At 39.7% G+C, this 116,555-nt stretch overlaps 2 protein-coding genes across 6 annotated transcripts; both read right to left on the bottom strand.

Annotated features, from left to right (window-relative positions):
- Nucleotides 1-39,418: 39,418 nt before the first annotated feature.
- Nucleotides 39,419-96,566, bottom strand: CENPI (centromere protein I). Of its 5 annotated transcripts, XM_082609106.1 has the most exons (22): nt 96,461-96,566; nt 91,013-91,248; nt 90,254-90,391; nt 85,531-85,649; nt 85,137-85,244; nt 66,674-66,722; nt 66,362-66,408; nt 61,621-61,710; nt 61,151-61,273; nt 60,748-60,915; nt 60,478-60,598; nt 59,250-59,341; nt 57,245-57,362; nt 57,097-57,161; nt 53,738-53,829; nt 50,692-50,827; nt 49,674-49,798; nt 48,611-48,659; nt 48,263-48,481; nt 41,657-41,712; nt 41,489-41,530; nt 39,419-40,804 (listed from the first exon to the last, which is right to left on the bottom strand). In XM_082609106.1, exons 1-21 carry the CDS (start codon nt 96,481-96,483, stop codon nt 41,506-41,508), a joined length of 2,199 nt encoding a protein of 732 aa, XP_082465232.1. In that variant the 5' UTR covers nt 96,484-96,566; the 3' UTR covers nt 39,419-40,804; nt 41,489-41,505. The 5 variants fall into 5 exon arrangements, with proteins under 5 accessions (XP_082465232.1, XP_082465233.1, XP_082465229.1 ...); XM_082609103.1 differs by lacking the exon at nt 41,657-41,712 and having other exon boundaries at nt 39,421-40,804; nt 96,461-96,565; XM_082609104.1 differs by lacking the exons at nt 41,657-41,712; nt 96,461-96,566 and adding an exon at nt 92,989-93,076 and having other exon boundaries at nt 39,421-40,804.
- TMEM35A (transmembrane protein 35A) lies at nt 96,529-106,587 on the bottom strand (the record flags this gene model as incomplete). The annotated part of the gene is made up of 2 exons (XM_082609108.1): nt 106,382-106,587; nt 96,529-96,942 (listed from the first exon to the last, which is right to left on the bottom strand). The coding sequence occupies exons 1-2, from the start codon at nt 106,499-106,501 to the stop codon at nt 96,529-96,531; spliced, it is 534 nt and encodes a 177-aa protein (XP_082465234.1). The 5' UTR covers nt 106,502-106,587.
- Nucleotides 106,588-116,555: the final 9,968 nt, after the last annotated feature.

The following is a 116,555-nucleotide window of genomic DNA, read 5'->3' as shown; positions in this document are numbered from 1 at the left end:
AAGCAGTATTCCGTAATAAACTATTCTTTAGACATGTTCAGCTTTTGATGTCAAGAGCTAAGCTTAGAAAAGACATGAATGAAAAAGTTAAATGTACAGACCAACTGACAGTTTAGTGAATGTACACAAGTGTGATGAGGATGGGTGGCTAAAACAGTGCTTGCAGATGATAAAAGTGATATCTTTTAGTGCTGGGCAAAGATGTGCCAACTTTGATCTAATGGGCAGGAAGTGAACATCTTTGATTCCTGATCCTGATGATTAAATAGCCACCATTTTTAGTCTCTATTTCAGTGGTTCCCAACATTTTACGTATAAGGGTCTCTTCTTAAAATAAAAAAATCTCACTTCACCCACTCACACCTACATAGTAGCTGTACTTTGAGCACTTACAGAGTGAGAGAAATCCTTAAACATTTAAAGATCTGTGGACTCCTCACATTAAGTACCCTTCCCTCCTCCTCATGGGTCTATGGTCCAAAGATTGGGACTATTACAGATCATGAAGGTGCAAGAATTTATTGTCTGAAGGACACTTTATTGTAGTCAAAGTCCCTAGAGATCACACAGCTACATCGTTCCTCATCCCCAAAAAGATTGCCCTAAAGAATGGTTGAAAAGGTGGCTCCCCTCTGATCCAACACCAACATAAAAGAATTAATCACTCAGATCAAAAATGAAGTACTGCTATGGACATATGGTAAGTATGATGGCTACAAAAGTCTTGCTTTCAGACCTCTTTTTACATTAACATTTTTTATACAAGTAATGCATGTTCTTTATAGAAAAACTGGAAAATATAAAAAAACATAACTGAAACTAAAAATAACCTATAATACTAGTATCCAGAGATAACCATTACTAACAGGTGTGAATCTTTATGGTAGTTTTTTTGTGAAAAATATATACTTACACTTTGGAAATAAAATTGTCATCATATTATTTATATATTCATTATATATTTATAATTTTGTATCATGCTTTTTTATTTGCCTTTTATATCATGATCAGTTTAGAATTTCACTAACTATTCCTCTAAAAGATGATTTCTAATGGCTGCAAAGCTGTTACAGTGCTATGGTTGAGGCCATGGGTTTTGGCATCAGAGAGACCTAGGGTCAAACCCACACTATTCAACTTAATATCAGTGTGGCCTGAGACAAGTTAACCTTTCTGAGCTTCAGTGTCCTCATCTGTAAAATGGGGATGACTGCCCTCGTAGACTACTTCTAACGATTAAAATTAATAATGTATTTAAATAACTTAGCACAGTGTCTGGCAATGGCACACTGTTCAATAAATGTTAGCTGTAATCATTGTTGTATACTATCCCACTGAATGGATATACCATAATTTATTTTAACAATTTAACATGTCACACTGCAATGAACAGCCTTGTGCATATTTGTGATTCTTTCTGTAGGATAATTTCCTAGAAGGGAAAACTCCTGGATCAAAGGGCATGAACCATTTTCAGACTTGTAATACATACTTCCTTTTTTTAAAATTTATTTACTTTATTATTGGCTGTGTTGGGTCGTCATTGCTGCACGCGGGCTTTCTCTAGCTGCGGCGAGCAGGGGCTACTCTTTGTTACAGTGTGCCAGCTTCTCATTGTGGTGGCTTCTTTTGTTGTGGGGCACAGGCTCTAGGCACGCGGGCTTCAGTAGCTGTGGTGCATGGTCTCTAGAGCGCAGGCTCTGTAGTTGTGGCGCACAGGCTTAGTTGCTCCGTGGCATGTGGGATCTTCCTGGACCAGGGATAGAACCCGTGTCCCCTGAGTTGGCAGGCAGGTTCTTAAACACTGAGCCACCAGGGAAGTCCCAGACTTGTAATACATACTTCTAAATTGCCCTAGAAAAAAGTTAGATCACTTTGTACTACCCGCAACGTATGAGAGAGCCAGTTTCCCAGCACACTTGCCGGCAGTTAGTATTCTTATTTTTAAAATATCTTTGCCAATTTTGTAAGTGAAGATGGCATCTTGAGGATTACTTTGCATCCTTAATTACTAGAAATGCTTAAATTTTTCCTTACATTTTTAGTGGCCAGTTGTAGTTCTTCTTTCATAAACTATCCTTTTTTCTCTTTTGAGGTTCACCTCTCTACAGATTAAATTCCTTCCTTCCTATTCTCCTCTACTGACCTGATGTCAGTTTGATGCTTCACAAAATAAAAATAAAACAAATCCAGGAATCAGGGAATTCAGATCTTCTAATCCCAACACAGGCCAAAAAGGGATAAACTCTTTCTAGTACTAGCGTGACTACCTTCTGTTATGTTCAGACTTTGCCACTGATTGTGACAAGTCATTTCACCTCTCCAGACCTTGGTTTGCTAAAATGTTAATGTTTAACAGTTGCCACACATCAAAATGCTAGCATTTGCTGTATTTGTAGGGCATGCTTTTGTAGCCTGCTGTACTGTCTTTCTTGATCCTCAATGGACCTGGTAAGGTTGGCCCAGCCAGAATTATGATCCCATCTGACAGATGAAGATGCTGAGACACAAGTGAACCTGGACCTCCTGACTCTTGGCCAGTGCTCCTTGTTCTACATAAAGATTCTTCTTTCTGCCTCTTTATTTATCTCCATCCTGTCCCAATTACTACCTGTACATACTGATTGTTCTCTTCCTATTCCTCCTTTTAACTTGCAGAGTCTGTGAGGAATTGGAGATGAATCTGACTTGGTACCCAAAAGGTCGAGTGTGGGAAATAAGACATATAAACAAGTATCACAGGGGAGAAATGATTCATACCTTATGTGGGGCACAGAAATCATACTCTGAGAAGTCACAGAGCAGGAACTGTTCATTTCAAGCTGGAGGGATATAGGATATATTTATGGATGTTTTTGAGCTAAGGTGAGAGAGAAGCTTTGGATGCATGAAGTAGTATGGAGGATGCTTTTGCAGTGGAACCAACTCGTCTGTGCTCTCCCCTAGGGATCCTGCTGGATACCAAGCTGTGGCTTTTTCCCAATAGGAATACTCTTTTCCTAGTTCTCAAAGCTATATGCAGGCCCTTCTGGGAGGATTCAGGGAGGAGACATTGTTTAACTTAGGCAGAGATAAAAGCTTTAAATATATGTGGAATACCAGGATTTCAGCAAAAAAGCAAGTTTGTTGGCTGGTGGAGGACAAGATTCATGCCCAATATTTATTTCTACCTCATGTATTTTTAACACAGAGCCAGGCACAGAGCAGGCACTCGGTGAATGTTTTCTGACTTGATTTTCTTAATTAAAGTATAGTTGATTTACAACATTATATTAGTTTCAGGTGTACAACATAGTGATTTAGTAGTTTTATAGATTATACTCCATTTAAAGTTATTATAAACTAATGGCTGTATTCCCTGTGCTGTACAATATATATCCTTGTTGCTTAATTATTTTATGTGTAGACAAATACTCTATGTTATCACTTATATGTGGAATCTAAAAAATAAAACAAGTGTATATAACAAAAAGAAAACAGACTCACAGATATAGAGAACAAACTAGTGGCTACCAGTGGGGAGAGGGAATCAGGAAGAGGTGAGATAGGGGTATGGGATTAAGAGACAAAAACTAACTAACTTGATCTACTGAATTGAACTCCAAACAGGTGAGTGTACAGATCCTCAACTTTGTAGGTACAAATTCCAAGGGGCGTGAAGAGAAAGGCTTTGGATATACACATTTCTTGCATTTGTGTGAAATGATGTATACAGAACGTTAGCACTTGAAGCAAGGCTTGAAATGGCAAAAAAACTGCAACAACCTAATTGTCCATTACTAAGGACTTGTTAAATAAATAATGGTGTATCCATACAATGGAACTCTATACAGCTGTTAAAAACAGAATTAAGAACTATTTATGTGCCAATATAGAATGATCTCTTAAGATATATTTTTAAGTAAAAAGGAAACAAGAAAAAAAAGTGGTTAGTTTACATTAGTTTTTAAAAAAGGAAAATATGTGCTTATATATGCAATAAAATATCTTTGAAAGTATAGAAAAGAACCCGTTAACATTGATTGCCTTTGGAGAATGGCGTCAAGTGGCTACTAGACAGAGGTGGGAGAATTCCTTCCATTCCTTCGGGATTTTTCCTTATTTTCTCTCTTTCTAAAACTGAGAAATATAACTTACAAAAAAGTGCATGAAATATATGTGTAAAATGTATTGAATTATTACAAAGTAAATCCCCATATAATCATGACTTGGGTTGAGAAATAGAATAATTACTCACACCCACAAAAGCCCCATGTCACCAATAGGAGATATAATTTTTACTGAATCTCTTTTTGTACCTTTTATATTTGGAGCTGTGTGAGTATATTAGCTATTTAACGGCTATTCTCTCCCTCCCTCCCCACTCCTCACCAAAGTGCCATGGACATCTTCAATTGTTTTATGGAAAGGTAGGTGTAGCAGCTTTTCCACAGTAAAATGAATAATAACAGTTAAAATTTACTGTATTCTGGGCTTCCCTGGTGGTGCAGTGGTTGAGATTCCGCCTGCCGATGCAGGGGACACGGGTTCGTGCCCTGGTCCAGGAAGATCCCACATGCCACGGAGCGGCTGGGCCTGTGAGCCATGGCTGCTGAGCCTGCGCGTCCGGAGCCTGCGCTCCGCAACGGGAGAGGCCACAACAGTGAGAGGCCCATGTACCGCAAAAAAAAAAAAAACAAAAAAAAATTACTGTATTCCATGTTTTACATATATTAACTAATCAGTCTACATACATCAAGCATTGAATCCTCAGGACAATCCTATGAAGTAGTTACTACTGTTGTCTGCATTGTGCAGGTAAGAACACGGAGGCACACAGGCAGTAAGTAACTTGTTCAAAGTGATATTGTGACTATGAGGTGAGGAACTGGGATTTACATCCAGGCTGGTGTGTCTCAGAATACAAGTTCTTCACTGCTACACTATTCTGCATCTGTAAATTCTAGAACCCAGGCTCTGAGGCACTGTGGTCACTGACACTTAGTAAGTAGGGAAGATTCTTGGCTATGGGCCACCAGGTGGGAGCCCAAGGGCTGACTCAGACATGCCACTACCCAGGCAAAGACACAAGCAATTAAGAATGGACAGGATGCAGTGGGTCTGGGATATCACCCAGCTGGCAAATCCTACAGAGCATTTAAATGACCTTCCAAGGACATCTGGGAAGTAAAATGCTAGTCAACTCTCCCAGTCTGACCTCAGAGCTTTCCCAGTGCCTTAGAGCTCAGTAAATGTTTTTTGAAGAAATGAATAAGCTCTTTCCACCTATAAACTGGAGAAGTTTAGGAAACTACCCTACAGAAATACTTGCAGAAGTGGACGAGGGTGTCTGCTACAGTATTGTTTGCAATAGCAAAACTGCAATTGACTCAAATCTCCATCATCAAGGGACTGGTTAAGTGGATTGTGTCGGAGAGGCGGCACCACATAGCAGTGTAGAGTGTGGGCTCTGAGCCAGCACACTAGGGTTTGCCTCCTGGCTCCAAAACCTAACAGCACAGGTTTGGACAAGCTCCCTGACTTCATGCTTCAGTCCCTGCATCTGTAAAAAAGGGGATAATGAAAAGACGTACTTCATAGCCTTGTTGTAAGGAGTTAATTCATAGTTTCTGACATCTAGTAAGTGCTCAAATCTTTTCTATTATTGCAGCCACTCATGCCATGGAATATTATGTAGCTGTTAAAAAGAAAGAGGTAGATCTGTACTCACTGATTTGAACAGATGCTGAAGATATATATTTTAGGTTAAAAAAAAGTGTCAGAATGAACATGTCTGGTATAACTCCAGTTTTGTAAAAAACCTTCTTTCTGTGTATGCACAGAAAGAAAGCCTACAAGGATACACAAAACTGTTCAGTGTGGGCTTCCCTGGTGGTGCAGTGGTTGAGAGTCCACCTGCCAATGCAGGGGACGTGGGTTTGTGCCCCGGTCCGGGAGGATCCCACATGCCGTGGAGTGGCTGGGCCCATGAGCCATGGCCACTGGGCCTGCACATCTGGAGCCTGTGCTCCACAACAGGAGAGGCCACAACAGTGAGAGGCCCGCGTATGGCAAAAAAAAAAAAAAAAAAAAAAAAAAAAAAAAAAAAACGAACTGTTCAGCGACATTGCTTCTGGAGAGTTGTATGAAAGGGACCCTCATTTTGACTTTATACACTTTGTGTGTGTGTACATATATTATATATATATATATAATTTTTACAACAATCATTTATTATTCTTGGAAGAAAATAAATAAGGGAGACTTCTAAATCATGAGAGGCTCGGAAAAGAACAGGGAAGTGAAAAGAAGACCCCTTCCTGTGAGCTACAGATTCCTCTCTCCAGTCCAAGGTGACATTGCATGATGGCCCTCCCTCTCACAGCACTGCCTTTCTACCTGACAGCATGGCACTAAGAGACGAGACACACATTTCATTTGTACCAAACTTTGTTATGTGTTCCTAAAATAATTCCTGCAATGTAGCCAAAAACCAAAGTTCTGCTTCAGATGCTCTCACTAATGAATAACTCATGGGAACACAGATTGTCAAGCTGGTAGGGACCTTGGAGCTTATTTAGGCCAACCCCTTCATTTACAAATGGAAACAATGAAATGTGTTCCTGAGAAGGTAGATGCCAAGTAATTTTGAGAAATAAATTTTTTTTTCCAGTGAGAAGGAAGATCAGAGATGCATCCTCATGAGGAGAATTGTATTATAAGAACCAATTAATAAACAAACTTATGGTTACCAAAGGGGAAAGGCGGGGAGGAGGGATAAACTAGGAGTTTGGAATTAACATATAGATAAACAACAAGGACCTACTGTATAGCATAGGGAACTATACTCAACATCTTGTAATAAACCATAATGGAAAAGAATATGTATGTGTGTGTGTGTGTGTGTGTTTATAACGTAATCACTATGCTGTACACCTGAAACTAACACAACGTTGTCAATCAACTATACTCCAATAAAAAAAAGAAAACCAAATGAAATAAAAGATATAGGGATTGGAAAGGGAAAAAGAAAGAACCAATTAATGCAATACATCTAAAACCTTTATACACTGCTGGTGGAGGTATAAGTTAGAAAACCATTTTGAAGAGCAATCTGACAATATCTCCCAAAAGTGAAAAATTCTCATACCCTGCAACAGGACAATTCCCTCCTAGATATATACCCAATAGCAATAGTCACATAAGAATATCTACACAGGAATGATCACAGTAGCCCTAACTGTGAGCCAGAAACTGGAAACAGCCTAAATGTCCATCAGTTACAGAATAGATAAATAAATCATGGCATATTCATTAAATGGAATGCTATACAATAGTGAAAAATGAATGAACTAGAGTCACATATCACAATGTGGATGAATTTCACAAATATAACATTGAATAGAAAAAAAAATTGGAAAAGAATACATACCATTGATATACATTTTAAAAACACATAAAGCAGTGGCATATGCTGCTTAAAGACCCATACATATGTAGTAAAAGTATAAATAGATGCATGAGAATAATAAATGCCAAATCCAAAAAGTGGTTACTTTGGAGGGAGGAAAGGAGGAAGTTTGATCACAGAAGGATAGAGGGTTTCAAGTTTACTGGAGATGTTTTTTTCTTAAGCTGGGTGGTGGATAATCTGATTTTCATTATATTATTCTTTATACCTCTTTGAATGTCTAAAAATTTTCATAGCATATTGTTTAAAAGTATGCAACAAATCCCAGGCTGAAAGGGAAATTCAGAATTTTCGGATATAACAAAATAACTAAAGAAATGTATAAGATACAAACATCTCACTCAAAATGACAGGATTATTCCTTCAACCTGCTTCATTTTCCTGGGACTAGTTTAACAGGAGGGAACCTGCTAGAGGAGCAGCAAATGGGCACAGGGGGACTAAGAATTAGGAGATAAGGGTTCCATTCTCTCAAGTACTCAGAAAGAACAATTTCATTAACCTCTCATTTTTTCACACTTAAAAATGTGGTGCTGGATTAGATTATTTTAAAGATTTTTCTATATGTCAATTTCTTCCAGGATTTTTTTTGAGCAGCAATTTCTAAAACTGTGTGTGCAAGATACAAACATTTTTTCCATGTAGAAAAGAGTTCCCTGGTCAAATCTGTTTGTGATATACTGGGTAAAACAGAATTAAACAGATTTCTTTACAACAGTATTTCTCAGAGCCTTTAACACACTTATATATATTATGACTCTTCAAGAGGATAATTCAGTTACGAAGCATTTTCAAAAAATTACTGGACCATAGAAAACGCCCCCCTGAGACAGCAGAAGTAAGAACTACAGTTCTGCAGCTTGTGGAAGGAAAACCACGTTCACAGAAAGATAAACAAAATGAAAAGGCAGAGGACTTTGTACCAGATGAAGGAACAAGATAAAACCTCAGAAAAACAACTAAATGAAGTGGAGACAGGCAACCTTCCAGAAAAAGAATTCAGAATAATGATAGTGAAGATGATCCAGGACCTTGGAAAAAGAATGGAGGCAAAGATCGAGAAAATGCAAGAAATGTTTAACAAAGACCTAGAAGAATTAAAGAACAAACACCTAGAAGAATTAAAGAACAAACAAACAGAGATGAACAATACAATAACTGACAAGAAAAATACACTAGAAGGAATCAATAGCAGAATAACTGAGGCAGAAGAATGGATAAGTGACCTGGAAGACAGAATGGTGAAATTCACTGACACAGAACAGAATAAAGAAAAAAGAATGAAAAGAAATGAAGATAGCCTAAGAGACCTCTGGGACAACATTAAATGCAACAACATTCGCGTTATAGGGGTCCCAGAAGGAGAAGAGAGAGAGAAAGGACCAGAGAAAATATTTGAAGAGATTATAGTCAAAAACTTCCCTAAGATGGGAAAGGAAATAACCTCCCAAGTCCAGGAAGCACAGAGAGTCCCAGGCAGGATAAACCCAAGGAAAAACATGCCGAGACACATAGTAATCAAATTGACAAAAATTAAAGGCAAAGAAAAATTATTGAAAGCAACAAAGGAAAAATGACAAATAACATACAAGAGAACTCCCATAAGGTCAACAGCTGATTTCTCAGCAGAAACTCTACAAGCCAGAAGGGAGTGGCAGGACATACTTAAAGTGATGAAAGGGAAAAACCTGCAACCAAGATTACTCTACCCAGCAAGGATCTCATTCAGATTCGATGGAGAAATTAAAACCTTTACAGACAAGCAAAAGCTAAGAGAATTCAGCACCACTAAACCAGCTCTACAGCAAATGTTAAAGGAGCTTCTCTAAGTGGGAAACATAAGAGAAGAAAAGGACCTACAAAACTAAACACATAACAATTGAGAAAATGGTAACAGGAACATACATATTGATAATTACCTTAAACATGAATGGATTAAATGCTCAAGCCAAAAGACACAGGCTCGCTGAATGGATACAAAAACAAGACCCATCTATATGCTATCTACAAGAGACCCACTTCAGACCTAGGGACACATACAGACTGAAAGTGAGGGGATGCAAAAAGATATTCCATGCAAATGGAAGTCAAAAGAAAGCTGGAGCAGCAATACTCATATTAGATAAAATAGACTTTAAAATAAAGAATGTTATAAGAGACAAGGAAGGACACTATGTAATGATCAAGGGATCAATCCAAGAGAAGATATAACAATTATAAATATATATGCACCCAACATAAGAGCACCTCAATACATAAGGCAACTGTTAACAGCTATAAAAGAGGAAATTGACAGTAACACAGTAATAGTGGGGGACTTTAACACCTCACTTACACCAATGAACAGATCATCCAGACAGGAAATTAATAAGGAACAGAAGCTTTAAATGACACAGTAGACCAGATAGATTTAATTGATATTTACCGGACATTCCATCCAAAAACAGAAGATTACACTTTCTTCTCAAGTGCATATGGAACATTCTCCAGGATAGATCACATCTTGGGTCACAAATCAAGCCTCGGTAAATTTAAGAAAACTGAAATCATATCAAGCATCTTTTCTGACCACAGCACTATGAGATAAGAAATCAATTACAGGGAAAGAAACGTAAAAAACACAAACACATGGAGGCTAAACAATACGTTACTAAATAACGAAGAAATCACTGAAGAAATCAAAGAGGAAATCAGAAAGTACCCAGAGACAAATGACAACGAAACCACAATGATCCAAAACCTATGGGATGCAGCAAATCAGTTCTAAGAGGGAAGTTTATAGCAATACAAGCCTACCTCAAGAAACAACAAAAATCTCTAATAAACAAACTAACCTTACACCTAAAAGAACTAGAGAAAGAAGAACAAAAACCCCCAAAGTTAGTAGAAGGAAATAAATCATAAAGATCAGATCAGAAATAAATGAAATAGAAACAAAGACAACAATAGCAAAGATCAATAAAACTAAAAGCTGGTTCTTTGACAAGATAAACAAAATTGATAAACCTTTAGCCACACTTATCAAGAAAAAAAGGGAGAAGATCCAAATCAATAAAATTAGAAATGAAAGAGGAGAAGTTACAACAGACATCTCAGAAATAAAAAAAGGTCATCAGAGATTACTACAAGCAACGATATGCCAATAAAATGGACAACCTGAAAGAAATGGACAAATTCTTAGAAAATCACAACCTTCCGAGAGTGAACCAGGAAGAAATGGAAAATATAAACAGACCAGGGGCTTCCCTGGTGGCACAGTGGTTAAGGATCCACCAGCCAATTCAGGGGACACAGGTTCGAGCCCTGGTCTGGGAAGGTCCCACATGACACGGAGCAACTAAGCCCGTGTGCTACAACTACTGAGCCTGTGCTCTAGAGCCTGCAAGCCACAACTACTGAGCCCACATGCCACAACTACTGAAGCCTGCATGCCTAGAGCCCGTCCTCCACAACAAGACAAGACACCCCAATGAGAAGCCCATGCACTGCAATGAAGACCCAATGCAGCCAAAAATAAATAAATAAAATAAATACATTTTTTAATATAGATATATATAAACAGACCAATCACAAGCACTGAAAGAGAAACTGCAATTAAAAATCTTCCAACAAACAAAAGTCAAGGACCAGATGGCTTCACAGGTGAATTCTATCAAACATTTAGAGAAGAGCTAACACCCATTCCTCTCAAACTCTTCCAAAAAATTGCAGTGGACTAGGCATATACCCTGAGAAATCCATAATTCAAAAAGAGACATGTACTAAAATGTTCATTGCAGCTCTATTCACAATAGCCCGGAGCTGGAAACAACCTAAGTGTCCATCATCGGATGAATGGATAAAGAAGATGTGGCACATATATACAATGGAATATTACTCAGCCATAAAAAGAAACGAAACTGAGCTATTTGTAATGAGGTGGATAGACCTAGAGTCTGTCATACAGAGTGAAGTAAGTCAGAAAGAGAAAGACAAATACCGTATGCTAACACATATATATGGAATCTAAAAAAAAAATGTCATGAAGAACCTAGGGGTAAAATGGGAATAAAGACACAGACCTACTTGAGAATGGACTTGAGGATATGGGGAGGGGGAAGGGTAAGCTGTGACAAAGCGAAAGAGAGGCATGGACATATATACACTACCAAATGTAAGGTAGACAGATAGTGGGAAGCAGCCGCAGAGCACAGGGAGATCAGCTCGGTGCTTTGTGACCGCCTGGAGGGGTGGGATGGGGAGGGTGGGAGGGAGGGAGATGCATGAGGGAAGGGATGTGGGAACAGATGTATATGTATGACTGATTCACTTTGTTATAAAGCAGAAACTAATAAAAAAATGCAAAAAAAAAATTGCAGTGGAAGGAACACTACCAAACTCATTCTATGAGGCCACCATTACCCTGATACCAACACCAAAGGTACTACAAAAAAAGAAAACTACAGACCAATATCACTGATGAATATAGATGTAAAAATCCTCAACAAAATACTAGCAAACAGAATCCAACAACACATTAAAAGGATCATACACCATGACCAAGTGGGATTTATCCCAGTGGTGGAAGGATTCTTCAACATATGCAAATCAATCAATGTGATTCACCATATTAACAAATTGCAGAATAAAAACCATATGATCATCTCAATAGATGCAGAAAAAGCTTTTGACAAAATTCAACAGCCATGTATGATAAAAACTCTCCAGAAAGTGGGCATAGAGGGAACCTACCTCAACATAATAAAGGTCATATATGACAAACCCACAGCAAACATTATTCTCAATGGTGAAAAACTGAAAGCATTTCCTCTAAGATCAGGAACAAGACAAGGATGTCCACTCTCACCACTATTATTCAACATAGTTTTGGAAGTCCTAGCCACAGCAATCAGAGAAGAAAAAGAAATAAAAGGAATACAAATTGGAAAAGAAGAAGTAAAAGTGTCACTGTTTGCAGATGACATGATACTCTACATAGAGAATCCTAAAGATCCCACCAGAAAACTACGAGAGCTAATCAATGAATTTGGTAAAGTTGCAGGATACAAAATTAATGCGCAGAAATCTCTTGCATTCCTATACACTAACAATGAAAGATCAGAAAGGGAAATTAAGGAAACAATCCCATTCACCACTGCAACAAAAAGAATAAAATACCTAGGAATAAACCTACCTAAGGAGGCAAAAAACCTGTACTCAGAAAACTATAAGACACTGATAAAAGAAATCAAAAATGACACAAACAGTTGGAGAGATATACCATGTTCTTGGATTGGAAGAATCAATATTGTGAAAATGACTATACTACCCAAAGCAATCTACAGATTCAGTGCAATCCCTATCAAATTACCAGTGGCATTTTTTACAGAACTAGAACAAAAAATCTTAAAATTTGTATGGAGACACAAAAGACCCCGAATAGCCAAAGCAGTCTTGAGGGAAAAAAGTGGAGCTGGAGGCATCAGACTCCCTGACTTCAGACTATACTATAAAGCTACAGTAATCAAGACAGTATGGTACCAGCACCAAAACAGAAATATAGATCAATGGAACAGGATAGAAAGCCCAGAGATAAACCAATGCACCTATGGTCAACTAATCTATGACAAAGGAGGCAAGGATATACAATGGAGAAAAGACAGCCTCTTCAATAAGTGGTGCTGGGAAAATCTGGACAGCTACATGTAAAAGGATGAAATTAGAACACACCCTAACACCATACACAAAAATAAACTCAAAATGGATTAGAGACCTAAATGAAACACCAGACACTATAAAACTCTTAGAAGAAAACATAGGAAGAACACTCTTTGACATAAATCACAGCAAGATCTTTTTTGGTCCACCTCCTAGTGTAAAGGAAATAAAAACAAAAATAAACAAATGGGACCTAATGAAACTTAAAAGCTCTTACAAAGCAAAGAAAGCTACAAACAAGATGAAAAGACAACCCTCAGAATGGGAGAAAATATTTGCAAATGAATCAACAGACAAATGATTAATCTCCAAAATTTACAAGCAGCTCATGCAGCTCAATATCAAAAAAACAAACAACCCAATTCAAACATGGGCAGAAGATCTAAATAGACATTTCTCCAAAGAAGATATACAGATTGCCAACGAACACATGAAAGGATGCTCCACATCACTAATCATTAGAGAAATGTAAATCAAATCCACATTGAGGCATCACCTCACACCAGTCAGAATGGCCATCGTCAAAAAATCTAGAAACAATAAATGCTGGAGAGGGTGTGGAGAAAAGGGAACCCTCCTGCACCATTGGTGGGAATGTAAATTGATGCAGCCACTATGGAGAACAGTATGGAGGTTCCTTTAAAAACTAAAAATAGAGCTACCTTATGACCCAGAAATCCCCTACTGGGCATATACCCAGAGAGAACCATAATTTAAAAAGACACATGCACCCCAATGTTCATTGTAGCACTATTTACAATAGCCAGGTCATGGAAGCAACCTAAATGCCCATCGACAGATGAGTGAATAATGAAGATGTGGCACATATATACAATTGAATATTACTCGGCCGTAAAAAGGAATGAAATTGGGTCATTTGTAGAGATGTGGATGGATCTAGAGACTGTCATACAGAGTGAAGTAAGTCAGAAAGAGAAAAATAAATATCGTATATTAACGCATATATGTGGAACCTAGAAAAATGGTACAGATGAACCGGTTTGCAGGGCAGAAATTGAGACACAGATGTAGAGGACAAACGGACGGACACCAAGAGGGGAAAGTGGGGCGGGGGGTGGTGATGGTGGTGTGATGAATTGGGAGATTGGGATTTACATGTATACACTAATATGTATAAAATAGATAACTAATAAGAACCTGCTGTATAAAAGATAAAATAGGATTTTAAAAAAGAAAGAAAGAAAATGTCCCCCGCCACGTGCAACACACCACTCCTTATTTTAAAACAGAATCTGTTAACATTCTTTCCTAACAGTGTTCTGTGGAACATCGGTTTGGTAAATGTCATCCTAGAAGGATTTATCTCACTTGCTCTTTCAGTTGCTGATGGAGGTTTAGAATCTTTTTTAAGAGTGGAATGTAGTTTCCTAGTTTAACTTCCACAGAGTGGGTTTCCTTTGAGTGAGTGCTCCTGGCCAGTGTAGAAGGCTATCTTCTTAGGCTTCATTAGTGAGAGCCCATCCTATCTCACACTTTGGCAGATTTAACATGAGAAACTTCTGAGTATCTTTGGTTAGAAGTGCTGCATCCCAGATGTGCCCTCTGCACCTGGCTCTTGGGTCTTTGCTAAGTTTGCTGCTTCAAGCCGTGCTCCCTTCCTTTGGGTGACTACAGAGCTGAGGAGTGCTCTGGCCTGGAGCTCAGGGCCGAATTCCTGGGGGACAAGGCTCAGCAGAAGAGGAGCCCTAAGTGCCTTCATTGCCCAGCACTGGTTTGCAGTAGACAGGACTGAAGAGCCGAGGCCAGTCCACCCAGGAAAAGAGGGGCTCCGACTTCTTTCAGGGACAGGACACTTATCCCTTCCACTGGCAGCACTGCCTTTTGGGGGAAGGGGTTCCTTAGAAGATCCCAGGGTTCTCTGGAACTATCTCCCTATCCAAATCCCAGAGTGGAAATCTCCTGAGGTTTGTGGCTCCCACAGGGCCTTTTAAAAGGTTATTTACCTGAGGGCCTTTAATCTAGAAACAAGGATTCCTTTGGAAAAGTCAGATGCTAAGGTGAATGAGGCAGAGAGATTTTTTTAAAGGCTTTTGTTCTTCTGAACAATCAAAAAGAAAACATGAGAAAAGTATGTTATTTTCCAGGCAGCTGCTGCTGCTGCGCTTCCTCCTTCTCTACACGACTCCACCCAAGCCCGGCCCTGCCCAGCTACCTGCTTGGACCCAACACCTCTGAGGCCTGGCTCTCCCTGCCTACCAAAGGCAAGATAAGCCTTAACTACCCACACAGTGTAGGGCCCACTTACCAGGCTGGGGCACTGGGCCTGATGCTGCGGAAAGCTGAAGAGAGCAAAAGGAACAGGGTGTTTGATGCCAGAAGAGGTGAGCCCCATTTCAAAGCTCTCCAAGCTCTGCTCTCAAGAATGGAGAGGAGCCTCCTGGTTACAGGGGGTAGAAAGGAAATCAAGGGAAGCAAACAGAGGAAAACTGCAACGGGGGAAGCGGATTGAGCCAGGAAGTAAATGCAGAGATTAGGATGCGCCTTCAACCCCAGGCTCCTAGGTCAGAGCCCGGTTTGCTCCAAGGAAGTGCTCCTGTGTCCTGTCTGTTGGCCAGACACTCATTTGTTCAGGAAACCTGCTCCTAGGTCCCGCGTTTCCTCTCTCCTCCTTTTTCAGCTAATGCTTTCCACACCCCTTCCCTTCCCTCCCTCCAGGAAATCCATCCATGGACAAAAAGCCTGTCATTGAGAACAGACATAAATAAATAAACAAACATGTAAATAAATAAATACCCCTCTCCTCTCAGAGCAGCAAACTGTGGACCTTCCTCTTATTCATTTTTAGACCATAGTTGCTCAAATTGGATGGAGTTTCTATTCCTGGGCATCTTTTTTTTTTCCTTCTATGAATCCAAGCGGTGGCTACTTCATTGTGGGCATTTTTAAAATGCAAGTTTTCCCCTAAAGGCACAAGCAGGCGGCAGGCAGGCAGGCAGGTGCATACACACATACACACACACACACACACACACGGGCACACACAGAGTACCTCTGGAGCTTCCCCTCCCTCAGTCATTTCCCCTCAGTGGGCTGAAAAAGGGTGAGGCTTGGAAATCATTTCTCTGTGGCCTACCTTCTGATTCCAGCAGGTCTGAGGAGCAGGCGACAACCGGGAGCTGGGCGGCCAGGGCTGGGTTGCCTGTGTGAATCAGCAAAGAAGTCCCTGAGACAGGGATGCTGACAGCTGCTGTATGCACACTCTCCCTCTGTTTCTCCCACCTCCCTGCCCTCCTTCTCCTGCTCCTCCTCCCCTCTCGGAACTGCTCTGTGTTGCTATGCAATCATATCACAGGACTAACAGCATCACTCCCACCTCAGGCAAAGATACCCTTGACTGGGCAAATGCAGGAAGAGCAAGGACAGTTTTGTAGAACTACCGGAGCCTTGGCAGCTCTCTCGGAGATTTCAATTTATTAGAAGCAGAGAAGGAAAGCGGAAGACGCTGAGAGGCAGAGGGGGAGAGGGGGAGAGGCTTCCACTGGGGAAGAGGAGACAAAAGAGGCTGAGAGATCAATACAAGCTGCTGAGCGAGGAGCCTGGGCCTCAACTTCCACAGATCTAGCTCAGAGCCAAAGCCAACTTCAGAGCCAGCAGCTGGCAGGGCCCCTCGTTAGCCAGTCCAGGATTCAGTTTCTGTGTTAGAGGTTGAAACACTCTGCTCTAGAATCATCACTTGTACCCAAGGTAGAGTCTTGGGCCCAGGGCAGACTGCCAGTCACCCGTAAGTTCCATCCTTACCTCCTCTTAGATTTAAATGTAGAGAAAGCCTTGACAATGAGAGCAGCAAAATGTACCTTGAATGATTTAAGAAAATATAGCTCGGGCTTACCTGGTGGCGCAGTGGTTGAGAGTCCGCCTGCCGATGCGGGGGACGCAGGTTCGTGCCCCGGTCTGGGAGGATCCCACATGCCGCGGAGCGGCTGGGCCCGGGAGCCATGGCCGCTGAGCCTGCGCATCCGGAGCCCGTGCTCCACGGTGGGAGGGGCCACAGCGGTGAGAGGCCCGCGTACCGCAAAGAAAAAAATGAAAAAAGAAAGAAAAGAAACTACAGCTCCTCCGTGCTTCCCCTTACCCACTACCCCAGTCACTCTCCTTCCTTCTGTCCATACCAGCCCTTACAACTTTAACTGTCACCCCTGTTAAAGAGAAGAGGGTACGAACGCCAAACACACTGAGAGACCTGGGAGAAGCCACTAAAGGGATGGAGGGGATTATACCCCTTTACGGAGTGCCCAGCACACAGTACGTTAACTCAATAAATATTTGTTGAATGAGTAAATTGAAAAGATGGATGGATGGGTGGATAGCAGTCAGAAGGCCCCCATCCCCATCCTCCTACACAGACATACTCATACTTAAAGCCCCAGCAGCTCCAGGCTGGGGAAAAGCATAAGAGAAGCATTCTTCTTTCCTCTCTCCATTTCTGAGAACAGGGTGTGTATGAGAAGGAGAAACACGTTGGTTTGGGGGTGGGCTGCTTAACTTTACTGATTTGCCTCTAAGAACTCTGTAAGCTCTGATGGCAATGGAATTTAGAAGACAAAATACTTCCTGGCCCAAAGAACTTGGGACTAGTGTTTACAAATTTTCTACAAAGACTGAGAATTATTATTATTATTATTATCTTTATGGAAAACCCTCAGGTAGGAAATAACTAGTGTGTATGTGTTTTCTTTTGAGATAAAAATGTTAAAAACTTAAGCTGCTTGTTTCAGTAAAAGATTAGCCATAAGGCCTGATCTCGTCTTTAAAACGAGCAAACAAAATGGGAACCAACTGCTCCCTCCCCCAAAATGAGGCTTTTAGAGCTGTGTGAGTGGCCCCCCCTGCCCAACCCCCATGCAGGCGCAGAAAGGGCCTTTGATTTCTGAAGGGGTTTTGGAAGCACATCCGGCTTCTCAGTCTACACACCCCCGACAGAGCAGTTCTGAGCTCCCCAGCCTCACCCGGCCTGGCCCCAGTCTTAGCCCTGGCAGCATGCAGGGTTTCTCAGTACCATGCAGATCCAGGGCCCCAGGAGTCCTTTACTGCTGACTCAGAATGACTTGGAGGGGGCAGTTGGCTAGACGAAAGACCAGAGGAACGCTCTGAGAAACTGTTTGGGCTGGCACAGCACAGAACACACACCAAACACATGGGGACCTGACCCCATGCTCACTCCTGGCACCAGTGCACTGGCACACCAAGTCAAAGCCGAACCTGGGTTTCGAAGGAGGAAGGAGAGTGAGCCAGATGGGGTACTTGCTGCCCACTTTTTAAAAAATTTATTTATTTTATTTATTTATTTTTGGTTGCATTGGGTCTTCGTTGCTGCGGGCAGGCTTTCTCTCTAGTTGTGGCGAACGGGGGCTACTCTTTGTTGCGGTGTCAGGCTTCTCATTGCAGTGGCCTCTCCTGTTGCAGAGCACAGGCTCTAGGCATGCGGGCTTCAGCAGTTGTAGCATGCGGGCTCAGTAGTTGTGGCTCGTGGGCTTAGTTTCTCCGTGGCATGTGGGATCTTCCCGGACCAGGGCTCGAACCCCTGTGCCCTGCATTGGCAGGTGGATTCTTAACCACTGCGCCACCAGGGAAGCCCTTGCTACCCACTTTGACTGCACCTGGACTGGCCCAGATCACCATGAGCAGTCAGAATCCTCCTTAATATTTCTATCTCTAGAGAAATCATTCAGGCTGCTGTTACAAAAAGACAATACCAGCCTCCAGGAAAATAAACCCGCAGAGTTTGTTTTGAGGGATACAACAAAATCTTTCCCTAAATCTCTCTCCCGTTGACCCAGTCATGATGGAAAAGACCTCCCCTCCTTGTTCCTTTGCTTTAGGCACTCAAAGCTCTTGTGTAAAATGAGGGTATTACCAGTGAGACAAAAAACGTTACGCTATTATCAGCTAGCAACACCTAAGATTTAATTACTAGAGTATAATTATGGCTAACATTATTGAGCATTTACTCCAGGCTAGGCACTGTTTGAAGTGCTTTGAAAATGTTATTAGCTCATTTCATCCTCATAGCAGATTAAAAATAGCTTCTATTATCCCCCCACACACTTTATAGATAAAGCACTGTAACACTGTGAGGTTACATGACTTGCGCAAGGTCACACAGCTATGCATTACGGAACTAAGACTTATCCTAGATCTCTCTGGGCAATGCCCACATGATTAACCATGATGCTATACTGTCTCCATCTATCTTGTAGTGGCCTGATCAGATGTCAAGCCTAGGTAGGTCATTGAGACAAATGTGACTAGGGCAGAAGTCCCTGGATAGTTTTTCTAATCTTTTGGGTCTTTTCTCAGGCTATTTCCTCTACTCAAAATGTCTCCCTTCCCTTTAGAGGTCAGAAACACAAGGGACATTAGACGTAAGATTTCTCTCTTTGAGAAGTCCCAAGTGAGCAGACTCCACACAAATTTCGGTTAAGGCTATGAATGGAGTATGAAAGGGAAAAGACAAATGACCTTGAGATGAGGTGGAGTGCTCCAGTTTGCTATGGTTCCCACACTGCCCACTGTACTCTAGTCGTTTATATTACCTGTTCAGCTCCTGTGGCTTTTCAGTGGGTGCCGTCTCATAGGCTACCGAAGGTACATTCCTTACTGTCATTGGTCTTCTGGTGTATTTAGAAGAGGATTGTTTGGTTTTTGTTTCCTGGAGAGTGTCAGGATGGGTAGAGTCTTTAGCTGTGTTTCAGGAAAGGTAATATCTTGGCTTGAACATAGCAACTGGATAGAAAAGTTCACTCTGACATTTAAATCCCAGGGAGACCCATTTTCACCCAGGAGACATCTCAACAAACCAGAGCAAGCACATAGGCTAGCTTCAACTAGTTTTCTGATGAGGACAAAGAAAGATGAAAGGGGGTCAGGCTACAAGCTTTGATTGTATCTCCACCCTGGTAGGATGTTTGAGACCCATCCTAGCATCACTGAGCAGGACTTTGCTCAGTGGACAAGGATAGGTGGGGTGTTTCAGGCAGAGAGAAAGCATGTGCAAAGGCACAAAGCTGAGAGAACACAGCTTGCTAAGGGACTGTAAGTACTAACTCATTTTGACTAAGCTAAGATGGGGTTACAGGTGGGAAATGGCAGGATGTGGCAGGAGATGAAGCTTTGGAAGCACACACAGAGGCACTAGGGTCATTTATGTTTTTGTTGTTTTTGTTTCCAGCAGGGAAGTGGCATGGTCAGATTTATGTTTTAGAAGTATCATTCTAATGGCTTTCATTGAAAGAAAAATTTTTTTAATTGAAGTATAGTTGATTTACAATATTAGTTTCAGGTGTACAACATAGTGATTCAATTTCTTTTATAGATTATACTCCATTTAGAGTTATTACAAAATAATGGCTATATTTCCCTGGGCTGTAAAAGATATCCTTGTTGCTTATTTATTTTATACATAGTAGCTTGTGTCTCCTAATCCCCTCCCCCATCTCACCCCTCCCACCTCCCCACTGGTAAATACTAGCTTGTTCTTTGTATCTGTGAGTCTGCTTCTTTTTTGTTATATTCACTAGTTTGTTGTATATTTTAGATTCCACATATAGGTGACATCATACAGTATTTGTCTTTCTCTGCCTGACTTGTTTCACTTAGTATAATACCCTCCAGGTCCACTCACGTTATTGCAAATGGCAAAATTTCATGAGCACTTAGGTTGCTTCCATATCTTGGCTATTATAAATAGTGCTGCTATGAACATAGGGGTGTATGTATCTTTTCTAATTAGTTATTTTTCTTTTAATATATACTCAGAAGTGGATTGCTGGATCATATGGTTGTTCTATTTATAGGTTTTTGGGGACCCTCCATACTGTTCTCCATAGTGGCTGCACCAATTTAGAATCCCAGCAACAATGTCCTAGGGTTCCCTTTTCTCCACATCCTTGCCAACATTTGCGAAGAACAATTATTTATCGCCTGCTACATGCTAGGTCTGTGCTAGACCCCAAGAGCACAGAGAAAAGTTGAAAACTACCTTCAAGTTGCTCATTCTAATGGGTGAGACAACTAATGAAACATAAATACAATCGAGTGCAATGAAGGATGAATTGGAAGGGAGGAAGGCTGGAAGCTTGGACACCTAGTAGGAGGTGGTTGTAGCACTCATCTGATGAGGGCCTGAGCAGAGCAGTTGGTAGTGAGGGTGGGACAGTGCCCCCATCCTTAATGGATCTTCCTCATATTCTCCTTTCCTTTTATCATTTCTTCCTAGCCTAGCTTTACTACTTGCCAAGTTGCTAAAGGAGAAATAAACTGTGAATAGCTTTTTTGTCCTTGGTGGGTGGGGGAGAGGTAGTATAGGTAATTCCCATTGTCCTTCCACAACCTTATCCATTGCCCCCCGACCATGTTTACCAAAAGTATTACTTCAAATCATTTCTACTCTTCTCAAACACCCAACCCATGCCCACCTACCTCAGCAAATAACCTCCATTCTTGTTTTGCTGAGAAGGTGAAAGTTATCCCTGCAAAAGTCTTCTCTGCCTCAGAAATTCTTTCTATTTTCTTCCCCTTCCATTATCCCCAGACAAAGGACCTCCCCCTGCTTTTTCCTCACCAAGGTCTATACCTCTGCTCATGACCTCACACCATTCTCTTCCTATCTTCTCTGGGAACTTCATAAATTTTTGTCTCTCTCTGGCTTTCATCTTCAACCTTTTCCTTGCTTTTGACACTTTTCCCTGCTTTCTAAAAACATGTGAGGAGAAGGAAGTTTGTTGACTCCCGTGACCTGGGAAGTGGGAAGAATGTTCCCCCACTAGAGAAAGCCCTCCCCTCTGCCCTATAGGAACCACACACACACACAACCAGGTCAAAACTGTCTTACCAATAAGTTTGGAGGGAAGAAACATCATCAGGGCAAAGAATTCCCAGGTTTCAGGTAAGGCTAGGGCATAAAAAGTAGAACTAAGAAAATGCAGAGAATAAGAATAATAAACATTTTTACTAAAAGGGAAAGGAGGGAGGGATAAATTGGGAATTTGAAATGAACATATACACACTATTATATATAAAGTAGGTAAACAACAAGGACCTACTGTATAGCACAGAGAACTGTATTCAATATCTTGTAATAACATATAATGGAAAAGAACCTGAAAAAGTTTTATATATAATATATATATATATTATATATATATATATATATATATATATATATATATATATATATAATTGAATCACCTTTCTGTACACCAGAAACATTGTAAATCAAATATACTTCAATAAAAAATTAAAAGTAAAGAATAATAAACCTTTGCCAGTTATTTGAAGAGTGCTTTTTGCCACACTGTTTTTTATTTTTATTTTGCCTTTTTTTGTTTTTAAATAAATGTATTTGTCTTTGGCTGTGTTACTGCATACGGGCTTTCTCTAGTTGCGGAGAGTGGGGGCTACTCTTCGCTGCAGTGCGCGGCCTTCTCATTGCGGTGGCTTCTCTTGTTGCAGAGCACGGGCTCAAGGTGCGTGGGCTCAGTAGTTGCCACATTGTTTCATTTATCTAGCAGAGATTGCTTCCAACGAATGGGAATTTCATGTAGCAAAATAGAAAGGATTAAGTAGAGGGGCAGAGAGAGGTGAAATGCCTGAGAAGTTGGGATTGTGAGAATGAGTCAGAGAGTAGGGGGGAGGGAGTTTCCCCAAGTGTGTATGACATAGACAACAGAGCAGGAAATTGGGTGATAAGTTAGAGGAACATGTTAGGAATATAAGGGTGCACTGCTGAAAAGGCTGGATTTTGTCATTGAAGTTGGTAAGGAATAAGGTGAAGCCACAACAGAGAAGGGCTGAAGAATCAGTGTTGTCCCAGTCAATGTCCTGAGCACCCTCTGATGTTTCTGCTGAACATCTCAAAATGTGGAACTCATCTTACACACTTGGTTACCTCCCACCCTCTTCTCCTGCTTTTCGAGCTTCTGCTACACCAGACCCAGCAGCTGGGATGTTATATAACCAAATATTATGTCCTATTTATGTTTTAAATATATTCCATTTAGATCAAAACCATTCAAGCTACAGTAAAAATGGTACAGTGGAAAGAACACTGAATTAGAAGTCAGAAGACAAAGGTTCTAGTCCCCATTTTGCTATTAAATTGCTGTTAACCTTTATGAGCCTTAGGGTTTTTTCCTCCACCAGAAAGAGGGTAATATCTGCCCTATTCACATGATTAGGTTGAGAATCAAACAGGATAATGGATATGAATATATATTGAACATACTGAAGTTATAAAATGCTATTTAAATGTAAGAGATTACTATTTCCATTGCTTCAACGTCCTGGTGATTCTTCTATCTGCAGAAGACATAAAGACCCAGAGTAGTTTATAGCAGCTAAGGAAGCAGAGCCAAAAAGGTAATTAGCTCCCTGTTTCCATGATAGATCAGATACTATAGTGCTTTAAGCAGACATACCAACAAGGCAGTCCGAGTCTTAGTCACATCCTTCACATTATCAACCTTCCCATCCCTCCTTCCAGCCCAGAAGGCTAGATACACACACACACAGTAACAACCTTCACATATGCGATTCTAGGCTAGGATGTACAACCCGATAAGATTGGTTTCCTAGGCTAAAGGACACTGCTACTGACTTGTACCTTCATTGTGTTTAGGTTGCTGGGCCAAGATGAGCATTTCTTGCTTGTAACTTGCATTGAGAGGAGAAGGGAACTAACATTTTTGGAGCTCATCCTCTGTGCCAAACACAGTGTAAGACACTTGACAGCTATTACCTCCTGTAATACTCACAACAACTAGGTGAGGTAAGGATTATTGTTCCCAACTCTATAAACAAGGAAACTGCATCTCGGAAATGTTAAGTAACTTGTTCAAGTTCATTAAGCTAATAAGACATGAAAGCTGGAATTCCATCCCAAATCTATCTGACTCCAATGCTGATGCTCTTCCCACTTCTCTCCTTCTTCTAGGCAGGACATCAATATTCAAAGCAGGGCACATCCTAGAAATTACCACTTCTTGTTGCACTCAAAAGTACATATTGGCATAACATCTGGCAAGTACCTTGGCCAACAACAGGTAGAGTCCCCTTTCAGTGATGCCTCTAAATCCTAAAGTTGTTTTGGAATCTAAAGAAAGCCAGGACCTGGATTTCCCTGGTGGTCCAGTGGGTAAGACTCTGCACTCCCAATGCAGGGGGCCCAGGGTCGATCCTCAGCTGAGGAACTAGATCCCACATTCATGCTGCAACTAAAAGATTTTGCATGTTGCAACTAAAGATCCCTCATGCCACAACGAAGATCCCACACACAGCAACAAACATCCCACATGCTGCAACTAAGCCTTGGCACTGCCAAAATAAATAGATAAATAAATATATTTTTAAAAAAGAAAGAAAGAAAGAAAGAAAGCCTGGACCTAACAGACAAGAGCTATCTTTTACATCAAGTAGTGAGCTCTACACATCTCGCAAGACAGGCAAGATATTTGCTTGGCAGGCAAAGTGACAATTTCAAGGTGAGACTGTCAGTGTTAAAAGGATGCCTCACACAGTGTTCTCTGGCCAGTAACCAATCAAACTCAGAGCTACCACACTGGCCCCTCCTTAGATTCAACCTTATAGAGGTGAATAGAGTTGGTAGGTATCTACCTGGTATGATATGAGGAGGACTGAAATTCTATCACTAATCAAAATGATTTCCCCTGCTGGCCTTGCCATGAGACCTGCAATTTCCTACTAATCACTTCTTTCAGGTTAAGGCATCTGTCAAAATGTAAGTGCTATCTTCAGTCATGATATATTATAATCATTCGCTTATCACTTTCATTCTAATCACCAGACAGGTATGGGATACAGGGCAAATCATATTGAAGGAGAAGGCAGAGAGGAAGCTTCAGTGTGATGTATAATGGACAGCTAGAGTCGAGCAAGTCCAGATCAAGACATTTAGAAACCCTAAGCACCGAAGAGATAGTGTTACAAACTGTATAAACTAAACATAAGATGTAAACTTATAAACTAAGCATAAGATGGTTCAACAGAATCTGACCTTTCCCGTAATTACTACTGCAATTCTTTTTTATTGCCATATAATTCAGTCGCTAAAAGTGTACAATTAAATAGCATATAATATATTCAAAGTTGTGCAACCCTCACAACAATCAATTTTAGAATATTTTCATCACTTTCCCCCCCAAAAAAAAACCCATATCAGTCACTCCCTTTACCCCCTACTCCCTCCCAGCCCTAGGCAACCACTGATCTACTTTTGGTCTATGTAGATTTTTCCTATTCTGGACATTCTACATAAATGGAATCATACAATATGTGGTCTTTTGTGTCTGGCTTCTTTCACTCAGCATAATGTTATTCTCAGCATAATGTCATCAAGGTTATTCTTTGTTGTAGCATGTACCAGCACTTCATTCCTTTTTATGGTTGAATAATATTCCCTTGTATGGATATAACACATTTTGTTTAGCCATTCATCGGTTGATAGACATTTGGGTTGTTTCCACTTTTTGGCTATTATTGAGTATTGCTGCTATGAACATTTGTGTACAAGTTTTTGTATGGACATATGTTCTCAATTCTTTTAAGTATATACCTAGGAATGGAATTGCTGGGTTATATGGTAACTCTCTGTTTAACTTTTGAGGCACTACCAGACTGTTTATCAAAGTGGCTGTACCATTTTACATTCCCACCACACCAACACTTGTTATTGTCTTTTTGATTATAGCCATACTAGAGGGTATGAATTTGTATTTCATTGTGTCAATTCTTTTTTGAAATACCAAATATCCAATTCTTTAAAAAAAATCTTTAATGCCTTTATTTAGTTGGTTTCCTAAGTATATGCTTGATCTGCCTATTATTAAAGCATCCAGGACTGGGATCAGCTAGAATTGATTTGGTTCCTCGAGTTGGAGGGCTATAAGGGAGGGCCTATCAGGTAAAACATTTCTAACACCAAACCAAGACACAAAGATGACTAAGCCACATTTCCTGTTTAATAGGGGAGCCAGTCACCTACCCAAAACAACTACAAAACAAAGTAGAATGAGGGAAGTGCTATAATAAGGCAAGGGAAGTACAGAGGGGTATCAGGGCAAACCAGATGCAGTTCTCTCAAAATACAGTGCTAAGCAACCCCAAACATCACCAAAGCAAACTGGCTCTCCACCCCTACCCAGCCACAGCATGAATCCAGTCTTCTTGGGAACAGTTACAAGAGCGGGGAACAGGGCTCTTAGAGATATACTGTACTGAGCCTGAGAAGTATATTTGTCATCTTCTCATTTCAATTACTATTCATACTTACTACCCACTGGCTGGCTCTTTCAGACTTGGCCTCATTACTTTCAGTCTTACATCAATTTGTAAGACTGCAATGAAGAATGGTTGTAAAGTACTTTGTAAATCTAAAGTGCATTATAAATAATAATCTCCTATTGCACCCTTCTTAGCGACAACAAACAAGTCCTATTCCGGCAGTTCCTCATTGCCCTCTCCCCAATCTACAATTTTACCTGAATTGTTCCCATCACACCTCTTTGCACCAGTACACCCCAGCTTCTGGAGATAATGCTTACATCAGCTAAGCCTTCAGAGAACCTTTGCAGTCTTAGAAGCATTTTGATTCTGTATTTTGCTTTGGAAATAGAAAGCAAGCCAAAGAGATTGCTCCCATTTCATCATGGAGAGGCTGAGGCATATGAAGATTAAGTGACCCAATAATTTTAAAGAAATCATGTTATCAGTTCTGATAACATGATAACATAATCATGTTATCAGATCTGAAGTTCTGTGTGTCCTCCCTGTTTTACTCCTACCTCTACCCATGAGAAAACTGCAGCTATTGGGGTTGTGGGTTTGGGATACATATTCCCCAGGTCCCAAGCCTTTCTCCTGAGAGTAGCTAAGAGTAAGCAGGCTGCCTGAGCACAGCTCACTCATATTCAACAGACCAGAGAAGGTAATTTCACTTTTTTTTTTTTTTTTTTTGCGGTACGTGGGCCTCTCACTGTTGTGGCCTCTCCCGTTGTGGAGCACAGGCTCCGGATGTGCAGGCTCAGCGGCCATGGCTCACGGGCCCAGCTGCTCCGTGGCATGTGGGATCTTCCCGGACCGGGGCACGAACCCGTGTCCCCTGCATCGGCAGGCGGACTCTCAACCACTGCGCCACCAGGGAAGCCCAGGTAATTTCATTTTGAACTGCTCTCTACTTTTCTGAAGTGGAACTCAATTGTGCTTGAAAAAGTCAAGCACAACCTAATTGCCCTCAACCATCTGTCTAAACCCTGCTCAGGGCAATGGGCCAGGGCGTTGTAAAAACACGTGATTCTGCCTGAGGGAGGACTTGGAGGAAGCTCTTTGGAAAACAGAGACCTCTAATCACTTCTTTGTTTACTCAAATATTTATTGAGCACTTACTAATCTGAATACTTCAGAGTAGTATTAGCAGAGGGGTCACCAGCACAGGTTCTGAAGGCCAACTGCTTGGGCTCAAATCCTGACTATAATGCCTGCTTACTGACTTTAGTTTCTCTCTTGGTAAAATGAAAATAAAATTACTCATGCCATAGAGTAGACATGAGGACGAAATGAGATCCACATGTGAAGTGGCTAGCACATTCCTTGGCCTGTGGGAAGTTTTCAGTAAATGCTAGCTAATATTGCTATTCATGCAGAATCAGAGCAAACTTGTCAGGGATCAATGGATGAGAGTAAAATTTTACAGCCCTTCGGCCAGTTTCATGGGCCCATTGCTAGAACTGCTCTGGGGAAGAAGCACACGTGCTGAGAAGAGTGGTAGGAAAAGTGTCATGATTGGAGGAGGTAAAGTAGAAACAACACTTGGATTTCAGGGAACTACTTGTTGCACTATGGAAGTTTCAGAAGAATATCAACACCAAAGAAGAAGTTATTGCACATCAATGCATTCTGCTCTAGGGTAAATGATTCCTGCTAACACAACCCAGCCCCTCCCTGTCCAGTTTTCCATCACATGACAAAGAGGACAATGCAGACTTAGGGAAGTGATTGTTAGGTGCAAAGCCCGGAACCTAACAAATTATTTTAACTTCCTCCCAGCCAGCACTTTTCCTGGAATTAGTCCTGTGAGTTGGGATACCCAATTGACCCCAAGGAAAGACAAATATGGCAGAGAGAAAATCCAGTTGATGAGCCAACTGAGGAGAAGACTGATTTAGGACTAACTTGCGGGAGTAGAGGGTCTTTTGCTGAGACAAGGCTCAAAAGGAACTAGGGAGAGTGGGGCATGAAGGTGAGAATACTGTTTTGACCATGCTAATGGCTGTCAAGCAGGAATCTGTAAAGCCCTTTCCTGGCTTTCACGTTTATCGAGTGTTTCCTGTGTGCACAGTAATGCTGAGTATTGCAAGGGTCCCAAAAGAAGCAACAAATGTGCTTCCTGCTTCCAAACTGTGATTAAACTGAAGTGGGAAAAATAGTCTACACTTTCTGCCTGTAACTTAATTCCAGATTGGAGAGTACAATGGTAACAGCTGCACTAACTGCTTTTATTTTACATACAGCGCTTAGAGTCAGAACCTCTTGAACTCAACTCACAAAGTGACATAAAATCATACGTGGGCACTTCTGTTTGTTATAGGATTGTAGCCAGAACTGTATTAAATTCTATGTTTATGTTCTCTACTGCACCAGTCTCTCATTGAACTGGCATTCCATAATCGTTAAACAACAACCAACCCAGTGAAATGTCTCTGGACCTCCCAGGGAAGGGCTGGAGGGCCCCAAGGGCATACACACAGTGTGTTAACATCATTGGGCGCTCCTGTGCCAGGTCTGCTGTTTTCTCTCAATCCCTGTGCCATTTGAAGGCCCTGTTTTTGTTTTCCACTCATGATGGGCTGAATCTCAGAAACAGTGGGCTGGTGAACAACCATTTGTGACCAATCTAATTGTGAGGGAACGAAGGCAATGGCAGACTGAGCAGAATGAACCCAAAGCTCCAATGAGCTACCAACCCACGCATCGGTACACTCTCTGGATTCCTGTATCACAGTTCCTCACACCTCCCACTTAGGGTAACAAGGCTCACAGTGAGGGGGAGGTAGCAGGCAAGGCAAGTAGTTTGCTAGGATTATTTTTCTCTTCTATAGGACATTCTCAAAAAGTTCTCCTTTGCTTGTCTAAAGTGGGTTAGGTGTAGTTCAGCTGAAAGCAAAGAGGTGGCCCCTTCCAGCCATGTGAATCTCTGGTTATACTTCCTGACCCCCACAGAGATGAGCCACCTTGTTTAGTGTTCATGCTGTCTAGTCTTTTTTTTTTCCTGTTTAAATCTACCAAGGACCAAGCTATCCAAAAGATCTCTGCTTATTGAAAGCTTGCTGCTACTGCTATTACTACGACTTTTTTTTTTACATATTTATTGGGGTATAATTGCTTTACAATGGTGTGTTAGTTTCTGCTTTATGACAGAGTGAATCAGTTATACATATACATATGTTCCCATATCTCTTCCCTCTTGCGTCTCCCTCCCTCCCACCCTCCCTATCCCACCCCTCTATGTGGTCACAAAGCACCGAGCTGATCTCCCTGTGCTATGCGGCTGCTTCCCACTAGCTATCTATTTTACGTTTGGTAGTGTATATATGTCCATGCCACTTTCTCACTTTGTCACAGCTTACCCTTCCCCGTCCCCATATCCTCAAGTCCATTCTCTACTAGGTCTGTGTCTTTATTCCCATCTTACCCCTAGGTTCTTCATGACATTTTTTTTCTTAGATTCCATGTATATATATGTTAGCATACGGTGTTTATTTTTCTCTTTCTGACTTACTTCACTCTGTATGACAGACTCTAGGTCCACCAACATCACTACAAATAACTCAATTTCATTTCTTTTTATGGCTGAGTAATATTCCGTTGTATATATGTGCCACATCTTCTTTATCCATTCATCCGATTATGGACACTTAGGTTGCTTCCATCTCCTGGCTATTGTAAATAGAGCTGCAATGAACATTTTGGTACGTGACTCTTTTTGAATTATGGTTTTCTCACAGGCCCGCGTACTGCAAAAAAAAAAAAAAAAAACCTAGTCTTACAAAATTCTTAAAGAAACCTAATAACACAAAAAAGCAAAATATGAAACGTTTAACCTGTCTAAGTTAAACCTATTTGGTGTTAGAATAAGACAAAATGCTAAGAAAAAATTAACCCTTATTAATGTCAAGGAAAAATCTGAGGTCCAGGGTAAAAAGAGCTAATGTAGTTATTAGTCAATATGTCTCAATATGTCTACTCTTATGTAAATGGCTGATAGGGGTAGGGTTTTTCAAGTGTAGGTCCCAGCCAGACTCAATTACTGTCTGACCCGTAGTCCCTAAGTCATAGGCCAAGAATCCTCAAGCTGAGGGAAGCTCAGTTCCTTTCCAAACACAAGGGAAGTGGATCTTTGAAGTCGGGAAGGGCAGAAATCAGAAGAATTGTACTCTAGCTCCCCATTCAGCTCAACACACTCATTTCCTCTTTGCACTAGCAGAGGCTAAGTAGCAGAGGTCGAATTCTTAATTCCTTGTAGTGGGGTAAACGTCCAGCAGGGGGAGATGGTAGGTTATCCTAGATTCAATGGTAATAAGGAATTCTAAACACAACCAATTTTTTTTAAAGAGTTTTATTAGCAACTAATCAAGATGCTTTTTTTTTTTTTTTTTTTTTTTTTGCGGTACCCGGGCCTCTCACTGTTGTGGCCTCTCCCGTTGTGGAGCACAGGCTCCGGACGCTCAGGCTCAGTGGCCATGGCTCACGGGCCTAGCCGCTCTGCGGCATGTGGGATCTTCCCAGACTGGGGCACGAGCCGGTGTCCCCTGCATCGGCAGGCGGACTCTCAACCACTGCGCCACCAGGGAAGCCCCAACCATGAATTTTTTACACAGAGCATCTTAGAAACTCGGTTAAATAATTGAAATAAGGTTAACTTTTACAATTCTCAGCTGAAATTAAATAGATTAATAAATTTTTCTTTACAATTATCCATATATAAACGTGAAAATTGGACTTCCCTGGTGGCTCAGTGGTTAAGAATCTGCCTGCAAATGCAGGGGACACAGGTTCGATGCCTGGTCCAGGAAGATCCCACATGCCACAGAGCAACTAAGCCTGTGCACCACAACTACTGAGCCTGCGCTCTAGAGCCCGCGAGCCGCAACTACTGAAGCCCACGCACCTAGAGCCTGTGCTCCACAACAAGAGAAGCCACGGCAATGAGAAGCCCGCGCACCACAACGAAGAGTAGCCCCCACTCTCTGCCACTAGAGAAAGACCACACGCAGCATTGAAGACCCAATGCAGCCAAAAATAAATAAATAAATAAATTTATTTTTTAAAAAAACGTGAAAATTTCCCATTTCTGTTTAAAATATCATTCACTCTGGCTGTATCCTCATTCAGAATAAGGAAAATTAACTAAATATTTTGTTAGAAATTCAGTTGCACTTTGTTTCAATACATCCATTATAGCTATATTATATTTTTATTTTTGGTAGAAAAATATGCAAATACCTCTAAAATTGATCAGAAACCTTTTTAAAGAGAAACAATATTACAATGATTTTTACCCACTATTTCATAACCTACTTCCTCTTGCCTATCTATACTTTAGAAAATTATGCCAGCCTATCTTTTTTCCTTAATGACCCTAAAATATCTCAAATAAACATGTAAATCTGGTATCTACCTTTAAAAATTCTTTAAAATGCTTGATGGCTGCACAATTACCACATAAAATTCTCTTTGCATATTCCTAATTTCCTAGATTGGAAGAGGACAAGGTATGATATAGAAGAGAAGCAAATAATGATTTTATGACTATAATTATTCCAAATTTGTTATTATACAGTTAAGATAATCATTATACAAACATGCGATCTTTAAGATTACTCATTTCATCCTTTTCCAAAACAGGAGTTCAAGCAGTTCTTATAAGTTTTTTAAAGAGATTTAGTGATATAATTTAATAACATAAAATTCAGTGTTTTTTATTATATTTACAGAGCTTAGAACACTTTTATCATCTTAAAAAGAAACCTCATACCCATTAGCAGTCACTTCCCGTCTTAGTCCTTTGGGGCTGCTATAACAGAATACCATAAACTGGGTAGCATATACGCTACAGAAATTTATTTCTCACAGCTCTGGAGGCTGGGGAGTCCAAAATCAAGGTGCTGGCAGATTCAGTGTGTCTGGTGAAGACCAACTTCCTGGTTCATAGACAGCCATCTTCTTGCTATAACCTTACCTGATGAAAGAGGCAAGGAAGCCCTCTGGGACACTCAACCCATTCATAAGGGGTCCACTCTCCTGACCTAATCATCCCCAAAGGCCTCACCTCCAAATATCATCACATTGGAAATTCAGCATATGAATTTTGGGGGCACACAAACTTTCAGTCTATAGTACTCCCCATTACCTCCACCCTATCCCCGTCAGCCCCAGACAACCACTTAACTACTTTGTCTTTATTAATTTGCCTACTGTGGACATTTTCATGTAAATGGAACCATACAATATGTGCTCTTTTGTGACTGGCTTATTTCACTTTGTATAATGTTTTTGAGGTTTGTCCATATTATAATATGTATGACTTCATTCCTTTTTTTTTTTTTTGCTAAACAGTATTCCATTATATGGAAATAGCATATTTTATTTATCCATTCATCAGTAGGACATTTGGGTTGATTCCACTTTGGGGCTATTATGAATAATGCTGCTATGAACACTTGTGTACAAGTTTTTGTGAGGACATGTTTTCATTTCTCTTGAGTATATATCCAGGAGTGGAATTACCATATCAGTCATGGATATGGAATACCATATTCCATATGGATGGAATACCATATTCCATATTCCATATTCCATATGGAATACCATATTCCATATTACCATATCAGTCATGGATATGGAATACCATATCAGTCATATGGTATCTCTATGTTTAAAATTTTGAGGAGCTGCCAAATTGTATCCCAAAGTGGCTACAACCATTTATAGCCCAGGCAGCAATGTATAAGTTTTAATTTCTCCACATCCTCACTTCTGTCTTTTTTATTATAGCCATCCTAAAGGGTGTGAGGCGGTATCTCACTATGGTTTTGATTGAATTTACCTAACGACTAATGATGTTGAGCACCTTTTCATGTTCTTATTACCCTTCTTTTCTGGGAGGAAATATTCAGATCCTTTGCCCATTTTTTAATTGAGTTGTCCTTATTAGTGAGTTGTGAGAGTTCTTTATGGACTCTGGATACAAGACATTTATCAGATATATGATTTGCAAATATTTTCTCCCATTCTGTGAATTTTCTCTTCACTTTCTTGGTGGTCTCATTTGAAGCACAAAGTTTTTAATCCTGATGAAGTTCATGATTTTTTTCTTTTATTGTTTGTGCTTTTGTTATCAGAGCTACAAAATCAATGACTAACTTAAGGTCATGAAGACTTACTCCAATGTTTTGTCTAGGAGTTTTATAGTTTTAGACATTACATTTAGACTTCGTACCCACTTTAAGTTAATTTCTGTATTTGACGTGATAAACAATCCAACCAGACTCTTTTGCACGGGGATATCCAGTTCTCCCAGCACCACTTTCTTTCCCCATTGAACTGTCTTGGCATCCTTGTTGAAAATCAAATTGACCCTAGATGAATGGGTTTATTTCTGGACTCTCGATTCTATTCCATTGATCTTTGTGTATCCTTATGCCAATACAACACTGTCTTGATTAGTGTAGCTTTGTAGTAAGCTTTGAAAGCGGGAAGTATGAGGCCTCCAATTTTGTTCTTCTTTTTCAGTATTGTTCTGGTTATTCATAGTACTTTTCATTTCCATTTGAATTTTAGGATCAGCTTATCAATTTCTGCAAAATGCCAGCTGGGGTTTTGATAGGGATTTCATTGAAACTGTAGATAAGTTTGGGGAGTATTACTATCTTAACAGTATTCAGTCTTCTGACCTATGATCATGGGACGTCTTTGCATTTATTAGATGTATTTTTACTTTCTTTAAACAACATTTTGGTATGGTGTATTACATTGATGTTAAGCCAACCTTGCACTACTGGGGTAAATCCCAGTTGGTCATGGATTATAATCCGTTTTATATGTTGCTGGATTTGCTTCGCTAGTATTTTCCCAAGCTTCTTGAATGTATAGAGTGTTTTTCATCAAATTTGGGGCATTATCAGCCATCATTTCTTTAAAGATTTTTTGTCCCTGTCTCCTCCTCTGGTATACCCATCATGAGTGTGTTTGTGTGCTTAACGCTGTACTACATTTTCATAAGGCTCTGTTCATTTTTCTTCACTGTTTTCAAGTCCAGCACTTCCATTTGGGGTGTGGTGTGTATGTATTCGATTCTTTACTGGTATTTTCTTTTTGATGAGTCATTGTCGTTACATATTCCTTTAATTATTTTTTTTATTAGTTTCTGCTTTATAACAAAGTGAATCAGTCATACATATACATCTGTTCCCACATCCCTTCCCTCATGCATCTCCCTCCCTCCCACCCTCTCCATCCCACCCCTCCAGGCGGGTCCTTTAATTATTTAAACATGGTTTAAGTTCTTTGAACACATTTATAATAGCTGCTTTGAAGTCCTTGTCCACCAAGTTCAATATTTGATCCCCCCTCAAAGGCAATTTGTCTTTTTTTTCCCTGAATATGGGTCACACTTCCCTATTTCTTTATTAATCTGAACAATTAGGTAATAATATTGTAACAGCACTGGATTGTCCCTGCTCGAGAGTCTTATAGCAACTTGGCTAGACTAATTCTGTGAAATCAGTTCCCCCATAGTGTGTAGCCTCTAATTTTCCTGCTTGGATTTTTTATTTTTCATCTTGACACCTGGGTTCCTAAGGGTAATCCCTGGGTCAGTATAGTTTAGCAGTCATCCACTGATTGATTGGAGTTGTACTTAAGTCCCTGAGCCAATAAGGTTTTCATTTTTTGCTGTTTGACCTGTGTGGCTTAAAGACTGCTTTCACACTTCAGGGAGCTTACAAGTTTGTCTCACATTTAGTTAAGGACTAATAGTAAAGCAGTTTCCTCTCCAGTTGCTCCTGAGAAAGTGTGGCCTTAGGTATGTGGACACTCTTCCTTATCACCAGGCCTCCTTTGCTGGCTCTTTCTCTGGTCTGTTAAACTTCTGGCTGGTCTGCCTCTATTAGTATCATACCATGCTTTTGGCCTCCACTGATTGTTTGCTGATTTTTATTTTGGACAGTTCCTTTGAGGCACAAATTGCTCCACAATCCAAATAAAGTCAGGTCCCTCAGGCAGGGCCAGGGTGTTGCCAGCCTTTGAGGTTTTCTCTGACCCTGTTGGAACCTCTATATTATGGAACAGTATCTGGGGGAGATAGGAGCTGCCACATGGCTGCCAAGCTCACTGTAGTACCTCTTCTGCAACACAGAGTTGGGTGGGAAAATGGGTGTAACCTCTATCTCACATGTTAAAGACTCCTACTACTATTACTGAGTTTTGTAGATTTTGAATAAATGATTTTCAATTTGTTGCAAATCCCTTTATCATTCTCCAGAGACTTTGAATGACTGTTTTTGCTAATTTTGACCAATTAGGTAGATATTTTTCTGGGGAGAAGTTCCATTGAGCTTGACTATGCAGAAACTGACGATCAAGTTTGTGAATTTAACCTAGTCCACAAAACTGATTACAAATAGAAAAAGGATTCAGTTCTGTTTTTTTAAAATTCACATCTAATTAAACAATTATATACTATCTTCTTCCTCACTACCCCAGGTAATAGAAAGTTCACCTACAAATAGATACAAGGGGAAAGTACAGCATATTAAAAATTCAATCTTGTTCAATTTCATATGTGATATTAACTATGTTATTGTATCCAGGGCTGGAATACTCATAAATGCTTAGGATGTCAAACTATTAAGTAGGTGCTTATTCATTCATACTTTCAGCACTTTTCTCAGAAAGGCTCAGGAAACCTCTGTTCACACAGAAAGTAAAGTACAGAGAATGCGCATTACTTCAGTAAGCCAATACCTCCTGGGATAGTCTTTAATTGCATTTCTGTAAGATATACTTTGATCAAATACAGCTTCCAAAGTAGGAAAAACTTCTATATCTCTTTTCCCCTTTGTGGGTTTTCAATGAAAATTCTACAAATTTTCTATCATTTCATATTCCAAACCTTTGAAAGACAGACATCAGAATCTAAATTTTACCAGAGAGAATCAAGAGGCAAAGTATTTAAGTGACTTCCAAGGTCGTACAATTCACCAATGATGAATGATGAACCTAAAACTAGAACCAATTGAAGGACTCCTTAACATCCAGCCTCCAGCTCTGTGTACCAAATCTATTTAGATAAGCTAATATTCTTCCTGGCAAGCTGAAAAATGTTGCATTCCTGTTACATACTTTAAAATGGACTTTAATTCACATGTACTATTATGCTCCTTGGGAAGATATCCTCTTCTGAGTATTATAAAAATAAAGCACTAATGACTCTGGTCAACAGTATATTCTGTTAAACACGATTACGTATTGTCTTAGACAGATCAGGCTGCTATATAACAAAAATACCACAGACTGGGTGGCTTTAAAAAACAAATTTACTTCTCACAATTCTGAAGGCTAAAAGTCCAAGATCAGGGTGCCAGCATGGGTCCTCTTCCTAGCTTGTAGACAGCTGCCTTCTTGCTGGATCTTCACACAGTGGAGAGAAAGATCGTATCTCTCTTGTCTCGTCTTATAAAGGCACTAATCCCATTAATGGAAGTTCCATCCTCACAATTGAATTACCTCTCAAAGGTCCCATCTCCAAACACCATCACATTGGGTGTTAGGGCTTCAACATATGAATCTGAGGGACACAAACATTCAGTCCAAAGCAACCATCTTTAATAGAAACAGATTTTTTTTACATGACAGAAACAGAGGCTCTCTATATTAAAAAGCCTAATAATTTAAACAAAGTGAAAAGTAGTATCAACTGAAAAAAATCTTAAAAATATAATACCAATTTTAGAGAATAATTTTTCTTCTATCTAGTAAACCATTTTGTGATTAAAAAATGTATCTGATATAAAGAGAATTTCTACTATGTTAATAAAAGTCATGTGAGGCACCATAGACTTACCTACTTTTCTTTCCAGATTGTCCCCAAGACCAAAGGAGAAGTTATGATAAAAAGAAAAATAAAATGTTAGAAATCTAATAGCAGTGTTATTATTGAATATTAAGTCAATATTTAAAACATCAACAATTTTACACAAATACTGGGTAAACAAAGTATTCTTTTTGTACAATTGGGAAAATAAACCACATTTTCTATTTCTTTTCTTTTCTAGACTTGTTTGGTACTGAAACAAAATAGCTATTCTTATTTAAATTTTGTTTTTCTTTGCCATGAAGATTCTTCAAAAAAGACTTTTCAAATAACTAGATTTGGCATACTTGCATAGCTGTATATCTAATCTTAAGTGGGTTAAAAATTGATCAAGAGAAGAATATGGTCAAAAAGGTACCCAGGGAATCATTATTGAATAAAAAGGCAAACTAAAGGAGAAATTTTTTTTCTCCCAGAATATAAACTTAAGTTTAGAAAAGTTTCTTCCATGATCTGAAGATTGTTACTGGTTAAATTTCCAAAAAACTAATCAAACCCCTTCTCACAATTTAAAGTTCTACATGATCTTAAGGATCAAAATACCATGTTCTGAAAAACAATATGGGAAGTTATTTGGAGTACAAACTTAAAAACAAAAGAGAATTCTCTAAATAGTTACCCATTGGGGAAGCTATCAGATTTACTTCAAAGCAGCTAAAGCTTCTTTTATCCAGGTATATAGGCTACATTCCACACCATTAAATAACCCTTCCTTTTTGAAACACTTTCTGTACTTGGCTTCCAGCACACCAGTCTCCTGACTTTTCTTTAAGCTCACTGGCGGGTCCTTCTCAGTCTTTTGCTGGTTCCTCCTCTTCTCCTCTACTTCTTAACATTGGCATACTCCAGGGCTCAGTTCTTTGCCATTTTCTTTTCAAGCTGTACTAAGTGATCTCATCCAATGTCGTGGCTATTCAGTAAAGATTCCCAAATCAATTTTGTCAGTACCAAACTGTACCCTGAACTCTAGATTTGGATAGCCAACTGCCTATTTAGCATCTCCAAACTAACATGACTGAAAAAGAACTCATTATTCCACATTCCTCCAAATCTGTTCATCTCTCTGTTCCAGAATTCACCCAGCTACTGTTAAAAACCTAGGAGTCATCCTTTACTCCTCCCTTTCTCTCTCCTCATATCCAAGCTATCAGCAGATCCTATCTTCTTTACCTTTAGAGCGTGCGTCCAGTATCTAACTACCACCCCCCCCCCACTCTCCATCATCCACCACACTAGTCTAAGACTCTTGCCTGGAACACTGTAATAACCTAACTGGTCTCTCTGCTTTCACCCTTAATCCTCTTCAGTCTAACCTTCACACTGCAGTTCCATACAGGTAAGTAAAATGATGCCACTCCTCTGCTCTCAGTCCTTCTAATGGCTTCACATTACGTATCCATCAGGCTATAAGGATCTTCATGAACTACTCTCTGGCTTTCTCCCCTATTTCTTTTCTTACCATGTTTCTCCCTTAATCACTATGTTGTAACCTTAATGGCCTCTGCTATTCCTCAAACACACCAAGTAAGTTAACATTTTTAAGCCTTTTTACTTGCCTTTACCTCTTCCCGGAATGCTCTTTCCCCAAATATTCACATGGTCCATACACTTATTTCATTAGGGCCTCTGCATATGTCACCTCTTCAAACAGGCCTTCCTTAACCATCTTAACTAAAGTAGCAACCCCCTCAAACATGTATATCTTTTTATGTATAATTTGGTGGAAGGCAGAGTCTGATGATGAAGTCATTATTCCCTAGTGGACTAAAGAATCTAGATCCTGAAAAATAAAATTAGCCACATTGAGGCTCTCTCTCCTGAGCCATGGATAGAAAGACAATCCAAGCACTCCCTAAGGATGGCAGTGTATTGGTGATGAGTATGGAAACTCAAGTGGAGCCACTTGGCCTCTCTACCAGTGAGGAAAGAATTTAGTCCCATACGCTCAGTTTGTTTCTGTCCCTATTCCTTGCTTTTTCACCTGATATTGTACGTTTGTTTACATCTGTATTATCTGTATTCTCCAATGGAATGTAGTAAATTCCACAAAAGCAGACACTGTATAACCAGCACACAGAAGAATACATGGTATATGGCAAGCTCAATAAATAAGTATTAAATCAAAAATGAATGAAAAAAATGAATGAATAGATAGTATTTCTAGCTTGAACACCATCCAATAATATAGTTTAGGGTTCTGTTTTGCTTTAAAAGGAAAAAAAAAAGAGCCACAATGTGCACTTAAAAATAAAAATAGGGCTTCCCTGGTGGCGCAGTGGTTGAGAGTCCGCCTGCCGATGCAGGGGACACGGGTTCGTGCCCCAGTCTGGGAGGATCCCACATGCCACGGAGAGGCTAGACCTGTGAGCCATGGCCGCTGAGCCTGCATGTCTGGAGCCTGTGCTCTGCAACGGGAGAGGCCACAACAGTGAGAGGCCCGCGTACCACACACAAAAAAAATAATAAATAAAATAAATAAATAAATAAATAAAAATAAATTCAGCTTGATTTCTTTCAAATGATACAAATTTTATTAAAAGAGGGAGAGTTATTCAGTAGCGCTGAAGCAAAATTTTGTAGTCAATTTTCAGCAAGATACTCTAGCTATTATACAATTTTTAAAAGCTTCAGAATTATTCCTGAAAATAGTTACAGTTAGTTTATTTGGACCTAAACACTCAAAAATGGGATATATACATACACATACATGTGCGCACACACAAAATAGAGCAGTTTTGTGAAATCAAACTGGTATAAGTAGGAACGTAGATTATCCCACAATCCTCTTCCCTATCTCATCAAACTGCTATCAGTGCAGGCCCAGAAATCTACCAACTACTTAGAGCCACCTTTTAGAGCTAGAAATGTATCCTCTTAACTTGGTGTTGGTGTGGCTGTTCACAATAAGAAAAATGGCAATATCCACAGAGGTTTTACAGAGGCAGCTGAGTATTTTGCATGAATATGTCTGTAGCTTAAATGCCACCATATATTATTTACCTGCTCTCTTCCATCAAAAATGCAGCTCATAGTCCACAAGAATGTGAAAAATCCCACCACATAACAGATATGTCTCTTTATGTATAATTTGGTGGAAGGCAGAGCCTGATGATGAAGTCATTTTTCACTAATGAGCTAAAGAATCTAGATCCTGAAAAATAAAATTAGCCACATTGAGGCTCTCCTGAGCCATGGATAGAAGGCCAGTCTAAGCACTCCCTGAGGATGGCAGTCTGTTGGTGAAATGAGTATGGAAACTCAAGTTGAGCCACTTGACCTCTCCAGCAACAAGGAAGGAATTTAGTCCCATATGCTCAGTTTGTTTCTGTCAATATTCATTTAATGTTGATCAGGTGGTTTATGCTCTCTGCTCAGGGGACAGAAGAACGATGAATACTGCTTCTTATGAAAAGTTTCAAGCCTTGTAACCCCTCTGAAAATAAATAGTCCAAATACCAGTTCCATTTCTTCCCCTGAAGGCACAGAAAAGGGAAAATTACTTATCAAATATTTCGTTTGCTTATTCTCTACCTCCTCTTCTTTGCCTAGGAAAAGTTCCCAGCATCTTGGATGCACATACCAAGAGTTAGCTCGAGTGGCCAGGTTTGTAACTGAAACTCAGTCACTAAGTAACAGTCAAACCGGAGAGTACCCGAAGTTTAAGGGCTAAATATTCCTTTTATTATATTGGCAAAAAATTCAGCTGTTCAAATGAACAAGTACTGTGAAATGGAAATGGGTCATCATTCCCGCACTCTAGGAATTTAACATCTAAAACAGACAACACAGACATTATTATATTACTTCCTATATTAAATATATACACAGCAGAGTTTCTATACTGAGACAATTGTGCTTGGCTTTGTTAACTAAGATGCATTACAGTGACATTTTGACTACATGCAAGTGTATTATAAAATAAGATGATGCACAGACACAACAGCAAGAGTCAAACTATGAATAGTTTTATCTATGTAGAGGGTATGTGCCAACGAAGTCACATAAAAGTCACTGGAATTAATTCAGAAGGCAAACACTTCACTTTGACTTTGTCTAGGCATCAGACTTGGGATTTGGGAAAAAGTAAAGGTATACATTCTTCTGATGAAATGAAGCTTTATGAAATCCCTGAACATGATGAAAATAAATTTACTTACCCGAATAGAGCTCACGTTTACTTTCCTTTCTCTTGGCCATTGCTTTCAAAACAAAAACAAAAAAGAAAATGGAGAGAAATGGGGATGAAAATATTTGGTTAGCAAAAATTACCAGAAAATTAAGATGGCTCTTCACTATCTGATTCATTTGCTATGTTCTATTCCTACCAACACTCTTGGATTCCTTTTGAATAAGCACCCACTATAACCTTCCATATTTCTCCCTAGAAGCACAAACAGAAAAAAAATAAAATCACAGTGGATAAAGTGAGCACCATTTTGCTAATATTTGGCTTCATTTTTTAAAATTCTGTACTCAGCCACTGGGGTGGAGATGGAAGGTGGGCTTTTTCTGAAGAATATGATTTCCTGAATTGAGCTTTGAAGGATGAGGATGAAGCCTGGTGAGGTAGTCTGGGTACCCAGTAGATTCTGTGAATTTGTAATTCTTTATAAAAACTCAGAGCTAGGTGAGCTAGCTAGTTATTCCCCGGCTTTAACTATCACCTACTGTACTTCACTGAAGAGCCATCAATTCTAACAACTTTTTTTATGTATCACTAAGAAAAAACTCTGCCTATTAAACTACATATAAGACAATGCATTTTTAACACTTAGAAGTTTTTATTTTATAATGATTGAAAGAGTTTTAGATGTAGGCAGATTTTGATCATATATCATTTTTACAAACATGAAATGGTAAATATAAACAAAATTAAGTGGTGAAAGTATTTCTAAAACTTCACATTCAGAGTCCAACTCTTGTGAATTACTTTTCTACTCAAGCGTTGTGGATATCTATGTTTTTTCACACAATATCATCCTCTGTGCCAGAGTGTTGATTATGTAGCATTTCTTAAAGGAATTAATAAAGGCTATGGTGCTTGGGTCTCAATTGCATAAATCTAACCTACTTTTGGCCCTTACTTCAAGGAAAGTCCATAACATATATGGTTCACCACTTCCCTCCCTTCTTCTTCCAAGTCATTTGGTTTTGAGAGCTTAAAACAGTGCTCCAGCATCATCTCCAATCTTTCCCCCATGCTGCTGACATCCAATCCGCAAGGTCTGATTCTGGCAATCTGCCTGCACACACTCAAAAACAGCAAATGACAACTATATCATGATTGCTGCCTCGATGACAACGATCACAAGATGCATCTTGATCTCTGAGAAGTTATAAGAAGTGGGAAAAATGTGTGTTTTTGAAACAGATGAAGTATAGTCCATGCTGATGAATTCCATATTGATTTCTCTCATTCCAACCACTCTCTTTTGAGTTCTAAGCCCCTATTTCAAACTGCCTACTTACACTTCTTCTTGGATATCTAACAGGCATCTCAAACTTAAGTATGTCAAAACGAAACTTGATTCTCAACTTGTCCTACACAAAAAACAAAATAACCTATCCTGTTCTTCTATCAGTGTTCCTCTTATTAATAAATGGAACCACGATCAACCCCCTTGCTCAATTCAAAAAACTCAAAAGTCCTTTCCTTTTTCTCATTCCCACTTCTGATCAAGCCATCAGGCCCTGTCTGCTCTATCTCTGCAGTACATCTCCAATCAGTCCACTTCTATGCATCTTCACTACCACCACTTGCATACAAATCACTATCAATCTATTTTGTCTAGACCAAGAGCCTCCTAATTGGTGCCTCTGCTTCCACTCAGGCCTCCTCTTATAACTCTATCCTCCACTAAAAAGCCAAAGTGATCTCCACTAAACATCAACTCAAACCATACTACAACCCTGCTTAAAAATACTTCACAAAAGACCCTGAATAGCCAAAGAAGTCTTGAGGGAAAAAAAAGGGATCTGGAAGAATCAGACTCCCTGACTTCAGACTATACTATAAAGCTACAGTAAACAAGACAATATGGTACTAGTACAAAAACAGAAACATAGATCAATGGAACAAGACAGAAAGCCCAGAGATAAACCCATGCACCTATGGTCAACTAATCTATGACAAAGGAGGCAAGGATATACAATGGAGAAAAGACAGTCTCTTCAATAAGTGGTGCTGGGAAAACTGGACAGCTACATGTAAAAGAATGAAATTAGAACACTCCCTAACACCATACACAAAAATAAACTCAAAATGGATTACAGACCTAAAAGTAAGACCGGACACATAAAACTCTTAGAGGAAAACATAGGAAGAACACTCTTTGACATAAATCACAGTAAGATCTTTTTTGATCCACCTCCTAGAGTAATGGAAATAAAAACAAAAATAAACATATGGAACCTAATAAAACTTCAAAGCTTTTGCACAGCAAAGGAAACCATAAACAAGACCAAAAGACAACCCTCAGAATGGGAGAAAATATTTGCAAACGAATCAATGGACAAAGGATTAATCTCCAAAATATATAAACAGCTCATGCAGCTCAATACTAAAAAAACAAACAACCCAATCCAAAACTGGGCAGAAGACCTAAATAGACATTTCTCCAAAGAAGATATACAGACTGCCAACGAACACATGAAAGAATGCTCAACATCATTAATCATTAGAGAAATGCAAATCAAAGCTACAATGAGATATCATCTCACACCGGTTAGAATGGCCATCATCAAAAAATCTACAAACAATAAATGCTGGAGAGGGTGTGGAGAAAAGGGAACACTCTTGCACTGCTGGTGGGAATGTAAATTGATACAGCCACTATGGAGAACAGTATGGAGGTTCCTTAAAAAACTACAAATAGAACTACCATACGGCCAAGCAATCCCACTCCTGGGCATATACCCTGAGAAAACCATAATTCAAAAAGAGTCATGTACCGAAATGTTCATTGCAGCTCTATTTACAATAGCCAGGAGATGGAAGCAACCTAAGTGTCCATCATAGGATGAATGGATAAAGAAGATGTGGCACATATATACAATGAACTATTACTCAGCCATAAAAAGAAACAAAATTGAGTTATTTGTAGTGAGGTTGGTGGACCTAGAGTCTGTCATACAGAGTGAAGTAAGTCAGAAAGAGAAAAACAAACACCGTATGCTAACACATATATATGGAATCTAAGAAAAAAAAATGGTCATGAAGAACCTAGGGGTAAGATGGGAAAAAAGACACAGACCTACTAGAGACTGGACTTGAGGATATGGGGGTGAGGGGTAAGCTGTGACGGGGTGGGAGAGTGGCATGGACATATATACACTACTGGGAGTGAGGTGGATAGCTGGTGGGAGGCAGCCACATGGCATGGGGAGATCAGCTCTGTGCTTTGTGACCGCCTGGGGGGGTGGGATAGGGAGGGTGGGAGGGAGGGAGACGCAGGAGGGAGGAGATATGGGAACGTATGTATATGTATGGCTGATTCACTTTGTTATAAAGCAGAAACTAACACACCATTGTGAAGCAATTATACTCCAATAAAGATGTTAAAAATAAATAAATAAATAAATTTTAAAAAAAGAATTAAACAATAACCAAAAAAAAAAAGAAATAAAAAGTATTATCAAAACAAAAAGGTCCTACTGTACAGCACAGGAAACTATATTCAATATCTTGTAATATACCATAATGGAAAAGGAAAGAAATTTTTATTTAAAAAAAAGTATTATCAAGAAATTACATAACTGGTATAAAATATAGAAATTTTAGAAAAATAAATGTTGAGAGTGACTCAAGAAGAAATAGAATATCTGAATAGACCTATAATAAGAAAAGAGGTTGAATAGTAATTTAAAACCTTCCCATTGAAAAAAGCTCATGACCAGATGGCTTCATGGTAAAATTTACCAAATATTTAAAGAAGAATTAATGCCAATCCTTCACAAACTCTTCCAAAGAACAGGAGAGAGAATACTTCCCAACTTATTTTTTGAGGCCAGAATTAACCTGAAACCAAAACCAGACAGACATCATGAGGAGAAAACAACATCCCTTATCCTCCACAATCTACTGAAAGACCAAATCTGCAGGAAATTATGCTAGGTGAAATAAGCCAAACACAGAAGGGCAAATACTACAAGATACCACTTATATGATGAATCTGAAATAATCAAACTCATAGAAGCAGAGAGTAGACTGGTCATTGCCAGGGGCTGGGGGGAGAAGGAAATGAGGCATTAAAAAAAAAGCACAAGTGATAAAAGAAAAAATTAATAGAGTTCATCAAATTTAAAACTTCTGTGCTTCAAAAGATACCAACCAAAAAATGAGAAGACACCCCAAAGAACAGGAGAAAACTCTGCAAATCATATATCTGATAAGCAACTTGAATCTAGAATATAGACATGAGTCTCATAAGCCATTAAGACAAATAACCTAATTTAAAAATGGGCAAAGGACTGTTGGTGGAAATGTAAATTGATACAGCCACTATGGAGGTTCCTTAAAATAGATAGTTCTAAAAATAGAACTACCATATGACCCAGCAATCCCCGTACTGGGCATATACCCTGAGGAAACCATAATTCAAAAAGAGACATGTACCACAATGTTCATTGCAGCTCTATTCACAATAGCCCGGAGCTGGAAACAACCTAAGTGTCCATCATCGGATGAATGGATAAAGAAGATGTGGCACATATATACAATGGAATATTACTCAGCCATATAAAAGAAACGAAATTGAGTTATTTGTAGTGAGGTGGATGGACCTAGAGTCTGTCATACAGAGTGAAGTAAGTCAGAAAGACAAAAACAAATACCGTATGCTAACACATATATATGGAATCTAAAAAAAAAAATAGTTCTGAAGAACCTAGGGGCAGGACAGGAATAAAGACACAGACATTGGGCTTCCCTGGTGGCGCAGTGGTTCAGAGTCCGCCTGCCGATGCAGGGGATGTGGGTTCATGCCCCGGTCTGGGAAGATCCCACATGCCGCGGAGCGGCTGGGCCCGTGAGCCATGGCCGCTGAGCCTGCGCTTCCAGAGCCTGCGCTCCACAACGGGAGAGGCCACAACAGTGAGAGGCCCGCGTACCACAAAAAAAAAACAAAAAAGACACAGACATTGATTGACATGTATACACTGATGTGTATAAAATTGATGACTAATAATGACGTGCTGTATAAAAAAATAAATAAAATTCAAAAATTCAAAAAAAAGAAAAAAAAGACACAGACGTAGAGAATGGACTTGAGGACACGGGAAGGGGGAAGGGTAAGTTGGGACAAAGTGAGAGAATGGCATGGACCTATATACACTACCAAATGTAAAACAGCTAGTGGGAAGCAGCTGCATAGCACAGGGAGATCAGCTCAGTGTTTTGTGACCACCTAGAGGGGTGGGATAGGGAGGGTGGGAGGGAGATTCAAGAGGGAGGAGATATGGGGATGTATGTATGTGTATAGCTGATTCACTTTGTTACACAGCAGAAACTAACACACCATTGTATAGCAGTTATACTCCAATAAACATGTTTAAAAAAAAAACAGATCCTGGATATCACCCCAGTTAGTAAATCAAAATGTCAGGGTGGAAGCAATCAAGGATGTATACTTTTGAAAAAGCAGCCCGGGTACTTCTGCTGCTGAGTCAGGGTAGAATCCCTACTCAAGCCGTATAATTCTGCTTAAATTCCTCAAACATAGCATGCTCTAACATAGGGGTCCACAAACCACATCCAGTCCAATGCCTGTTTTTGTAAATAAACTGTTGTGGAACACAACTATGCCCGTTTGTTTACTCATTGTCTATAGCCACTTTCACGCTTCAACAGCAAGGTTGAGTAATCTTGACAGAGACCATGTGGCCTACAAAGCCTGAAATATTTACAGTCTGGCCCTCCATAGAAAAAGTTTGCTGTCCCCTGTTCTAGCTTTACACTTTTTCTCAAATACTGCTCCTGTCTTGACAAGCTCATACTCATCCTTCAAAACTCCAATTAGCATCACTTCTGTAAAGCCTGAACTGGCATTCCAGAAGCCCCCCTGTATATTTTTCATCATTCTCTGTACTTTCCCTATATTATTCATCATTCTTTATTGTAAGATGTCTGTTTAATGACTGCCTCCCTGACTAGATTCCAAGCTCTATGAGGGCAGTACTCAGATGTGTCTTGTTCACCACAGTGCCTGGTTCTTACATGAATATATTAAACATTTACTCAATGAATATCTCCCCCGTTCTATACACTTTTTCATTTTGTTACATTTCTCAGTGTTCCAGTCTGTTCAGGGAATTCTGAATCCAGATTCTATCAGTGTATTTGTAATCCCATCCTGTTGTGTCATCCACACATATGATATGCACACCATTTGAGTTCTCTGAGTCACTGATAATGTTGAAAATGACAGGGCTGGTGTAAAGTCCTGAGAAGACCCCCTTGCTTACATACTGATATCCACCCATTAAATCAGCAGTCTTTGGCTAAGACTCCAACTCTAATTATAACATCATCTAGCCTACATTTTCCATCTTGCCTAGAAGGATTTCACTAAAGCTTCAACTTCTCTGTACCCTTTTCTTACCTAGCACCACCTCTACCCAGGTAGAACTGAACTAATATTCACTCCCCCATCTTTCTCACAATTGTATCTCTTCTCACTTCACCTAACTGTATTGCAGTAATGTTCACAACTTTGTCTCTGCCACAAGCCCAAGCTCTTTGTGGGTAGAAACTAATTACTTAAGTTAACTTTGAATCCCCAGAGCCTAGCACAATGCCCAGAAGTTAGCTGATACTCAAAAAGTATGACTGAACACATGTCTTGCAATTCAGACACGCTAAATTTATGGCATTTCCTATTTCTGCCATCATAGTATTCTTATAGAAAATCTAAAAATCATTTAAATACTCTTACCTGTAGCAGAAAGAAAACAGCATAACCCAAAAGAGCAGGATGATGGACTAAATTTAAACTGTTTTTGTACTCTGCTACTGAAGCTTTTGCTAAGACTTTGGGGTCAATATATAATCCTTTCTGGAAGGGTTTGGATGTCCACAGGCAACCAACCGTGGCTGTCAAATAGTGATTAAATTCTTGATAGGTCTTGCTGCTGAAGCTGAACTCTGATTTTGTCTATTGGGAAAGAAAAAAAATTGTCATTATCACCTATTCTCCCTTACCTTCTTATTCCCAACAGATCATATATCTCTACACTCAATTTTTAAACAATGGTGATTTAAAACAGAGATTCATCATCCATACCTTTCGTACCAACCCATTTTTCTTTGCAGCAGTCAAATTTTTACGATACCTAAAGACAGAACAAAGAGAACTTTTACCATTAAATGCCTTTGATATGTAAACATAAACAAAAGTTTACATTTTAAATGTAAATATATGCACATACACAAATATCCAGCTGTCTATTTACGTTTTTTTTTCCTTTTGTGGTACATTTTCCTCAAAGAATAAAAATTAATAGAGGCTCAAATATATTGAGTTGTACATTTAGGATAAATACTTGTAAATTTAAGATATGCATTTAGGATATGACTCTGTAAATTATACTTCAATAAAAAAGGAAATGCTTTTAATGTTTCACTGTTAAAAATTAACAGAGGCTCAAAAGCAGTCACTGATACAAAACATATTATAAAACATATTTTCCTAATGTGGAAAAAAAGGTGCAGTAGAAAGGATAAAGGGAAAACTTAGAGATGTAATCTTTTCTTGCCTGAGAACTATTCTAAGTAGCTTTTCAACATTTTAACCTTGGCATAGTCTCATAAGTTACGCCAAAAGGGTCTACACTTATGGGCTAAAAAGAGCAATTTCAGTCCATAAGTGAAAAAATTAGAAGAGATCAGAAATAATACTTACAGTTTCATATAATTGGTAATAGCTCCCCTTACCTCCCAGAAAATGTTCTTTTTACCAGAGAAGCTATGTAGACTTAAACCAGTTGTCAGTAAATGACTAATTATTCTTTGAGATACAGCAATGAGAATTAACAATGCTGAGTGCAACAGTACCACTGCACAAAAGATCCTTAACTGTGAATTCTTTTAATCCATATCCCCCACAGTGACATTTTAAAAACACAGTTAAAGTAGTCCCATGTTGGAAGGTCATTCCTGAAAGAAAGCCATGTTTCCTTTTTCCAAAGGTCCTGGCAGAAAATGGATAACAGTTTTATTGTATTTAATATTTCACTGTATTATATACAATAAACTTATTGTAGTATATTCATAAATTATTGTATAGCTGGAAAATGAAGATGGAATTATGATGTATTAATTCATAAAATGGTAAAAAGGCTTTGTACCTGTCCATAATGTAACAGAGCTGGTTCAGGATACTGGAATCCAGGCTGAGGAGTGCGGAATAGAAGACCCCAGGAGGAAACAACACCACCAATGGAAGGTTATAATTTATATATATGTCACACACCTTTTGGGAAGAATGACAACACCAGTATATAAATTATTCCTCAGAACTCCTCAACCAACTTCACTCAAAGAATCACCACTAGAGAATAAGCAATAATATAACATCAGGTTTGGGCCTGCCTGATTCATAAATAGAATACGTAGCCACAACCTGCTTAAAAATGTACCTCACCAAACAGCAACCTTACAATAGAGGATTATTTCTGCAAGGTAGTTATTAAAATCTTTTATTTTTTTCTGGGGAGAGATCTTAGAGTTAGGGAGAAAGGGGAAGGGAGCATTTCTTTCTTCTTAAGTCCTATAAATACTGAATTATCGTATTAGTTAGCTGTCAACCTGGAAAACAAAGGAGCATGCTTCCAAGCAAATATAACACAAGACAACTAGGTATCAATGAAGGGAAGAAGCCAGGAAAACTGAGATTAGTGGGTACTTCCTGGATAATAGTTCTGTCTAGGTTGAATACTATAAAACAATAGAAGAGGACCAGAATCATAGGTACTGGGAGAAATAAGGCAGTTGAAGGGTGGGGGTGGAGAGCTAAAGAAATAAAAGGTATTTTTGTTTTTTTACCAGGGGTTGGAAATGTACCATGGATGAGCAAAAAGTGATACTAAAGACAGACTTCTGTCTAGGGCCAGCATTATTCAAGGGAATGTCTATTAAAGTGGTACCTGGACTTCAAAAAAAGCATTTGCTTTGCTCCTTTGTTTTATGCATGTCAACTATTCAGGCCAGAATACAATCATTAACTTCAAAATACATAGCCTATCTCAAGTATGCTAATAAGGTCATAGCCCAACTTAATAGCTGTGCATAGAATTTAAACAATAGAACTAGTAAAGCAGACAGCCATCACAAAAATCTAAGTAGCGAAAATGGGATGTGTACTACCTTCTCATAGAAATCCAAAATAAAGTGCAGCAAGAAAGTACTGTTGTTTTCCAAGAGCATTGCAGTAGTGGACAGCCACCCTACATAGTGAATCAGTTTAGACACAGAGTTCATGGATCCACCTAAAGTTGTCTCTCTGCAATAAGAAACCAAGATCCATATTAGCAAAAGTCCTCACATTTTCCAGGCTAAAGCTGGATTAAATATACAGCAGAAAGTCGGTGGGAATTTCAGAAAACAATCAGTGCTCCAATGTATAATTCACATTTTTTTAAAACTGCAGTGATTAATCATAAAACTATACAGCCCTCTAGGGAACCATTAAGATCAATTCAAAGAACATCCCTGAGCAACCACTCTACTAGTAAATAGCAGAGAAAGAAAGGATTAAGCTCCAGACTTTAGGTAATATCACCAATGTCCAGGGACCACAGCAGTCAGCAAATTAGTTTCTAAGTACACAAATCCAAACCCAGTTTTGCCTGAATTCCTGAACTAAAATGCTGTTAAAAATATTTTCACTTTAATCTAACTGGAATTCAATTCTAAAACTGAATGAGTAAAATTTTTGGCATCTTTCATTCTTCTAGTAAAAACCAGATCTAGATATTTTATATTCTTCCCAAATCAATGAACCATGTCTCTTTAAATTACACATGGGTATAATTGGTTCAATCCATCCATCTCCCCACCCCTCTCCTTCAATCCACTGTTGAGTGGATTAGGAAAAGACTGGGAAATGTGATTTCATAGCTTTACCCTCAGATCTAGGTAGCCAACAACGGTTATGCACAAGGAAAAAGGAATAGCATATAGTCTTAGAGCCCGAGATGATGATAACTCTACCATTACCCACCACCATGATGATTCTGTGCCAGAGCAAGCAGGGAAAGATTAAGAGACCTTTCAAATAGGTGGGCATACATACAGTCAGCCCATCACTTGCAAAACTGTACTTTATGATTTCTGGCAGCACCTGACAAATATGTCTGAAATAATTTGTACAATGATGATTGCTCAGGTAGCATCTTTGAAAGTGTTTCTCCACAGGACACTACTGGCATTTTGGATGACACAATTCGCCATTCAGGACTGCCTCCTACTCCCCACCCACTACAGAACGTTTAGCACCTCTGGCTCCTACCTACTAAAAGATGCTAGCACCCTCTTCCCAGTCGCTGTGCCAACCAAAAATGCCCCCTGGAGAGCCACTGCTGAGAATGGTTTCCCACCCTTCTCTCCTTGTGATCTACAACTACAATTTACTCCTTCTTTGACAGTCATATGGCATATGGTCATATGATGGAGACATAGCATTACACTCATATCTCCAAGATAGAAAAATTATTGAGAACTTAAGAGCTATATTATATAATGCCAAGTAATATTATGACAAGTAAAGTTACCTACAATTATGTCCATTTATTTGTTTTAAGAATTTTAGAAAGCAGAGCCCCTTTGTAAGTGCCCTCTCAAAATTTATGACACTAATTAAAAAGGATCCTAGGATTTTTAGAAAGAAAATATAGAAATTATAAAGCACCTGTATTAGGGTACCTAAGACTTACATTGCAAATTGGCCAAAGATTATACATGCAAACATACTATTCTTAATAGAATTGAGGTGTTTGAAGAGGTTAACTATTCAAACGAAATTTCTTTATGATAGTAGTTCTCAAACTTTAGCTTGCACCAAAATTATGGAAGCATTTGTTAAAACACAGATTACTGGGCTCTACCTCCAGAGTTTACTTCAGTAGGTCTAGGGTAGTACCTGAGAATTTGTATCTCTACAGGACCCCCGGAGATGCTGATGCTGCTGGTCCAGGGACCACACTTTGAGAAGCACTGCTTTACAAGATATTTTCACTACTCACTAATGCTCTATTTCCTTCTAAAAGTGATCAGATATACACGATATATGGAAGCACTGCAATAATGAATATGAAGAATTAAAAAGTTTCCAGGCAACTCCCAAGAAGCTTCAATTCTCCTAACAAAGTAGGAGATAACTATAGGGAAAAGAACATATAGAAAAATAGACCTGGGCTAATCTAACTAAGCCAACCACCAGCTACTTGTAGTTGGAGCTAAGGGCTCCTTATCTTATAAAGTAAGAATGTGACTGATAATACAGGGAATTTGAACATCCATTAGATATTTGAACATATTAAGAACTATTAATTTTTTAGGTGTTATACTGGTATCATTTTTCAACAGCTGAAATGATGTCTGGGTTTTGCTTAAAAAATATCTAGTACAAAGGAGGAGGAAAGTGAGGGGTGTTATAGATGAAAAAAAGTTAACCATGAGTTGGTAACTGTTGAAGCCGGGTGATGCGTACATAAGGGTAACAATTGTACTATTTTCTCTACTTTTGAATATGTTTGTAATTTTCTATAATATAAAAAAAAATTAATGTTAAAAAAGAATACAAAAAAAAAAAAAGAATACAGGAGAAGCAAAAGACTCTAGGTAGAAAGAGTCAAAAAAACCTGATCAGGCAGTTCCTTGAAATTCAGTCAGTCTTTTACTTTCACTTTGAGGTTTCACATTTAACAGTAATGAACATAATGGAAATTCAGGGCTCTTTTTTAATTACAAAGTGAAAATAAATTAACATATATAAGCAAAATACATCAGAGAAACATTAAAAAAAATCTGTACAGCAAAATTACAGATCTTCCTAGCCATCATCAAAATTGACTTCACATATAAGCAAGAATACATTTTATAAAATGAGCTAAACTGAATGGAAGTCAAAGTTGCAAGTTCTAACGTCAGCTGGCCAATGTTTTGCTATATTAACTCTTGCAAGTGACTCAGAGGCTTGGGGGTTGCTTTCTGACTTATAGAATAAAACTTGAAAAATTAACTTTCCTCACAGGATTGTGGGGAAGAGTGAAAAGTAACAAAAAACATTTTTTTAGAAAAGTACAATTAAGCATTTACATGAAGCAATTAGGTTTTATGCCACACTATTAAACTCCATATGCAAACAGTTTTGTAGAGATCAACTCTTATGGAGGGTTATAAGATAACTCACAGAGGACTGTTCACAGATTTCATGTGGATGTCCATAGAAAGCCACAACAGCCAATTCTGCAGTAGCTCTTTCAGACAGTGAAGAACACTACACTGTGGACACAAAACAAAAAAATCATCAGACATACCATAGTGCTGAGAACTAACAGACTAAACCAGAGGCTTAGAGGTGGAAGGGACTGTGGAGATAACCACATCCAATTCAGAACCCAATAGCTGCTGCTCCAACCTAATCAGTCACCAAGAGACAGATTAATGCAAGTACAAGTTTATTTTACCATTTTCTCTACAAGCCTGCCCCCAGCTTATCAGTGAGTAACAGACTCTTGTTTCTCTAAATTACATTCATTCATAACATATATTACATCACCCACCCCTTATTATCTCCCCTCAGAGATCCTTTGAAGTTGCTACAAATAGGAGCTTCCCACCCTTTTCGCCTTGTGTCTACAACTGCAATTTACTCCTTTTGTTGGTCATAAAATTTATCTTCTGTGATTGTGGAAAACAAACAATCCTATAGTTTTTCCTTTGCTAGGCCTTGCCTTGATTTCCCAGGGACTCATTCACCTACAAAAAATATAGTCTTGAAATAAGTGTGCCTGGAACACTTATAAGGATAAATCATAATATCTATAAATTTGAAAGCAATCCATACCATCCCAAAACCTAACACAGGAAACCTTTCTTAAATATCCTTAATAAATAATGGTCTAGATACTATTTATATTTGAGTATCTCCAGTGATAGAATGCTTACTGTTACTTCATAGCACAGTTCAATTAATATTTTTTTAGGGACTTCCCTGGTGGCACAGTGGTTAAGAATCCACCTGCCAATGCAGAGGACACGGGTTCGATCCCTGGTCCAGGAAGATCCCACATGCCGCAGGGCAACTAAGTCCGTGCGCCTCAACTACTAAGCCTGCGCTCTAGAGACCGCGGGACACAACTACTGAAGCCCACGTGCCTAGAGCCCGTGCTCCTCAACAAGAGAAGCCACTGCAATGAGAAGCCCGCGCACCACAATGAAGAGTAGCCCCAGCTCACAGCAACTAGAGAAAGCCCATGTGCAGCAACGAAGACCCAACACAGCCAAAAATAGATAAATAAATAATTTTTAAAATGTTTTTTTTTTAGAAATTGACACCTCACATTCAGGTTATAAATATGTTCAAGTTGAAAGCAACCTTGGAATCACCTAAAACAATCTTCTATTTTGGTGTCAATTTAACACTTGAAAAGATATTCGATATTACTATGACATATTCAGAAAATCTCCACTCACCTACTCTACCCCATCCAGCCTCCACATTAAAGGAAGGCATGAGATTCTTACGTTTATGAGAAGGGGGCATGGGCTTAAAACAAAAATGGTTGAGAAGCACAGCTCTACACTCCTAAGTTTTGGTCTCCAACTTCATCTGGGCTCTTAATGAAGCTCAATAATCCTTTTACTGTATTTCTCTTCAATTAGCTGTCTCTCTCTCCCATTCTTTTTAATGGCTAAGCACATAACACCGTCTTGAAGCCCCCTACTCAATTCTGTCCTACAATGCACTTCCTATTTTGAGAAATTTAACATTTTTAGGCACAAGTATTTCAATTTCTTGCTCTTTTTTCAAACTGTACAAATGTATCTATATGTCCACCTATCTCTACATCCTCATCCCCAATCTTAGAGAATAAGTAGTACCTCTCAACCTCTTACCACCCATTCAAGCAAATCCCTCTACCTAGTCTTAAACCAATACCTTCATGCTTTTTCTGAAACCCTGCACTGTCAATTATCCCTCATCTTTCCCCCATTTTCAACCTCTCCCTCTTCTCATCTGGCTCCTTGCATCCTATCTATAAACATGTGCAGGTTTTTCTCACTCTGGGGACAAAGAAAATTACAACCTTCCCTGATTCAAAGTCCCACTATAGCTCTCTCTCTCTCTCTCTACCTGTTCTTTTTAGCCAAACTTTTGGAAACACAGTCAATACTTATTGTCTTGTCTTCATTTCTCATCAACTCCTCAACCTCCACAATTTGGTTTTTACCCCCACACTCCACTGAACCTGCTCACAAAGGTAGCCAAGACCTCTGTATTATCAATTCCAAAAGAAACTTTTTTTTGGTCCATATCTTTCTGGACCCTCTTGAGATATGTAGCAACATTATCCCTTCACTCCTTCTTGATAGCCTGTATTCTCTCTGTTTCTTTGGCACTACTGTTCTCCTGGTTCTTTTCATACCTCTTGAAAAGTTTCCTTCATAGACACCTCCTTTTCAGTGAGAATTAAACAGTGAGCATTCCCCTGATTTCTGTCTTTGGCCTACTGTCTGTTTCCCTTCCTCTCCCCACCCCCCACTCTCAAATATAAATATATGCATGTGTGTATAAATGTATATATACTTATTAGGCTGGAACATATGAAACTGCCAATTGTCAAACATCTTTGACCTATTAGGTTAAATCTATTCATATGGTTTAACCTAATATTTACAGATAAATAGAGCTCTAGATTGGTGGAATAAGAGAAGAAATAAAGAATAACTGAATAGAAGATCGGAAGAGAATCACAGAAAGTTGCAAAATGAAGTCTCTGAAAATGTGTTATCTGGGAGAAGCAGTGTGTATTGTCATGTGAATGACATGACATGGTAAGGTAGAAAGTTACAAATAATATAAATAAAACTTGAATCCAAGTTAATGTGATAGGTAATTATAAAGTACCACTTGATTATGACAAACACTAACCAGGACAATATATTTTTCCTGTAAATGTGGCGAACAGTAAGTGATTTAAGGTGAAAAAAAGTTATAAAAGAAACATTACTTATATTGTCACTCTTTTAGAAAAGGAATAACCATTCTATAAGAAAGTGGCTCTCAAACTTAGTCCTGGAAGCCACAGTGGTTTTTTTTTTTGGAGCACACCGCAAAACAGTAACAACTTTTAATTTTATTATATAAGGCTAGAACAATTTTATTAGCAGAAAATGACTATATTATAACACATAGTGGGTGCTCAATACACATTTGAGAAATGAATAAGTTTATCTACAGAATTATCAACCACAACAATCAAACTAAGTATGCTTAAGTTATTTCCCAGTTTGTTTTTATTAATACTCATTTGCCACCTGTTCATTCACTTTGTCATCTGTTACAGTTCAGGAAAATTACATGTAACAAAACCTTAAAAACAGAAGATTCTACACATTAACTTTGATTTGAATGATGCAGCTCCTCAAGTCCAGGTCCAAGCAACTTCTGTTACAAAACACTGCTATAGTGTGGGTTTGAAACTGTGTACCACCAGCCACAGACTAATATTTCCTATTGAATCTAAGCAAGACAATTTTTTTTACCTTGAAATAAATAGTTGATGTAAAGAAGAGCCGTGATAGGTGGTCAAAAAGAAGTGGTTTCACCTCTAAAAATAATAAAAAAAGTTATTCAATCCTTTTAATTAATATTACATTGAATTAAATGACTCCAAATTTTCGTGATACATACCAGAGAAGCTACTGAAAGGAATCCAGCTCACAAGTTGAAGGAACTGTGATCGACAACAGAGGCCATCCCAGAGAGGAAGGCTCTTATACAGGAATGCTTCACAGGAATAAAACCCCTCCTATAACACAAGTTGATAGTAAAACCTTGCATGGAACTCTTCAGTCATAATTACTCTTGAAACAACCAGTTTACTTTGTGCTATAGTTGTTTTACCCTTAGACTAATGTTTTTTGTCATAAATATAATTAAAAGCCTTGGATTAGGTGCCAGACTTTCTCATAAAAAGGATCAGATGATTAACATTTGGATACATTACCATCTTTATCAACAAAGTTTTCAAACACCATAAAACTTTACCAATTGGAAAAGAAGGTAAGAAGTCAAGTTATGGAATATTTTTTAAAGATAAATGAAATTGTATTATTTTGGAGTACATGATAGTCAATAGAGTGTATACAATGTATACACTTATTATACAGTGTATAATAAGGCTGGAATTTCATTAGGGGCCATAGACCAAACCCAAACTCTGGGCAGCACCATCCGGAGAGGCCTGAATGTCTAGGCTGCCTCTGTTTTTAGCAGAGTGAAGATCCAGGGTTTTCCCTTTTAACTTTGTCGTCCTGAGCCTTAAATAGTGGCATGCACCAAGACTCTATTCTGGACCTTCTTTTCATGACATGAATTCTCTGGACAATCGCATCTATAACATAGCTAAAACCACCACCTATATCATGAGGATATCCTAAATTTCTGAATCTCTAGCCCAAATCTCATTCCTGAGCTCTAGACTCATTATCTAACTGCCTACTGGACCTCTTAGATATGCCACAGGCATCTTTCAAATCAAGTATATCTTTCCTTCCTAGCCTGCTTTTCTTATATTCCCATCATCATCCTCCCAAGCAGGAAATCTAAAAAATCAACCTAAATTCATCCTTTTATCCTCACCACCGTTATCCACACCCAACTTCTAATTCAATGGTTTCACACCAAACCCTTAAGATTTATTCAACAAACATTTATTGAGAATCTCTTTTGTATCAGGTACCAAGTTGAACACCCATACATGAAGAAAAGTTAGACATGGTTCCCACCTGTCCAGAGCTCATAATGTGTGGAAAAACAGATGCTGAAAGTACCACGATACAGGTAAACACAGAGAGCTAAGGAAGTATGTAGAACAAACATCTAACCCAGACTGAGTAAAGGCTTCTTGATGGTGCTGATACCTGAGTGGCAGCTTAAAAGTACAACTCAGGGTTACCCAGGCCAAATAATTAATTGGCTGGAACATATTCGACAATCAAAAAATGTTTGTTGATTATAAGGACACAAGTAGTGACCCTATGAGCTTTATCTTACTGGCTAATTCAATTAATTTAATGCATTCAATTACATCTTCAGTTTGTTCTCTTAAATTATAGATCTTTCTCTCTTTTTTGGGGGGATGGGGGGCTCACGGGATTTTAGTTCCCTGACCAGGGATTGAACCCAGGCCCTCGGCAGTGAGAGCGCTGGAGTCCTAACCACTGGACAGCTAGGGAATTCCTTAGACCTTTCTCTCTTATTTGCATAATTTAACAAATTCTTTCTTCAAATCCAACAGTACAAAGATAAACGACAGTGCAACTTGGCTCTATTTATCATGAATTTTGAATTGAATAAATATTGTTTACAAAAGATGTCAAGCACTAAAGAAAAGGTTTTTAATGGATATCTAAATAAATTAAGAAGTGGTGGGACTTCCCTGGTAGTCCAGTGGCTAAGACTCCACGCTCCCAATGCAGGGGGCCTGGGTTCGATCCCTGGGTTCGATCCCTGGGTTCGATCTGGTTCCTCAGGGAACTAGATCCTACATGCCTCAACTAAGAGTTCGCATGCCACAACTAAAGATCCCGCATGCCGCAACTAAGACCCAGCGCAGCCCAATAAATAAATAAATAAACATATATATAGTTTTTTTTTTAATGGTGAAGTGTGTAGGAAACAAGCAGAATCTTACCTGTAAGAAGCATTCTGCCTTGAGGATAGTGTCCAGGAAGTTGGGAAATTCTTTTCCATGTTCATAATTATTCACCTTGTACCAAATACATTCTGGAACGAAAATATTAAACATAATGCTCCGGTTGCACAACAGTAAAAACTACACAAAACATAACCACTACAACTCTAAAGTGACAAATAAATGACAAATATAAACAAGTTATCTGTCTCATACATCCTAGCCAACTCACACTGGAGACTATAATATATATGTGGAAGTGATAGTGTGATGTTTCTCAAGAACTTGGTAATATAGGGGAAAAGCTTACAGTGAAAAAATAAACTAGTAAATGTCACATATAATGAATGTGATTAGCTTTATGCCACACAGTAATCCAAAAGACTATAAGTGTTTGAATTAAAAGTTTGAGAATGCCTAAACTTCAATTAGAGTGAGCTGGGGGTAATCTAAGGGTGCCAGAACTTTAGTTAGTGGAAATCTAACAAACTGTTATCATATCCTATGTAAAGAAAGACTGAGTAGGAAAAGGAGAGTTATCCTGGAACCGACTAAAACTGACCTTAAACACCTGAAGAGTCGGGATTTACTTATCCAGGAAAGAAATAATCTGGTGAACTCAATACTATGTTTAGAGAAATCGACCTCCTTGGAGGAATGAAATGATCAGGCTTTACTATGGCCTGGATGAAAAACTCCCTCACTGGCTTTTCCTTCAGTTCTATAATTAAGAAACTTTCTGATGACTAATGTGGCCCCCATATATATTGATAGCAGAGAGGAGCTATTCTAGTCGGCAAACATGAAAATTTTGGTCACCAGAAAGAATTACTTCTACTATGAAATAAAAAGTTGACATTCTGGCTTACACAACAGGCTCTGAGTTTGGTTAGCATTAATCTGATAGTTCTGGGGGCTTAACAGCAAGTTTCTGAACATACAAAGATGAAGCGGCCTTGGACTGTGACAGTCATCAAAGTGGAGCCACCCAGTGAGTTTTGGTGGCCATCCAGCAGTGTTTCCTTAACAATACACCTTCTTTCTTACTACCCCTTAAAATTACAACTACAGCAGCATCCAGGCTCTGAATACATGATTACCAGAAAAATAATTACAGCATATGAAGGCTCCTCCTGTCTAGAAGTTGGCACCCTTTTAAAAGAAACCCATTTGTAAACCATCTTATTCCTTCTTCATTCATCTAACACTTCTAAGTATCAATTTTTACCTTCTTGTAATGTTTGACTCAACCAGTGATAGAGCCTCAGTAAGACTGACTCATCTCTGACACAGTTAATATAGTGTAGTAGCAGAGAGTTGTTCAGCACTGCGCCCATCTGAGAAGGCAGCTGCAAAGACAGAACAATCGGTCAACTGTAAGTATATAAAAAGGAGATCAGAGCAACAAGGAAATCATCAGATAGGAAATATATAACAAAAATAAAGGCCATGAAGATCAAATGGAAAATGCAAATAAGCACATGGTCCAGTCACATACCTCTAAGCAATGGATGTTCTGTAAGAGTTGAGGGAAGCTTTTAAGCTGTTCCAGTGGAAATGATCCATTGCTACTGAAATAATCAGAAAGATTCATCCCCCTTTTCCCACTTTCTTTACTGTAGTTACGGGAATTTAGCACTGGTATAAATGAGTGAGAATTCCATTTCTAAAAAAGAAAGATAATAAAACAATCTATCAGTGGACTAAGCAGATTACAAACTATAAATGTAAAAGCACTTGTTAAGGTGGTTTAATGAATGGAGTCTGAATATAGTTTGCATAGAATACTGGGTAATTAAAATGTACTTAAATATCTATAATCTCTTCCAACATCTGAATGGTTATTGTTTGAATTTAATAAAAGAAGACTGTGCAAGTCACTTGGGGTTTTAGATACTTACTCTTTTTATAGGATGGACATTAGCTAACATCAACTTTAGAGGTTCTGGAGGAAGTCCCTGATTCCTTTGCCTCACAGCAAGTAGAGCTGTCTTCCACAGATTCTCTGAATTCTTAAAATAGATCTATAAAATTGAATGTAAAGTACATGAGAGGAGGTATCCATAAGTCGGAGCAGCATAAAACCTAAAACTCTTCATTAATTGAAAGTATATTAATTATGAAATATTTTACACCCATGCAAATCCATTAAAAATTTTTTTTTGTCTAATCAGGAATCTATTACATTGAATGGAATATATTGAATGGAATCAAAACGAAGTGCTAATCCCTAAAAAAACTCAGAAACAGCGCCACAATATTAGATCTTAAAACAGTATGCTATAAACATTTTAGTCCAAATCTATAAATTAACTTACTCAAAACAACATATTTCTATCTCAGTATGACTTACTGCTCCTTAATCCCTTACCTTCTTCCTCATAGGCAAAGATAAAGAAATCAAAGTAGGAACAAAGAATTTATATAGTGACAACAAAGCCTGGAGATGAGGCTGCATTCCCTGAAAAAAAATAAGAGTTTTCAATTTTCAATTTTGTGGCCAGTAAGAAAAAAAAAAGTAACAAAAGAATAAAAAGATTAAACATATATTCAGACCCTAATTTTATTACATGATATAGCTATAGGATGATGCTATAGAAAATCAAGGAACAGAAACTCAAACATTTATTTATTTATTTTTATTAGTTTCTGCTTTATAACAAAGTGAATCAGTCATACATATACATCTGTTCCCACATCCCTTCCCTCTTGCGTCTCCCTCCCTCCCACCCTCCCTATCCCACCCCTCCAGGTGGTCACAAAGCACCCAGCTGATCTCCCTGTGCTCTGCGGCTGCTTCCCACTATCTATCTACCTTACGTTTGGTAGCGTATATATGTCCATGCCTCTCTTTCACTTTGTCACAGCTTACCCTTCCCCCTCCCCATATCCTCAAGTCCATTCTCAAGTAGGTCTGTCTTTATTCCTGCAGAAACTCAAAACATTTAAATCAACTATCATAAAGCAACCCTTGCCAACTTGTCATCTTCTCTTTTATGACCTTTTTCCATATTTTACTTCTTCGTTATATTTTCTCTCTTCTTCTCTGCCCGTGCCTTAGGCTTGCCAGTCATATCTGCTAGCATGGCTTACTCTCACTGGTATAATACTCAGGACTCAAAGTTTACTCATTCTTGATTTAGACAGGAAGGTGGAAGGACAAAAAGGGAAGCCAAGAAAACAGAGCAAAGGAAATATTAATACCTTAGCATCATGATTCCTGGAAAATTCACTAGGATATCTAACAATTGGTATGCAGAAGTCAAACAGCTTGATAAAACTGAAAAAGTCTTTACAAAAACATTAATTTTATGACAGAAGTCCTTACTGCTGGATACCTGTGTTTGATATATCTGGCTATCCCGAGGAAGCATACCACTAAAATTCCAAGGAAGAAACCCAACTGTTTTATTATATTACTATTTTGTTGAATCAAGTATTATACAAAATAAGGAAGGCAGAAAATGGGGATTAGAAATACAGTATTCTTATTTTATAATAGCTTCCTGAAATTAAATTTATGATAACAAAACCAAAATGACCCAGGCTATCTATGCTGAAATATCTTCTGATCTCTGTACTCATTATCAATTAGTATCAGAGTGTTTGCTTTGAGTTGGAATGTTTTTGAAAGAGCAAATACTTAGGAGTGGAGAGACCTTTAGAACTTATTGTCTAGTTAACTAAACCTATCTTTATTGTTAAAAAGTTAACACTTTCTTAAAAGAAAGAGAGAGAGAGACTTCCAGTTAAACATGGCATACTTAACATACATGTTTAATTCTGGGTCCTCATAAAGCCCCACTAAAAAGTAAAGGAACGGAAAAAGGCATAAAGCACAAGTTCAAAGAGAACAAGAAGGCAAACGATAGCACATGTGAGATCTCAACAAGATTTTGGAACCTCAAATGAAGATGCACAAACAATAACCAACTTAGCAGAATAGAGAAAATGAAAGCTAAGGCAGCAACAGAAAAAGCCTCAAAAGCAGCAGATTCATGCTTGAGAACTCCCAGAAAGGCTCAGGAATTTGAGGGATCAGATACCTCTGAAAAGTGGAGGTGCAAGAGGGCTGAAAAACAGAAGGACTGGTTGAAAGCCTACCTAAGAAGCAGTTAGAACCCCAAATTCCTTCACTACACTGGCAAACATCAGGGTTTTACTCACTGAAGATAAAAGCTGGACTCATACAGTTTGCAGAACTGAGGGAGTGTACCAGAACCTTTCCCCAATCTTTTCTACTGCTTAAGTCCCAGAGTGCTAGTAGCCAGGTTTATAGCCCTGTGGCAAGTAATTTTACATGTCAACTTTGCTGGGTCATGGGGTGCCCAAATCAAATGTTCTGGGTGTTTCTGATGAGATTAACATTTAAATGGGTGGACTCTTGAGTAAAGCAGACTACCCACCATAATGTGGGTGGGCCTCATTCAATCAGTTGAAGGCCTATACAGAACAAAAAGACCAGCTCCCCCAAGCAAGAGAGTATTCTCCACCAGACTGCTGACTGCCGATTAATTCAAACTGGAACATCAGCTCTCCTGGATCTCCAGCCTGCAGGCCCACCCTGCAGATGTTGGACTTATGAGTCTCTATAATCATGTGAGCCAATCCCTTTAAAAATTTTTCTCTATATATACACACATCCTAGTGGTTCTGTTTCTCTGGAGAAGCCTGACTAATACAACCCCTAGTCAGGAAACAGGAGATTTTTTTTTTTAATTTTATTTATTTATTTATTTTTTGGCTGCGTTGGGTTTTTGTTGCTGCACGTGGGCTTTCTCTAGTTGAGGTGATCAGGGGCTACTCTTTGTTGCGGTGCACAGGCTCTAGGCTCGCGGGCTCAGTAGTTGTGGCACACGGGCTTAGTTGCTCCATGGCATGTGGGATCTTCCCAGACCAGGGCTTGAACCCGTGTCCCCTGCATTGGCAGGCAGATTCTTAACCACTGTGCCACCAGGGAAGTCCCCAGGAAAATTTCTTAGGAAAAGTGACACCATCATCTGGGGAATTTCCCAATGAAATATAAAGATCCTACAAAGAACAAGTCCTGCTCACGTACACAAGTTTCCAATGACCATTTTAGTGCTTTATTATTAAATATGGGCAAACAAGGTTTACCAGGTATTTGAGAAAAGCCTCTACCATGAAATACCAAACAAACAAGAAAAGAACTCTGAGGAAACAGAGACAAAGCTGAGAACAGGAAAAAAAAATCAGCCCAAATCACACAGGTTCATGCCTGGTAGAGGGAGAATCCCAGAAACCACCCTTACCAACCTTGAACACGAGACCTAACTCTCCCTTCCTTTTCCAAAGACTGCTCTCAAAGGGCCTGGTGCATATAAGATAACAACATGCCGGCTCCACTTCCCACCATTCATGCCTGCCACCAGAAAGACAATTTTTCTGTTCTGTGTCCATCATGATGGGAAGTTATGGGGCATGGATGGGTATAGAGGGGACACATGCCTTTGCAGGTATCAAAAATTCATGTACCCAATACATTTGCTTACATGGGCTGATTATGCCTGTTACCATTTTACATGTTCAGTTACATGTGAGCATGGCTATGTCTTCTAGGCTCGGTATTGTTGGATGTGATCAAAGTCACCAAAATCCAGCTTATCAAAACAATTTTATGAATGCATCTTTATAAATAGGCATTGATAATGGGGTAATTTAGTAACGTACTATATAGAATATTAATAATGAAGCCATATATTTAATGTCTGGGTTAAAAATTTTTAGACACTGTACTGAGTCATTTTTTTTTTTTTTTTTTTTTTTTTGCGGTATGCGGGCCTCTCACTGTTGTGGCCTCCCCCGTTGCGGAGCACAGGCTCCGGATGCGCAGGCCCAGCGGCCATGGCTCACGGGCCCAGCCGCTCCGCGGCATATGGGATCCTCCCAGACCGGGGCACGAACCCGTATCCCCTGCATCGGCAGGCGGACTCTCAACCACTGCGCCACCAGGGAGGCCCTGAGTCATTTTTTTTAACTTGAACATATACTTGTCTCAGTTAATACAAATCAACAAGATCTTATTTATGGTAAGATTTTCTTATTCCATTGAATTGTTTTGCTGTTAACATGGAAAAATGTACATCTTTTTCATAATTTCTATTAATGTGAAATAAAATTAAATTTGGACAAAAACATTATCATTACTATCCTCAGAGAGCTACGAGAAGATACTGCACCCAGAGAGCCAAAATAGGAAGCTATAAAACAAGAACAATCATTGACCAACAGGAAACCTCACAATGGAGAAGCACACATGTGCGCATGTGTTTGTGTTTTTCATGAAATTTGAATGTCTCTACATAGGTTACGCAGGTTTCAACAGTTAGGCATAGGCACTGCAACTTCCTATTTTACACCCAAAGCTTCACAGACTTCTGTTACCTGGCAGGTATAGTGGAAATAACAATGCAAGAGAGCTGTAAGGACAAGAGATAATAGTCAGGGAATATACTGAAGTTTAAGTATCCAGAAAAGAATGTTTTCCTAGGTCACAGCCACAGAATAAATAAGCTAGTCACTTTAATAAAATAGTCTTTTTTTTTTTTTTTTCTTTTTTGCGGTATGCGGGCCTCTCACTGTTGTGGCCTCTCCCATTGCGGAGCACAGGTTCCGGATGCGCAGGCCCAGCGGCCATGGCTCACGGGCCCAGCCGCTCCGCAGCATATGGGATCCTCCCAGACCGGGGCACGAACCCGTATCCCCTGCATCGGCAGGCGGACTCTCAACCACTGCGCCACCAGGGAGGCCCTAAAATAGTCATTTTTGACTACTCCCTAACACTTATTTTCCAGCCATACCAACCTAGTTCCGTAAACGGTTTCTGCTATTTGGTATCGACCTGGCTTTGCTCATGCTGTTCCCTCTGCCAAGAGTGTCCTTCTCTTCTTTCTTGGCCTAGTTAAATTCGACTCACCATCACCACTCCTCCTTGACCCCAGTCTGATTCTGATTTTTTATTTTGTTGACTGAGCTCCCCAGGCAATTAAGTTCCTTGAAGGTAATGACTCATTCGATTTTACATCCCCAAAGCCTAGCTCGGTACCTAGCACAGAGTACACTGGCCAGTCTTAGGTCTTTTCAGTACTCACCATTTTGGCCTGAAGATCAAGCAGTTTTCTCACACGAAATGGTTTGACTAGAAAAGGTAAAGAAAAGAATTACTAGTCTGTGGTTCAGGATAAAAAGAAACCTTGTTCAGGTAGCTTCTCCTTACAACACATCAAGAATATAATTACTCTGTTCAGTTAAGCCATTAAGCAGATGCTCTTAGATAAAAGTACTAAAAAGGAATCCCACAAAACCCTGTCATAGAACTAATGCTAACAGTTAACTTTATAAAGGCTGATACAAATGCTAATTCTACAGAGTGAATGTAATACAATTGGAATGAAAATACTCACCATTCTCTTTTTTGGTAAGTAAATACAACAAATGGCAGACATAAGGGCACTGTCAAAATATAAAAAATAAAAGAAAAAAAATGACAATATATCTTGAACAGGGCAGCAATGCATTTTCCTCAAATGTCAATCTTATACTAAGAAAAAAGGCTTCGGGACTTCATTGAACAATAGTTTTACAAAGCTTCTCTTTTTCATACTACATAGTAGTGATAAAAAATACAATAGTTTTGGGCTTCCCTGGTGGCGCAGTGGTTGAGAGTCCGCCTGCCCATGCAGGGGACACGGGTTCGTGCCCCAGTCCGGGAAGATCCCACATGCTGCGGAGTGGCTGGGCCCGTGAGCCATGGCCACTGAGCCTGCGTGTCCGGAGCCTGTGCTCCACAACGGGAGAGGCCACAACAGTGAGAGGCCCGTGTAACACACACACACACACAAAAAACAAAAAACAATAGTTTTAATTGGCATCCCTTTATGCCATTTTAAAAGTTATTTTTGGAATACAACAACAATGCAATATGAAAACCAGAAAAAGATTCTTCTACCTAACAAAAATTCATGTATTCCTTCTAGTAGGTCCATATTTATTAAGATACAAACTTACAATTTGTATCCTGATTTCCCACTTAAAAGTATTTTCCCATGTTACTTGGTCTTCAAAACGATCATTTTCAATGATCTTAATATTCCAGTGAGTGGATATACCAGAATTTAATTAATCATTTAGCCCTCAGTTTGGCAAATATCACATAATAAATTTGTTAAACTACTAAATGATTCCTTGGTTCCCTTACACCACTTCATTTTGAGCGTCCATTTGTTGAGGTTTTATTCTAGATCAGGGGTCAGCAAACTACAGTCCACCTGTTTTTGTAAATCAAGCTTTACTGGAACATAGCCGCAGTCCCTCATTTATGTATTGGCCATGGCTTCTTTCTCACTACAACAGCAGAGCTGAGCAGTTGTGACACAGACTGAGTGGCCTGCAAAGCCTAAGATATTCACTATCTGGCCCTTTACAGGAAAAGTTTGCTGATACCTGTTCTAGAAGAAAAATGGAGTAGAATATCTTCAGGACCAGAGGGTGGCAGTGTTTTTCTTTCATTAAAAAAAATGATAACCATAAAAAAAACCCCAATAAATTAGAGTTCATTAAATTAAGAATATCTGTTTATCAGACAAGGAAATAATACTCTATTGGAGGGATGGGTAAACAACAACCTGTGGGTCAAATCCAGCCCACTGCTGGTTATTGTGAATAAAGTTTTATTGGAACACAGTCATTCATTTATGTATTTATTGTCTGTAGCTGCTTTTGCACTACACAAGCAGAGTGAGTACTTGTGACAGACAGTATGGCACTCAAACCTAAATATTTACTACCTGGTCCTTTAAGAAAAAAATTGCCAATACCTGCTTTAGATGTTAGGAAATTGAAAAAGTAAATTATTAAATAGGACTAGAGAAGGCAACAAAAGCAAAGATTTTCTTTAAACAAACTCATATTTTAGTAGTCTTGATTCTAAACTTTGAAGTACAGCATTCCATATTGCCACTTCTTTACTTAGAAATGGGTTGATAAAGACTGAACATACTTGTAATAAGCATGGATTTATATATAGGATCTTGTTTTTAAGGGAAGAATACATGTTATGACCAAGTCTGCCACATTGTACACAAAATATAGTAACTTTCAGTAAAACAAACAAACAAACAAAAAACTCACTGCCTCACATCCCTAGGATATGAACCATTAGCAATACTGTTTATCATGTTGGGTATGAAACGAGTGCCACCCTAGGCCCCAGCATTCTATCTGACATTCTCCTTTAATCACATCTAGAAAGGAAAAATTCATGTGCATCTAAGACTTTACAATTGCTTTTCTGGCAAATAGTTAACCACCACATCTCAGTCACTACAGAGTGAGGTGCCTGCCAAGTTGTGACTTTTAATGCTTTTGAAAGTTAGGATCCCTATTTCTTGATCTGGATGATATTTATACAAATATGTTCGGTTTATAAAAATTAATTGAGTTGATCCCTTATAAGTAATTCTGTGTATGTATACTTCAATAAGTATTTTTTAAAAGATAGAAAAAAAGAAAAGAAAAAGAAAAAAAGCAGGCCCCCTTCCCCCCTGCCATTCTGAGCAAGAAACTCTCTAGTCAGCATCATGAAAACTACTCAAGTATATTGCAATTATTTGACAAACATTTATGAATAGTTCCTATTCATTCATTCACTCATGAAACAAGTACTTATTAAGCAGTGGATAAAACAGACAAAAAGGTCTGCTATTATGAAGCTTACAATACTCAATACCTGGGTTATAAGAGGCTCAGTCCCTGCCTGGAAGAACTCCTAAGTATGTATCCAAAAGAGTTCTAAGCAGGGACTTGCATGCCAACGTTTACTGAAGCATTATTCATGTTAGCCAAAAGGTAGAAACAACCCAAGGGTTCATCAACAGATAATGGATAAACAAAATGTGGTATAAACATACAATGGAATACTATTTAGCCACAAAAATGAAGTTCTGACACATGCTATAACGTGGATGGGCTTTGAAGACATGCTAAGTGAAAGAAGCCAGACACAAAAGGACAAATACTGGATGATTCCACTTATATGAGGCACCTAGAATAGGCAAATTCATAGACAGAAAGTAGATTAGAGGTTCCCAGGGGCTGGGTGGAGGAGGAATGGGGAGTTATTGCTTACTGGCTAGACAGTTTCTGTTTATGGTAATACAAAAGTTTTGAAAATAGATAGCAGTGATGGTTGCACAACATTATGAATGCAATTAATAACAATTAATAACACCAAATTAATAACACTTAAAAATTTATAACAATTAATAACACTTAAAATAGTTAAAATGGTAAATTTTATGTTATGGAAAAAACATAACAGGTTAAAAGAATGAAGTACTAATACATGCTGACAACATGGCTGAATCTTGAAAGCATTATGCTAAGTAAAAGAAGCCAGTCAAAAAAGACCCCATATTAGGGACTTCCCTGGCAGTCCAGTGGTTAAGACTCCATGCTTCCACTGCAGGGGGTCCGGGTTTGATCTCTGGTGGGGAACTAGGATCCTGCATGCTGCGCAGGGCAGCCAAAAAAAAAAAAAAGAAAAGAAAACGAAAAAAAGACCCCATATTGTATGATTCCATTTATGTGAAATGTCCAGAATAGGCAAATCTCTAAAGACACAAAATAGATTAAGAGTTGCTTAATAGCCTCTAAATAGGAAGATGGGGGTGATAGCTAAAAGGTATGAGGGTTTTTTTAAATAAAGTGAAAGAATGTCACAATAAAGCAAGGCACACGAATTTTTTGGTTTCCCAAGGGGTATGAGATTTTTGAGGTGATGAAAATGTTCTAAAACTGACTCTGTTCATGGTTGCACATATCTGTGAACATACTATAAACCAGTGGATTTTACTTTGAGTGGACTGTATGGTATGGGAGTTACATCTCAACAAAGCTGTTTTAAAAAGTATCCAGTGAGAAAAGAAATGACATACTACAATTAGACTGATTTGACAACAATGGAAAGGAGGTGCCAGTGCAATATTGTCAATGTCCTGAGAGAATTTCACTGTCACCCTAGAGTTCTACACACAGCAGAACCAATTTTCAAGAGCAAGGGCATAGTAAAGATATCTTTAGGCAAAGACAGAGTTTACCATCAAAGATTCTACTGAAAGAATATTCTAGAAAATGAGCTCGATTGAAGGTCTGAGATGCAAAAACAAATGATGAGCAAAGATATTAGCAAATATGTGGGCAAATCTAAACAAACACCAACTGTGAAGAAAATAATAATGTCTACTGTATGTGTATGTGGAGGAGGATGGAGAAGAAAGAGCCAGAACTAAAACCAGATAATAGCATATAATCTGGGAGGGGTGTGATCAGAGTTAAAGCATTCTAAGGTCCTTGTATCATTCAAGATGAAGGTAAAGATATTAGTTACCTTTAGACTTTAAGAAAAAAACATTAAAAATTTAAACTGAGAACATTATAAAGTTATTAATTCATTAAAAAATAATAAACCCACTATATGCTAGATGACATATTTTATGAAAAATAACTACATTTTCCAAACAAAAGAAAAACAGTAAGAAGGATGACACTGTGTTACATTTTACACTATATATACATGTTAAAATAGGTACAATAACAGCTAAAACAACACACACAGAATGTGTAATTTCCAACCAAGAATGGGGGGAAACCACAATCAATCCAAAATAAGAGGGATGAGGGAAAGAATCAGAAAAAAGCAGATCATTTAGAAAGCTCAAAATAAAATATTGATATTTCAATTCATTTCCACTGTATCAACAATCACTACAAAAGTAAATAAACTAATTTTCCAGGTAAAAGTGAAAAATCATCAGACAGGATTTAAAAATAAAATCTAGTTATATGCTATTGAAAAGAGGCATATAAGGGATTTCCCTGGTGGTCCAGTGGTAAAGAATCTGCCTTCCAATGCAGGGGACGCAGGTTCAATCCCTGGCTGGGGAGCTAAGATCCCACATGCCATGGGGCAACAAAGCGCACACCGTGAGCCTCAAAGAGAGAGCCTGCCCGCGTGCCACAGACTACAGAGCCCATGTGCCCTGGACCCTGTGCACCACAACTACAGAGCCCACGCACCCTGGAGCCCGCGCCACAACTAGAGAGAAGCCCGCGCACCACAATGAAGAGCCCACGCACCACAACGAAGAGCCCGCGCCGCAACGAAAGAGCCCACGTGCCGCAACTAAGACCTGATGCAGCCAAAAATATAAAAAGAAAAAAAGAAAATAAATTGTTTTTTAAAAATAAATAAATAAAAGAGGCATCTAAGACATGAGGGCAAAAGATTTTTCAAAAAACCAAAAGATGGTAATATACCAAGCAATATACTAGCCAATGTCAATATCAAACAAAATGACTAAAACAAAAAGCCTTTCTAACAAAGGGCAACTCCATGATAAAGGTTTGATTCAAGAAGATGGCGGAAGAGTTAGATGCGGAGATCACCTTCCTCCCCACAGATACATCAGAAATTCATCTACACGTGGAACAACTCCTACAGAACACCTACTGAACGCTGACAGAAGACCTCAGACCCCCCAAAAGGCAAGAAACTCCCCACATACCTGGGTAGGGCAAAAGAAAAAAGAATAAACAGAGACAAAAGGATAGGGATGGGACCTGCACCAGTGGGAGGGAGCCATGAAGGAGGAAAGGTTTCCACACACTAGAAGCCCCTTCGCGGGCGGAGGCTGCGGGTGGCGGAGGGGGAAAGCTTCCGAATAGCAGGGGAGAGCACAGCAACAGGGGTGTGGAGGGCAAAGCGGAGAGATTCCGGCACAGAGGATCGGTGCCCTCAGGCACACACCAGCCCGAGAGGCTTGTCTGCTCGGCCGCTGGGGCAGGCGGGGCTGGGAGCTGAGGCTCGGGTATCGGGTTTCAGTGGGAGCGCAGGGAGAGGACTAGGGCTGGCGGCAGGAAGAGAGCCTGAAAGGGTTAGTACACCACGGCTAGCCCGGAGGGAGTCCGGGGAAAAAGTCTGGAGCTGCCGAAGAGGCAAGAGGCTTTTTCTTCCCTTTTGTTTCCTGGAGCTGCCGAAGAGGCAAGAGACTTTTTCTTCCCTTTTGTTTCCTGGTGCGCGAGGAGAGGGCATTAAGAGCACTGCTTAAAGAAGCTCCAGAGATGGGCGCGAGCCGAGGCTAAAGGCGCGGACCCCGGAGACGGGCATGGGATGCTGAGGCTGCTGCTGCCGCCGCCACAAGGCCTGTGTGCGAGCGCAGGTCACTGTCCACCCCCGCTTCCGGGGAGCCTGTGCAGCCCGCCACTGCCGGGGTCCCGGGACCCAGGGACGGCTTCCCCGGGAAAGCGCACGGAGCGCCTCGGGCTGGTGCAAAGTCACGCCAGCCTCTGCCGCCACAGGCCCGCCCCGCACTGCATGCCCCTCCCTCCCCTCGGCCTGAGTGAGCCAGAGCCCCCGAATCAGTGGATCCTTTAAACGCGTCCTGTCTGAGCGAAGAACGGACGCCCTCCGGCGACCTACGCGCAGAGGCGGGGCCAGGTCCAAGGCTGAGACCGGGGAGCTGTGAGGGCAGAGAAGAGACAGGGATATCTCTCTGTGCAGCCTGGGAGGCAGCGGATTAAAGAAAGCTCCACGGTCTGCTTGATGTGCCCTGCGTCTGTGGAGTGCATGAATGAATGGACAGTGAATCATCCCAAATTGAGGAGGTGGACTTTGAGGACAGGATTTAAGATTTTTTCCCCTTTTCCTCTTTTTCAACGAATTATCCCAAATTAAGGAGGTGGACTTTGAGAGCAAGATTTCAGACATTTTCCCCTTTTCCTCTTTTTACAACGAATTATCCCAAATTGAGGAGGTGGACTTTGAGAGCAAGATTTTCGATTTTTTCCCCCTGTTGTCTTTTCGTGAATGTGTATGTGTATGCTTCTGTGTGAGATTTTTCTCTGTACAGCTTTGCTCCCACCATATGTCCCAGGGTTCTATCTGTCCGTTTTCTTTTTCCAATAATTACCTTTTTATTTTAATAATGCTACTATATTTTAGACTTTATTCTAATTTATTTTATCTTCTCTCTTTCTTTTTTTCCTACCTTCCCTTCCTCCCTCCCTCCCTCCGGCCCTCCTTTCTTTTTCTATCTTTCTTTCCTTCCTCCCTCCCTCCCTTCTTCCTTTCACTTTTTTCTTTCCTTCTTTCCTCCCTCCTTCCCTTCTTCTTTTCACTCTTTCTTTTTCTTTCCTTCCTCCCTCCCTCCCTTCTTTCTTTCTTTCCTTCTTTCCGTCCTTCCTCCCTCCCTCCCTCCTTTCTTTCTTTCTCTCTCTCCTTCTTTCTTCTACTAATTCTTTCTTTCTACTTTTTCTCCCTTTTATTCTGAGCCGGGTAGATGAAAGGCTCTTGGTGCTGCAGCCAGGAGTCAGTGCTGTGCCTCTGAAGTGGGAGAGCCAACTTCAGGCCATGGGTCCACAAGAGACCTCCCAGCTCCACATAATATCAAGTGGCGAAAATCTCCCAGAGATCTCCATCTCAACACCAGCACCCAGCTTCAGTCAACAACCAGCAAGCTACAGTGCTGGTCACCATATGCCAGGCAACTAGCAAGACAGGAACACAACCCCACCCATTAGCAGAGAGGCTGCCTAAAAACATAATAAGGCCACAGGCACCCCAAAACACACCACCAGACGTAGACCGGTCCACCAGAAAGACAAGATCGAGCATCAACCACCAGAACACAGGCACTAGTCCCCCCCACCAGGAAGCCTACACAACCTACTGAAACAACCTTAGCCACTGGGGACAGACACCAAAAACAATGGGAACTACGAACCTGCAGCCTGCAAAAAAGGAGACCCCAAACACAGTAACATAAGCAAAATGAGAAGACAGAAAAACACACAGCAGGTGAAGGAGTAAGATAAAAACCTACCAGACCTAACAAATGAAGAGGTAATAGGCAGTCTACCTGAAAAAGAATTCAGAATAATGATAGTAAAGATGATCCAAGATTCTATTTCCAAGATCCAAAATCTTGGAAATAGAATAGACAAAATGCAAGAAGCAGTTAATAAGGACCTAGAAGAACTAAAGATGAATCAAGCATCGATTAAAAACACAATAAATGAAATGAAAAATATTCTAGATGGGATCCATAGCAGAATAACTGGGGCAGAAGAACGGATAAGTGAGGTGGAAGATAAAATAGTGGAAATAACTGATGCAGAGCAAAATAAAGTAAAAAGAATGAAAAGAACAGAGGACAGTCTCAGAGACCTCTGGGACAACATTAAACGCACCAACATTTGAATTATAGGGGCTCCAGAAGAAGAAGAGAAAAAGAAAGGGACTGAGAAAATATTTGAAGAGATTATAGTTGAAAACTTCCCTAATATGGGAAAGGAAATAGTTAATCAAGTCCAGGAGGCACAGAGAGTCCCATACAGAATAAATCCAAGGAGAAATACGCCAAGACACATATTAATCAAACTGTCAAAAATTAAACACAAAGAAATCATATTAAAAGCAGCAAGGGAAAAACAACAAATAACACACAAGGGAATCCCCATCAGGTTAACAGCTGATCTCTCAGCAGAAACTCTACAAGCCAGAAGGGAGTGGCAGGACATAATTAATGTGAGGAAGGAGAAAAACCTGCAACCAAGATTACTCTACCCAGCAAGGATCTCATTCAGATTTGATGGAGAAATTAAAACGTTTACAGACAAGCAAAAGCTGAGAGAGTTCAGCACCACCAAACCAGCTTTACAACAAATGCTAAAGGAACTTCTCTAGGCAAGAAACACAACAGAAGGAAAAGACCTACAATAACGAACCCAAAACAATTAAGGAAATGGGAATAGGAACATACATATCAATAATTACCTTAAATGCAAATGGACTAAATGCTCCCACCAAAAGACACAGATTGGCTGAATGGATACAAAAACAAGACCCATATATATGCTGTCTACAAGAGACCCACTTCAGACCTAGAGACACATACAGACTGAAAGTAAGGGGATGGAAAAAGATATTCCATGCAAATGGAAATCAAAAGAAAGCTGGAGTAGCAATTCTTATATCAGACAAAATAGACTTTAAAACAAAGACTATTACAAGAGACAAAGAAGGACACTACATAATGATCAAGGGATCTATCCAAGAAGAAGATATAACAATTGTAAATATTTACGCACCCAACATAGGAGCACCTCAATACATAAGGCAAATACTAACAGCCATAAAAGGGGAAATCGACAGTAACACACTCATAGTAGGGGACTTTAACACCCCACTTTCACCAATGGACAGATCATCCAAAATGAAAATAAATAAGGAAACACAAGCTTTAAATGATACATTAAACAAGATGGACCTAATTGATATTTATAGGACATTCCATCCAAAAACAACAGAATACACATTTTTCTCAAGTGCTCATGGAACATTCTCCAGGATAGATCATATCTTGGGTCACAAATCAAGCCTTGGTAAATTTAAGAAAATTGAAATTGTATCAAGTATCTTTTCCGACCACAATGCTATGAGACTAGACATCAATTACAGGAAAAGATCTGTAAAAAATACAAACACATGGAGGCTAAACAGTACACTACTTAATAACGAAGTGATCACTGAAGAAATCAAAGAGGAAATTAAAAAATACCTAGAAACAAATGACAATGGAGACACGACGACCCAAAACCTATGGGACACAGCAAAAGCAGTTCTAAGGGGGAAGTTTATAGCAATACAATCCCACCTTAAGAAACAGGAAACACCTCGAGTAAACAACCTGACCCTGCACCTAAAGCAATTAGAGAAAGAAGAACAAAAAAACCCCAAAGTTAGCAGAAGGAAAGAAATCATAAAGATCAGATCAGAAATAAATGAAAAAGAAATGAAGGAAACAAGAGCAAAGATCAATAAAACTAAACGCTGGTTCTTTGAGAAGATAAACAAAATTGACAAACCATTAGCCAGACTCATCAAGAAAAAAAGGGAGAAGACTCAAATCAATAGAATTAGAAATGAAAAAGGAGAAGTAACAACTGACACTGCAGAAATACAAAAGATCATGACAGATTACTACAAGCAACTCTATGCCAATAAAATGGACAACCTGGAAGAAATGGACAAATTCTTAGAAATGCACAACCTGCCAAGACTGAATCAGGAAGAAATAGAAAATATGAATAGACCAATCACAAGCACTGAAATTGAAACTGTGATTAAATATCCTCCAACAAACAAAAGCCCAGGACCAGATGGCTTCACAGGCGAATTCTATCAAACATTTAGAGAAGAGCTAACCCCATCCTTCTCAAACTCTTCCAAACAATTTCAGAGGAAGGAACACTCCCAAACTCATTCTATGAGGCCACCATCACCTTGATACCAAAACCAGGCAAGGATGTCACAAAGAAAGAAAACTACAGGCCAATATCACTGATGAACATAGATGCAAAAATCCACAACAAAATACTAGCAAACAGAATCCAACAGCACATTAAAAGGATCATACACCATGATCAAGTGGGGTTTATTCCAGGAATGCAAGGATTCTTCAATATACGCAAATCAATGTGATACACCGTATTAACAAATTGAAGAAGAAAAACCATATGATCATCTCAATAGATGCAGAGAAAGCTTCTGACAAAATTCAACACCCATTTATGATAAAAACCCTGCAGAAAGTAGGCAGAGAGGGAACTTTCCTCAACATAATAAAGGCCATATATGACAAACCCACAGCCAACATCGTCCTCAATGGTGAAAAACTGAAACCATTTCCACTAAGATCAGGAACAAGACAAGGCTGCCCACTCTCACCACTCTTATTCAACTTAGTTTTGGAAGTTATAGCCACAGCAATCAGAGAAGAAAAGGAAATAAAAGGAATCCAAATTGGAAAAGAAGAAGTAAAGCTGTCACTGTTTGCAGATGACATGATACTATACATAGAGAATCCTAAAGATGCTACCAGAAAACTACTAGAGCTAATCAATGAATTTGGTAAAGTAGCAGGATACAAAATTAATGCACAGAAATCTCTGGCATTTCTGTACACTAATGATGAAAAATCTGAAAGCGAAATCAAGAAAACCCTCCCATTTACCATTGCAACAAAAAGCATAAAATATCTAGGAATAAACCTACCTAAGGAGACAAAAGACCTGTATGCAGAAAATTATAAGACACTGATGAAAGAAATTAAAGATGATACAAATAGATGGAGAGATATACCATGCTCCTGGATTGGAAGAATCAATATTGTGAAAATGACTCTACTATCCAAAGCAATCTACAGATTCAATGCAATCCCTATCAAATTACCACTGACATTTTACACAGAACTAGAACAAAAAATTTCAAAATTTGTTTGGAAAAACAAAAGACCCCGAATAGCCAAAGCAATCTTGAGAACGAAAAATGGAGCTGGAGGAATCAGGCTCCCTGACTTCAGACTATACTACAAAGCTACAGTAATCAAGACAGTGTGGTACTGGCACAAAAACAGAAAGATAGATCAATGGAACAGGATAGAAAGCCCAGAGATAAACCCACGCACATATGGTCAACTTATCTTTGATAAAGGAGGCAGGAATGTACAGTGGAGAAAGGACAGCCTCTTCAATAAGTGGTGCTGGGAAAACTGGACAGGGACATGTAAAAGTATGGGATTAGATCATTCCCTAACACCATACACAAAAATAAGCTCAAAATGGATTAAAGACCTAAATGTAAGGCCAGAAACTATCAAACTCTTAGAGGAAAACATAGGCAGAACACTCTATGACATAAATCACAGCAAGATCCTTTTGGACCCACCTCCTAGAGAAATGGAAATAAAAACAAAGATAAACAAATGGGACCTAATGAAACTTCAAAGCTTTTGCACAGCAAAGGAAACCATAAACAAGACCAAAAGACAAACCTCAGAATGGGAGAAAATATTTGCAAATGAAGAAACTGACAAAGGATTAATCTCCAAAATTTATAAACAGCTCATGCAGCTCAATAGCAAAAAAACAAACAACCCAATCCAAAAATGGGCAGAAGACTTAAATAGGCATTTCTCCAAAGAAGATATACAGACTGCCAACAAACACATGAAAGAATGCTCAACATCATTAATCATTAGAGAAATGCAAATGAAAACTACAATGAGATATCATCTCACACCAGTCAGAATGGCCATCATCAAAATGTCTAGAAACAATAAATGCTGGAGAGGGTGTGGAGAAAAGGGAACACTCTTGCACTGCTGGTGGGAATGTGAATTGGTACAGCCACTATGGAGAACGGTATGGAGGTTCCTTAAAAAACTAAAAATAGAACTACCATATGACCCAGCAATCCCACTACTAGGCATATACCCTGAGAAAACCATAATTCAAAAAAAGACATGTACTAAAATATTCATTGCAGCTCTATTCACAATAGCCTGGAGATGGAAACAACCTAAGTGTCCATCATTGGATGAATGGATAAAGAAGATGTGGCACATATATACAATGGAATATTACTCAGCCATAAAAAAAGACGAAATTGAGCTATTTGTAATGAGGTGGATAGACCTAGAGTCTGTCATACAGAGTGAAGTAAGTCAGAAAGTGAAAGACAAATACCGTATGCTAACACATATATGGAATTTATGAAAAAAATGTCATGAAGAACCTAGGGGTAAAACGGGAATAAAGACACAGACCTACTTAAGAATGGACTTGAGGATATGGGGAGGGGGAAGGGTAAGCTGTGACAAAGCGAAAGAGAGGCATGGACATATATACACTACCAAACGTAAGGTAGATAGATAGTGGGAAGCAGCCGCAGAGCACAGGGAGATCAGCTGGGTGCTTTGTGACCGCCTGGAGGGGTGGGATAGGGAGGGTGGGAGGGAGGGAGACGCAAGAGGGAAGGGATGTGGGAACAGATGTATATGTATGACTGATTCACTTTATTATCAAGCAGAAACTAATAAAAAATGGTTTGATTCCGCAGGACAATATGAAAACTATAATTGTGTGTACACCTAATAATATACTCAAAATATATAAAGTAAAATTTGACAGAACTTTAAGGGAAAACTAACAAATCTGCCTTCATATTGGGAGATTTTCAACATACCTTACTCTGTAATTGATAAATGGGCAGCCACAACAACAATAAATCCATAAGGATAGAGAAAATTTCAACTCCAATAACCTTCATTCCCTCACCCTACTTCAACAACTCACCCCTCTGTCACTCTGAACCTTGTCATCACATTGAACCATCCCCTCCTGAAATCTTAAACTCCAATGCTACAATTTCTATCATTCCAGTTTTTAACCCCAATACATTTCCTGAATGTCACCAAGGCATCCTGAACCTCAGCTGCGTGTGCTCCCAATCTGCCCTGTTTTGTCTTCACCCCCTCCCTTTTCTCTCTAGACTCCCTGATCCATCGGCGGTCACTCTCGCCTCCTTGTCCCACCCTGGAGAAATTACCTATCACAAATTCGTGCTCCCTAAACTCATCTGGGCCTTCAGAACTGTGTCTCTAACCTCCAATTTCTATTTCCACCAAAAGCTATTTCAAAATGTATACTCTCTCCTCAAACATAATATTCTATCTTCCCATCCTCATTCTCAGCAGAAGACCTTGCCTCCTACTTAAGTGAAACTTTGAGGAAAAAAAAATCACTAAAAACACTGGGCAGGAATTCCCTCAATCACGTCCCTTACTAACCCACAAATTTATTGACATCAACACCCATGTCTCTCTTCCTGTTGAAAACAAATTCCTATGACTTTAACCCTGATCCCCAGTCTTATTTTGATACCTCTCCTTTATACTCACATGGAACTCTGTGGATACTATCACAGGATTTATCACACTGTACTTATCTTCTCTCCTACTATATTTAAAGATCTTCAAGGCTCAGCCTCTTACTAGATAGCTTACCTTAGCAAAGTTACGTAACTTTTCCAAGCCTCAGTTGTCTCATCTCTAAAATGGGAATATCATTTTCCATAAATCCTGGCTTTAGTCACATGACTCTGGGTAATTATTTGACTCCTCTGTGCCTCAGCTTCCTCATCTCTAAAATGGGGATAAAGGTGTGTACCACATAAGGCTGGCAAGAGGTTCATGTGAGTTAAAACCACTTATCTGGTGTGTGTTTTACACTTACAACACACTTCAGTTTGGCCTAGCCACATTCCCAGTGCTCACTTAGTCAAATGAATTTAGTGGCTACTATACTGGTAGCACAAGTATAGAAAATAGTAGGTGCTCAATAAATTTTTTTAAGAATATTGAGGTAAGAAAAGAACTTTCAGACCCTCAGAACTGGGAAAAAATACTTTACATAGTCTAACATTCCTTTCTCTACATTTTAACATCTCTGAAAACGGACTAATCCTAAAATCCATATCATGTGATAGTTTTAATGGCAGCATTCTATTGTAATGGTTCATAAGATAATGATGCATCTTAACACTGATGGCATCTTAGAGATGATGAAATACTGTGTATATAAAGTATACTAGTGCCTGGCATATAAGCCTCATATAAGTTAATTATATGAGGCTTATAGTTAACTTATTCTTACTCATATTTGTAGTTCTAATACTAGTTCAATGCCTTTCATATTATGTGGTTAATAAATGTTCATTGAGTGAATTTCTAAAGGATGTAGCCTCAAACTTTGTACATCTAAAGCCAAACATATTATATTCCTTCCAAAACTACCTCCTTTTCACAAATTTCCTTTTATGGTCAAAGGTACCATCATTCTGAGTCATGCTGCCTTAAAAACTTGGATCTTTAGCTCTTGACCCTTCCCTTAATCCAATATAGGTACCAAGTCAATTCTACCTTTACAATTTCCCCTAAAATTTGTCCTTTGAATTTTTCATTCCCCTTAGTCTAGGATAGTGATTCTCAAACTTTTTGGTCTTGGGACTCTTTACATTCTTAAAAATTAGAGGAGCCCAAAGAGCTTTTGTTTATCTGGTTTATATCTGTTGATATTTACCATATTAGAAACTAAAACTTGGAAATTTTTAAATGTTTACTAACTCATTTAAAAAATAAGACCAGGGCTTCTCTGGTGGCACAGTGGTTGAGAGTCCGCCTGCCGATGCAGGGGACAAGGGTTCGTGCCCCGGTCTGGGAGGATCCCACATGCCGCAGAGCGGCTAGGCCCGTGAGCCATGGCCGCTGAGCCTGCGCGTCCGGAGCCTGTGCTCCGCAGCGGGAGAGGCCACAGCGGTGATAGGCCCGCGTACCTCAAAAAATAAGCCCATCACATGCTAACAATAAATGAAATATTTTATGAAAAATAACTATATTTTCCCAAAAAAATGACTTAGAGTGACACAGTTTTACATTTCTACAAATTTCTTTAACGTTTCTGACTTAATAGAATACAGCTGGATTCTCTGCTTCTGCATTAAATGTTACAGTATATTGTTCTGATTGAAGTACATGAAGAAAAGCCAGCCTCACACAGATACGTAGTTGGAGAAGAAAGTAATATTTTAATAGCCTTTTCAGAAAATCGTGGATATTAGTCTTTGATACTTCACTAAAACTTGGTAAGTGATAGTCTCTTAGGGAACAGCTGCAATGTGGAATCTGAAATCTTATCAATGAACCCTCTTTGTACTCTGTTCCATTAAAATTCATTGATATATCTTGCACTTTGGATGGCTCTTTTACCCATGCATAATTTCATAATATCATACTTGATAATTTGGAAATTAGTTATACCAAGCTTCCAAATATTGACACATTTCATTATACAATATCTAAAAATCACATTCATTAATATTGCTACCATCCTCATCAGGAAAGTCTTTAAGTATTGGGAAGCTGTCAAGTTCACAGTAGCAGATACAAATTTTCCAAACTTGTAATTTTCACTTAAAAGCTCAAATTTTATCACTGGCAAAAAATAGTGCCAGTTGTTTTCTTTGAAGTGACCAGCTCACTTTGTTCATTTTCAAGAAAACATCTGCCAAATACCCAAGTCTGAATAACCACAGTTTATGTGTCAGTCACTCTTTGAAGTAAAAATGGTATTCTGTGAAAAAAGCAGCTGGTTTAGCTCACAACTCAATCACACAAGTGCTTTTCCTCAGGACAACTGTTGTACTTTAGTATGCAGAAGGGATTTATTTGTACTTCCCATTTCATCAAACATAATATTAAAGATGTGTCTCACAGGTTGAAGTTTAATATAATTAATGAAGTAATTTTTACTGCTTCATTTGGGACATTATTAAGTGAAACTTGCATTTTTGTTTTTTACTGCAGTGAAGAACACAATGACCACTAGTACAGTCTGGCCCCACTGCCCTGATTTGTGCTAAGGCGCCGGCAGTTTTATCCACCATCAGTGCAAATTCAACACAGTGAAAATAGCTAATAACATCTTGATATTGCTATAAAGATAACTTGAACCACTGAGACCTCCTGAAAGGTTCTCAGGGAGCCTCAAGAGGTCCACAGAGCATACCTGAGAACTGCTAGTTTAGGATGTCATCATCATGTTAGTCTCCCAACTAGTCTTCCTGACTCTAGCCTCCATCATAATTCATAATGTTTGGCACTACTAGATACAACTTCCTACAGTGTTGCTTTCAACATGTTCTGCCCCAACTTTTTCAGTGATTTCCCCACTGGATAGAGGATAAAGTTCAAATTCCTTACCATCACATTTAAAGACCTCTACAATTTTTCCTCACCCAATTTTTTCAGCCTTACCACCCACCACTGCTTGACACCAACTGTAATTAAGTCAGTCTGATCTATTTAAGGTCTCCTGAAATACAGCTTACACAGTTCACAACTTTGCTTGAAATATTCCTGTCATATCAAACATCAAATCTCAAATCCTACTCAACCTTCATGGCCTAGCTCAATGCCTACATACATTATGATGCTTTTTCTAATCACTCTGGTTTACAGTGTTCTTTCCTTCCTGGAAATATCACAGCAATTATTATCTTCATGTTAACATATATTGTCTTTGATAATTTAACTTATACACTGTTATTTAACTTTATCTGCTTTCCTTAGTCCCCCAACTGAATTATAAACCCCTGGAATATGGAAACTCTCTGCTAAACTTTGAATCTTCTACATTGCCTCGATCAATGCAATGAACACAGTCAATTTTTTAAAAATGAAATCAATGAATGAATTCCCTTTCCAGAAGCAAGAGGAATTCAGTTAGATGAATGGTTCACATGGTCTGTGAACTACTGATGGTCCTTGAAAGTCTTCCATGTGGACAGTAGATTGATTTCTTAGAGTTATTAACGTTTTCAATGGGAATAATTATGCTCTTTAATCAAAATCAGCCCATTGGCATCTCATGAAAAGTAATCCACTCCTCATTAATTCTGATGTGGTTTTCACAGTGTTAATCAAGAAACTGGAAACCATAAACAAGACCAAAAGACAACCCTCAGAATGGGAGAAAATATTTGCAAATGAAGCAACTGACAAAGGATTAATCTCCAAAATTTACAAGCAGCTCATGCAGCTCAATAACAAAAAAACAAACAACCCAATCCAAAAATGGGCAGAAGACCTAAATAGACATTTCTCCAAAGAAGATATACAGACTGCCAACAAACACATGAAAGAATGCTCAACATCATTAATCATTAGAGAAATGCAAATCAAAACTACAATGAGATATCATCTCACACCAGTCAGAATGGCCATCATCAAAATGTCTAGAAACAATAAATGCTGGAGAGGGTGTGGAGAAAAGGGAACACTCTTGCACTGCCGGTGGGAATGTGAATTGGTACAGCCACTATGGAGAACAGTATGGAGGTTCCTTAAAAATCTACAAATAGAACTACCATATGACCCAGCAATCCCACTACTGGGCATATACCCTGAGAAAACCATAATTCAAAAAGAGTCATGTACCAAAATGTTCATTGCAGCTCTATTTACAATAGCCAGGAGATGGAAGCAACCTAAGTGTCCATCAACAGATGAATGGATAAAGAAGATGTGGCACATATATACAATGGAATATTACTCAGCCATAAAAAGAAATGAAATTGAGCTATTTGTAATGAGGTGGATGGACCTAGAGTCTGTCATACAGAGTGAAGTAAGTCAGAAAGAGAAAGACAAATACCATATGCTAACACATATATATGGAGTTTAAGAAAAAAATGTCATGAAGAACCTAGAGTAAGAAAGGAATAAAGACACAGACCTACTAGAGAATGGACTTGAGGATATGGGGAGGGGGAAGGGTAAGCTGTGACAAAGTGAGAGAGTGGCATGGACATATATACACTACCAAACGTAAAATAGATAGCTAGTGGGAAGCAGCTGCATAGCACAGGGAGATCAGCTCCGTGGTTTGTGACCACCTAGAGGGGTGGGCTAGGGAGAGTGGGAGGGAGGGAGACGCAAGAGGGAAGAGATATGGGAACATATGTATATGTATAACTGATTCACTTTGTTATAAAGCAGAAACTAACACACCATTGTAAAGCAATTATACTCCAATAAAGATGTTAAAAAAAAAAGAAAAAAGAAACTGTACAATAAGTGACCCAAAGGACCCTGTTGAAGTGGTTTAAAAGGGAAAAGATGGCAATCATTGCTCTAGATCAGCAAAGAGACTCCAATGTGAACTCAATTCTATCTGTTACAGTTATTTCCTTAAAAAAGATATAAAGCAAATGCATTAAAAATTTTATTTGTTAATCTGAGAGACAGGTGTAAAGATGTTTGTTATGTTACTCTTTATACTTTTCTGTGTGTTTCATATATTTTAAAATAAGTAAGGAAAGTTGTGTGGCACTTTGAAGCACATATGGTGCATTGATATACAAGCACATACCATTTGATCGATGCATGATGCTGTCCAATTTTTACTTACCAGTGCATCATCTTGCAATGAAGCAAAAAAGAAGCCATAGAGCAAGTTAATTTGCTCCTTGTGATCAATGAAGTCAAACATTGCAACCAGCCAACGATAAAAAAGTACCTATTGAGAGACAAAATGCTTATCTTTAGAGATATATAACTTGCAGAGGAGAGAGCTTAATTCCCCCCTCAGGGCTGTTTTAGAAGCCTCTAGCACAAAGAAGGATAACAGATTTTATCTCTCAGTAAAAATTTCTGTTTGAACAGACTCCTTGCATCAAGCTACATTGTTCCAAAACTACAGGCTTTGCACAAAAGGCCACTGCCATTACTCCATAAGTGGATCTTCCTTGCCAGCCCTTAAGTGGTTCTGAAGGACTTATCATCAAAGTGTTTAAAAAGATTACCTTGGTGCTACCAGAACACTTGCCAACACAAAGCCAAGAGACCGCCTTAACCACAGAATCTTCTGATATTAGAGTTGCTGGAATCATACACTTGAATATCCGAGTGTTTACAGCACTCCCTGGAAAGCAGAGAAACTCTAAATCAAACTACATTTTAGGATCTTGACTGTTTCCTTACTAACATTAACTCTTAGTCCTAAAAATTTCACTTCACATTGAAGGCAATAAAATAATATTCAATATCTCTTATCATCATTACAAAACATAGTTTGAAACAAAAATGTACCTTTAACTTTTAATATAAACTATAAAGCAAATTCTTTGGTTCTAATATTTTTATCTAACAATGGAGGATGAGTACAGGATTTCTTCTTGGCATGATGAAAATGTTTGGAAATTAGATAGTGGTGATGGTTGCACAACTCTATGAATATGCTAAAAAAACAACCCTGAATTGTATGCTTCAAAAGGGTGAATTTTATGGTACGTGAATTACACCTCAAAAGAAGTCTTTTACTCCTAGGAACATTTCAAGGACTTTTTAAAATGGCATAATAGATTCTGATTTATTTAAAGCTACTCTAAGATATCTTGCATGAGCTGCTACATTTAAGAATAAATAGATATATTTCTAGTCTCCATCCCCCCCCAAAAGTGGGAAGGATAGCAGAATTAAACAACTATACTATTAGCTGGTAGTAACATCATTCTATATTGGTCCAATCTTTCCATCATACTCTCTTGGCTTCTATGGTATCCTCCCATCTGCTAATAGAAGTGAGTTTGCAAGTGGTTTTGTGTATACCCTATGTCAACTTCTGCTTATTAAGGCTTCAATAATTAAATATACATGTATATCATCCATTTCTTTTTGTATTTAAACATTGTTTTATTTGCATTATACAGTGGTGATCACAACCATTCACTGAAAAAACAGTGTTCTCAACTTCTCATGCAAGTAGAAGCCTCAACAATATCTTGGATACATGTGTCTTTAACCACTGTTTTACAGGTATTATAGCATGGTAATCACATCCATTCAGTATAACACTGTTCTCAACTTCTCCCACAAGTAGCATTCTCAGAAACATACAGGTCTTTAAACGCTGTCTTACATGCATTATAGCATGGTGATCACATCCATTCACCAAGATAACACTGTTATTAACTTCGCCTGCAAGTAGCATTCTCAGAAACATCTTATACATCTTTTCTTTTCCTACTAATGTAGACCTCTTATTTTTTTAAATAAAAATTGTGTATATTTAACATGCACAACATGATGATATGATATAATCAGCCCTCCATATCCATAGGTTCTGCACCTGTGGACTCAACCAACCACAGACAGAAAATATTCGTTTAAAAAAAAAATTCCAGGGGCTTCCCTGGTGGCGCAGTGGTTGGGAGTCCGCCTGCCGGTGCGGGGGACGCGGGTTCGTGCCCCGGTCTGGGAGGATCCCGCATGCCGTGGGGTGGCTGGGCCCGTGGGCCGTGGCCCCTGAGCCTGCGCATCCGGCACCTGTGCTCCACAGCGGGAGAGGCTGCAGCGGTGAGAGGCCCGTGTACCGCAAAAAAAAAAAAAAAAAAAAAAAATTCCAGAAAGTTCCAAAAAGCAAAACTTGAAAGAGCCACACAAGACAACTATTTACATGGCATTTACATTGTATTTACAACTATTTACATAGTGTTTACACTGTATTAGGTATTATAAGTAACCTAGAGATGATTTAAAGTATACAGAAGGATGTGTGTAGGTTATATGCAAATATTATGCCATTTTATCAAGGAATTTGAGCATCCTAGGATTTTGGTATCCGCAGGGGTTCCTGGAACCAACACCCGGCAGATACTATATACCTATATATAATAAAATGACTACTACAGTCAAGTTAATTAACATTTTATCTCCTCACATAGTTACCATTCTTTGTGTGTGGTAAGAGCACATGAAATCTATTCTCTTGCAAATTTCCAGTACTCTATACAATATTACTAACTATAGTCATCATGTTGTACATCAGATCTCTAGATTTATATATCCTACATAACTTCAACAATATATCTCATCAATTCCTACCCCATCATTCTGTGGAGAAGAAAGGAAGCAGTGATGGCAGGTAATGAATCACAAGAATAAAAATCTCTGTTTTCCAGTCTCATGGTATCTTGTTTTTACTCCTCTCTTCTCCCCTACTCCCATACCCCAACATTTGTAAAGTTTACAACAGTCTGACCGCTAACGCTTTACACATGTACCAAATTCAAAGGGAGAATTCAATATAGACTCTATTCTTACTTCCCAGTGACTTTTCAATTACTAAAGAGTCCAAAGTCCCTTTGTACCTAATTATGACATTTCTAGCACACCTGCCCCTCAATATGTATTTCAACTTAGCAAAAGAGCTACATATAAAGATCTGGTAGTGATAACTAAAAGGAGAAATACAGAAATAACTGTATTATTTATAATACAGTTATTATTATATATATATATATATATATATATTTTTTTTTTTTTTTTTTTTTTTGCTGTACGTGGGCCTCTCACTGTTGTGGCCTCTCCCGTTGCGGAGCACAGGCTCCGTACGCACAGGCTCAGCGGCCATGGCTCACGGGCCCAGCCGCTCCGCGGCATATGGGATCCTCCCAGACCGGGGCACGAACCCGTATCCCCTGCATCGGCAGGTGGACTCTCAACCACTGCGCCACCAGGGAGGCCCTATTATATATATTTATAATATAATGTTATTATCACAGAAATAACTAAAAGGAGAAAAGCAATTAATGAGGCTACATATAATGTCACCAAATTCCACCTTAACAGAAAAACGAAATTAGACTAGAAAGCCAAAGAATATTTTTTAAATTGTTACATACAAGTTTCTAAGTCTAAGGCATGCATTTTGAAACATGCATGCATTTGCAACAAGACCTGGCAAACATCATGAAAACCTTCTAAACGTGAATTTCTGAGATATCAAAAAAGAAAAGAGAAATTCCAAAATAGAAAACATCTGTACATTCTATACATGTTTTAAGGGGAGAAGCAATAGATAGAATTGTTCTCGATAGACACTAATCAGTTAAATATGAATTCCTAGAAATTTGTCAAAACCAATCTGAAACCACTTAGAAGAAGACCAATTTTATTAGGTCAAATGTAACTTTGTAGGAAAACAAAGAGAACTAATCAGGTAAAAACAGAGAACTAGGGACTTCCCTGGTGGCACAGTGGTTAAGAACCCGCCTGCCAATGCAGGGGACACGGGTTTGAGCCCCGGTCCAGGAAGATCCCACATGCTGCGGAGCAACGAAGCCCACGCACCACAACTACTGAGCCTGTGCTCTAGAGCCCATGAGCCACAACCACTGAGCCTGCGTGCCACAACTACTGAAGCCCATGTGCCTACAGCCCGTGCTCCGCAACAAGAGAAGCCACTGCAATGAGAAGCCCACACACCGCAATGAAGAGTAGCCCCCACTCGCCACAACTAGAGAAAAGCCTGCGTGCAGCAACAAAGACCCAACACAGACATAAATAAATAAATAAAATTTAAAATATAGAGAACTAAAATTCCTGGAAGTCATATACTGAATTCGGCTAGTAATGTGTTGTCTCTCTTTCTCAGACACACACACACACACACACACACACACACACACACACCTGCAAACATGATAGGGTATGCACAAAGGAACGCAAGGGCTAGAAAATGGTATATAAAGTATTCAATTTTGATAGTTGTCTTAATTTTTTTAAAAAAAGGAGAAAACCCAGTAGCAGTGTGGTGCAGCATAAACACTAGAATGGGAGTTAGGAGATCTGAGTTCCCCAGTTCTAGCTCTGAGATTAAGCAAGTCTTTTTAACCACTCTGGGCTTCAGTTTCCTCACCTTTAAAATGAGAATGTTCAAGGGCTAAAATACTCTCTAAGTCTAAATTTGGGTGAGGGTAGGTTAAAAGGTTCTTCTCAAGTAAAAAGAATAATGGACAGATATTATTTCTTTCTAAGAATCTCCCCCCACTTCCATTACAAATGAACTTAGAACAGAAGAGGAAGCATTGGCACAAAAGAAAAAGCATCTTGACTATTAAGGCCACAGACACTGGAATGGAGACAGTATCAACAGGGACTTGCCATAGATAAGTGAACCTAAAGGCAATAAAATAGACCAAGTGATCTCTTAATGTGCCCTCCAGCAACACTATTTAAATTATTATGTATCCTTCCTAAGAGAAATACTAAAAATGGCTCCCATGTATTTGGTGACAAGAATCCATTTTATTGGGGCTTCCCTGATGGCGCAGTGGTTGAGAGTCCACCTGCCAATGTAGGGGACGCGGGTTCGTGCCCCGGTCTGGGAGGATCCCACATGCCGCGGAGCGGCTGGGCCTGTGAGCCATGGCCGCTGAGCCTGCGCGTCCAGAGCCTGTTGCTCTGCAACGGGAGAGGCCACAACAGTGAGAGGCCCATTTTATTTGTAAAGATATGTGATAACTAGCCATTTTCAGCATATGCTCATAGAAACTTTTAGTTCATAAGGTAGTCTGAACACAAGAAAGTCCCATTTTATTGATATAATCTTATCAGATTGGTTTTATGACGAGAATAGGAAAAATATATAGTTCTTTAACTGCAGCTGATTCCAATCAACAATCTAACTCAAAGTCTGAAAGGCAAAACAAATATCAAACTGAAAAATTTATCCCCTTGACATACCAGATTTGCCACTGAGTGCCACATTTAATAGAATGTCGATTCCTTCTGGAGCTAACCCATTCTTCCATGCCACATTTTCCACAGTTTTCAAGTGTTTCTCCAGGGTTTTATCTTTACTCTGTGAAGTTTTAATGGGACCTGGAAGAGGAACAGTATTAAATAGTGAGGATTTTAAAACTCTCTCACTCCTCAGCCTCAACAGTTACAATTAGGATTCTTCAAAGGAATAGCTTTACGTAAAAGATGTCTTCCTAAAAACCCTTCAAAGCCTTTAAAACCCTAGAATACTTCACAGCAAAGCAGGAAAACTGAATCCTGCCCTGGCTTATCTGCTCTAAACTAACTAAAAGCACTGAACTTAGACTAAGCTGTTTCAGAAACTAGGGCAGTGGTTCCCAAACTTTGCTGCACATTGGAATCACCTAAGGAGCCGTTAAAAAATCCCAATGCCCAGCTTGTATCCCATACCAATAAAATCAGAAAGTCTAAGAGTGGATGCCAGGCACCAGTGGGTTTTAAAGATTCTCGGGAAATCCCAATGTGCAACAGTTTGGCAACCACTCTGCCAGGAACATGCTTTGTCGCTATATCCCTAGTACCTAGCATACTGATATGTAGTAAGTGCTCAATAAATGTCCATTAAATAAACAAAAATCATGAATGAACAAAAATATGCTTTCCTTTAAAAATCCTTAAGAAAAAAAGTCTGAATATTTTTACAGGAATAGGACTTAACATAAGGAAAACAATCTGTCCTACCTTTCTCAAAGTATGCCAGTGCTATTTGCAGAGCGCCTTCTGCTTGATCATCAGCATGTTCATAATCTTCCACTGGATTGTTTTGTCCATGTTCTGAGATGCTCTTTGAGTCACTCAGGTCCTCTTTTACTTTCCAGGCTGAGAGTCTAGTCTGATAGCTATTACTACCTTGTGAAGTCCTCTTTTGTGCCTGAGAGTTCTTAACTTTCCTTTGAAGTGACATTACTGCACGTGTTCTATACAGAAACAAGTGTCAAGTTACCATTAACCAGCCAAACTGTCCCTCCCTTTTTACTCCACAAAGACAGGGATCACACATGCCTGTATTCCCACATTTAGTACAGAGGACCTAGCATACAAGTACACAATAAAAAAACTGACAGCAATCCAGGCAACAAAATCTATAGGTTAACTTTCTCAAAAAGCCCTTGACCTAAATAGGAACAGAAACAACTCTCCAAGGTAACATTCACTAGCTGGCCTTGTGAGGGGAAAAAAACAGTAACAGTACAGGCAACATAAATTCTCTTAAAAGGGCTATATCACATAAGTGAGTCCAAAACTAATCCATCTCATGATCTCAATGTTACTTTCTCCACTCCTATTTTTCTCCACCCTGCCTTGATTTTGCTTTTAAACTTTAATGCTGCCTGCTTTGTCAGTGCTAAGTTAAAGACAAACTGGTGGCCAAACTAAGGATTCTCAGAACAGAAACATGCCCCGATAATTCACTTATTCAATAAATAATTACTGAGCATCATCTACAATATATGCCACGCACAATTCTACTCACCAGGGATAAAATAACAAAACAGTCAAGGTCTGTGCTCTCATGAAACTTATGGGGGTGGAGTGAAGAGGAGTTGTGAGAGTCAATAAATAAGTAAATAACTAATACTGAACATAATATACAGTGATGTCATAGAAAAGAGGTGGGGGTGAGAAGCTACTTTGGAATAAGTGTTCAGAGAACGCCTCTCTGATGTGACCTTTAAGCTGAGATCTGAATGCCAGAAGGAACCAACCATGTTAAGAGCTGGTGGAAGGGTATTTCATGGAGAGGAAAGAACAAGACATGCTAAGACTTTAAAGCAAGAGCTCTGTGTGTTAAAGAAACAGCAACAACACCAGTAAGAGGCGAGGGTCGGTGGGGAGGTAGCATGAAAGAGGTACAGAGTAGTAGGAGACGAAGTCAAAAAGGCAGACAGGGACTGCTATATTGGGGCTTGTAAGCCAGAACAAGGAATTTGGTTTTTAAGTGTCATAGGCAACTATGGGGGAAGGGAAGACTGTTACAGAGGGGAGTGATACCATCTGATTTATGTTTTAAGATCATTTTAGCTGCAGTGCAGAGAATAGAATGTTAGGGGTGCAGGAGTGGAAACAGACAATTAAAAGGGTCTAGCAAAAGTCCAGAAGAGATATGACTGCAATCTGAACCTGGCTTAAGGTGTAAATGGTAGGAGAGGTAGAAAATGATGGTATTTGTGAAATGTTTTGGAAGGAGACTGGGCAAGGCCGTAATAAAGGAATTGGATGTAGGGAAAAAGAAAGAGAGGAAGCCGGAATGACTTCTAAGTTTTGGGCTTCAAATAGGAAAAACTAAGGGAATGGTCGTAATGACACTCAACCCCACCTCCCTAGAACAGATGAGGCTGCAGCAGAAGAGCAATATGCATGTCTAAGCCACCGAGAGGTTCCAGGTTCCGAGTTGTTTCCTCGGGTCCTACGAAAGAAGGGCGGGCGAGCAGCTTCTAGCCCTTTCCAGTGGAACCGTCCCATCGCTCCCCAAGGACCCCCTTTCACAGCCTGCCCCAGCAGGGACCGAACTTGGCCGCGACAACTAACCCACCGGGGAGATTCCCGGTCTGGGGGAAAACCCGACACCTTGTAGGACAGTCTTGCTCAGAAGTCAGGAGATTGACTCCCTTCGGCCTTGGGGCTCCCACTTTGCCCGGTGTTTAAAAGCACCTCACCTAAAATGCTCCTCAGTCCCAAAGCCTCTGGAGTCCAAACGTCACCTCCCGGATTCGAATGAGCGGGCTCCGCCCTGCGCATGCGCTTCCAAGGCGACACAGGGGGCTTCTGGGCGGAGCCGCGCGCTCTGCTGAAGCCTGATTGGTTGGGTCACAGCTCAATGGCGCGAGGCGGCGCGCGCGCCCACGCTGACGCAAACGCAATTCCGCAGAGCCGCCGGCCACACCCGCCCCGCCCGGGGACGCCCGGCTAGCGGGCAGTTGTCGCTTAAGTCAGCCGATTGGCCGATGCTCCCACTGTTCTAATATTGTTCCCATTCGTCACTGTGCCTAAAACGGAACAGCTAGTGTCTCGGTTCTTGAGTTTAACAAGACCAATTACAGTGATCCATTTGCTCAGATTGACCCCAAATGTCGGGACTTTGAATCTGTAGGAAAATATGACACTGCAAACTTCTCAATAAAGGCTGCTTCTCCCATGTTGGGCAAGAGAATTAGGTTAAAGTGTCTGACACCTCTGAAGCTGTCGCTAGGAGGTGGGAGGAAAGGATGGCGGCTGAATTTGCCCTCCTTTTACCGAGGATGGGCATGCATACCTTCTAGAGTATGCCGGAAACGTATGTCCTGAGCCAGATGTGGCATCTTGTAGGTAGCCGGCCAGTCAACAAGTAAAGATTCCTAACTTTGAGGAATCGATGGACCTTAAAGAAACTGGCTAAAACAGCAGCAAGGGCTTAGTCTGAGACCTGAACTTAGTCCCTAGTTTAGTCTCTTACTAGAGTAGGAACTGGAGAGGAAAGATAAAAATTTAATGACTCTCACTGATTTTTTGAGGCCAAAATATACCCATAAACTATAGACAAAAGTGTGGGAGGGGGCTTCCCTGGTGGCGCAGTGGTTGAGAGTCCGCCTGCCGATGCAGGGGACACAAGTTCGTGTCCCGGTCCGGGAAGATCCCACATGCCGCGGAGCAGCTGGGCCCGTGAGCCATGGCCGCTGAGCCTGCGCGTCCGGAGCCTGTGCTCCGCAACGGGAGAGGCCACGACAGTGAGAGGCCCGTGTACCGCAAAAAAAAAAAAAAAGTGTGGGAGGAAACTTTGCAATCTTGGGGAGAGATGAAGAATCAGACTAAGTTGATGTATTTGGGAAAGACTACAGCAAAAAATGATTTTTTACCACATCTTACATTGTTTTCAAAGTACTTTCAAGAAATCATATTTAATCATGCATGAGAACTGAGTGTTCAATATTTTCTATGGTAGCTGATCTTCCTTATCTAGTAAAACTGAAAATTTCTCGAGTCATTTTTTCATAATCATTTCATACTCAAATGTAAATTGGAAAGAATTTTAAGCCTTCAATCCCCTTATTTTTGTAAATGAAGTTGGGGCCCTGAGTGGTAAAATAACTTGCCCAATGTGACAAGTCTGTGGCACTGGAATTTGTGCCAGTTTGTGGATGCATATATAGTGAGAGACACTGGTTCATCTTGATTTAATATACCTGCAATTATTTCTGAAATCATTCTTCTACCTTCCCTTGGCATCACCTAATAAAGCAGAACTCCCCAAACCTGGGAACTGTATTGAGATCTAATTTTGTGGCTTTCTGTCTTATGTGCTGACATCACAGAAGTGTGAGGAAACTTAAATGAGATTGGAAAGTTAGTAACCTCATTAGTATATTAAGTTATTGTACTTCCCCTTCTCTTTTTTTTTTAATTTTTTTTTTTTTAGGTGTTGGGGGTAGGAGTTTATTAATTAATTAATTTATTTTTGGCTGTGCCGGGTCTTCGTTTCTGTGCGAGGGCTTTCTCTAGTTGTGGCAAGCGGGGGCCACTCTTCATCGCCGTGCGCGGGCCTCTCACTGTCGCGGCCTCTCTTGTTGCGGAGCACAGGTCCAGGCGCGCAGGCTCAGTAGTTGTGGCTCACGGGCCCAGTTGCTCCACGGCATGTGGGATCCTCCCAGACCAGGGCTCGAACCCGTGTCCCCTGCATTAGCAGGCAGATTCTCAACCACTGCGCCACCAGGGAAGCCCTTCCCCTTCTCTTTATTCTCCTCCCTCATCCACTCAAAAGTAAGACAACCTGAATCCCATGACATGACCCTTTCTTTCCAGATTTTCATTATTTGTCCAAACCATTTCCTCCAAACTTCAAAAATTTTTATTTTGAAAGAATGAGAGAAATAAGACAGAGAGGTATCAATCAACAAGAACAATGATATCGAAGAAAATACAATAATTTGTACTCCCCCCACACACAACACTCCCACCCCTTTCCCCATCCCTGGCACAATAATATTAAAACCATCAAAGCACATCTAACAAGGAGAAGCAGCAGTACGTAATGAAGAAAGCAAATTTTCATACTGCTCAGTCCAACTAACTTATATCAAATGTCCTTCCCCCAGCTAAACTCCACTCACTGGAATGATAAAGAGGTGTAGAGGAGACAGCTGTGGGGGGTAACTTGGATCTCTGCTTACACTAGCAAAGCTCAGTGAAAATTCAATAGGAATAGTGAATCTGTTTGGCAGCGAAACACTGGATATGGCTCCTCTGTCAAATTTCAGATGATTTAAGAGAACAGCTAGTTTGAGATTCACAGACTTCTAACGGGACTAATCCTCGCTCCCTCAACCGCAACAGTGGAGCAGCTGCCAAATTCTGGTTAGCTGCTGAGAATAGTGGAAGTGAGGCAGCTTTTGGCTTAAGAAAATCCAAAAAAGATGTCCGATATAAAGTTTACTGTTTCAGTTTCCAAGTGTGAGTAAAGGAGCTTAGTAGGTCGGGCTCCAACAAAGGCAAGGTGAAACTTCCAATTTTATCACTTGAAGAATTAGATTATCTATTGACTGCACATTTCCCTTATTTTAATTAAACTCAGTATGGAGTATTTACAATTTAAACAACTGTTAAAGTAGAAGTTAATTCATTTTACATGTAACTCAGTGTCTCAAATTGAAGGAAATTTTTCCTAAAGTGGTAGGTTTAAGTTTTCAGCTTAATCTAGTGAGGGATTCCCCCATCCCATGGGAATACATAGTTTGTTTTATACCAAGAAGTAGCATTCTCTTTATAGGAGATTTATTTTATTCTGCCTTCACTAGAATCAGTCTATAAAGGGAAGGATACCTATGCAGGATTAGTTCAAGATCAGAGCCTTCTCCTTCGCACGTGTATGCAAACACGCAAACACACACACACAGTAAGTAACATTTTCCCACACTTAATCTCACAGTCACATGCTTGCTGGAGTCCATCTCACAAATACACTTCAATAGTTAGCCATATACATGTACATGCAGCAAGATGTGAGAGTTGCCCCAGAGTGATTAAAGGTGGTGCACATACATCTATGTGGGGAGGTCATTTTAGGGTATAGGTGTACACAAGCCAATAGGGCCATTAATTTGCAGGTTATATTTGTCCCTTTTCCCCCAAGATAAATAAATCAAATGAAAAACACACACTGACATCTTCCTGGGTGTCATGGAGGCAACTGCCTGAAAGGTCCACTTTTTTGCACTTCCGCTTTCCTACGACAATTTCATTTTGCCCTGAGGGGCCTTCTCATATAAGGACGGCTGCTCCTCGGTACTTCCTGCATTGCCGGTACTCCCCGCATTCCCTGGCAGCGAGGATTTCTTCTCAGAGGACCGGTCTTCGGGCTTTCGGGCAATCAGTAGGCGGCAGGTGAGCAGGATGCCGAACACCAGGGCATGGGCGTAGCGTTTGAGAGGATCACCGACTAGCTGGTGGAAGAAGAGCACAGCCAACACCAGCAAAAGTAGGAAGAAGTTGGCCACATCTTTGGGACGCCCAGGCACAAGGGTCATGACAATGCCACAGGCCACCTCAAGAGCACCAATGCTTTTGCGGAGGAGAATGGAATTGATCCCCATTTTCTTCAGCAGAGGGAGGGCTCGGACATAGCTCTTGTAAGCACGTTTCTAGAGTGGAATACCATAAGGAAATCGCTGCATTAACCATGGTTTTTAACGTTAGAATGAAGAAAACACAAGCAAGATCCTTCTTCCCCACCATTCCCTTTCCACACCAGCCAAGGGTGTCATATTCTTTTTTTACTGTGCCCCCTAAATAAAAGCCTTGTAATTAAGGAAAAAAGCAAGCAATCTGCTGAGATCCCTGTGATTTAAACCTTAGTAACAGCACCAAAGGTAAGATAATTTGGCTTTATAGTTTAAAAAAATATTTTTTGGGGGGGCCACACCATGTGGGCGGAATGCGGGATCTTAGTTCCCCAGTCAGGGATCAAACCCATGCCCCCTGCAGTGGAAGCACCTTTTATTAAAAAATTTTTTTCTGATCATAAATCATAAACAACATTAAGAATTTAAAATAAAATTCACTGGGCCCATAAAAACTGGTACTGATTAGCCATATCCACATTTTCTAGTGCCTACATTGTCCAAACCCAGATGCATATGAATACCAACAAAAATGAGACAAGGCAGTAAAGCCTCACTAATTTGGACTTCCCTAATTTGGAATCTGTGTTAATTCAAAAAAGAGCTGAGTTGGAGTTTACATTTGTGGAATCTGTAAAAATAAAAAAAGTGTGTGCTAAGCAAACAGAAAAATTTAAATGTACGCAAATGTTAGCCCCTTATATATCTTTAAAATATGGTTAAGACAAAAATTGTTCTTATGGTCATTGAGATAAATCCCTAGGATTCTACAAGACACTACTTTGATTAGCCTGGTTCAAGTTCATTAATTTTAATTCAATAAACATTTATTGAATACCTATTATGGATTATGTGATGGAGATATAGAGATGAATATGATAGGGTCAAGAAGCTCTCAGTGTAGTTGGGGGAAACAGATGCATAAACAACATTATAAAGCAGTATGGTTAGTGGTATATAATAGAGTACTGTATAAGGTCTAATTGTAGCCCAAAGGCAGATATCATGGAACAGAGAAGGGAGGCACTGGATATACTACAAAGTAATAGAATTATACTGACCTTAGAGTAATAGATAATCATATTTTTCACTATTCAGATTGACCCAATCCTCATTTTGTAGTAAATTGATGAGATTTTATCAAGTGTCTTTCTGGTTTTGCCCACTACTTTGTTTTCATGAAGTATCCATTAATTCATTCAATATTTGTTAAGTGCCTCCTGTGCTAGGCATTGTACTTGGTACTCCGGATACAGACATCAATCATTCAAAAGCCCTGCCTTCCTGAAGTTTGAGTTTATGAGAAGAAAAGTTATGGAAGTACATAAGTGCAATAAAGTGTTATGGGTGCTGAAATAAACTATGTAGTAGGTACAGTGGAGGCACACCAGAGTGGTCAAATCTCCCTAGATGGGGACTGAGAAAAGCTAGAGTGGAATCTTAAAAGGAGAGCAGATGTTTGCAAGATCAATAAGGGAAGGGCATCGAGGGCAGAGGAAGCTGGATAAGCAAAGGCCCTGAAGCACAAAATAGACTGGCGTGTTTCGAACACTGTCCCAGCTCAGCAGTAGGTTGGGGGAGGAAGGGGGAAAGGGTGAGACATGAGAGAGAGAAGACAGATATGAATCAGATCATGGAGTGTTATGTTGTGGAGCTGGACTTTATCCTATAAGCCAGGGGAACAACATAATTTGCTTTTAAGGAAGGTCCCTCAGGAAGTAGCATGGAGGATGGATTGGAAGGGGTGTGCCTGGAAGCGAGGAGATCAGGTGAGAGAACTGGACTAGAGTAATGACAGTAAGGATAGAGGGAAGGGGAGAGACTCAAGGATACTTTGAATGCACAATCAACAGGAATTGATGTCTCATTGGATGTGGACACTGAGGGAAACGGAGAAGTCAAGAATGCATCCAGAAGAAGAGGGGGATGGGACAGGAAGGAATAAGGAACTCAATTTGGAGTTTTTTAGTTGAAGTGTCTCTAAGACACCTAAGTGGAGATGTCTGGTAGGCAACTCAATAATAGAGGTCTGGGGTAAAGATACAGAATTGACAGTTATCAGTATGCCCAAGTAGAATGTATACAGTGGGAAAATGTGTGACAGATATTTAAAAAATGGGAGGAGGAAGAGAATCCACAAAATAGACAGAAGCAAGTGTGGTCAGAAAAGTAGGAGGAAAACCAGGAGAGATGGGGTCATAGGGGCCAAAAATTTTAAGAAGAGAATAGTCAAAAGCACCAGATGCAAGACAAGTATTACAAGAATCAGGCAGAAAGCCAACTTGACCTGTCAGGAGCATCTGGTGCTTAGAATAGTGTTCACACACTCTAGTTTGGAACAAATGTTAAGTCATTTCTCTAGTGAATGCACCTTTATTTCATGGATTAATTATCATGAGTAGCACAAGCTAGTCCTTTATGAGTACTGTTTCAAGACCAGTGGTTTAGTAAAAAAAAAAAAAAAAAAAGAATGGATTTGGATTCAAACAGGCTTGGCTTCAAATCCCATCTCCGTCATTTTCTAGTTGATGTCCCTGGGCAAATTATTTGCCCTCTCTGAGCCTCATTTTCCTGAGCAGGGCTGGGACTAAGATAAAGTAAGCCTATGTCCCCTGAGTGTAAAATTTAAGAAGGCACCAAAACACTCATTGATTAAGGTAAATAATATCCACAACAAATAAAATATCACAACTTTAAGTAGAGGCAGGATCTGATTCTGCACTTGCACAACACTGCCTCACACCTCTTCTTAATCCTAGCCCTGTCAGATCCTGTCTTTATTTACCTTTATTTACCTCTAGTCCCTAACCTGTTCCTGAGCATATAGTGAAGCACAAAGTATCAGTCGTTCTTCCTCCCTCTTCCCATTTTAGGTTAAATCGGGGATTTTCAGAGAGAAATTAGGAGAGAGGTTGACTAGTAGGCAGAGTAAAACCCTGGGCTGAACTGAGCTAGACCCATGTGGAGCAGAGCTGAGCCGAGGATTAGGGCATCTGGTAGTTTCTTCTCACTATTAGCCTAGATGTCACCAGCCCACTCTCTCTCCCTCAGCACTCTGGTGATGGTAGCAGGGGGACATAAGGGAATGAAATCTAGACCCAAGAGTTTTCCTTAACACTTTTAAGCTAGGACCTTTTTAAATGAGCAACACAAATCTCCCCAAGAGGCAGTTCCTAACTCCTAAGTGTAACCTTCTGACATAATAAACACAGGAAGCAGGATGAGCTTCTTACAGCCAGTGCAGAGCCAAGATTTCCAAATGCTGACTGAATGGCTTCTGGAAACATTCCTTTTTTGCCTAGGGCTAACCACCCATCATTTAGGAATAGATTTTTATCTGTACTATAGTGAAATCTGTAGGCCAAATTCCAGGTCTCTAAATCAAGTTCCTATGACTTCAGTGATCATTGTTCTCTCCATTTGCTCTAACTCCATATTACTTTTTCAGTTGTTTGTCTAACCTCTTGAACTGCAGCTGTAGGTATTTCTATGCAGCAGTTGCCTCTTTCTTTCCTTCTTTTCTCAAGAGGAAACTGCATGTGATAAGCCATTTCATCAAATCTTTAGTTCAAAGCTGAGGAGGTACAGATAGCATCTATTCTCCATGACTCCAGACAGGGAATGTCTAACTTGTTAGAGATGGGACTAAGCTTGGATGAGGTTTTGACAGTCTAGGAAGCCCTTTATTCTTTCTCCTATGGAGTAGGATAGAGACATCAAAAGTATCCTACTATTGCCAGCAGCAACAATACTTGGTCTGGGCCACCTCAGTTCCAACAATAGAAGGGTCATGTGTCTTAAGTCTATAGTAATTAGATCTCTAATGACTTTAATTGTTCTGACAGTAAGAATAAAGGGAGTTGACTGAGTCACTCTCCCAAGAGGCTCTGGAAGTTCACTTTGTTATGTCTGTTTCTTTTTCATTGCCAGGACCCAGACTCTGAAACCATAGTTTCCTTATAGGGGAAGGAAGCAGGAGACAGAAGGGTTTAGTCAAATGTTTCAAATCCCTTTAATCAAAGGCAGTCATCTAGCAATATCCTTGGGCTAAGATAAGCTAAATTCCAATTTTAGTTTTGCCCCTAAATTGCTTGCAGAAAATTACTAAGTATTTTATTACCTCAGTTTCCCCTTTTGTAAATTAAATGAGCATTTTGGAGATTTGGTCAAAGAATCATAACGTCATAGCATCAACAAAGGGCCACACACACATATTTTATCATTAATGAACCACACAATTAGAAATCCATATGTTTGCAAGCCACAGTAATTATTTTAAGGATAATAGCAATGATTCAAGCAGGTCCGTTTTTATAGTATGAGACTATATGATTCAGACATGAGTCAAAAGCATATGGAGCCTTTCTTTAGTTATACCTTTTTTCTTTTTATCATTTATTCTTCACAACACCCCAGGGGCCATGATCTCAAATTAATTACATTAAACTTGAGCAGCTCACAACTGGTTTACTTTCGTTCACTTATGCTAGTTAGGTAAAAGAAAAAAAAGTTGGCTAATATACTGTATAATTCCATTTATATAAAGGTCAAAAACAGGTGAAACTAACTTATATTGTTGGAGTTGGGATTTACCCTTGGGGAGGTAGTAATCGGAAGGGGCCAGGAGGGAGGTTTCTAGGATGCTGGTCATGTTCTGCTTCTTGATATGGGTGCTGGTTACACAGGGGGATTCTGAAAATTCCTCAAGCTGTATACACTTAGGCACATATTTCAGTATGTATGTTATACTTCAATACAATTTACAGGGAAAAAACTATATGAAAGCAAAAGAGGGCACTGACAAATATATTTTGGCTAAAAATCTCAGCCTGGTTGATATCTTAGATCATAAAGGTTACATAAGTGCTGCAAAATTTACTGTTTCAAGTATGATTTTCCTGAATCTCTGTAGGAAAAATAGCCATATGTGAATCATATATCATTTCTTAAATGCAATAATAAACCATCACATGTTTAATTGCCAAATATCCATGTGAATGAAAAACACCTTTTAAGCAGTTCTACCTTCCACTGTCATATAATGCCCACCAAGCTAGCAAACCTGGTCCTACTAACCAAAGTGGATCCCTCCCAGATTGCATCTAAGGGGAGAAGGGTCTGACTTCCACTGACAGTCAAAAGTCACTCTGAAACAAGCACAGCTGTTGGCCATTGAGAGGCTATAAGCTCCCTGGCATAAATTTCAATGTAGTTTAGCTTAGGATGGCTAGCTGTGTGAACTAAGCAAAGTCATTTCACATCTCAGGGTCAGTTGCCTCTCTGGGGGAATAAACGTACTGTACCACCTCAGAGAACAGTCTAAGCATCAGTAAATTACTATCTTATTATTATTATCTTAGTATTATTACCTTATCATTCCAACTATTATGTAGTTGGAAAGCAATTAATAGTGCGATTGGAAGTATAAAAGATCACCTATGGACATTAAATAAACTGCCCAAACCTATCTGGAGTATTTTCCTAGGGCTACACAAACCCTGGGGAAATACCGGAGGGCATTTAACTATAAATAAGCAAATCATCCAAATCAACAACAAACCTTCCCTATAAGGGGATGCAAAGAAGTGGCAGAGACCTGCCCTGTCAGAGACTTGCCCTCTCTTCCTCAGGGTCAAAATCCTTTGGCTTCAATGTGACAGGATTTGTGGTGTTTTCTTACTATTCCATTTGTGGCCCTTTGTGCTTACAGGATAGAACCACTGTTACAAAGAGCTGAATACCAAATTTAGAGCAAGTCAACCATTCATATGTTAAACTGCTTAGCAGCCTTTGTAAGTGCTGTCTCACAATTTCAAGTGAGTTAATGAAGGCATTTAGTCAGGGGAGTGGTCAGTCGTGTTGAATTCACGTGGGATTTAGAGTACTCTACAAAGACACTTGCTAAATTGGGAGGAGGTATGAAGTGACACATACCAAACAGGCTATTCAAGAGAGGCATCCGGAAATTCTGCATGGGATCCACTGTGTATTACCCAGCAGCAAGTGTGGAGTTTTCTATATTAGCTGACTGCATAGAGGTCTGTTCACCATGGCATAAGGAAATAGTATCTTGCTCTTTTACATGCCTGATTTCAATCCCTTAAACTGGCCATTCGAATTAGTCAGGAAACCACTACGTAAAATAGAATCAATTATCATCACCTCAACCCAGAGCATTTCCTGAACACCTACCATATTCATACACTGTACTAGATGCTTCCATATGTAATCTCAGTTAATATTTACAACTTCCTGTGGTAAGTTGTTATCCTCATTTTACAGATGAGGAAAACTGAGACAGACACTAAGAGTGTCAGGTCTTGAACCCAAATCTACATGACTCAAAGTCTGTACTACTTCCACTAACCTTTCCTGGCTTCCCCAGTAGAGACAGGAAAGAAGTTCATAGTAATTTGTCTGTCTGGTTTTTAGCAGTGATTTTCCATGGAGGGGATAACACCTAAGCATAACACTAATGGCTTTAGAACAAGAAAAAATAGTTGATAGAAAAGCAAAAAAAAAAAAAAAAAAAAAAAAAAAACCTCTAAATTTGAAAAATTGGTTTCGAAGTAAAATGAAACCCAAAAATATGGGATTGGGGCAGTTAAACTGGTACCAAAAAAGGAGAAAAAATGTGCCAGATATTTTCAAGAATCAGTTGTAAGTTCTGACATCCAAAAAAGCAGTTGTAACCATTAATGACTCCTTCACTGGGAATACTGAGTCACAGACTTGGTTTCTAATCTCTGCTCCAACAGCAGCTTACCCTAGGATCTTGGATAAGTCATTAAACTTGCTCTGTTTCAGTTTATCCATCAGTAAAATAAGCATAACTTTAAAAAATGAATCTACCTCACAGAGATGTTTTAAAGAATAAACAACAAGAGCAACAACAACAGCTTGAGATTTTATACAAAAAGCTACTGCAGTCAATACATGACTAACTCCATCAATGCAGAGGAATCACTCCTAAATGCAAAACAGAAAATCCCATAGAGTCATCCCAGCTGATCTCTGGTTGGGCAAGAAATGGCTTCTGAACTGCATCATCAAGAGCCAACCAGAGAAATCTGAAGGGTGGTGACAAGCCAAGACAATGCTACAATGACTCATTCATTCACCCAGCCACTCAACAAATATAAACTGAGCAACTTCTTTGTACTAGAACTGAATTGTCCCCACTCCCTATGGATTCAACAATAAAGCTGGGCCGGCCCAGGCACTATGCAGTGGGCCCTATGCCAGAAAGCCATCTCTAGCCTGGGGCCCAATGCTCAATGCAGGAGGGGACCCTGGAAAACGGCGGTCTGAAAATCCTCCTCAAGCTTCATGCTACTGTGAAGTTTACCTCCCAGCTAGATATAGTACTTCCATTGCCTCCAGATGCCCCTGAGCACAGAAGCATGGAATTGTGCATACACACACACACACAATGGTTCTGTACTGCTGTATTAGATTATACCTATTTAAATATGTTCCTTTGTATGATATGGAATCTTCATATATTTCTTCTGCCTTTCATTAAACTGTAATAGACAGCTCCACACCCTAGGAAGAAACCTACTGCAAACCCATCTGTGGCTGGTCCTCCTCATGAGCTCCTGCCAAGCTGACAGGAAGCTTCCCAGTGACTCCATCTTAGTTGGATTGCCTGCAAAACCTAACACTGTACTTAGGGTGCAGCTTGGGCAGCCTATAAAGCAGCTGAGCAGGATATAGGGAGACAGGGAGTATACTGAAGAAGGGTACTATGTCCCTAAGGTAACAGAAAGCTTAAATATACCCAAGGCACACACACATAAACATATAAATGTATGCATATATGAAAAGGAAAGAAAAGCAAGAGCATATGCATTTATTTATAATCTAACGCCAAACTACTGCTGCCAAGACAAAAATATAGTGGCAATTCCCCTCCACCCTTTCCCTCTGCCTTTGGTGGCTTCTGCTACCCCACTTCCCCTCCCCTCCCCAATGCAGGCTGCCTTGGATACTCATTTTGACCTGATTTCAATTCCATCTGGTCAAATGGGAAAGGGGGAAGGAGAAACACATTAGGATTTGCAACTGGGGCTAGACCTTGGCCCCTGAGTCCCAGCCACCCTCCCCGACACCAAGGTGATCCTGTGGTGAGTGAGACATGGGAAACACCAGCTCAAACCCTGAGACAGAAGCTGGAGCTGCCTGCAAACATTTCTGAGCATCTACAATTTGCCAGACTCCATCCACTTGCAGCTCACGTTGAGGGGCTCTGGAAGGCTCCGCAGTGAGCTCCAGGAGAGCTATTTATTCCTGTCAACTGTCAACGTGGGGGGCTATTCCTCCTTGCCTTAGCCCTAATGGGGAATCCCTCTTGCCTTTCTTCTCTCTCCCTCCTGTTCCTCCCCTAAGCTCTTTTCCTTCTTGACCTTGAGAACCCATTAATGGGCTCCCTCCCCTTACTGGCAGCCTGGCAAAAGCAGTGAGAAGCAGGTTCTCTTCAGCTGGGGCGGGGAAATGAAGAGGCAAAGTGACAGGGGGAGAAGCGAGAGCGGAAGTGCTGGAAACCTCCCCTGCCATCACCTCATACTCCACAGCATAGGAACAAGTCTTCTTCACACCCAACTGTGGAGAGCAGCCCAGCCCCCAGGTTGCAGAGGAGATGTTTTGGCCATTCACCTTCAGGTGATTCTAACTCTGTGGAGGGGAAAACCTTCAGAGGGCCTGGCCCTGGGCATCCACGGGAGACAAGGTGGGGATTAAGGACTATTTTGCAGGAGAGGAAAAGCAGACTTTGCAGATTTTGCAGATTAGCCCATATACAAAACAAAATAAAACAAAACATCCATCTCTCCCTTGAGAGAAGGGGAAGAAGCAGGCTCTCGGTGACCTTTATTTGGGCCAAGTCGGCTTTGTCTCAAGGATATAGACACACACCCAGGCAGCTAGGGGAACACCATCAGCTCTCCACCAGGGATGAGGAATACCTTCCCCTCCCCTAAAAATTGCTTGTTTCAGTAGCGCATTCGCCCTCAGCTCTTTCCTCCTTGCCTTTGTTCTTCTCCAAGATAAATAAACTCTCCAGCTTGCTAAACTCTTGGCTCCAAGGGAAGGAATCAGACTTGCAGACTGGCTGCCGGGACTTTGGGTGTGCTGGAAGGAGGGAAGGGCTCCTGCCAATGACAGGTGTTACGCAGGTCTCAGCCCTCCGGTTTACTTGGGGGTGGGGGTACTCACTGGGCAACCCCTCCCCCAACTGGCATTCAGTGGCTCCAAAACAGTTGCTCCCCGCATAGCCCGCAAATGAAATCGCTCTCGTCCAGCTGCTCCTTCCCAGCTGCAAAGTTGTTGGGGAGAAGGGAGGGTCTGGGGTGGGGGTAGGGGTGAAAGGGCTGGGACCGTGGACCGGGAAGGAAAGAAGGGGAGAGGTACTCGCCATCCCTTGGGGGTGCGCTCCTCATCACCCGTTTGCTTCACTTACCATCTCACTGTAGGCATCCTTGCTGAGCCTGGGGGTCAACTTGATAGTCCCCATGAAAACAAAGAAGAGTCCCAGGGCCACTGAGAGTGCCACGACGGTTACCGTTCTAGGGGATGCCATGGGGTCACCAAGGCAGGTCCCGACTAATACCGCTGCTTTGCGCACCCTGTCTGTCTAAGGCGCAGGCACTTAGCACAGAGAGAGCAAGAGGGACGCTGCGGAGGCAGCAGGCAGCTAGAATGACAAAGGGAGAGGAGGGAGCTCGAGGGAAAAATTAAGAGACCGAGATTCAACCTCTCTCACTACAACAATCGCTGGGTCCTAATGCCCTACGCTTGCTCCGCACTGGCCAAAAGCACAGTCTCGATATTAAAGGAAGTCCTAAACTGAGGTGGAAACTTCAAGTCTTAAATGGGGGAAAAGGTAGGTTATGCTTCGAGTTCAGTCCCTGGGCTGCCTCTGCAATGAGGAATTAAGGAAGACCGTTCTAACACTTCACACCAGGAGTGCTTTTTATCTGTACAGTCCTTTAATTATTCACTCCCCTTTTCCAAACTCTCCCCTTCTCCTTTCCCTCAGTCAAAACATTAGTCCTCAGAGTTGGTGGTTTCTGCAGTTGGTAACACTCGAGGATAAATCTGCAAAGTTGCCCAGCTTGATTGCTGCCAACGAAGGCTTTATCTTCCTCTTCCTCCAAAACCTTTCATGGCTCCCATTGCCCAGTGGTTAACTCCAGAATTTTAAATTTGGCATTTAAGAGCCTCCACGTTTTGACCTCTGCCTCTCTTTGGAGGTTTATCTTCCAGTAATTCCCACTGCCACCCCTCATTTCCTATCCACTCATGGTCCCATCTAACCTGAGATTTCCTACCTCCCCTACATTCCCGTTCCCTGCTCTATCACTCTTCATTAGCATTCAGCCTTTTCTTCAATGTCACCTCCTTTGCCTTCCCTGATCCACTGCCAGCTGGATATGATTTCTCCCTCCTCTGGTTTCCTGTGATAGTAACCAATATTTATTGACCATTTACTAAGTGCTAGACACTGCCCTTGACTTGTATTAACTAATTTCATCTTAACAGCAACACTTTGAGCTAGATATGAGTTCCTATTTTATGGATGGGACACTGAGGCACAGGGAAGTTAAGTAACTTGCCCAAGAGTATATGCTAGTAAGTGGAGAGACAGAATTCAAACCTGGGCAGTCATTTCCAGAGCCCAGATTCTTATCTATTGCTCTACTGCCTCTCTGTATAATATTTTGCATCGTAAATATGGCACTTACCTGATACTGCCAAGCATTGTAATTACACAGTGTGCACATGCACGTGCGCGTGCGCGCACACACACACACACACCTTTTTGAGAGGCAGTGTTCATTAAGAGAGGGACAACAATCTGGCATCAGACCCTGAAGGTCCAGGGTTTCAATCCCAGCTCTACCACTAACTCTGTGAACTTGGATAAGTCATTTATCTGAGCCTCCATTTCCACATTTATAACGTGAATGAAAATTCTGCCTCAAAGGTTTGTTGTAAGAATTCCATGTTAGTAAATTGCCTAGCACAGTGTCTAACATAATGATACCTCAATGTATGTGGTTCTCTTTTCGCTTCTTCTGCCTTCCTAATCCACTCCACAACTAGTTTAGATTATAAGCATTTAAAGGGGAGGAACAACTTCTGTATATCCCCCACAGTACCTAGAACAACCCCTGTTGTGCACCAGATCCTAATATATATTGATTGGGAAAAATTTGATGAATTAAATGCAAATATCCTGGGGAGTGGTAACACGTTAAGATTTAGCAATCATTTATATCTTATAGTGGAAGCATTTCAGACTCTTTTCTTATTATGATTCGACCTATAAATTAGTGAGTGACTACAACGTGCATACAAGTGAATTAGGCACTGTAGGAATGCACAGATAAATGAGGCATAGACCCTGCTCCCAATGGGCTTGTTGCATAGTAGAGAGTAGGATTTGTTAGAGAGGAGAAAATTTCTTCATACATAAAAGAAAGACTGGAAAGAATAAACCAAAATGAAATGTTTGTCTTTATAATTTGTCCTACATTGAATATGGCAGTAAAATGAGTACTTAGGGAAGCACATTCACATACTTAAGCAAATGATCAAAATATATATATGCTATTTTCTTTTCAAATTGCATGATAATGGGAATAACACTATTAATTATAAAAATGTATAAAATACTGAATAATAAATATTACAAGGAAAAAATAACTCATGATCCCAGTGTGCAGAGATAAACATTCTTAATATTTTGATGGGTCAATATTTTAATTGACCTTTTTCTTAAATACCTATGTACAAAATATATATAAATTATTTTTCGAAATTTAATCCTACTATAAAGTCAGTTTTATGCCCTGCTTTTTTTCAGTTGTTAGCAATTTTTCTGTATCATTAGACTGTCTTCAAAAACACAATCTTTTAAAAATGATTGTATAATGCTCCAGCATCATTTGAATATACTATAATTCATTTAACTATTCTCCTATTGCTAGATATTGATGTTGTTTCCATGGTTTTTCCTTCTGCATATCCTTGTATATCAGTCTTTTCTGAATTCCTGAATTTTTCCTTAAGATAAATTCCTAGAAGGTGAATGGGTCAAAATTATGAATTTTTCATATATACATATGCATTTGTATACAAATTTAATAACAGCTAACATTTATTCATCACTTAGAGGATGCCAGATGCTATGCTAAGTGACTTGCATGTATTGTGAAATTAGTACTATTAATTCTCTCCATTTCGTGAATGAGGAAACTGAGCCAGCAGGGAAGCAGCTCCCCAAGTCCAGAGCAGGGCTGCCGCCTGTTGGGGTACTCAACTTAAACCTGTGTTGTTCCTCAGTTTGCTGCTGCTGCTGCTCCTTTAATTCATTTAGAAGATATGAATATTTAAAAGACTCGATACGTATTACTAAAGAGCTTTCCAGGAAAAAAATTTACCTTCTGATCAGCAGCATAGAAATATATATGCATCACCACATCAGATCTGCATTGAGAGTATCAGTGCGTTTTTCATCCTCACTAATTTCATTATTTAGAATTTTGTATTTTGTGGATTATTTGTGTGATAGAACATTTTTTCATATATTTATTAGTAGTATGTATATCTTCTGTTTATGTCCTTTTTCATTTCTATTTTGAGTGTTAGTGGTTTTTGATTGATTCATAAGAGATCTGTATGACATCAATCATGTTTTAAATATTTTTCCAGTTTGTGTTTGTCAATAAATTTGATGGAGTCAAATCTAACAATACTTTTGATTTTTTCATTGCTTTTATGCTTAGAAAATTCTTCCCAATCTGAAGATTAAATATTTGCCTATATTTTCTTAAAGCAGTTCTATTCTTTCATCTATTTTTACATTTAATATTGTTGACTAACTCTATCCTCATTGGTCTGTGATGCTTCTTTTATTGTATATCAGGTTCTTGTCTTTTTCTAGGTGAGTCTCAAGGCTTTCTGTTCAGTCCTACTGATTTGTTTGTTGATTCTTGTGACAGTATTACGTTTTAAATATTATAACTTATGTATACATGTTAATATAAGCCAAGTCTCCCATCACTATTATTCTTTTTCTAAAATTTCTTTGCCATTCTCCCCTATTTATTGTTTTAGGTGAACTTTAGAATCACTTTATCAAGGTAAAATAACTTCAAATTTTGACTGGATTGAATTAAACATGTAATTAATTTTAAGAGTTGATATCTTACAAAATTTAGCTTTCCCATCCAGAAATATGGCATCAGTTTCCATTTATTCAAATCCCAGTTACTGAGAGAGGTACAAATATCCTTGTTTTCTTTGTGTAGAGCCTATACATTTTTAAGTTATCCCTATGGATTTTATGCTATTTTTTGGTCATCATGAATGGATTTTTTTTTCTCCATTATATCTTCTAACTGGTTGTTGCTGACTTACAGGAAAACTATTGATTGGTATTCAACCACTCTGCTGAACTCTTTTCTAAACTCTCCTGTTAAATCTATGAGTGTTTCAATTGATTCCCTTGGGTGTTCTCTGGATAGACAACTGGATCAGCTGCAAATAATGATGATTTTTTCTCCCTTCCAATACTTATGCCTCCTTTCTTTTTCACATCTTACTGTGTTAGCTACAGGCCATCTTCTAACATTTGCCTGGCCTGGGGCAAGAGTACAAATGGAGGCCCACTTACCACATGTCAAGGAACCATGATTTGGAGCACAAAAAGAAACATGAAAGCCAATGCTTGTTACTACTGGGAAACAATCATTGTTATGAAAGAATCTATTGCTATTGAGAGAGGAAGGACTTGACAAGTTAATTTGTGTTTTCTCTTACTAAGCACTTCTGCTGCTCAAATTCTCCCTGTACACCAAAGCAGTGTCTGACATCAGCGGCAGTGTAACTCACATCATGGCATTTGGATGTATTTGCCTTTTGTTTCAAGTTAGTAAAGAGCTATCATTTACTGAGGGCTTACCACGTGTCAAATGATATTCTAGGTGTTTTACATACATAATCTCATTCATTCCTTATAGCAACCCTAAAATGTAGGAACTATCATTGTTAGATTTCGATTAAGTAACTTACTCAAAGTCACATGCCTGTATGTCCCTGGGCTGGCATTTAAAACCCAGGTAGGGGGACCAACCACTGGTGGTCCAGTGGTTAAGACTTTGCCTTCCTAATGCAGGGGGTGCAGGTTCGATTCCTCGTTGTGAGCTAAAATCCCACATGCCTCACGGCCAAAATATCAAAACATAAAACAGAAGCGGTACTGTAACAAATTCAATAAAGACTTTAAATATGGTCCACATCAAAAAAAAATCTTTAAAAGAATAAAATAAAACCCAGGTAGGTCTGAAACCAAAAGTTCATTTTGTTAACAACTACATTATACTAACTTCTATTTTATCATTTATCATGATGTTGGCTATTGGTTGAGATGGATATTCTTTATCTGGCTCTGGAGGTGAAATAGAATACTGGATTTTTCTACTTGAAGTTGAAACTGAGCTGAGACCCTATACCTGGTTCCTACAAAGAGGTGGCCCTCTTTGTTGTCTCTTAGGGCCTGAGAAATTCTGTTCTTGATCCATCTCATTCCTTACATCTTACCACTTAAATATCTGTAGGTTTTTGCTTCAACTGTAGAGGTCTCTGGATGGTGACTGCCCAAGGCTTCACAAACTCACATGCCTGCAGAGAGTGAAGAGTTAACATAAATGTGTAAATTAGTGAGACACTAGGCAACAGAACTGTTTTGTTTTTTTTTTTTTTGGATTGTGACCCCTGAATGCTCTGGAAATTCTGGGGTAACTGCTAATGAGGCGACCAGTTATAGCACAGATCATCCCGCATTCTTTTGGTGGTTCTCAAAGTGTGGTCTGAGAACCCCAAGTGGTCTATTATTCCCTTGAGGTATTTTGTGGGCTGCTCTCTTAGACTATTAATGTTACTTTGTTTCTGGTTTGCATTTACTTGTGTCTTATTCAAATAAGCATCATTTCCTCAGTTTGTTATGGGAGAGGTTTGCTGTAATGTACGGTAGATGTTCTGCAGAGTCATTTGCCTTGTAATAGCAGTCCTGATTGAAAGACTGTGAGATCCACCCAAGAGTGGGTACAACACCCACATCTCCCATAGGGTCACAATCTGAGGACTTGCTCTGTAGACTGAAGTGGGATGCCTTAATTTTATTACTGGCTACCATCTAGAGAGAGATGGCTCTGTGCTAGGCACTGTATCATTACAGTGCATTATATACACCAGCCCATTTAATCCTCCAGACAGCCCTATGAAACAAGTCCAGTGGGTTCAATTATTATGCCAGTTTTTACAGATGGAAGAAATCGAGGATCGGAGAGGTTAGGCCATCTTTTCCTAAGTGGCAGAGATAGAAATGGAGTCTGTCCCATAGCAGAGCCTATATTTTTGGATCATTATTGGTCCTTAAACTTGGCTAGCATTAGAATCACCTGGAAATGTTTTTAATGCATATTAGTGAGGCCCATCTGCAGAGACTCTGATTTAATTGGTCTGGGGTGGGGTCCCCAGCACTGGTATTTTTACAAAACTGTCCAAGCGATTCTAGTGTGCAGCTACACTAATGAACACCTCACTCCGCTGCCTTGAAACTCAGCGGCCTCAGCTGTATCTCAGGAAACTACAAGGCACGTGGTGGAAAAAGTGAAAAGAGAAATAACGTTATGGTGGGGTAAGTGTTATGTTCAACATGTGCCTCTGTCTACTGTAGGCAAAATGTGTTCTTTATAAGGTAGGTGTGAATAACCAGCTCTAAGGAGAGCTTGCAAGGTAATGGCTCTTTCCTCAGCTTCACAAGTGGTGCTACTCGAGCCCCTCCGCAGCCTCAGACTGAATGTGTGACATATCAAAATCCCAACTGACAGGTAGCTATACTCAGCAAATACTGAGCTTCAATTTTAACCCTTCAGGTTACTTCCAAAGGAGAACCAAGATCACATGATACATGCAGCAGGTTTTTATAGCTGTCAGGACTAAGTTAGAAACTGAGCCTAACTCAGGATATGTCCAGTTCTTTCCAGAAATATTGTATTCTATGAAGGCAGCCTATGCACTGTGTACTCCCCCAGGGTGAAGTCTCTAGTCAGTTGTCTGGTCTTCCTGGAGAGGCAGAGGTAGTGACTGAAACCTGCAGGTCAGAACATCCCCAGGATCCCTGAGCACTGAGCCATGAGGAGAGCGCAAGCCCCCTGTGCTTCATTTCAGCTGTAGGCTCTTCTGCTCTTGACCGGAGGCAGTAGAGTACAGAGTGCAGGTCCTATGCTCCAGCAGCATCAGCATCAGCATCACTTGGGAACTTGTTAGAAATGCAAATTATCAGGCCCTGCCCCAGACCTGCTGAATCAGAATCTCTGGAGATGGAACCCAGCAATCTGTGTTTTAAGGAGCCCTCCAGGGAATTTTGATGCATGCTGGCATCAAAATTTGAGAACCGCTGGCCGACAGTTAAAGGATTAAGAGTGGAGATGTGGCACCAGACAGCTGAATTCAAGTTCTGGTTCCATCACTTACTGTGTGACCTAGGGCAAGTTACTGATCCTTCTCTAAGTCTCAGTTATCGCATCTATAAAATACAGCTGCCAATTTTCTTATCTGTAAAATAGGTACTTACATGGAATAATGCACATAGAACACAGAGCACAGTGGGAGGCACAAAGTAAGGATTCAATAAATGTTGGATACTCATTATCTTCTTAAATTAATTAATTAGTTAATTTTTGGTTGCTTTGGGTCTTCGTTGCTGCGAGCAGGCTTTCTCTAGTTGTGGCGAGTGGGGGCTACTTTTCGTTGTGGTGCGCGGGCTTCTCATTGAGGTGGCTTCTCTTTTGCAGAGCATGGGCTCTAGGCACATGGACTTCAGTAGTTGTGGCACGTGGACTCAGTAGTTGTGGCTCACAGGCTCTAGAGTGCAGGCTCAGTAGTTGTGGTGCACCGGCTTAGTTGCTCCGCGGCATGTGGGGTCTCCCCGGACCAGGGCTCGAACCCATGTTCCCTGCATTGGCAGGCAGATTCTTAACCACTGCACCACCAGGGAAGCCCTGGATACTCATTATTATTATTATATTGGCTGTTCTGGATAATCAACTTTCATTTCCAATGTGATTGGGTTCCTCTGGAAAAGATCCTAATTATAAGATCAGAAACCAAATAGTGTATCTTAAACAACTCAATGGGAATGGGGCAGAAAGTATTTCATCTACCAGTTTCTTCACAGAATCATGGAACATAAAAGTGGGTGCATGCCTAAAAGCAGCCTAGTTCTACCATTCCATTCAACCTAATAATGGCTCTTAAAAGAAATCCAGGTGCATAGCATCAGGAAAGAAAGTAGAGATGAGTCTCTTTATTATTGAGCATTTGCTGAGGATGGTGATTTGGAAAGGACTGAAATTTTAGCCTTTAGGTAATTTGTAGAATTTGTGCCCTCAGTGCTGAGTCCCAAGCATGAAGCCAAGGTTCATGTACTGATGGCATTCCAATGTAGAGCAGGACATGGGATAGGTGTCCCCATGTTATTTCTCTACATCTAGATCTAAGGGATGACCGTCAGTGCTGGGATGCTACTGACATTGAACTGCAAATTTCAACACTGTAAAAAGCAAAGGGTTGAGACATTAAGTCAGAAAATGAACATTAGCACCAGCCATGTAAATGTGAGGTAGTAAGTATCTGTGTTACCCTGGAAACCAGAACATAAAGGTAGCTAGGTAGTTTGGTGCCAGTTTCCAGGGTAATTCCTCCCACCTCCAACATAAGAGCTTTCCTATTATGTTAACTCTTTCTCTACATGCTCACTGGACCTTCACTCGATGTTGCACTACCATCTCCCTCTCCCAAAAGATTCCCTGATTTCCCTAAGTGCCAGTGCCATTCTCCTAGGTACTATTGTCAAAAACCCTTAACGTTTATCAGGGAACTGAAGGGCCCCAAAAGTAATGTGTATCTCCAAACCTAAGAGGTAGAGTTTAGAAAAAATTAGACACATAAGTCAGGAAATGATAGACTCTTCAATTGAAAATTAAAAAAAAAATAAAAGCTCACAGTGGATGAAACTAGCCATCTGTGACTCTTCCCTGAAGTGGCTTCTTGTAAATATAATTTGTAGATATACTGCAGATGAGATTAAGATGCTTCCCAATATCTCACCTGGGAGCTACTAACCTGGAATGTAATTCATGTAAGATGAGCTGTTACCTTGGCAACTGTGACATGTAATGAGGCTAGGAGGCAGTTAATATTACAATGACAGAAGATTCTGGCAACTAGTTAGAGATGGTGGAAAAAGAACATTGGAGTGTCAGTGTTTATCCAGCATTGTTCAAGTAACAGGAACACTGATCTGGTAAAATGTGTTACAAATAACCCAGCCAAAGAGCTCCCTCAAAACCATTCAGCTCCATATATTCAAATTACAAATGATCATTAGTTTGGTTTCTCAGGTACATTAATAGTAGGTAGGTATAACCTTGTACAGGAGATAAGAATATGTCAGTCACGAGATACTGTATTCCTCACTGGCATTTGGCTTGTAAGCCAGTCTCCTATTAACCTGCTTAGTGTAAATTAGTCCCTCAGAGTCTAAATCACTTCCACGGGAACTGATGAAATCTAGTTCTCAGTTCCATATACTGGACTATGGGAGCTTCACCAAGATTCATCAAGTCACTTTTTCTCTCTGATATTTTAGGTGTTTTTCTCTCCCCCCTAATTTTCAATGTAATGACTTTCTATTGTATAAAAAAATAGAAAGTACAGAAATGGAAAAAAAATTTTGCAAATGATCACCCCAAGCCCACTCTCTAGAAGCAACCACTGAAAACAGCTGGCATATTGCCTTCCAATGCATTTTTTTCTTTACAAATTTAAAATCATACTGAATGCACAATTCTTTATCCTGCCCTTTTCACTTAAGGTTGCCTTCTACACATATTTCTATGTCATTATAAACTTTTCAAAGACAATTTTAAGTTAAAAATTTTTTTAATTAATTAATTAATTTTTGGCTGCGTTGTGTCTTTGTTGCTGCGCGCAGGCTTTTCTCTAGTTGCAGCCAGAGGGGGCTACTCTTCGTTGCGATGCGTGGGCTTCTCATTGGGTGGCTTCTCTTGTTGCAGAGCACAGGCTCTAGGTGCGTGGGCTTCAGTAGTTGTGGCACTCGGGCTCAGTAGTTGTGGCTCGCGGGCTCTAGAGTGCAGGCTCAGTAGTTGCAGAGCACGGGCCTAGTTGCTCCGCGGCATGTGGGATCTTCCGGAGCAGGGCTCGAACTCGTGTCCCCTGCATTGGCAGGGAGATTCTTAACCACTGTGCCACCAGCAAAGCCCTAAGTTAAATTTTTTATTGAAGTATAACACATACAGAAAAGCACACATATGAAGAGTATAACAATGAATTTTCACAAAGTGAATACATCTTTATAACCAGCACCCAGATGAAGAAATAGAATACTACCAGCACCTCAGAAGCCTCCTCATACCCCTGCCAGCCACTCCCTGCACCAGAAAGGTAATGCCATCCTGACTTCTAACACCATACTACGAGCATAATTTTTAGTGTCTAATAGTCTATGGACAGACCATATTTTACGTAACCATTCCCTATCT

Source organism: Mesoplodon mirus (assembly GCF_964341445.2).
Source record: "Mesoplodon mirus genome assembly, chromosome: X".
In the NCBI taxonomy this organism is placed as follows: domain Eukaryota; kingdom Metazoa; phylum Chordata; class Mammalia; order Artiodactyla; family Ziphiidae; genus Mesoplodon; species Mesoplodon mirus.
This window is presented reverse-complemented; position numbering and strand designations above follow the sequence as displayed.

Bases quoted from the DNA above. Each gene is read 5' to 3' on its own strand.
- CENPI (XM_082609103.1), bottom strand. From the start codon at position 96,483: ATGACACCCAGGAAGATGTCAGT. The intron at 60,916-61,150 runs GTAAGTATCTAA...TTTCTTTTTTAG, and splicing joins ATGTCCATCCTATAAAAAGA to AAATGGAATTCTCACTCATT. The intron at 48,660-49,673 runs GTACAAAGCCTT...TTCTGTCTTTAG, and splicing joins CTCTGTTACATTATGGACAG to GTATCGTAAAAATTTGACTG.